We start from the raw sequence: 143,698 nt of genomic DNA, 5'->3' as shown, positions 1-143,698 counted from the left end.
CAGCTCCAAGTCCAGAACGAGCAGAGCCTCGTCCAGGTCCTGCAAAGCCAGGGTCGCAAACACAGAGGAAGAGGGGGCTGCAGATGATGAGGATGAAGACGTAAACAGGGTTGCCAGTGGCTTGTCTGGTCACACAGGACTTTCTCTGCAGTCAAAGGCATCCAGTGTATGTCCTAATTGTGGCGGCTGCAAACGTGAGGTCAACTCTGGTTCGAACAGTAGAGCATCGCAGAAGTCCCGTCATTCCAAACGAGCCTCTCCAAAGCCCTTATCGCCTCTCTCCAGCCAAGAGATTGCAAATGATGGCAGCGATGATGATGGCTCCGAAGGTTCGGTCTCGTCAACGCAATCTAACAAGTCCAACCTCACCAACAACGGACGCTGCTCTGCGTCATCAAACGTCCTGACGGGCAGCGCACCTAGTGCCATGTCCAGAACGTCCAATCCGGAGTTGGCAGGAAAAGAGGAAGTCAGGGCTCCTAGTGCCACCTCAGCCACAAGTCACGGGACCAATAGATCACACAAGTCTGGCTGTAAAGGCAGTGGTGCAGCTGAAAAAGAGGAGGGGAGAAGCCCCAGTGCCGTGTCGGCTCAGTCCAACATGTCCACCAAGTCCAGCAGGTCTCACACGTCCAACTGCAGCGCAACAGCTGACATAAAGACAAGGGAGGAGGCAGAGGGAGAGAACACTGTGGAGAGAGCACGGAGCTCCTTGTCAGCCAAATCTGGTGCTTCGGCAAAGACAAGTGCTTCAGTCAAGATCAGGACTAAGGAGGATGACACTATTAAAAGAACTCCCAGCGCACTTTCTGTTAAGCCTGACCAAGCGCAAAGGCCTGATAGCGTCCTGTCTGCTAAATCAGTTAAATCAAATGTGTCAGCAAAGTCCGGCACGTCTCACAGGTCCACTTGCAGTCACTGTGCGAGGGCAGTATCTCCATCGGATGAACCCAAAGCAACTGGACAGGAAGAAGGAATTGAGGCAGAGGAGCGGGCAGCGAGTGCCATGTCAGCCAAATCCAATCTTTCTGCCAAATCCCATGAGTCCACCAAAGCTCCGGAAAGGTCACTTTCTCCCAGGTTTGGAACAGCGAGTCAAATGTCTGGCAGATCGGTCAAGTCTTCAACGTCGTGCAAGTCTAACGATGAAATCGTGGGATCTCCAAGCTCCAAGGAAAACAAGATGCTAGAAGATGAACAGAAGAGGTCTGAAAGTGTAAAATCAGCCTCCTCTGCAAAGTCTGGCCGCCGCACAAATTCTCCAGCCGAAGACGCGGCGAAGACTGGCGACAGAAGTCGTAGCGCCATGTCGGAGAAATCGCACACCTCTGCGAAGTCCTCCAAGTCACAGAAGTCGAACCGAACCACAGCATCTCCAGATCCAAATGAAGCGGATATTCCTTCTGCGGAGACGAATGAACAAGCGGAGGAAAATGAAAATGTCCGGGTGGCCAGCGTCCTCTCTGTAAAGTCAAAATCATCAGTCAGGTCCCGTACTTCTCACAAGTCGAGCAAGAGTCTCAGACCGGTGTCACCAAACCCAAACGTCACAGTTAAATCACCAGACGACGAGGAAGGAAATGAGAGCGCAGAGAGAGCACAGAGCGCTGCGTCTGTTAAATCTAAAGTATCGACTTCATCACGCAAGTCCAAACGCGACAGAACCGCTGAGATTGATGTTGAAACAGGAGATGAAAATGTTGTGGAACTCAAAGCACCACAAAGTAAATCTCAGGGCCAAATGCTCTCGCCCAGGAGTGCATGTCCCTCGCGGACCCAGTCCCCTAAAGCTGCAGAGACAAGAGGGCCCAGTGTCTTGTCGGTTCACTCCACAGTCTCTGCAAAGTCTGGCAAATCCAAATGCAGCTGTGGAGCAGCTTCAGCAGAGGACGAAAAGGAGGGGGAGGAAAAGCAAGACGACGAGGAGCTGGAAAGTGAGGAGGCTTCTGATCGGGCTGCCAGCAAAAGGTCGAGGAGAGAATCGGGAGGCACAGAGCAACCGTTGAGTCGAAACTCTTCCGGGTCAGTCTCTCTCGGGTTGCCAGAAGACCAAGACACGGCCGACTCGGACAGTGGCAAGTCCAGTGTTCACTTTCACACAAACGCTGAGAGAAAGAGCAGAGTGAAGACGGCAACTCCTTGTGTCCCCGACAGCACTGAGCAGTCTTCTACGAAGGAAGAAAGGGAGGAAACGGGGTCCACCGTGTCTCAAAGGTCCAGCGGTAAAACCACTCGCAATCGCCCAGCAGTCGACTTCCCTACCATCCAAACACCAGGAGGGAGTCGGCACAAAGGGGAAGAAGGTGAAGATCAAATAGAAAGAGGAGCCAGTGCATTTTCAGCCAAAAGCAGCAGGTCCCACAAGTCGTCTTGTAGCTGTGGTGTCAAAGCAGCAGCTCAAACGCTTGCCAGCTCAATCGAAGCAGGGAAGTACCTCGAAACGGGAAGTGTTAGGTCTGCTTCATCGGCGAGCAACGTGGACTCGCCCAACAGCAGGACGTCATCTGCAGGTTCAACAGCTAAAGTTCGGAGCAAATCCTCTGCAAGTACCAGCGCCAAAAAAGCTAATGTAGCTGGAAATTCAGGAGAGAACGTCACTGAAAATCCGTCCATGAGTCGACCAGCTAGCAAGGCCAACGGGAAAGAGGACATCGCAGACAACAAGAGTCCCTCTGGTCTCAGGCCTGGTTCGGCCGCTTCGGCTCAATCAGTGTCAACAATTAAGGCCTCAGAGAAGAGCAAAGGAGAGGCTTCAGTCAAAGATCACAAGGCCAAATCCAGTGGCAGTGTCAAAACGTCCATATCCCAAAAGAAAGACATCAAATCCTCAAGCCCCTGTCCCGTCCACAGCCCCAGACCAGGCAGCAAAGCGGAGACGCGTAGTGAGAGCGCCCTGTCTCACTCTCTGTCCGCCGCCGACATGCTGAAGGAAACTATGGCTGCTGCGCGGCCACACAGCCAACAATCCAAGGCCAGTAAAACCAGTGTGAAGTCCAGCAGGAAGCAGACAGCTCTGGAGGCGCTGGAGCTGTCACCTGCATGTCTGCCCAACGCTTCTTCCAATGAGGTCGTCAGCGACTGGCTGCGGAGCATTCCAGCTAACAGCAGCCTGCTGGCGCTTGGAGACGAGCCGCACGAGGAGCTGGTGGAAGAGAAACCCGGAGAGGAGGAAGCAAAGGAGAAGGAGGAGGGTCCTGAGAAAGTTGAGGAGCAGGAGACAGCGGAGGCCAGAGAGGGAGAAGAGAAAGAGGAGGAAGCAAGATGCGACGCAGCAGAGGAGGAGCAGAGTTCAGGACCGGCTCCAGGTGATGCAGTGGCACCCAAAACCCTGTTGTTGAGCGGTGACGCTCTGCCCAGGAACATGTGTTCTTCAGCCGCCGTGATGAAAGTTCTCCTGAGCTCCTCTCTGGGTCGATGTCGGAGCCTGCCAGAGGTAAGCTAATGAGTGTATGTCAAAGGATTATAATCAAAAAAAAAAGATTCATATGTCTTTAGGATGAAACTATGTAGGCTGCATCAAACAGCTATTTTATTTACAGTATGTTTAATGTATCTTATCAACTAACCAAAATGTGTCTCCTGTAGGTGTCTCCAGTTTATGGGCGTAGACTGAGCACATCGGCCCGGGGCCTCTTGGACTGTTTGGCCCAGCTCCAGCTCATTGAGCCGGCATTGAGCCCTGGCTTTGACCCAAAGAAGGACCGGCACTATGAGGACATTATGACCATCCTTCAGTCCCTCTGGCTCACTGAACCCAGGAACACTGAGAAAGTGGAGGCCATGGGGGCCAAGGACGTTGGCACAGAGCAGGTGTCTCCGCCGAGGTCCTCGTCCGGGGTGGGGATGAGCAGTGGCTCCGGCGGATCAGGGAAGGAGAACGGAAACCAACCTGGAGGCGAACCGACGCAAAGCAAAACAAAAGAGGCCGTTGTTGAAGAGGAGACGGACGTGGCAGAGGAACCGGCACAGGGTGAAGACCAAAGTACAGTCCTTCCAAGTCTGGACAGCGCAAAAGCCACCGACAACCCCTCGTCGTCGGACAAGAGCTTGGCTAACGACGGCTCCAAATCCCCCACCGATAACGAACGAGAGACGCCGGATGACTCCAGCTCTGCCACGCCCCCGACCGTCCTGCGGGCACCCTTGTCAAAAAGACAATCCCAAGACCCCGATCCGGTGTGGGTGCTGAACCTTCTGAAGAAGCTGGAGAAACAGTTCATGAGCCACTACGTCAGCGCCATGGCGGAGTTCAAAGTCCGCTGGGACCTGGACGACAGCCTGATCCTGGACACCATGATCGGCGAGCTGAGGGACGAGGTGAGCCGGCGCATCCAGAGCAGCGTGGAGTGCGAGGTGAGGAAGATTCAGAGTCGCGCCGGCAAAGGGGGGAGGATGCCCCGGCCGCCACAAAGAGGGAACCTCTCCAGGGAGTCCACCATGATGGAGAATAGGCGTCGGATACTTAAGGTAAATTCACAGAAATCCTCTTTATATCTATCTCAGATGGGCAGAAAGATAACGTTTGATTTATTTTTCAGGTCATGAAAAAACAGTCATTGAAAACTGCTGAGTCCCTGAGCGACGAAGAGACGGCGGGCGAGTTCAGCGACCAGCGGAGCGACGACGAGTACTGCCCTTGTGACGCTTGTGTCCTCAAGAAAATGGCCGCCCGGCCTCTCAAAGTGAACCCGCTGGCGACCGAAGCACCAGTGATGATGGAGTTTGACCTCCTGAAGATACTGCAGCTGAAGAAAGGCCCCGAGCCTGCAGCTGAGCCCGCACAACCTGCGATGGGGGGAGGGGATAGTAATGTCACAGACGAGGAGGGGCGGAGTTTAGAGGTACTGCAGGAGGAGGAGGAGGAAGAGGAGGAGGAGGAAGAAGAAACTAAAGAGAATGTCAAAGCTCACATTGTTTTAGAGGAGACGATCCCAGAGGAAGATGAGGAATTGGAGAAAGAAGAGGATGGGGATGAGGCAGGAAAAGAGGAGGTAGAAGTGGAAAAGGAGGAAAGTAGTGCAGGTGATGAGGAGCAGAAAGAAACAGGTGGGGAAGAAGCAGGGGAGGAGGAGGAGGAGATGTCAGAAAATGGTGAGGAAGAGGAGGCAAAATGCCATTGCCAGGCTGCAATAAATGAAGAGGCAGAGGAGGAAACAACCGGAGGAGAAGATGCTGAGGAAACTAGTGACAACACAGGTGAGGACGAGACAGGGGAGGAAGAAGAGAGAGCAGGGGAGGAAGAGGGGGAGACAGAAACAGGGGAAGAGGAAGAGGAGGAGGAGGAGAGTGACAAGGAGACAGTAAAAGAGGCAGCAGCAGGTGAAGGTGAGACCACTGAAAAAGAGGAGGAGGAGGCAGAGGTGGAAGAGTGTGAGGTGTCTGAATTTAAGGAGGAAGAAGAAGAAACGACAGGCAAGGAAAGCGGAGGAGAAGAGGCGTCCGGGGAAACGGAGGATGATGACGCTGCAATAAAAGACGACGCCACACTGGTGGAGGAGTTTGGGGAGGGAAACGTCAGCGCCTCGGCAGAGGATGAAGAGGACGAGAAGGGAAGAGAGAGTGAAGAGCGGGGAGAAGAGGCATCAGAGGAGGAAAGAGCCTCATCGAAGGTAGGATGAATCAAATTACGTTCTGGCTTAACTTTGACCTTATGTACTTGCCGTAGTTTAGCACAAACACAGTTTAGAAGCAACATAAACACTTAATACATCGTTTATATCACATAATAATGTAATTTTAAGAAGATATAAGGACATTTTGAGAAACACATGTATATCTGTGAAGCTTTTGTATATGCCGTATAACTAGATAGTGAATGATAATATAACACAGTTGTGGTCTTATCCATATGTTATATTGAAATACAACATTTTATATTGATATTATCCAACCAGAAACCAATACAAATTCAAATTAGAATCTCTCGAAAGGTTCAGACTCAATATCATTTAATGACATTCATTTATTTTCTTTGACGTGGTTAAATAATTAGGATGCAACAACTGTGTTGTGTTCTTTAAAGTTTTTTTAAAAAGTCGGTCGGATGACATCAGTGACCGCACAAGAATGAACCGACGTTCTAGTTTTGAATACCAATTTTAGCACCAACTTTATTTAAACACCACACCTGAACATGACCGCCGGGTTAAAGTCTACTGCACCTCAAAGAGGAATCTGACCTACTGCAGCCTGAGCACTAATTCTAAGCCTGTGGGAAAAGATAATCTCGCTATCCAATTAGAAGGACCGAACAAATCTGTTGTGTTGGGCTTCATCTGATGGACGTCTGCTGTTGTTGTCAGTCGCAGTCTGTTGACTAAAAAACCTTCATTGACTCTCTGGTGGACTGACACTCATTTTAATACAAAATATTAGTTTTGCTCATGTTGGATTGCTAAACCGGGCACAGGCCAGTACCCACTTGACTTGCAAAATGTCACTCGAAGGGACAGATGGGACCACGAAGAGATGCAAAATAACCACAAAGAAACATAAAACTACAAAGAGACACTAAACGACCAAAAAACACACACAATTAGCTCGAAGAGACACAAAAAAGTACAAGGATATAAAAAATGATGACAATAACACACAAATTACTTCTAAGAGACAAATAAATGACTACAAAGAGACTACAACTACAAAATATTTACAAAAAGACAGAAAGGTACTACAACAAGACATAAAAGACTCACAAAGAGATGCAGAACGACAAAAAAAGATACTAAATTACCACTAAATTCCAACAAAAAAAGGTCTTAGGGGCCTGTCTCATAATGCGTCCACGCTTTGATGATGTAATATGTAGCTTAAATTACTTAATTAAGTAATCATCCCAGATGTACTCAATTTATTCTAAACAACAGCTCAGAGATAATTCGCTGTTGTTGTGTTGGACCCTCAGGGCCAGGGGGTGACCGCGACCGAGGGAGAGGAGGCCGACGGCGAAGACTCGGACACCGACGGCAAACGCCCGAGCGACACCAGCGTCGATGACTCGGGCCGCGAGGGGGCCAGAGACACGGGGGAGGAGGATGACGAAGAGTCCCGGCCTGAGGAAGAAGGGGTTAGCAAGAGGAAGGATGGCGCTCTCCTCCATCAGTTCACCAGGACCTCTGTGGAGTCCCAGCCCGGCTCCCTGGAGGACATCGACACAGGCGCGCACCATCACCCGGTGAACTCCATAGAAGTGCCCAAAATGGCCGTCGGTGGATCGGGCGGCGGCACGGGGTCGGGGAGGAGGAGCCGCTCGCCGGGCCGGGGCCAACGCCGCAAACCCAAAGAGACCGACGGCGACCTGGATGACTTTTAACCCAGACTCACCACCACACTGGTAAAATTATGTAGACTCACAAACTGCAACACTCGAAGCACTTTATCTTTTCAGGTCCGGCGTAGAATCTTGAAACCACCACCACCTATCCTATTTAATTATATTTGTATATTTTTTAAGTTAATTGTACGTACTAAGGGATATGTCTATTTCTGTATTGCATGTGTATGAAGAAGGTATATTTTTGAAACAAAAAAAGTTGACTCCTAAGGGTGTAATATGTGAACTCAGTGGACCACAAGTTAATTGATTTATTGAATGATATAGCCATTATTTACCAAGTACCTCAGAGATACGCTAGATGTTAACTGCCTGTTTCTGTATTGTTCGACAGAACCAATGTATTGATGCTATCAGTTCAATTCCTAGTCTATCGTCTTGGTCTTGTTTCATTCTCTGGGGTTTGGAAGGTCATCTCCTAGCTGTTACTTATCTACCAGCTTAAACCTGTTGTCCGTAAGGAAGCTCGCTGTTTTTAAATCGACTAGAGCTCTGTGATGTAACCTGATTACCTGAAAGGAATAGTAGGACATTTTTGTGAAGTGTTCGCTTTTGTTTCGATACCCCTCTCGGGTCTGTGCGCCAAGCATGAAGCTAAAGCCAGGAGACGGTTAGCTTAGCTTAGCACGAAGACTGGAAGCGGGGGGAACAGCTAGCCTGGTGCTTGACTGTACTTTAAAGTTAATTTTGGATCACTTTCCACCCCAAAATGGACAGAAAAAAAAGTCTTTGTAAATCGCAAACTGTATTTTAATAGCTTCATTATAAAATGTAAATACAGCAATTATACCTCATTACATTTATGTAGTCCGATAATTGAACGCAAGTTGTATTCCCAGATTTGCAGTTACAAAAAAGGGAGCATCTCTGAGGCAAGCGTCTGAACTTCAGGTTAAACTCTTTCTCTGCTGCTTAAATATAAGAGATGTGTGTTTGCGTGACCGGCAGTGCGAAACAACAGCGTGAAGCTGATGCCTTACTGTAGCCATGGTTACATGGCGGTGGATCGACGGAAAAACAGAGACTGGTCGATCGTGATGAGGTCTTTTGTCTCCTGATATCCTCTCTCTCTCTGTTAGTGGCTCTCCTGCAGAATCACAGAGGTTGTTAAATTGGCTGGAATGGATCAAATCCGCTCGTTAAAAAATGCTGAAAAGATATACTAGTATTCTCTTGCCGGGTGAGCTGACCTCCAGGCTCACTCCCTAACTGACAAAATCCTCCTGTGCGTGATACCAAGGGTGTGAGTGTGTGCCTATGCTGCTGCCCACTGGTCTGTGACATCACCAAGTGAACATCGTGTACCTCGAGCAAATGACTGTGATAATGTTGATGTGAATAAATAAGTGCGCAGGAAGGAAGATTCTGGCGTTCCTAACATAGGGTGCAAACCCCTGAGAATGATGTGCTCTCTGATCCAGATCTGATGTGCGCTTGGCTGAACTCCAAAGGTCTCCAAAGCTGCTCAACTGCTCCAAAGATACACAGGTGTCACGCTAATCCAGTACCTGTGAGTGTGTGCTGAGCCACAGAGGGATTGAGGCTGACTTACATACATCACATGGACCGATATGGAAGAGCCTGTACCTGCAGAACAAGGTTATAGCACACAGGAAATGGGCGGGGACTTAATAACAAAGTATCAGTAATAGACATGTTAACACAATTCAGCTGTGCGGTAATTATGCCAGTCACTGAAAAAGTGTATAAAATTGAAGTTTTATTATGACACAGTACGTATTTTTTTGCACACACTATATTCTAACATCCTGTTCCTACATGATTGAAGCAACATTTGCAGGTGGTTATTATGCTTGTGTTGAAGTCTGCCCTCTAGTGTTACAACATGGTGTTGCATTTAAGGCCTCCCCGGTGCCAACATTCCAACTCTTGCTTCCAAACAGCCTAGTTTGGGGCGTATAATAATCAAAGCAATAGCCAATCATGGATGACCTTTGACTTAAGTGTCGTAATTACACTAAACATGGTAGACATCAGTCCATCTGCTGACCTACGACCTCTCTGTGGAGGGGAAATAGAGGGTTGATTACGTGAACGTGTGTGTGAACGTGTGTGTCAACGACGTCACGTCACGTCGATTACGACAGGCACGCCTCCACGGCCTCCCTCACAGTCAGCTGCTGCTCCAAATGAGTCCCCGCCTCCAGGAGAGAGCGCCCGGTCAGCAAACAGACCAAAGCCAGAGGGACCGCCTACACACACACACACACACACACACACACACACACACAAGATGTAACAGAGACAAGCCTCCATATCTATACGTTCCTCTATTGGCGCCGCACCGCCTCCTCACCTTGGCGCTGCTTCTGGCGGCGTGCGTGTGCGCCCGGACGTCAGAGGACGTGATGGCCGCCGTCAGCTCGTCCACCCGGTAGACGGCCTTCAGGAGAGCTTCCTCACAGCGCGGCTCCGGACAGCCGGACAGCTTCTGGAAGCACAAGGCAAGGCAAGTTTATTTGTATAGCACATTTCAACAACAAGGCCAGGGTTCATACACATTTTGACCAATGGATTTCCATGACATTTCCATGATTTGTTCATGATTTTAAACCAAATTTCCATGATTTTGGGAAAAAGTGAGAAAATGTAATATTTAAACTAACAATGAGGATTCCAAAGCATACAGTAAACCTTAAATGATACAAATGAATTAGAGACAATAGTTTGATTAAAAGAATAAACATTTATATAGATCTCTGTATGTATGCCTGCTTATATTTTGAGCGTCTTTCTTTTAAAAGCATATTAATTATTTCAAACTCAGCGTAAATGAACGACATGAACACATGAATATAACACATTTACATGACCTTTCCAAAACTTTTGGGATTTGCAACCACTAACGTACAATATGTTCTGCATTGTCACGTGATCGTGTTGCTCTGTCTTGTGGAGTGACCCTTGTGTGTTAGGAAAATACACCGTGTGACCACAATATGAAGCTGTTTCCATGGAAACTCATGAGTAGACCAAGCATGCAAAGTAGAAATTTACATATAGAAAAAGAAGACAACCCTTTTGATTTCATTAAATGTCTGGAAGAGGAAGTGAAATTTTCCTTTTTGGGCTTTTGAATGGTTTCATTATTTTTAAGTATCGGATCTTTTTATCCACCAAAATGGGATTAAAGTACCTTGTCAGAAAAAGCGGCAAAATCTAATTCCGCATTGTTTTTGGTGTAGCAGTCGGGTTTAAATCCCATTAAATGGTGCATTTGTACACACCTGGAGCAAACGTGTGGCTCTGCAGTAGAGCTTGCTGTTGGTGACCTGCACGTCCACCATGTGGTTCTGGTAGATCTTCCCCTTCAAGACGTGAGCGCCAGTGCTCACGGCGTTCAGCACCAGCTTCGTGGACAGCTCCCACCGCTGAGAGAGAGAGAGAGGACCGGGTGTGAGTCACCAAAGCTTGACTCAAAGGCAACAATGCAAATTAAAAAAATGAAGAACTGTCGTCTAAAATAAGATTTAAAAAACTCGAGAAATAAGAAAAATTGAAAATCGATGAAGGCTAAATTAGATTTACAGCTCTGCTGAGGTAGGGTGAGAGACAAAGAAAAAGAGAGTAAATGAGGCAGAACTGTTATTTAACATGCTCCAATGAGTCACTGGATCAATGTGTGTGTGTGTGTGTGTGTGTGTGTGTGTGTGTGTGTGTGTGTGTGTGTGTGTCTGCGTGTGCGTGTGTGTGTGTGTGTGTGTGTGTGTGTGTGTGTGTGTGTGTGTGTGTACCATGTGCAGTGAGATCCCTGAAGCAGGTGACTGCCAAGTGAATTCTAGTGAAGATAAACACAGCTTGTTGATGTCATCCTGCATAAAAGAAGAAGCATGCTTTGTTAGATGGATGAATGGATGCACAGACAGACAGACAGACAGACAGACAGACAGTCAGTCAGTCAGTCAGTTACTTGTTGCAAAGCGGCCGCAGTGTCTCCATCGACCCGATGATGAACGGCGTGGAGGTTGGACGTCTTTTCTCTCACTGTGCGGGCCAGCTCCGCCACGCCGCTGACATCGTCTGCAGAGAGACTCGATGTCGATGTGTGATGTGGACGGATTTCAAACGCGGGAAGAAAAAATAAAACGTTGTCTCACCGGAGTGTGTGTAGAGAAGAAGAACGACGTCCCGATCATCGAGAGAGGGCAGGACCAGACGCAAGAAATCCTCGTGTGCGATGCAAAAGTCTGGACCCTAAAGGACAAGAAAAACCTTAAAGTATACACTGTGTACTTTTGAAACATGTGCATGTTTTTGCAGTAGTTGTTACTGCAGTAGTTGTTGCTTCCTGTGTTTCATAACATCAAACCAAATATTTGATGGTGTTAATGGCTGATAGAGTTTGTGACCTTTATACAACTTAGTTTGCATCGTCAGTGTTGTAGTCCGCCATCCCAGTGCTGGATTCAAATAGTGTTCCCAGGAAGTGACACACGCACAAACAAACTGAACTCTGGGACTTGTAGTGCTGAGAAGTTCACAGTGTTACCACATGTGAAATCCAAAAGAATGTAACTTTAAATGTACTAAATAATACTTTTTGTTTGTGTTTTTTTACTTTGCACATTTCAAGAAACCAGATTCTGGACTGAATGAAGCCCACCCAGCAGTGTAATAAAGACTTAGGCAGATTCATTGAAAACAGACAAGTCCTACTGGGTTTCACAAAGCAGGTACATGCTAATCCTGCTCTGGGTTAATCTAAAAAGTCAGATACGGCGGGAACAGATGTGTCATCGCACGCTGCAAAATAAGAGCTGGATTTCATTTTAATTGGATTACACTGGATTTCAGTCATATTAATACTTTGTAAGGCCGTGTAAGGATTTCTTAACAGCCGTAGATGAGCCGAAACAGAAAGCTTCATGTCCGGAGCCGGCTGGTACTGACAGCACTACTGTAGGTCAGAGAAATGTTCAATATCCGGCCTTTTTATTCTGTATTTCTGGACAGTAATTACTTATTCATGAACTCTATTGTGTTTTCCAGAGATGATATTCCATTGTTTCCATTCACATACCAGTGGACCCTCTTTGTTGTCCAGCTCTCTGTATCCTCCACTGATGAAGCCCCGAACATCTTCGTGGCCTCTCACACACAAACACGCACACACACACAAAGGATACATATCATAAAGATGTAAAACAGACCTGGTAAAAAACGCATCGCCTCTGATCACTAACCATAGATCGTTTCCTTCATGCCTAATTTTGCGCAATAAAATCCCCCAGAAATAAAACGTGTTCAATCTGGTGCAGCTGAAGCGGCGTCAGACTCCCCTCACCTGCTCCAAACGTGGGGACACACTCGCTGGCGTCAATGAGGCCCAGCGTGGCCAGGGGCCCCCAGCCCAGGTAACACACACGCCTGCCCCGTCGCAAGCTGAAACACGGCAGAGCGGCAGATGGTTAGGAGTGTTATCATCTTATACGTTTTAGACAGAATTGCCTGTCTCATGAGAGGAAAGCTAATCCAGCATGCAAAATGGCGTTATCCTGGAGAGACTCAGACACGTTTCCACCTTGCAACCATGAAATTAGTTTGAAATCCTTTGTATTTCAGTGTTTTCGTGAAGAATGGCGCTTGGAAACTGGCAGCTAAAGAGCCAGGATGACGCTCTGAATCACAAATCACAAGATGAATAAAATCCAAGGTTACAGTGACTGTAACCTTGGATTTTCACCTCTGTCCGGCTGCCTCCAACAGAGCGCCTATCCCTTCTCTCTGGGCGTAGGTGATCTCCAGAGTTTTCTCGTTTGCTCTCATGTCCTGCAGGATGCCCCTGTTGGAGAGAAATACAAAGGAGCTAACTTCGGATCCTTACGGGCTCAGGTGTTGACCCTGAATGTATTCAAGGGTATCGGTTACATGCACGTTATAAAGTGCATGAAATCATTCAATTTTGGATTTTCTTCTCCTGGAATGAACCTTAGAAGTCAGTGATGAAAATGCTGTTGTATTATAGAAAACATCAGCTTCGGTTTAGCAACAATATCAATGAAGAAAACACTAATTTGGGCTATTGGCTAATGAATCGATGCACGTGCAGCCACACACGCCTTCTTCTGTATTAACATGATCACTTGTAGCAAGTACATAAACCCAAGGATGTTTAAATTCTTGGGAGGTTCTCGGCATACTTCGACATGCTCACCTAGGAGTGATGGGTGCGTCTGCGAAGGCGGCGGCGTGAGCAGCAGACAGCACAACCTCCAGGAGGATCTTGGTGGCACTGGCTCCCTTCATCCTAGACGAACCGCTGACGGCTTCCGGCTGAACACACATTCACACGCGGTCTGAGTACAGACACGAGCCGCTCCCTCAGGTCACACAAAGAGCACAAGCAGAGGTTCTCACCCCAACCGCTGGGTTGACGAGGAAGGCCTTTTGGCGTTTGGCGAGCTCCTGCATCCTTCGCACCACGCTGAGAAAGGTGAAGGTGCAGCCTGGAATGCGCTCATTCCTGACACATTGAACATTTTGGATGTCAAAAATAAAAAAATATTTGACAACAGTATCCCTACTCTTCCAACATTTCCATGTCATGATATTAATGCACACACCTGGCCTGATCTGGAGGGTTGAAGCCAACCAGTACGGGAGTGTACACCTCAGGGTGCTGCAGGCAGAAGTCCAGCTGACCCGCAACAAACGGGGCCTATCGGCAGAATACAAACGAGCACAAGTTAGCTGAATGCTTGCAAGGTCCAGCACCGAGTTCAGATTCCGACCAATTGGCGTGACTTACAGATAACCCACAGGAAATACCAATGAACAAGACGCGCTTCTGTCCCTCACAGACCTGCAGGGCGGCAAAAACATGCAGTGGTCAAATGCGTAAAAAAAGGCACCATATTCTCACACACACACACACGCACACACACACACACACACACACACACACACACACACACATACACACCCCTGACCTTCTTCAGAGTGAGCACACCCAGTTTGGGGTCATCTTCAGGAGCTTCTTGGGAGGATAGCAGAGCTCTGGGAAAGATTTATTTTAAACATGTTAAAAGTTAAATCAATGTAACTCTTCAATAAACAAATTATACATTCTTCCTCTTACGTTTAAAAAGTTGAATTCCTTAGCCATAAAACACAGCCTTGTTTAATTAAATATACTTTGGGGTTTTGTTACTGTAGCTTTACTTGTAAGACCAGTAGCTTATGGTGGCTAATGTTAGCAAACATTAGCTAGATATTTTTGCGCAACACAGTTGTAGTACAGAATAAGTTTGCTAATTACTGTTCTTTGTTTGTGCTATCAGTGCATTAGTTTGTCACAGAACATTTTCATAAACAAAAGCAAATAGACCAATTAATGACACTTAACAGCAATATCGATTGCTAAGGCTTAATTGCTTACACTATCTAACACTAGCCACCCTAAGCTAAAGCTACATTAGTTGTATTGCCTACGTGGGGGGTATGATGTGGCTCTTTGCAGTAACACAGATGTGAAGTAAAAGTAAAAAATGTGGCTCTTAGTCTCTGACTGGTTGGCCACCCCTGAGCTAAAGCTAAATAGGTTTTTATGAATTTTCTTTGTGAGTGGAAAGGTTGTTATTTCCTCTCTCAAATGTTACATAGTCTTACTTTTAGGTACATTTGAATCATTTTTCTCGACACAGAAAAAAACAAAACTTTATCAGTGGAACAAAACCCCAACATACTTGTCTCCTCCTGCAATAATGTAGGAATAGACAGCGCTCCGGTCCAGCTCCCTCAGCGCTCTGTTGAAAGCCGACTAACAATAATACACACAAGCAACAAAACGACACAGGAAGTAATTTATCCCATCAAAAAAGTGGGATTTGAACACGTGATTTCATGAAGTGACATTGACCTGGCTTGTACGATATCAATTTCAATTCTTGGACAAATTGTTTGCTTCCTTATTTCTGGTGCGCAGTGGGCTAAATCACATTTTCAGCTCTTACTGTGATGAGGAAAGCCAGCCGACCAGAAGTCCCACAACCACTCAGTACAATGAGACTGTCCCGAGGATCCTGTTAAAGAAAGCAGACACGCTTTAACAACACACCTGACTGAGCAACAGAAACACTACAGACAGAGGAACAGATACCTTGAGAATGTGCTCCACTTTCTTAGCAACCTCCGTCAATGTTTCCACCACTTGTTTGCTCAAAAGCCTCTAAAAAAAAAATTACATTCAAATAATCACTTTCTTAAAAGAACATATTCTGAATAAAGGTTGGTCACGGGAACATCTGTACCTGGTAGGTGTCTCCTGTCTCGTCCTGAAACATCTGGGCGTCACAGGCCTGCAGCATCCTCACGATACAATTGGCCGAAGCCCGGTCGATGTCCCGCGTCAGGGGGTTGGACTTCTCTGAAACAGGAAGTGACGGCTCATAATCTGGGGACTGAGAAAAATCAAATATGCATTTTATATCCATTATATTTACTGTATTCAAACGCTCTGTATACAAGCCTATACTGTATACTATTTATACTATATGGTAAATATAAATTTAAACAACTACAATAATGTATTTGTAGTTGATTTGCTATGAGGATAGTTTATGATATACTGATAATATAGCTTAACATAGAGGAATAGTTTGACTCTTTTTACTTTCTTGCTGAGAGTTAGACGACCAGATGGATACCACTCTCATGTCTGTATGCTAATTACAAAGCTACAACTAGCCATCTGCTTAGCATAGTTTAGCATAAAGACTGGAAACTAATGAAGCAGCTAGCTCCAGCCTTTATGCTAAGCTCAGGCTAGCAAGTTCCTGACTGGAGCTTCACATTTAGGGTACAGATGTGAGAGTGGTATCGATCTTCTCGTCTAACACCAGGCAAAAAAAGCAAATATATTTGCATGTATTACCGGAAACTTACCTCCCACTCATGCATAGCAGAGAGACTGCAAGTCCAGTCGGATCCGGCCATGATGAGCAAGAATGTCTGTCCTTTTCTGCTAAAAAGCAATAGCCCGATGTCAGTCACAGGGATTTGAAAAGGAAAGTGTTCGGCTCTATCTGTGGTGACAAAGTTCACTAAAGGACCTTTGAGACTGAGGAGTGAAAGGAAGTAGGGATCACTCTGTCAAGTATCCGTGGACTGATAGCAAGAGGAGTCGTTCTCCAACTCTTTTGGAAACGAGAGAAATAAACTGCAATCACTCAAAAATGTACCACAGCAGAAAAAGAAAAGAGAGTTGGAACACAAATGTATTTGTTTTAGTTGTTTTATTATCTTTCCCTCTCACACACACTGCATATCAGCTATTACATTTTTTCTTCTTCTTTTAAACCCCTATGAGAAAGAATTGTCATAATGTGACTGGAAAAGGTCATAACATTTTGAGATAAAGTTGATATTATAATTCACTAGTTCAAGAATAAAGTTGAACAATACTTTATAAATTCCCAATTTGTGTCAATAGTCATAACAATTGCAACTTAATTATCTATCTTTTTACGTTTTAAAAATTTGAGGATCAGAACTACTTCCCTGCCCACCAAAATCATCGCGAGCCACAGAACACTGTCTGAAACTGCCCTTATGAAGCAACACACACACATCCGCTGCCACGGCCGCAACAGTCGCGCTTCCTCGCTCAATGATATAATATGATCTGGAAGGACATTTTTAAACTGCTCCAAAACCATCAACTCACACAAACCTTCAAAAGTAGCTCTGTCAAGGGCAGTTAACCACCGCTTGTCACCGCCGGATGGATGGATAGGTAGGTGGTGTAGTGTCACGGGTTGTCCTTAGGGCAGGCTAGAGTGAGGCAGTGCAAGAGAGAGAGCTAAAACCAGACACAATCAGACGGTATAAATAAAAGTGAAGGTTTATTTCCTGTCCCACCAGCAAGGTAATTTCCATAAATCAACAAAAATCAACAAAAATCCATTAACAAAACATAAAGCGTCCCGGAGGAGAAAGTGGTTATTTAAACAAAACAAAACTCAACACTGCAAAGTCCAGGTTACATGTTCCCATGGTAGCTGTTGGTTCACCTTCTGCTCGTCCAGCTCCTTCCTTCCCTGTGCTTCTTCTTCTTCTTGAAGTTTTACGGCGGTTGGCATCCATATATTTGGTGCATTACCACCTTCTGCTCCGGAATATGATCAGACAGTATAGCTCTCTTTACCTCAGAAACAAAACCACCCCAAACAATATATATGTATTATATAAAAAAGAAAAAGAAATAAAAGAAAGAACTAATTAACCGCTGCACCTCATCCCTACATTTCAATTATACCCTATAAAACCCCCTGTGTTCTTTAAGAGCACTAGCTGTATCTAACCCGTGCTCTCCCACTTAATGTGATAATGTTTTATAATTTTATAATAATATTACATTAAAAAAACACATAATAAATTCAGCACATTGTGTAATACAAAAAAAAGAAAACTGTACTTGTATTCTTAAAGCATAGGGACACTTAGTTTTACATGATGAAAGTGGAATCATAAATACATTTTCTTTAAACACAAATTTGAAATGCTCCATAGTGAGGCTGGTGGTCCATTCACAGATAATGATTTGTACGCTTGTATAACGTGATAATTTCTTCTGTTCTACTATTACAGCTAGAAACCTCGCCTGCAAGCCACTCGTGAGGTCTAAGGGTTCATAGTGTTGTAAATAATGGAAAAAAATTGGGAAAGTAAATTTAGAGAGCCTCACACATTCAGAAATGACTCGTTTATCGCTAAAAATGTAGGACTCTTACTTTGAAACATCTTCTATTGGTAAAGTCAAATTGTTTGATTACCAGTGTAGTTGAAGTCAGAGACGTCCTGAACACATTTGCATCAGTCATTCCCTGGAATTCTTGGGGAAAATATATTTACAGCACCTCAAGCATTAAAAAAATGGCCGGTTTCTCGATAAAGAATTATGACTTATACTTTGAAATACCTCCTAACTTGTACAGTAAAATTGTTTGATTGTCAGTATATCTGTAGACAGAGATGTCTTCTACATATATGCATCAGTCATCTTTGGGAATCATTGAGAAAAGTATGTTTATGGCACCATAAATATGCCAAAATAAGCTTTTTGGACATAGCACCTCAAATATGCCGAAATAAGCTTTTTGAACATACAAAAGTATAACTTTTATTTGTGATAAACTCTCACTTGGTACAGTAAAAATGTTTGAATTTTAGTATAGGTAGAGTCTGATACATCCTGAACACATTCTCATCAGTCATTGCTTGGAATTATTGAGAAAATGAGCGTTATACCACCTAAACATGTTAGAAATGATCTATTTGAAAGGTAAACCATCTGTTCAGTTTTTACTTTAGCTGATATGCAGTGTGTGAGAGAGGGAAAGATAATAAAACAAGTAAAACAAATACATTTGGACTAAGGGCTAATTAATCTTGTTGGTTAAATCATTCGCAAGAAAAAGAACAGAGTTGGAACGCGGAGATCAAGCTGCAGCAGCAAGCAACAGAGGGTTGGACGGTGCACAAAAGATCCAACTGGTTCTCAGCAGTGTGAAAATATTTACGCCGCAGCAGATTGTGGAGTCTGATATGTTTCCATCGCTCTCAGAGTCAGACTGTTTGCTGCAGCGCTCCTCGCTCCCACGAACTCCCACGACTGTCTGTCATAACAAGCCGGCTAATTTGCTGTCGGTGACACAGCGGCGAGGACGTATCTTTTTTTCTTTTTTTAAATGTTCCATCTACGAAGAAAAGACTAATATTATTCCTCCTCTGACTTTATGTATAACTTCTTTCTTTCTTTTTTTAACACTGAGTGGATTTCACACACAGTACGCTGCAAAGCCCCCAGACTCTCTGTCAGTGATGCATATACTACTCATTACTGCTCACGCTGAATTTTAATGAGTTCAGACATCCGAGGTGACACCTCGGCTGTGCGTAGGGCCGTGTGATAACTTAGTCAAAGCCATGTGTGTGTTCCTTTTTGCCTCTCGGTAACACCTTGTGGGCCCTCGGACATTAACACGTTTTCAACCTGTGTCAGTAGCTCTTCATTAAAATGAAAAACACTTGACCCGAGTGGGATATTGCGTTCCTGTCTTTACAAGGAACCTCTCGGTCCAAAAGGAGCAAGAAAGTTATAAGTGGTTTTATTCTCATAATCATAACACACGTCATGTTCTGCATGATGTTGACACTAAGTCAGCTCCAACCCAACTTGCTTGGAAACAGTCACCTTCTGCTGATCGCTGCATGTGTGTGCCTGAAGATGAAAAACATCCCTGGTTTCAATTCAAATCGGCTCTAATAAGCATTAAAGCAGATTTGTTACACTGCCAGGGATCAATTTCCTCTGAAAAGGGTATAAAAGCGCCTCTGTGAGCAGAACAAAAATGAACATGACATGCCTGATTAGTTATATCTTCGGTGTGCTTAGCTTCCATGTACGGTTTTGCATACAGTCACATGTTGCTGCAGCACAAAATGGATTTCCCCCTCCCCTATGACACACACATCTTTCACTCTCTTCATCGTGAACCAATGAGATGATACAGATTAATTTGGTCCCAGCATAGCAGGTGCAATTAATTTCCTTCTGTGTTGTAAATTGGGATGAAGGCAGCATGGAGAATAAATGCCGCATGGAGAAGGATGAGTAAAAATATTTGCTCACAAAATAAATCTTAACATGGGAGGAAAGATGTTTCTCTTTGTTCCACATACAACACTGGATCTAAAAGTTTTATCCACTGCTGTCAGACTTATTTCAAATCAAATCAACAGGAGACACTTCATCTCCAGTCCTCTGGCGTTTTGGGGCAATTCATTTCTGATGAATATTGCACAGTGGACACTGGTGGTTAAGTTTTTTTTTGTACATGTTTTCCTAGATGTGACACATTGTGCAACCTTGACTTGAAGGATTTCATTCAAACATCTCTACCCAGAAATATGTGCTGTTATTAAGTGCACATGTCAGAGGTCAGGCACCAAAACGCACACACAACCATTGACTACCTCTCCCTGTCCTCCAGCTGCGGTTGTCAAGGCAACCAGGAGGCAAATCTCCAGTGGACAGAGAAAGAGAGAGAGAGAGAGAGAGAGAGAGAGAGAGAGAGAGAGAGAGAGAGAGAGAGAGAGAGAGAGAGAGAGAGAGAGAGAAAGTGCAATCGCTTGCACAGAAACGTGCTTCTGAGAACAAGGAAGCAAAAGCACGTGCGCGATGAAGATATGCAGCGCGTGCTTTGCAGAGTGTGCGTGTCTGCGCGCGTTTAGGCAAAACAAATTAGGCGCGTGTGTGTGTGTGTGTGTGTGTGTGTGTGTGTGTGTGTGTGTGTGTGTGTGTGAGAGTGTGTCACGCTCCTGAGAGGGGCGGATGAGCGAGCATGCACGTGTTGGAGACATGGACTGTGCATTCCACGTCAGTTCGATAGGAATCATCACCGAGTGCCCTTTATTATTTCTCTATGATACAAAAAAGAATGCTTCTTATCTCCTTATCTCCTTCCCCCCTCCTCAAACATGTGCATTATTTTCCCCTTCTTCTGTCTCTGACACACCCATTTTCTTCCCTAAATCTTCCAGTCATCCTCTTTCTTTCTCGTGCATTCTTCCTGTCAATCTTTTCATTCCTTTGGAGCAGCTTCCGCTTGAATCCTCTTTTCTCTTTCACTCTCTCTCTCTCTCTCTCTCTCTCTCTCTCTCTCTCTCTCTCTCGCACTCCTTTCATCCCTCCTCTAACTCCTAAATGCATCCCTCTTCTCCATTCGCAGCCTCACGGCTGGCTTTCTATCCCCCTCCGTTCCTACTCTTCTCTCTCTCTCACACGAACACACACACACACACACACACACACACACACACACACACACACACACACACACATACATACATACATACACACAGTCCATCCTCGTTTCTTGTGTTCCTAAATCCTCTATCTCCCTCCAGGGATCACACACACACACACACACACACACACACACACACACACACACACACACACACACACACACACACACACACACACACACACACACACACACACACACACACACACACACACACATATGTTATACGGTTGATTAGGCTGGCAGAGCTACAGGGCAGTCAGCCCACTGGAGGGATGGATGGAGAGAGGTGGGAAGTGCAGAGAGAGAGAGAGAGAGAGAGAGAGAGAGAGAGAGAGAGAGAGAGAGAGAGGGATGGATGGGAATATTGAGAGATGGAAGGTGGAGGAAAGGATGACGATTGATGGAGAGGTGAATGTCAAACGCTGGAAATCTCATCCGCACTTCTTCTTCTAAGGAAACTGATTTCAACAATCCACCCTGTTCCAAAACTGCAAAACACACAAAAACAACAACAACCTCATATTCTGATGCACGTGCCGGCGTGCAGATGTGAATTCGGGGGTTGAAGCTCCTCATCCGGCAGGGGGCGGAGTGAGAGTGTGAGAGACGAAGCGAGGAGAGAGGAAGCGAGGAGAGAGGAAGTGAGGAGTGGGCACGCTGGAGCTGTGGAGAGGAGCGGAGCGGAGAGGCGGAGGCAGCGGACGCCGGGGACCCGCAGCCAGAGAGCGGGCGCGATGAGAGGCAGAGGTCGGAGGTCCTCTAGTTGACTGAACAGGAAGGTTTAAATTAGCACGAGTCGGGGTTCCTGGGGTCCGGTGCAGACACACACACACGCGCGCGCGCGCACTCTCTCACACGTCTTAAGAACAGCGGGAGATGCATTACGTCACTAGATGACCGCGCGCGCAGGACGGGATGATGCAGGGCTGCTGGACTGAAGCGGGTACGGATTCCACTGCTGCGAGCAAGCGCCCGGTGGTGGCGGAGTCCCGACCGGACGAGGAACAAGGGGAGCCGCCGTCGCGCGGCCGCTGGCACTGATGGCTCCTCGCGCCCCGGGCGGGAAAGAGACACAGCAGCCGCCGCTGCGCGAGAGCGAAGGGGACAGGTATCTGGGAAGTGACGTGGTGTCCGCGCCCCGCGAGAAAGCACCACGGTGCGGTTGTTGTCGTGCGTTTCGCAGGAGGGCAGTAGGAGCGGGAGGAAGGGGAACATGGCCGCGCAGTCGGACGGCGGCAAAGCCGGGGTCGGGCGCGGCAGCGGCGGCTTCGCGCAGCTGTACGACGTTGACGCCGAGGACCAGCTGGACTCCGCCGCGATACACATCTGCCAGTGCTGCCGCACCTCCGCCTGCTACTGGGGCTGCCGCTCGGCCTGCCTCGGCTCTCTGCTCGGCGGGGGCCAGCCCGCCGGAGGGATCGGCATCCGGGAGACTCACTGCCCGCCCCGGGAGCAGCTGTGGCTGGACTGCCTCTGGATCATCTTCGCCCTGGTCGTCTTCTTCTGGGACGTTGGCACGGACCTGTGCCTGGCGAACGAGTACTATCGGAGGCAGGACTACCTCTGGTTCGGCCTCACGCTCTTCTTCGTGCTGGTGCCGTCCGTGCTGGTGCAGATTCTGAGCTTCCGGTGGTTCGTGCAGGACTACACGGGCGGGGGTCTCGGGGAGGTGGAGGGTCTGAGCAAGCGGGGCGCGGTGGCCCTGGGGTGCCTGTACCCCGGCAGGGACCGCCTGCAGCTGGCCACCATCTGGCTGTGGCAGGCCACCATACACATCCTCCAGCTGGGACAAGTGTGGAGGTAAGGGGACACACACACACACACACACACACACACACACACACACACACACACACACACACACGCACACACACCTGATCCTGATCTGTCACCACACTGCCTCCCTTTTTTCCCTGTCCCTCTCTCTCTCACACACACACACACACACACACACACACACACACACACACGCACACACACACACACACACACACACACACACACAATATCTTTCTCACACACACACACACACACACTTAGAGGGTTGAGTGGTGTCTACTCGATGTAGCTAGAAGAAGGCAAAGCTTGCTTCACACTGACATGGGAGAGAGGAAGAGCAAGAGGTGGACAGGGAATGGCTCTCTGTGACCCCCCCAGCACTTCACTTACTATCTGGGAATGACAGACAGTTAGCCGATGAAGAGAGACAGCCATAGAGGCTGTGAGGGTGGACACACACGCACACACACACACACACACACACACGCACACACACACACACACACACACACACACACACAGAAAAGACAGTCAGAGAGACAGTGATCCGTCTTTCACAGTGTAACGTTGGGGTTCTGTTCTCTTTAAATACTGTACAATCTCTAGTTGGGAAAAAAAAAGCAGAATGTGAGTCACTGACACACTTTGCCCTCAATCCACAGTGTCATTTTCAGCACCATGGACAGCGTCCCTGTCGGGGGTCCTTCGCTTTCGTTGAAGAATAGAGAAGTTAGGGCTTTGTGTGTGTGCGTTTGCATATTCGCGTGCGTGCAAATGTGTGTTGGCGTGTGCGCGCCCGTGTGTGTGACTAGTGGAAAAACGGTGTCACGGCCCTTCCCGTGAGTGTCAGCATGCATGGAGAGTACAAAGAGGGAGAGCATCTGCGCTTCTGGCAACACATCTCCCTCTATCTCTATCTCTATCTCTCTCTCACACACACACACACACACACACACACACAGTTGGACAGGGTTAGGTGCTAATTGTGGTGCTAAAAGCACTGTCGGGGAAAAACAGAAACACACATGGATCCTATTTGCTGTTACACACACACTTCTTATTTCACATACTTGTTTGTGTATTTTTGACAGAAGTAGTAGTAGTAGTCGTAGTAGTAGTAGTAGGAGTGCACTAGTTTGTCTCCTTACTAGCCGACTATGCAAGGACAGCGTTCACACTCCTTCCCTTCCTCTGCCCTCTCTCCAAGAAGACTCCTTAATGGTGTCCACTTGCCTCTGGGCGGACAGCAGGGAGAGTAGAGTGATGAGTGTGTGTGTGTGTGTGTGTGTGTGTGTGTGTGTGTGTGTGTGTGTGTGAGGACATCCTGCTGTGCTACTCAGCTCCTCTGCCTCTCTGTGGTTGTAGGGTTAAGTCGTCCCTCACGTACATGTACACACACATGGACACACACGCACACCTCCTTTACCTCCTTTACCTTCATGCACCCCACCCAGTAGTCGCCCCCTCAGCCTGCGAAATGGACTCTCCCACGTGGGGAAAGTGGAGGGGCAGGAGAAGGAGGAAGAAGAAGGAGAGGAGAGGGAAGGAGGGAGTGGGGATGATTGTGGCTGAGGAAATGGTACGGCCTGATTGAGACGGATCGCTAAGAGATGGAGAGGCTGGGGGGGAGGAGGGGAAGGAGGAGAAAGAAAAGGTTGCACATACACAACGAGTAAACTGGGGGAGGGGAGTAGAAAAGAGTGCGAGAGGAGGAGTGAGAGTGGAGGAAGATCTACTGTATTCGCTAGGTTTGAAACCACAGCCCTCCGTGTTAAGGCATTAGGCGTCTGTACGCTGCACGATCCTCAATCCTTAACCTGAACGTGAATACCAGAATATCCTGTAAACAGATAATACAAAATAAAAAAAGAAGCCAAACAAACGATGCTGGTTATCCTTCATTGTTCTCGAGTCAAGGACAAACAGCATTCTGGTGTTTGTATGTTTTGTTAAAGCTACAAAATCCATTCATTTGGCTTTGAATGGTTTAGAAGCATTAACATATCTGAAGAATTGGATAAGAAGAATAGGTTGGAATATATGGGATTTCCCCTCACTCCTGATCAAAACACAGGAAGTCAGGGTGGATAATCAATCAGCCACTTAATCATGTTTATTCATGTGGCGCCATTTCAAACAAATCAAACGGGACAAAAACAAGACGAAAATGGAGAGACGACGAAAACACTAATGCACGCCAAATTAAATAGAGAAAATAACAAAAATGAAATGCTGAACTGAATAAATTGATCATGGGAAAACGTTAATAAAGTCAAATTATAGCAAAACAAAATGAGAAATAAAATCATGTCACGATAACTCAATAACACAGCGCAGCAAAAACTATTTATAGGCATGTATATTGTATGAGAGAGGAAAAATATGGGAAAAATATTCATCATGATATGTCATAACCAATGAACTCTGTACAGTCTGTTTTCCGGATGTTTAATCATCATCAGACCACACACAGTGGTGTGTCATATGCTAAAGTATGGGAAGGATAAAGAGGTATCATGCAGCAGAAACACTGCTCGTTCCTCTGGATTGTTGATTAGCCAGGAGCCGCTCCCATAATTGGTATTGCCCTGCCTCTGCATTAAGCGACACCCATATTTGCAAATGTGCTTAATTGAAAGGCCACCAGTCGCAATGCTGTCAAGAAGGTGTCCCGTCATCTGGAAGTTCAGGAAACTTGCCAATTGGTCATGTTTAGTCTTTAATATTGACTTCTACAGTCCTGACAGGAACATCTGAGCTAGTGAGCTCCTGGATCTCAGCAATCTGGGTCCAGACAAAGACCTCAAACCCTGCAGGAGCCCAATTTTGAACCAGCATAGAACTGTTGACGAAATCCATCCAGAGCCCAGTCCGTCCAATTGGCAGAGTAGGTTCAGCGCCAGTAACTGCTGCGCAGATCTCTAACCAAGGCATTGAGTTACTGTAGGTATTAGCGTTGACCGATTACCCCCAGACCTAGAACTGTTGACGATTGCCCTTGACCAATTACCCTCAACCTAGTACCGCTGACTGATTACCCTCGACCGAATACCCTTGACCGATTCCCCCAGACGGATTATCCTTGACCGATTGCCCTCAACCTAGTACTGCTGACCGATTACCCTTGACCGATACCCTCGACCTATTACCCTCAACCGATTACCCTTGACCGATACCCTCGACCTATTTACCCTTGACCGATTACCCTTGCCATGAGATTCCTCTGAGATCCAAAAGATGGTAACCTCATGGGTGACATTGGGCGGGTCCTTGTGAGCTGGGATGTTGCAGTGATAGAGGACTTTGTGTGGCAGGTTTGAAGAGCTCCTCTACCCAAGTGTTCCGAGCCCTGATGAGTTCTTCTGAAAGCACAATTTCATCTTTACCTCTAGGTTTATCCCACAAGCGCCAGACTTGTAACCAAGTATATGGGAATGATAATGCGGTCCACATTGGAGTTTTCATGTAGCAGACACTCCCTCCTCAACGTGCCACTAGATCGTTAATTAGCCAGAAGCCTTCCCACGATTGATCGCCCACAAGCATCTGCATTAAGCCAGACTGATATGTGTGGCGTGCATGCACATGTGGGCGTTTTCCCAGGGATGCTGCATTATTTATGTTTTTTGAATTAAGCTTGTATGTTTCAAACATGGAGCCGCACATGCAGCTTCCTGCATAATGTAGGAGCACATGCACACACGCGATGACACCCGTGCACGTATTTTAGTAATGCGCTCACTGGGATCCAGGAGGATTTGTGCACATACATACACAAGCACATACATGCAACCACACACACAGTCTTTAAGTGCCCTTGGGCGATTTAATGGAAACCGTTGCCTACATCCCACCCACATGTACTGTAGTCTCCCACATCTAGAAATCTACTCAGTATGTATTGATCAGAATGTTGTCATAACGGTTTGTTCATAAAGATGTTCCATCAACGAGCAGACTGTAATGAAACAGAGAAATATTTCTGTTCTGTATCGCTATACGTTGTAGCTGCTGTAGGACTACAACTATTGAGTATTCCGTCGATTGTTTTCCTGAAATAGTGAAAATGGCCACAATAATTTCTAAAGGTGCTATTTTAATCCAAACCAACATTCCAGACCAAAAGATCCTCTGTAGTATCATTTATGAGGAAGAAAAGCAAATGTTTGCAACTATAGATTATCAAAAAAGGAGCTGATGGTAGCCAATTCATTTTCTATCGATCGAATAATCGATAAATCAAGTCGGATAATCCAGGATTAATGATAGCAGTAGTAGCAGAGAACATCCCCAAGTAGTGAGAAAGAAAATAAATAAAAAATGGCATTGAGGGTAAAAACAATGAGGCTGATAATATAGTATTATTTATAATAAGCTCTCTTACCTCTGATCCCCTGCAGGTACATCAGGACTCTGTACCTGGGCATCATGTCGCGTCGGCAGAAGGAGCACCAGCGGCGTTGGTACTGGGCCATGATGTTCGAGTACGCGGACGTCAACATGCTGCGGCTGCTGGAGACTTTCCTGGAGTCCGCCCCTCAGCTGGTCCTGCAGCTCTGCATCATGATCCAGGAGAACCGGGCCGAGACGCTGCAGTGTGGGTGGACGGACACATTTACAAAAACACAAGGCCCTGTTTTCAAGTCGACCACAAAGCACATACAAGTCAACAGCTGCACAAACAGTAATTAGCAATTTGCACACATCCTGCTCAGTAATTTGTGGCTGCAGATGGTGCTGGATTTTCAGTCCTTTTGGTTCAGGTAGTCCGAGAAAAAAAGCACAATCATCGGTGTCCGGGGGACGTGCTAGCCGAACTCCATCGGCCTCCTTCCTTATTCATCCAGAAAATGTATGATCTAGGCGGCCACCCACTGGTGTTAATCATCCCTATCCCTCTGGAGTTTAGGGACACCTTCTACTCTTATGCAAATATGAGGCTAGTACAAGGGGCGGATGCACACAGCAGCTGGAACATTAAAAATAACTTTAGGTTTCAGGCTCATCCCATTAAGCGTCATTACCAAATGTTTTTTGTCGTGTCACACACTGCTTCTTATTTAAGGATGTGTTTACATCGTTACACAAAACACCGCAGCTGACTCATACTCAGTTTTTGTCCTTTTTGTTTCGTGAAGCATGACAACTTGATTCTACTTTGTTCTGATTGAGTCACACAGAAATAAAAAAAAGAAGCACCTACATCATCATCCACCTCTGTACTTTGATTTCGCCTGCTGCGCCTCTCTCTGTAGGCATCTCCTCGCTGGGCTCCCTCCTGTCTCTCGCCTGGGTCCTAGCCTCCTACCACAAGCTGCTGCGGGATTCCCGTGACGACCAGCGCAGCATGAGCTACCGCGGGGCGCTGCTGCACCTCTTCTGGCGCCTCTTCACCATCTCGTCCCGCGTCCTCTCGCTCGCCCTCTTCGCCTCCCTCTTCCACATCTACTTCGGCATCTTTGTCGTGGTCCACTGGTGCGCCATGGCCTTCTGGGTGGTGCACGGCGGCACCGACTTCTGCATGTCCAAGTGGGAGGAGGTGCTCTTCAACATGGTGGTCGGCATCGTCTACATCTTCTGCTGGTTCAACGTGAAGGAGGGCCGGACGCGGTACAGGATGGTGACGTACTACATCGTGGTGTTGGTCGAGAACACCATCCTGACCGGGCTGTGGTGAGTTGCATTTCCTTGAATTTTGAACCTGGATGACACTAATACAATATCATTTTTATTAAACATTTAAAAAGTCATAGCATTAGTACAAAGAGATCCCTGAATTGAACCCTGTGTCGCCACCATCCTGAAGGTACACCTATAGGGACCCAGTGTTGACAGACGCCTACGCCGTACCAGCGCTGTGTGGCGTCTACCTAACCTTCGCCGGCGGCGTCCTGGTCATGCTGCTGTACTACGGCTTCCTGCACCCTGCCACTGCCCACCTGCAGCCGAGCCCGGCCTCCTCCTGCTGCGCCCAGCTGCTCTGGGGTCTGCCCCTGCCCCCGTCGGCTCCGCCCACCGCCCCGCCCACCCCGGCCCACATGGCCAAGTCAGAGACGGACGAGGACGTGGCCGAGACATGTCTTCCTGTCTTCCAGGTGAGGTCGGCGCCCATCACCTCCAAGCCCGAGGGCCCGCTTATAAAGATCGACATGCCCAGGAAGCGTTACCCAGCGTGGGACGCCCACTACGTAGACAGGCGCCTGCGGAGGACTATAAACATCCTGCAGTACATAACGCCGGCCGCTATGGGCATTCGCTACCGTGACGGACCCCTGCTGTATGAACTGTTGCAGTACGAGTCCTCACTCTGACACACACACGTCAACAAACATAAGCACATAAGCACCCTAAAAAAACATGTATGTACACATGGATGTTCAGATTTAGACGCACAATGTCGCACTTGATGTAAGCACACAGACACAAAAGCAATCAGTCACACGTTTATGCACACACACACACACATTCACACACACATTCCTTGCGGGCACCATGACCTGAGAGTCCCATGCCATGACTCAACAAGCTGCTTCAGCGCGAGTCCACCTCCTTCCTTGCTCATCCTTCCGACGCTCTATTTCCAATTCCTCTGACCACTCTTCATCTGGTCTCATTGATTTAATATCACAGGTTCGTGCTCCGCTGTGAAGAATAAAAAAACTAAAAATACATAGGAGTCTCTGACCACCGCATGCCGTTTACGTTGTGTCGCTCGCACTTCCACGGGTTTCAGTAGAATAAAAAGATGTGACACAAGGAAAGAACGTCACTAAGCAAATTTGTGAACATGTCGTCTTTAGTCTAGTCAAAAGGTAGTGTATATATTTTATATTTATGTACAGAAGGGATTTTTTTTATGTACCGTGACCGTGTTGTCGACTGGGGACAAATTGGTTTTGGGGTTCTGTTGACAAGGTTATCAGGGAGAGTAGCAAAGCATGATGGGAAAGATGGAGACCGAGACACACACTCAAGCAAATTCCAAATTCTGCAATAGTTTGCGCTAATGGAATAGTTTGACATTTTGGGATATAGATTTGTTTACTTGCCAGAGTTAGTTACCTTTCTCTCTCAAGTCTCCACCGTCAATGTGGAGCTAGAACCATTAGCTTAGCTTAGCATAAAAACATATGTTCTAAGTTAAATAAAGGAGAGAAGAAAGACAGGCATCATCTCTTAGCCCAAACACATTCTTAAAGGAATAGCTTATTGCCTAACACTTAAGCATACACGATTCAGGGCGACAGTTAGCAACATTAAATCCAAAAGTGAGAACTTGAGAAGTCGAAGCAGCTCAAAAAAAGACCCAATATCTCCAAAAGAATGTTATGTTCCTGTTTCTGAATGTCTGTCAATGTGAAACTATGTGCAAATAAAAAATGTTCTGTGCCAACAAAACACAACAACAACTAGCTACATCGGCTAAACTGGGTGAGATAGGAGGTATTAGCTGAGATACAGTTTCAAACGGGACCCATCTACAGGCCATATGCTAAAGAATGGCTGTTACTCTCTCTCACTCAAAAACGTGTATGCTAAGGTGTTAGCATGGAGCTAAAGATCTACTGAGAACAGATGGGTGATATTAATGCTACACTTCTTATAGAGACTCCAAAATTGTCAAAAAAGTCAAACAGAAAAATCCATCTTACAGATGAATTCCCATATTGGTGGAATAAGTGTTACTGGCTTCTGATGTTTTCGGTACCACTAATGTATGGCTATATGATGAATATTATCGAATGCAAGAGGGAACATAAGGCAGCACATACTTATTTTTCTGTTTGTATACAACTATGCTGTCTTGGGGTTCATCTCCATCATTTCCTGTTATGCTGGGAGGTTAGATTTCCTCGTTTAAATTTTGCCAGGTAATGCAAGGCTAATTATTTTTGATCCGTGGCTACCACATATTCCCGCGTGTAAAGTCTTAATTATGTTGGTGTCATGCTAACAGGGTGCTGCCACTGAAGCTGACACAAAACAGTTTTGGTCTTTAATCGCCACAACCCTCCAAATGACTCCTTCTGTAACAAGTCCAATATCAACTCCTCCGAAGCCACCCACGCCTGAGCTGTGATGTATGGCTCATTATTTATTTCTTTGGCTTGTTTATCCCTGTGATGCAAGCTGTTACATTGGCAGGCGACAAAGCATGAGTGGAGAAATCGGTCATCAGCCCGTCGACGGGGGACGTTGCTCCCGAAAGCACACGCCACCAGGGGGCCCCCCTCGACACCGCGTGGCAAGGGAGTAGACACAAGGGTTTGGAATGCGACCGAAAGTAGTTTTTGCTGTCCAAACACGCCGCACCTTTTCTCCAGTCCCACGTCAGCGGCAGAGCAGGCGAGACCCAGCCAATGCGCCGCTTCGGATGGTGCGGTTAAAAAAAATTAACGCAAAAAAAAACACACACACACACACACACTTGCTTCTTATTATAGCCGCTGTCCGAGGCGATCGAGCAAGTGAAAGAGAAAGATAAAGATGCATTTGAGTAAAGAGTGTTTTAAAAAAAGGGGAACGTCAACATTTTTGGGTGCAAATTTAGTCTCTTATTTTTCTTTTGTCAAAGTGTGTCAAATTGTAGGGAAACAATTGTCTTGAAAACAAGTTTGTTTCCTACCAGAATACATTTAATTAATTGTGCTGAAACAAAAACTTTATCAGACAACAATTAATATAATGATTAAATAATCAGTAATCAAGCAAAAATGAAGATTAAATAAATATACTTACAGGTAGAATGTGGCTGGAGAGGAGGGACAGAGAGACAGACTGTGACGTTTTCTGCTTTCTAATCATCATAAACTGAGTACTTTTTTATTTTGGACTAGTGGTTCCCATCAATCTTTATGGATCTTGATCATCTAAAAAGCACAATTGATACCTTTTCCTTATATCACTTGAGGCAATTTATCAGCAGGACCTATAAACAGACTTTGATTGTTATAGTTCCTCCTTAAAACAAAGCAAAAACCACCTGTGACAGGCCTGGAGAAGAGCAAACGTCTTTTACTATTCTGTAAATGATCTATCGACCCTTATTGGGGTCCCTGCCCCCAGGGTTGGGAACCCCTGTTATAGACCAAATAATGAATACAAAAAATGCTCAACAGATTAATGAACCATGAAAATCATAATTTGTCATTTTTCAGCCAAACGTGGCGAATGAAAAAAGGAGACTAGCCCCAACACATGTTGAAGTATTCCTTTAAGTTAGACCAACGTGAACGAACAGTGAGCTAACATTACTTTTCCGCGGTGCTAGCCGATTTAAAAAAACTAAACTAATTTGCTGCCAACTCGATTCAGTAGGTGCGAACGAGCAACAGAAGCAGCAGCGTCGGTGTTCATATGGTGCAACGAGCTACGAAGTCAATTGGCTGCTAATCCCACTTCATATGGTGCAAATATGGAACACACACACACACACACACATACACACACATACTTATGGTGCAATAAGGGCAGATTGTCTCTTTGAATTCTATGGTGCAACTTGAGTACTGCCTTCAGCCATCGGCCAAGGCTGTGTCAAAGGCTCCGTCCAAACGGACAACTGCTCTTCCCGTTCTGCAGAAGCTATGCAAGTCTCCGACGCTAGGAGATGTGCTTAGTGTACATGCCCACAACACACACACACACACACACACACACACACACACACACACACACACACACACACACACACACACACACACACACACACAGGGTTTTCCCCCCACAGCAGGGAGATGTGCTTAGTACACAGTGAGAAATAGTGCAACAACATGGGATGTGTCCCTACCTCACCGCTTGAACACACACACTCACACACAGACTAATGTCCAATAATCCCTCACCCCTTTATAATTTGGGAACAATATTCATATGGTGCTATCGAGTAAAGACGGATGTCTATCCGGGTTTCCTCACGTTGAGAGTGTACAGAAGAAGTAAAAAAACAGCAACACCCTCCGTCTCCGAGGAAAAGCAACAATGCCTTATCCGCTCGACAGAAGGGGAGGTGGACAAATATTTTTTTCCTTTAGGAGGGTGGTGCTCATTTCTCTGTGTACACTCCAACGTGGAAGTGCACTGTACTTTAAAAGCATGGGTTTAGATGTGTCGGAGCACAAAAATCAAAAGGAGGTGGAAAAAGAACTGAATATGCGACATTTAGAGGGCGCAGTCGGACGTTTTCGGTTGAGATCGTGAATTTCTTGCATGAATGTCTTAGAGTTTGAGGAAATACGTGGTCACTGCAGAGGCTTAACGGTCTGAAGAGTCACGGCTTTGTGTGTGCTTCTGGGTTGTTAAAGGGAGATTTACGTTGAGCTTGTCCCATTAGCCCCCTTCACTCGCACTGACCTCTGACCTTTTGACTCAAAACCGTGGCCCCCTTTGCACCCAGAGCTCCAGCCAATCAGAGATCAGGTTCAACGCAAATCAGGTCTGACGCAACCAAAAAACAACAACACAGTTCCTTCTTTACACAGAAGTTTTCACGTGTGGCATTCAGACTCGGCAGTAGCCTCGTAATCAAAACTGCAGGTGTCATTATCTTCTTACCGTGTCCATTTTGTTTTGAATTCACACAATAAAAATAAATAAAAGAAATCACACTCTACAGTTGAGTCTGCACGCTCCAAATGAAACTTCAAAACCCAGAGCCTTAGCCAGGCCCAGTCCGTAGGACAGATCCAGTCAGTGTCATTGTACGGCTACACATCCACAGCTATGCAAAGGTTACACACAGAAAGCTTCTGGGCTTGTATAACCTTTACAAAAAAAAATACCACATCACTGTTCTCATGTATTCCTTGTACTTTTGTCTTTGTTTGCAAATAAGAGGAGAAGAAAGCCGAAACCAGGAAAGTGTTAATGTGCAACAATGCAAACGTGTGATATATCAATGAGTTGACTTTTTACATTTGTTGATGATGATTTTGGTAATCTTGCATATCATTTCTATGAAGTTAATGTATATTTTTCTCCATCGAGTTTGTCTGTTGATGGGTTCAAATTGGTCGAGGGAGGGGGGAGCATGTAATGTACCTTTAGGGTTTGTAATGTACCTTTAGGGAATAACCAGGATGGATGCGACCTCCTGACGGAGGAATGTGCATCCGATTGTGAAACGTGAAAACCAGAAAGTAATTATTATTTTTTGTTCTTTGGATGAACATGTAAATGTTCTAGTATCAGGGTCTGCAAAGCATATGAGGTTGTGTGTGCGCGTGTGGGCGCGTGCGTTGTTTCGGTTATGCTTCATATGCTTATTTATTTTCGCCAAAGTTTTTGCTTGGTCCAGAGCTGTGAAATTATCATTACTCATCATGGTTCTGTAGAACTGGAGGCCAGATGCCAAGCTGTTTCTGATCTCAGACCAGTTTTGACCAGATCTGAGTCCAGTGACTGCTGAAATCCTTTTCTTTTAGGAGCGCGTCGGAGTGATTTCAGCGGTTTGACTCAGGTGTGGATACTATAAGCACAGGGCAGGGACGATCTAATCCTTTACGTGGATGTATCTATAAGATGTACCATGAGCTTTTATTTTGTCGGGGTCATGCTTTTCTACTGTGTTCTTCAGCTTGAGAAAAAAAGAAAAAAAAAGTAGCTCTAGAGATTTCGATGTGCAATAGTACCTTTTATTTTCTCGTGGTTGGCATTTTGATTGTAAATACCTTTTTCTGGTAATCCTCCTCAGTTGGATCTATGTTCGATGAGTTGGTTAGATGGCTCTTTCAAATGTACCGATAGTAAATGTTCTTTATAGATATCCAGAATGTAAGACGAGAGAAGACTGGAAACTGTGTTTTTCGTAGGAGTCTGTGCCATCGTGTTGTCTTGAGTAAGCACACTGATATTAGATCTGCTGTGTTGGGAGGGGATTTACCAGACAGTCGCAACCAAGCTTTGGTTTTGCTTCTCTGGAAGAAGGGCGATTCGGACGAACGGATGTAATATTTGTCTCTCACATTCCTGATAAACACAAAACATTGTTTGTAAGTGTTCTGCAAAGAGAGACCATCACCCCAAGCAATGATTAGTACACAAATGTCCATTGTGACCACTCTTATTTTGTGTAAAAAAACTAAAAAGCTAATGCTAATAAGTGCTCAAGAATATATTCATCACTTGCATATCTGTACACTTAAAATGAAGCTGGAGCCGGCAGCCGGTTCGCTTAGCTTAGCACAAAGAGCAGAAGCTAGCTAGCTTAAAAAATTGAAAATGTGGGAAGGAGTTAGCGTTGCTAGCTGGTTCTTTCCAGTGTTTTACAGCTTTTAAACAAAGCTAGCTCTCTATTCCCCTTACTTCCAGTCATTATGCTAAGCTAAGCTAACCGTCTCTTGGTGCTAGCTTCACATTTCGTGTACATTAGTGAGTGTGGTATCAATCTTCTCGGCTAACTCTCAGAAAGAAAGCACATTTTTTCAAATTTGTTAAACTATTGACAAATTTGTTGATGAAATAAGGTAAATTCCATTCACTTACACTGTAATGGGGTGTAGATATAAATCTAAAGAGGAAAAACCTCTCAAACCCTGCACAAATAAACCCAAACCTATCTACATGGCTTGATACATGAGAAAAAAAAGATTTGTCATTTTTTGTGAACAAGCACTCGAGGAAAAGTAAATTTAGGAGTCATATGGACATTTTTGACTTTTGGGTGTGATTGAAAAGCTTGATGCAATGGTCCTATTTGCAGCGTGCAGCTACATGCCAAACAGTTCAATACATAAGCACATATTTCAAACTTAAAGAAGGAAATGTTCAAAGAGGGACAAAACTCACACAGTTTTTTTTATTCTGATGAGAGCGGGGCCTGTCCGGCTCACATCTCTGTCTTCGCTGTAGAAAAGATGGCTGCCGTCATTGACCGTGTTCAAACGCTCCTGCGTCAGCTCTTAAAACAAAACACCATTCAGGAATCTTCTGGTCTTTATGAAGGGGGATTCCCGAATTCACAGCGAATGTTTTCTGACCAAGCGCAAAAGAAACGGGAGCGAAACAAGACGACACATGGTGTACGTCTTGTCCGTGTATTCTGTGTCTACGATAACCGTTAAAGCATTCTGGGGAAGAGTCGAATAATATTTTCAATGGCTCTACGTGGCCAGCGCTAGGAAATGTGTTATTTTTGTTACAATACCTCCTGAAAATAAAGTCTATTTATCTGTGAAGAGACAAAGATTTACAATTATACAGATGACTACATAGAAATTATGACAGATTTTAAATGATGTTTAACAGTTATATAAGTGAAAACATGTACAGTTCATTTGGTTTTGAACACGATACAGAAATGTATGTGCGTCAGTATTGAGTTTGATTTTATATATTTACCATTTTATTACATTGTAATGTTGTGACTGCGATGGAGAAAAAAATTATAAAGGAATATAAATTCATTTTTTCAAATGTGTGTCGCTTTTCCTTTCCATTTTGGGACACTTATTGTGATTTCTTTTGAAAAAAACAACAAAAGTCTGATTTTCAATCAACTTTATTCATTTAAAAAATGTCATTTCACAGGAATCTCTTGACAGGCAGGATTTGCATAGTGCCAGTGTTTTCCCAGTTTCATAAACTAGAAAACTAAAAACAGTAACAATGGGTGAAACAGCATAGAGTGCAAAGATGAAGTTTACATGCAGCCTGGAAAGACCACAAATACTAAGGTTTGACTTGGAATCCTTCATCTTCACTTCAGCAGCAAGAGACACACTTACACACATTCATTAATAGACGCATGGACACTATATGCACATCAATACGTGGCCGGAAGCATGAGAGCACTGCATTAAAAGATATGGAGATATTGTAAAGTTCAGTTAGTATTAATAAATGAAAAGACCATCCCTATCCTGTTGGCAGCACTCGTAATAAAACTCCTGAATCAGCTGAGTACTGTAGCTTTCAGCAAACGGCCCTCAAAAAGGAGGAAATAGTGCGTTTGTTCGGGTCTACTTTCAGCGGTGGATGAATACACATTTTTTGAGTATTTGGAGCACAGAGGAGAAGGGCTTATCAGGCTTTGATACACACGCAGTACTTGTCATTGGTTTTGGTCATAGTAAGAAAAAAGGCATCGATAAGCATCAGAAAGATTAAGACGAATGTCGCCTAAAAATGTCTTACTACTTAATATTAATTGCATTGTTTACATTTTATGAAGCGAATCCCTCGGTAAAAACAAATTGATCTTGAACACTTCCTTGGAGCATCTGTTGTGCATCGTAATAACAGTCTTTGGTATCATTAAAATACATGCTGCAAGTACAGAATGGATACCTGACAAACACTGACTGAATAGTCTGCACCGAAAACGCTCTCCCCAAAACACCATTCCACTTTACTGTCTGTTGATACCTCGTACAATATAATTCAGTAGTAAAAACGTATCAGGTCAGGTGTGACATTTCAGGTTTTAGTTTTTTTCTTCTTTGTTTTTCCTTTTTTTTACATCACTTGAGATTCAGGTTATCGGTGTAACAAATGAACCAAAACAGTAACAGTACACACAGAAAGACAATCAAAAGATTTCCAACAAAATAAATCTGTCAAACTTTTCACAGGATGTCAGTGAGTGCAACATAGATCTCAGTCAACCTACTGGCTCCCTCTGGTGACGAAGAGTAACACTACAGAGTACCAAAAAAATCACATACACACATACACACACACACACACACACACACACACACACACACACACACACACATAACGTTTTCTATAAACACTTCCCTGCAGAGAAATAAAGAATAAATCTCTTAATCCTTAAATTAAAATCCTCTTTTTCTCCCAGAATAAAATGATTAATCTCAAGGTTCATCCTACCACCGAAAAGAACAGTCCTCAGAACCGTTTCTGCAAGAAAACACCAATGTCTTCTCGTCACATGTTGTGTGTGGCCACATGAACACACACATGCCTGAGTGACCGCCAGGGCCTCGCTGAGTAAAGTGCATTATGTAAAGTACCTCCGGCGAGCAAGAACAGGCGACACAGGTTAGGGTGGCCTAACCGGCTCGGATTGGTTTACCCCAACAGGGGCTCGTCGTCCTCGTCATCCTCTTAAACCTGCAGCCTCTGGAAGGGCCAGGAGCCTGACGGGCGGCGGAACCTCAGGAACCTGAACAGAACTGAAGAGCAACAATATTAACTTGTTAAACGTATCTTGTTACACATATATATTAGTTAGGTATATCGCAAAATGAATCAAATGAGGTCAATTATATATATATATTTGTTTGGTGATTGAGATGCGAAGAACATCACAGACATGGCTGCCAGTCATTTTGCTTCTAAAGTAGGCTTTTGTTCAGAGATAACAGACAAAATGTTTGCTCACATGTGCATGTTGAGCCGAAAAGACTCATTCATACCGTGGCGTTGCATCAGAGGAAACTTGGCCTTTTTCAAGCCTTGGTAGAAGTCAGGTAGGGAGAGAAGCTGATGCTGATTCTTCAGAGAACCATCACACTGCATTTCCATCACTTCTAATTGCAGACTCTCTTCCACTTCTTCTGGACCCACAGGAAGGAGTCGAGCTTGATTTAAAAAAAAAAAGGAAGCGCTGACTGAATTATGTCATGAGAGATGTGATGACAGACACATATTTCCCCATTTTAGCAGAACGGTTGACCTCTGGAAAAGCTACTTTGATTTCTGACAGCGTGGAGAAGTTGTGTAGTTGTGTCTCAAAGAGATGGAGCTTCTCACAGAATGCTTTAATGTGTGCGTAAGGTTGTGGTACTACCTGCTCTTTGCCTTGCAGGCTCTTGCTCAGTATGTTGAGCTAATGAGTAAGATCAACTAGAAATGCCAGGTCTCCCAGCCATAAAGGGTCACTCAGCTCATTAAGAGGTCGGTCCTCTTTCGAAAACTGGTCAATTTCTGATCACAGGGAATAAAACCGCTGCAGTACGGAGCCGCGACTGAGCAGCGACCTCAGAGGAGAGTAGGTCCTGTGTTCAAATTCAACATCAAACACGTTTGCGCCAAATTTGAAGAAATTCCCTCGAGGTGTTCCTGAGAATAGTACGTACGGACAACCCCAAAACAAAATAACTAAATAATTAATAAATATACATAAACTGCACTGCACTGCTTTCGGACTCACCAGTGATCGTGGTGAGCACCACCAGGACGCCCACCACCAGGCCGGCCACCAGAGGGAGCTCCCAGCAGATCTCAGCGGCCAGCAGGCAGCGGGCCTGATTCAGGGTGCCGTTGTTGGGCTGCGGGGGCACCGACAGCAGGCGGCACATGAGCGGGTAGATGTCCACGCTCTGCAGGCTGCTGATCCGATAGCCCTGGCGGAAGCTGGGCCCCACCGCGGCCATGAAGGGGTGCATGCTGGGCAGGGAGTTGTCATAGCCGTGCTCTCCAACTGGAGGGAGGAAAGGAGAGTGGTGGATGGAGGCGATCACATGGCTGGCCATCACAGTAAAGAGACAGACAACTCGGGAGACGTACGGCGCGGCAGCTTCCCCCGCTGCACGATGGTCCAGCCCTCGTCGGCGACCAGTATGAGCGGCGCCGTGCGCTCATTGTTCCGGTAATGCAGCCTGTCGGGGATGGCCGACTTCAAATACACCGTCATGTTGGGGTGGCACTTATCCAGCAAGAAGAAGATGGCCTTTGGATCTGCAAAGCACGTGCACAGAAATAAGCATTTGTGTGAGAAAATGTCTCTAAAAACACAGCTGGCTGTAGGCTCTTTCATCTGTCGTGGACCTGGATACCATGGTGCGGGATGAGCGCCGTGACAGGGGAGAGGTCCACCAGCGTGTAGTTGTCGGGATGGAGGCAGTCGTCCAGCCGTATGAGGCGCTCGGCCGAGCACTGGGTCATGCCGTGGTCGCTGGTCACCAGGACGTTGACGTGGTCCCAGAGACCGGTGCGGATCAGCTCTGAAATCAGAAGGCCGATGTTGTCGTCGACCTGGTCGCACACCAGCGGACACATTCATTGTTTCCGTCGAGAAAACCCGAAGCAAGAGGAGCTCTGTTAGAATTGAATGCGGAGCGGCTGGATCCATTGGTTCATACAAAGCTCCGGACATACAGTATATACAACTTCCATACATCTTTTAGTTACAACCATTTGCGTTCATAATTTAAAAATATGCCGACCTAAAACTAATACTTCCAAAAATGCAATGCAACATCCGTCAAACCGCTGTGGTTTACAATTGCACCGAAATGGAATGTGGCCATGATTAGCGGGGATAGGCAATATCTGCTTAGAATTGCACACAACATGACAAGCCAGACATATTTGTGGACAGTACCTCCTTCAGCGCTTGGCTCATGGCAGTGTCGTTGTCCGGGCCGTACAGGTGACCCGACCGGTCCGGCTCCTCCCAGTAGAGTGCTGCGAACGTCGCACCCTGCTCCTGGGGGAATAGGGTGTATGTTACAGGATGTCAATGGGAAAAAACGGTGGCAACCTTAAAAGAAAACAACGGGGAAAAAGAAGAAACGCAGAAGCGCAGCGCGCTTTCCTACCTTTCCGTCTCCCAACATCCACTTTGTTAAGTTCCTCAGCCGCTGTTGGAAGGTCACGCGTGAGTCGTAGCGTAGGAAGTGCGACGCCGTGCGGTTGCCGATGGCCACGTCGGAGCCGGGCCACATCATGGTCGCCGTCTCGTAGCCGTAGTCAAGCGCCGTGATCCAGAGGGGCAGCGCCTTGCTCCACCACACCGGGTCGGTGTCGTTGGGGCCCACATGGAAGCTCTTGTTGATGACGGGGTCGTACATGTTGCTGGAAATGATGCCGTGGGACTCAGGGTACAGCCCCGTCACCTGGAGAGGAGAAACAGTGAGGTCGTCTATTAATTTCTGTCTCACGAGACTAGGGTTGTCACGATACCAAAATTATGACTTCGATACGATACCTGCCATACTTTCAATATATGATACATATGATACTGGTATATTTAATAGAACATCCTCTTTTACCAGCTTTTTCCTGCCCAGCTTTTTGAACTCTTAACAAATGGCATTAATATTAGTATTAGCCTACAGCAAGCTATTAATGAAAACTACATGGTGCCATCATAGCATTGATAATACACAGCTATGTAGGCCTATTGTCCCTATCTGACCAGATGACTATATAGTTATTTCCATAGGTATGAGCAAATGTAGAGTTACATATGTGTGTTTGAGATGAAAAAAACCTAAAGCTGTGGGTACATTAAAGATGGACACATAATTAAAGGGTGATTTCTCCCCTTTATTGAAAAACATGCCACCACATGTGATTATAAACATGAAAACCCCCAGGCTCACCCATATACAGCCTAACAGAGTAGCCTCAGCTTAGTTTGATGACGAGCATAATGATCATGAGATCAGAATGCACACAAAAGTGTCCAAATGAAACACAATTGATGCAAACTGGCGACATGTGGGTGGATCTTGAGCTAATTATTTTTAGTTAAGGAAAAATAACTTCCATGAATTGAGATAAAATATGAAGTGAAAATATAAAACTCACTAAATAGTAAATAGTTGTAATAAGTGCATAAACAAGTTCAATAGTTGCAACAAGTGTGAATATTCACAATTCTGCCAGACAGCATAGAGAGACTGACTGTCTCATTGTTCACCATAGTGTAATTGCATTGTATTGGTGAAAGGTACTACCTGTCGTTTGTTGAACTCTTTGAAAATTGCGGGGTGTCTGCCTGAAAGGTGCTTTGCCATGTTCAACGTGTTACCTCCCTTAGTCTGGGTGGCTTTAAAACGGTCGGCAAAAGCTCCTGAACTCGAGGCCATGTCTTCCCCGACCTCTCTGTGAGTGCAGCTGCGTGTGAGCTGGCAGCCCCGCCTCCTTGAGCTCCGGCTCCATGCAGTCACTGCATGCAGAGAGCATGAGAGAGACGAGCGCAGCAGTTTTAAGGAAGCGCGCTATTTTGAGGAAGTATCATACTAAAAATATGCAAAATCGTATCGTTTTAACGTACGGGTACCGCAGTACCTTTTTAGTATCGGTATACCGTGCAACATTACACAAAACCTAGTTGGCTCAATTCAATTCAGTTTATTTTGTATAGCCCAAAATCACAAATACAAATTTGCCTCGGAGGGCTTTACAATCTGTCGGCTTAAAACGTGGTTGCGCAACAACATTTTGAGAACAAGCAGCAGGGGTTACCAGGGTGTAGTGGTTGGGAAACGTCCTCGTGATGAAGACGTTGGTGAGCTGCTCCACCAGGACCCCCTGGCTGTACAGCCGCTTCAGGTTGGGCATGGGGAACCGCCGCAGGTAGTCGGCGCGGAAGCCGTCGAACGACACCAGCAGCAGCGGCGGAGGGCCCTGCCGAGCCGTGGCGTTTGCCGCCCAGGCCACGGCGCCACACAGGAGGCCCAGCAGCACTTTCAGTAACATCCTGAGGTGTGCAAGAACGTCTGTTAATGCACAACTCTGTGTGACTGGGAGGAGTGCTTAGACAAGAGAGTCCACAGTCATACCTGTTTGGCAGGTATAGTAATTACCATATTCAAAGTCAAATGAAAAGTCAGCTTTATTGTCAACTTCTCCAGTCTATAAGAGAGGAGGGAGTTGGAGAGTTGGGAGAGAGTTCAGCTTCCTAACCAGTGGCGGGCCGTGCATTTTCTGCCTGCGAATTCAGCATTTCACTCACCACATGCCCGTAATCCTCTGTGCGAAAGGCGTCATCAGTAAATCCACTAGCAAGTCTGTTTCTCAGGCTTCAGCCTGAGCTTCAAGGGTTCTAGGTAAAAGCTAGAAGTTGCTAGTAGCTTCATGTCCCACTGACCAATCACAGCACATGTTAATGGTCACGCTGGGCCACTGACCAATCATATACGTCCACGCCATTTCACAGTCAGACATAGGAGTCTATAGGAGAGGAGGGAGTTGGAGAGTTGGGAGAGAGTTCAGCTTCCTAACAGCCTGGTGGACAGAACGGTTTGAAAGTCTGGTGGTGCACGGAGGCTCCGGTATCTTCACAGAGAGAGAAAGTGTAGCCAAAAATAGTATTTGGTTCTTCACTTTTTCGGTCCAGATACCGATAGCGATACCTGGGCTTTGGGTGTCCGCCGATTGAGGGACCAACCTGATATCAGTGTTTAATTAATGTGCTGTGTCACTCTTCCAACTTTGTAATACAAGATGTAAACTAATAAATACATCAATGTAAATGTCCTGAACTGTTATTTATTAAACAGATTTCTGTATCAGACCAATACACGATATCGGTGCACCTCTACTTTGTAGGACGTGAAACGCAGCGTGGTTACTTCATGCTGCACCAGTGGGCATCATGGAACTTACAACCAATCTACATCTTGTAGAATTGTAGTAATTTAGTTTGTCAAAATTGGACTTGCACATGTATAATAAAGAAATGTGTAATGTGTACATTACAATGCATGAGAGGGATATGATAATCTCCTTGATGTCGAGTGAACAGAGAACACTGAGGGCATATTATTCATGCTTGCCGACATTTTGGTGCCCACAGCTTTAGTATAACGAAACCCAGTTCCTCGAAAGGGACGAAGCCAGGAGCTTAGTTTTGAAGTAACAAGACGACACATGGTGTACGTCTTGTCCGTGTATTCTGTGTCTACGATAACCGTTAAAGCATTCTGGGGAAGAGTTGAATAATATTTTCAATGGCTCTACGTGGCCAGCGCTAGGAATTGTGTTATTTTTGTTACAATACCTCCTGAAAATAAAGTCTATTTATCTGTAAAGAGACAAAGATTTACAATTATACAGATGACTATATAGAAATTATGACAGATTTTAAATGATGTTTAACAGTTATATAAGTGAAAACATGTACAGTTCATTTGGTTTTGAACACAATACAGAAATGTATGTGCGTCAGCATTGAGTTTGATTTTATATATTTACCATTTTATTACATTGTAATGTTGTGACTGCGATGGAGAAAAAAATTATGAAGGAATATAAATTCATTTTTTCAAATGTGTGTCGCTTTTCCCTTTCCATTTTGGGACACTTATGATTTCTTTTGAAAAAACAACAACAAAGAGTCTGATTTTCAATCAACTTTATTAATTTTAAAAATGTCATTTCACAGGAATCTCTTGACAGGCAAGACTTTGAATAGTGCCAGTGTTTCCCCAGTTTCATAAACTAGAAAACTAAAAACAGTAACAATGGATGAAACAGCATAGAGTGCAAAGATGCAGTTTACATGCAGCCTGGAAAGACCACAAATACTAAGGTTTGACTTGGAATCCTTCATCTTCACTTCAGCAGCAAGAGACACACTTACACACATTCATTAATAGACGCATGGACACTATATGCACATCAATACGTGGCCGGAAGCATGAGAGCACTGCATTAAAAGATATGAAGTTATTGTAAAGTTCAGTTAATTTTAATAAATCCCATGAAAAGACCATCCCTATCCTGTTGGCAGCACTCGTAATAAAACTCCTGAATCAGCTGAGTACTGTAGCTTTCAGCAAACGGCCCTCAAAAAGGAGGAAATAGTGCGTTTGTTCGGGTCTACTTTCAGCGGTGGATGAATACACATTTGGTGAGTATTTGGAGCACAGAGGAGAAGGGTTTATCAGGCTTTGATACACACGCAGTACTTGTCATTGTTGGTTTTGGTCTTTTCGTGGGATTTGATGATAGTAAGAAAAAAAAGGCATCGATAAGCATCAGAAAGATTCAGGAGACGAACGTGTGTGTAAATATTTCTTACTACTTAATATTAATTGGATTGTGTACATTTTATGAAGCGAATTCCTCGGTAAAAACAAATTGATCTTGAACATCTCCTTGGAGCATCTGTTGTGCATCGTAATAACAGTCTTTGGTACAATATAATTCAGTAGTAACAACGTACCAAGTCAGGTGTGACATTTCACGTATGGATAAAAGGAGAATCAAAGTGTTTTTTTACATCACTTGAGATTCAGGTTATCAGTGTAACAAATGAACCAAAACAGTAACAGTACACACAGAAAGACAATCAAAATATTTCCAACAAAAGAAAAATCTGTCAAGCTTTCCACAGGATGTCAGTGAGATGCAACATAGATCTCAATCAACCTACTTGGCTCCCTCTGGTGACGAAGAGTAGCACTACAGAGTACAGAAAAGGTCACATACGCACACACAACATAACATTTTCTATAAACACTTCCCTGCAGAGAAATAAAGAATACATCTCTTAATCCTAAAAAAAAAGTCATCTTTTTCTCCCAGAATAAAATGATTAATCTCAAGGTTCATCCTACCACCGAAAAGAACAGTCCTCAGGACCGTTTCTGGAAGAAAACACCAATGGCTTCTCGTCATATGTTGTGTGTGGCCACATGAACACACACATGCCTGAGTGACCGCCAGGGCCTCGCTGAGTAAAGTGCATCATGTAAAGTACCTCCGTGAGCAGGAACAGGCGGCACAGGTTAGGGTGGCCTTACCGGCTCGGATTGGTTTACTCCAACAGGGGCTCGTCGTCCTCGTCATCCTCTTCAACCTGCAGCCTCTGGAAGGGCCGGGAGCCTGACGGGCGGCGGAACCTCAGGAACCTGAACAGAACTGAAGAGCAACGAGTCCCGTTAGGAGAGCTCACCCAAACTTTGGGATATAAACTTGTTACACGTATATCAGGGGTGTCCAAACTTTTGTCACTGAGGGCCACAAACAGAACAAATTATTTGAGGTCACAGTGACCTTTGCCCACCGAATTAAAATCAGTTCATCCTTCAGTCCAAGTGAATTTGAAGAAATTCCCTCGAGGTGTTTTTAAGAGAATAGTACGTACGGACAACACCAAAACAAAATAATGAATAAATAAACAAACTGCAACGCGGCCTTTCGAACTCACCAGTGATCGTGGTGAGCACCAACAAGACGCCCACCACCAGGCCGGCCACCAGAGGGAGCTCCCAGCAGATCTCAGCGGCCAGCAGGCAGCGGGCCTGATTCAGGGTGCCGTTGTTGGGCTGCGGGGGCACCGACAGCAGGCGGCACATGAGCGGGTAGATGTCCACGCTCTGCAGGCTGCTGATCCGATAGCCCTGGCGGAAGCTGGGCCCGACCGCGGCCATGAAGGGGTGCATGCTGGGCAGGGAGTTGTCATAGCCGTGGTCTCCAACTGGAGGGAGGAAAGGAGAGTGGTGGATGGAGGCGATCACATGGCTGGCCATCACAGTAAAGAGACAGACAACTCGGGAGACGTACAGCGCGGCAGCTTCCCCCGCTGCACGATGGTCCAGCCCTCGTCGGCGACCAGTATGAGTGGCGGCGTGCGCTCATTGTTCCGGTAATGCAGCCTGTCGGGGATGGCCGACTTCAAATACACCGTCATGTTGGGGTGGCACTTATTCAGCAAGAAGAAGATGGCCTTCGGATCTGCAAAGCACGTGCACAGAAATATGCATTCGTGTGAAAATATTTCCCAAAAAACACAGCTGGCTGTAGGCTCTTTCATCTGTCGTGGACCTGGATACCATGGTGCGGGATGAGCGCCGTGACAGGGGAGAGGTCCACCAGCGTGTAGTTGTCGGGGTGGAGGCAGTCGTCCAGCCGTATGAGGCGCTCGGCCGAGCACTGGGTCATGCCGTGGTCGCTGGTCACCAGGACGTTGACGTGGTCCCAGAGACCGGTGCGGATCAGCTCCGAAATCAGAAGGCCGATGTTGTCGTCGACCTGGTCGCACACCAGCGGACACATTCATTGTTTCCGTCGAGAAAACCCGAAGCAAGAGGAGCTTTGTTAGAATTGAATGCGGAGCGGCTGGATCCATTGGTTCATACAAATCTCCGGACATACAGTATATACAACTTCCATACATCTTTTAGTTACAACCATTTGCTTTCATAATTTATCAAAATGTTGGCGGTACATGCATATCTAAAACTAATACCTCCAAAATAGCAATGCAACATCCGCCATGATTAGCGGGGATAGGCCACAGCTGCTTAGAATTGCGCACAACATAACAAGCCAGACATATTTGTGGACAGTACCTCCTTCAGCGCTTGGCTCATGGCAGTGTCGTTGTCCGGGCCGAACAGGTGACCCGACCGGTCCGGCTCCTCCCAGTAGAGTGCTGCGAACGTCGCACCCTGCTCCTGCTGGGTGTATGGTACAGGATGTCAACGGGAAAAAACAGTGGCAACCTTTAAAAAAAAAACGACTGCAAAAACAAGAAGCGCAGAAGCGGAGAGTGCTTTCCTACCTTTCCATCTCCCAACATCCACTTTGTCACGTTCCCCAGCCGCTGTCGGAAGGTCACGTGCGAGTCGTAGTGCATAAAGTGCGATGCCGTGCGGTTGCCGATGGCCACGTCCGAACCGGGCCACATCATGGTCGCCGTCTCGTAGCCGGAGTCAAGCGCCGTGATCCAGAGGGGCCGCGCCTCACTCCACCACACCGGGTCGGTGTCGTTGGGGCCCACATGGAAGCTCTTGTTGATGACGGGGTCGTACATGTTGCTGGCAATGATGCCGTGAGACTCAGGGTACAGCCCCGTCACCTGGAGAGGAGAAGCAGTGAGGTTGACCTAATTGGTTCAATCGGCTTAAAACGTGGTTGCGCCACACAATTTTAAGAACAAGCAGCGGGGGTTACCAGGGTGTAGTGGTTGGGAAATGTCTTGGTGATGAAGACGTTGGTGAGCTGCTCGACCAGGACCCCCTGGCTGTACAGCCGCTTCAGGTTGGGCATGGGGAACCGCCGCAGGTAGTCGGCGCGGAAGCCGTCGAACGACACCAGCAGCAGCGGCGGAGGGCCCTGCCGAGCCGTGGCGTTTGCCGCCCAGGCCACGGCGCCACACAGGAGGCCCAGCAGCACTTTCAGTAACATCCTGAGGTGTGCAAGAACGTCTGTTAATGCAAAACTCTGTGTGACTGGGAGGAGTGCTTAGACAAGAGAGTCCACAGTCATACCTGTTTGGCAGGTATAGTAATTACCATATTCAAAGTCAAATTAGAAGTCAGCAGGAGTAGCTCACTGTCATGGTTAGTTCAGTGTGTTAATATTAGCTAATTAGCGCTGCTCGAAGAAGGAAAGTCCGCTAGTTTTGCAAGTTATTAGACCATAAACCAAAGTATTGGGCTCAGAGACACGGAGAGAGAAAGTGTAGCCAAAAATAGTATTTGGTTCTTCACTTTTTCAGTCCAGATACCGATAGCGATACCTGGGCTTCGGGTGTCCGCCGATTGAGGGACCAACCTGATATCAGTGTTTAATTAATGTGCTGTGTCACTCTTCCAACTTTGTAATACAAGATGTAAACAAATAAATACATCAATGTAAATGTCCTGAACTGTTATTTATTAAACAGATTTCTGTATCAGACCAATATCCAACATCGGTGCATCTCTGGGATGTGAAACGCAGAGCGGTTACTTCATGCTGCATTAGATGCAGACTTTGCCCAAGGGAATTACCCACAATTCCTAGCAATGTGACGTTAAACATGCAATTACCAATGGAAGCATGGACACGTAAAAAAAAAAAAGAGGACGGCACGTGTGTGTTTAGACAAGTACTCAGAAACATTAAGGATTGAAGATGGGACATTGAAAATACATGAAATCAGAGATTAAATCTATGTAAATATTACACAGATTTATTTATCAAGCTTTTAGTTTTGTTATTGAAGCTGTTATGACAAAAACAAGTTAATAGATTATTTGAACGATGTCTCATCTTGTGATGAAAAGAGCCTGGATGACGTTCAAATCAGGGAGTAAAAAGTATAAAATGAATACCCACAATTGTACGCAATACTTTTTGATGTTCTCATGGTATTGTGATATGTTACAGCAAAGTGCTGTTCCTTAGTATTTACACTACTTCAAGCCCTACAGCCTCTCCTTAGGGTGGATTTCCTCATGTCAATCTACTTTAACGTCCATCATGGGGGGGTGTCACTATCTCCAGGGTGATAGTGTGTGTGTGTGTGTGTGTGTGAGAGAGAGAGAAGGGGTTTATAATGGGACTTTTTTAACAGTGCTGCGTCCCATTTAGTGAGCTTTCTGTTGTCTGTCAACTTTCTTTCTCACTCTACATCCGGTTTCATATTTGCAAATTACAAGTCAAACAATTACATTTTTAGCTTTTATTTCTGTCTATTTTTTGTAATTCTCTGCATGTTAGTTTAAATGTAGTTTGTTGTTTATCATTAACAATGTATATATTTGTACGTGTGCAATTGTTGAATAAATAATGTATAAAAATAAAAAAACAGAAGCGTTTGTCTCATTGTTTCAGCCACAAAGAGCACCTTTCAGTTTCGCTACGACACAAGAATACCAGCGAAACCTGTATTTTAAATTACAAGGACATGACTGCGAATATCTTATTGTACACACGATCTAGCCTGTAATTTAATTCCCCGCCAACACTCTCTCTTCCTTTGCCACTTTCTTATTTACGCACATCAGCTGGAAGACGGAGAGACACCGAATCTCTCTCTTGAGGTTATCAAGAGAAAAGGAGAGGACAAACCGCAACCAGGAATTCCCCGTTTGTGACGAGAAACACCACATAATTACACGAATAAATGCTTCAGACAACGCAGGAGTCAAAATAAATAATTGGTGGTGCACAATGCGCACGGAATACTTAAGAACAACATTATATGTATGTCCTGTTATCAACGGACAAGCCGGTTAGCTGCGCGCATAGCACACGTTAGCTTGCTAATGTTGCAGCGTTCACGCGCTGCTAGAAGTGTAATGTGTAACGCTACCTGTAACGTGGACGACAGGCAGGTGTCTTCCAGAAGTGTCGTTGAACAACTTTTCCCTTCAGTCAATTTCTCGCAGCAAAGTCATCACTTGACTTCCTCAAAATAAACAAAACCGGTGGGACGCTGCCACGCTAGCTAAGATTATTTCCAGACACTTCCGGTACTACGCATTTCAAAATAAATACCTCTTCGAAATGCCGCGCGTCGCAATACAAAATAGAGATGTTTTTTGTCAACCACAGTTTCGTCTTCCATAATATTAGCAACTTAATAATAGTTAATTTGAATAAAAATTCTGTGTTGCATACAAATGTATTTATTTACGAGTTTTAAAAACATAGGGCTTTTATTGTGACGTACAAAATGCCTCTTCTCTGATCATGTTGTGGCCACCTTGACCGTATAAAGCAGCCAATCAGCGTTCGGATTCGGTGAAGGGGCGGGGCGAAGGGCGGGTCAAGTGTGTGGTTAAATGAAATATGTAAAAGCTGTAGTAAACTAGAAGCAGGGATTGTTAGGGGATCTTTACATGTTACAGAAGTGAAATTACGATTCGAATAGCCAGATGTTGTGCCTCCAGTCTCCATCCAATCAATTACATAGACATACATTGTGGTAAATTAGTCTAAATACAAAAGTACAAGAACACCCCTTTACATTGCAGCATTGCATTGAAATTTCCCAGGGAAGGCAAAAAAAAACCAATAGGTCCGTGTTATTGTTTCTCACTCACAATAATGGGTTTCAGGTCCCTGCATTACATTGCAATGCTCTCATGCTAAATTGAAACAGGCTAAGTAAGTTTCTGTGTAATCTTGGTTAAAAATATTGAAAATGCTCATAGCCAGTAAATGATTAACTCCTCGATGTTACATGGCTCCCAGCAACAATAGCAACAATAGTCCATGTTGTATTCTCCTTTAAGGATCATCACCACCGTCCTCACTTGGCATCGCCTTTCTCCCTTCCCTGTCCAAAGTCCTGCCGAGCTTTACGATAAGGTAGCACACAGTTGGCATCACAGTCACTCTGCCGTACACTGTGACAGGCGCTCCACCATCTCAGGACGACCTCTGTTTGACCTCTTCACCCTCCAGAATGGAACCTGTGTACGAGAGCCCCGAGTTCAACTACGAGAACCAATCGGCGGGTGTCTATGACTTGACCTACGAGGCACCTTACGACGAGTCGCCGTACGACGAGCCCTACGAGCTGACAGCAGAGTACGAGAACATTGGACGGGCCAAAGGACAGGTGCCAACTCCCCCTCCTCTCCCACCACCTCGCACCCCAACAGAGGAGAGGCGAAGCAGGTCCTCCTCATCCTCATCCTCATCCTCCTCCTCCTCCTCCTCGTCTTCCTCGCATGCCGAAGATGAGGAGAAAGGGGAGGTGGAGGACTTGAACAGGGAGGACGTGAGAGAGGAAGAGGAAGAGGAGAAGGTGGAGGTGATGGAGGTGGTGAAGAGCAGCATCGATCTGAACTGGGGGATGGGGTCTCCACAGGCCGACGGTGGGAACTCATCGCGCAGATCCTCGTCTTCTTCGTCATCGTCGTCATCGGCCTCTGAGAAGGAGGAACCCAAGAAGAAGCCAGATCCTGAAAAAGAGGGACCTAAAGTCCAGCTTTATGTCAAGGTAGGGAGGAAGTGGGTTGGAGGGGATTCCAGACAGAGCTCAGTCCGATCTTGGTGGTGTTGTGTGACATATGTGTGTACGCACAGTTAGCGTGCAATTAGCATGCAGTTAGCGGGCCCAATAACCACCTGGATTTGAGCGAAGGTGTCTGCCTCATAAATAAATCTGTATCAGTTGTTTATCATCAAGTGCGCAAGGTCAATGAGGTCAAAGTGTGTTGAGCATATCTGTGTAATGTGATTGTTGTACATCCAGAGCCTTTCACACACACACACACACACACACACACACACACACACACACACACACACACACACACACGCACGCACACACACACACACACACACACAGAAATGACTCATCATGAAGTCATATAATGTGTGTGTGTGTTTGTCGCTCTGATTCTAAATTTAAGTTAAGTTGAACTGACAAGAATGTTCTGACTCAGTGCCGGGATAGTTGGGTACGGTTCCTGGCACACGGCTATGTGAATTCCCATGTGTGTGTGTGCTGTGTGTGTGTGTGTGTGTGTGTGTGTGTGTGTGTGTGTGTGTGTGTGTGTGTGTGTGTGTGTGTGTGTGTTGTGTGTGTGTGTGTGTGTGTGTGTGTGTGTGTGTATGTATGCCCATCTATCTATCTCTATGCTGAAAAGTCCCCAACTCCCCCACTCAAACACACACACACACACACACACACACACACACACACACACACACACACACACACACACACACAATGAATGAATGTATTACACAATCTGCACATTGCACACTAAAGTCCAGCTGCACTGGAGTATACAGCCATCATAAATCGGACACTTTGAAACCACCGCAGCATAAATCATAGCAATATAAGGTTATTGCAAGGGAGTAGGAGGGACTTATAATTTTATTTTTTAAAGCTGACTGACGCCAAGCTGACTGACGCCTAGCTTTAATTACGTGGTAGCCTTTTATTCAACATAAAGACCAATCTATAACATACTTATTATCATCAAATGTTAATAATAAGTTACGTTATCTTATTAGACACCGACTGTTCTCCCACTTATCTTCTGGAAAAAAGACTTCAGGGCAAAATGTATTTCTTAACAACTTATTAACATTTACAACTCTAGCCAACTCTGAAGATCAACCTTTTATTAATGATTCATTAACATTTATGAAGTGACCAACTTTCAAGGTGTTATTCGGAATTGAAAAAAAAAAATCCGATCTGGTGATATGAAGAGCTGGAAGGGACTATTTTCAGATGCGGAAGGCACACTGAACGCACAAGTCACCCGGGCCCACAGGAGGACGATGAATCTGGCTTTGGCACACACACACACACACACACACACACACACACACACACACACACACACACCGTGTTGGTACTGGTCCCATGGGATGAGTCTGACGGAGGAGACGATGACTCTCTGTGATTCAAAGTCACCCAGTCTCGTTGTCAATCAGAGCGGGCAGTGGTGGGAGGGGCAGGGCACCCTTGGGTGACTTGGTCTGCCCCGCCCTCCAGCCCTCTCAACATCAATGCTTGCAGTGACACCCATCTCCCCCCCACGCCAACCAAGGGGGTTATTTTTGCCCGACAGTGTTCACGCCCACTGCTGAGGCCTCTGGTGCAAATTGAACCTCTCTCACACACAGACACAGACACAGATCACACACACACACACACACTCTCTCTCTCTCTCTCTCTCTCTCTCTCTCTGGCAATGGTCCTCAGCTGACACTGACAGAGCTGCCATGGGACCAAGTGGACTTCAACCTGGACTAGAATCTGCTGTAAACTGACACGGCTCACAGACACACAGACACACACACACACTCACACACACACACACACACACACACACACACACACAAGCGCACGCGCTTGAGAAGCGGTTTTTAACTTGACCATGACGGATATCGCAGCCGAAGAGGACAAGGACCCTGATATTGAGCTATTTGTCAAGGTGGGAAGTCGTGCGTGTTTGTGGTGTTGGTGCAGTTTGTGCACGTCACAAGCTGACACTGGATCAGTTCTCTTCTCACATTTAAATTACATTTCCATTCTCACTTTTTCTGCCCCACTTTGCCTGTAATAGTTTTTGTTTGCGTGTGTGTGTTAAGGTCAAATGTAAGCTGCGTGTGCCCACTATAGAATATGTTTGGTATGTGTGTGTGTGTGTGTTTGTGTGTGTGTGTGTGTGTGTGTGTGTGGCTCCTTTAAGCGCGCATGCTATGTTGTTGTTGTTGTGTGCTGATTTTCCATGCGTTAACCTGACACCACCACGTGCATGGACAATCTCTCTCTTTCTCTCCCCCCAATGAATTATTACTGGGGTCCTTTCAGCACTGAGGGCCGCGGCTTTAAACGGTCTGAAGTGACGGCACAGCGTGTGCAGGTCGGCTTGTGTGTGTGTACACTCACGCACAGGCTTCGGCACTGTCACCAAAGCGTGCTGACCCAACACAGCGTGGACACATTGGGTCCGTAATGGGTTGTGGAAGTGCGTGGACAGGACCGCGGGTTCTTGATCTCTGCAGCTGAGACGCTCCTGTGTTACTGTGTTGTACAGTCGGAACCGCGCGTCCAAAGGGGCAGTGAGGCGGCTAATGGAGGCAGCGTGGATTATTCATGTTGGACTCGGTGTCTCGTTACAGTGTCCTATTGCAGCCCTACACACACGCACACACACGCACACAAAAGCACTCGTTCGCACATATTCATACCTCTGTATTTGATCATATGTCAATTATAAATGTGGTCATGTGCACACAAAGACCCAAACCTCTACTTCAAACTAAAATCACTGATTGTTCTTCTTGTATGATGATTGGATTCGATTAAGCGATTGAGTCAGGAGTGAGTGTGTGAGTGTGTGTGTGTGTGTGTGCGAATCAATGTATGTAGTGTTGGTGTCTTACCGTGTTTTCATGCATGTGTGTGTGTGTGTGTGTGTGTGTGTGTGTGTGTGTGTGTGTGTGTGTGTGTGTGTGTGTGTGTGTGTGTGTGCAGGCCGGGAGTGATGGGGAGAGCATTGGAAACTGTCCCTTCTCTCAGCGCCTCTTTATGATCCTCTGGCTGAAAGGCGTTGTCTTCAATGTGACCACTGTCGACCTCAAGAGGTAATAACAACATCATTAACACTTCAAAAAAACACAAGTACTGTGACAATTTAAGTATGGCAGGGACCAATAAACACAACATCCCACGACTCAGTGTTTGATTAAGCAGCTTAAGAGCAGCTTTAAGATGTTATGCTCCAAATACGTGAAGGAAATTAACAAAATCTCAAATGGTCACATTTAACGAATGTGATTAGGAAACCGGCTGACCTTCACGACCTGGCCCCGGGGACACACCCGCCCTTCCTCACCTTCCAGGGGGAGGTTCTCACTGACGTCAACAAAGTAGAGGAGTATCTGGAGGAGATGCTGGCTCCACCAAAGTAGGCCTCGTGCGCGTAAATACACACAAGCGGGAAAATGAAATAGGGGCAAGCAACATCCGAACTAACGGCATGTTTGTGTTTCTTAGGTATCCCAAACTTGCAGCAAAGAATCGGGAATCCAACACAGCAGGGAACGACATATTTGCCAAGTTCTCCGCGTACGTCAAAAACAAAAAGCCGGATAAAAATCGAGGTAAGTAAAACCTATTTATTTATGAATTAAAACTTGCCCCTAAGAGAGTTTGCTTTGCACAAAGACCATAGAAAAATAGAGAAAGAACATCGATAACTAAACATGACAGCAGTGGTGGACTTACTGAAGGGTAAGGGAGAAAAATATGAAATGGTCGAAGCTGCACATATTGGGGCCCCAATACACAAACAGTACCGTAGCGTCACATTTTCTCCACTGGAAGGACACTCTGGCACTTCATTACGTTTTCTCCAATGGAAGGCCATCATGTTTTCTCCACTGGAAATGGCATCCAAGAGGGTACCTTATTACATTTTTACCTCTGGAGGGGCATCCTAGAAGGCACTTCATCATGTTTTCTCCACTGGAAGGACATCCGGTTTTCTCCACTGGAAGGACATCCTAGAGGGCACTTCATCATGTTTTCTCCACTGGAAGGTATTCATATTTTCTCCACTGGAAGGACATCCTGTTTTCTCCACTGGAAGGACATCCTAGAGGGCACTTCATCATGTTTTCTCCACTGGAAGGTCATCATGTTTTCTCCACTGGAAATGGCATCCAAGAGGGTACTGTGTTACATTTTTACCTCTGGAGGGGCATCTTAGAGGGCACTTCATCCTGTTTTCTCCACTGGAAGGGCATCATGTTTCCTCCACTGTAAAGGCATCCTAGAGGGCACTTCATCATGTTTTCTGCACTGGAAGGATATCCTTGAGGGCACTTCATCACATTTTCTGCACTGGAAGGGCATCATGTTTTCTCCACTGTAAAGACATCCTAGAGGGCACTTAATCACGTTTTCTCCACTGGAAGGATATCCAAGAAGGCTTTTAATCACATTTTTTCCACTGGAAAGGCATCAGAGAGGGCACCAAGCCTGATCATTACAGAAATAGATAAGAGACATCGTGCAAGTTTAAAATGCATCTAGTTAACATACATATTTGTTATATTGTTATGAACAGGAACACTGGTTTAATAACGTCCATAACCTTGTAACCGGTGTATGTGTTTGTGTGTGCTACAGCATTAGAGAAGAGTCTAGACAAGTCCCTGGCTAAACTGGATGAGTATCTGATGAGTCCTATTCCTGACGAGGTTCAGGTAGAACACCACAGAGGCGAGGGCAGATCCAAACGCAAATACCTGGACGGAGACGAGCTGACGCTGGCTGACTGCAACCTTCTGCCTAAACTCCATGTTCTCAAGGTAACCTGCTTTTGGACTTGAGTTTGACTTCTGTCTTGACTTACAGTACTACAATAACTTGTTTTCCGCAGGTGGTTTCCAAGAAATACCGCAACTACGACATCCCGTCCGAATTCAGCGGGTTGTGGCGTTACCTCGGCAACGCCTACAGCCGAGATGAGTTCACCAACACGTGCGCGGCGGATGTGGAAATCGAGCTCGCCTACAAGGACGTCGCAAAGAGGCTGGGGAAGTGAAGGCGTCACCAGCACTTTCTCTCCTTTTAGAGAATCTACTGAATCACACCCAAAAGCAAAGGATGAGTTGTTTTAAGGCGGGTGGGCTGAGATGTGGTTAAATGTAACACAGTGGTGCGGCGTCTCAAAGAAGAGACAAACTATTGTATTTTATTTGAATTTGCTGTGCAGCATCTCAAGTCATTAATAACACTGACTATGAACAAAAGGGAAGAGGCTGGAATTGTTTGTTTGCTGATGTTTCTATCGGAAGTTAAAGGGAGCCCAAAAATCAAAAATACATATTTTCTCTATTTTCCTTCAACCATAGTTCCAACATGAAACTGCTCACAACACATGTGTGTGGATTATCTTGAGAAACCGGGTCATGATTTCTGGAAGGAGACATTTCTGTTGAATTTATTTTTTAAATGTGTTTTGATTTTTGGCGCCACAAGCCGAGTGCCATAGAGTCTCATTATATTGGAGAGCAGGTGGACATCTCCACGGCCGATATTTCCAACATTTGGCAACTCACACCAAAACAATCTAACTCGATATATAGCACTCCAGGTAAGAGAGAGAAAAAAAATGATTCTTTATTTTGGGGTGAACTGTCCCTTTAAGGGGAAAATGAAATGTAGTTGGAGGTCGTTTTCTCCTGACCTCTACTGAAGTATTACCTGTTTCTGCTCACAGTTAATCTGCTTATTAAACCTGAATAATCATGTCGTGAATTTACATATGTAATAGGAATAACGGGATGCATAAATCAATGTTTGATTATTTTATCTGTTTAAACACCGTTAAGAATGTGTTTCAGCCAAAGTAATTTGTCTTTTATTGGGGCAGCGTTATGGTTTAATTGAATGATTTACTTTTACGGTGTCGCACCACACTTAATGTATAATACTTATCGTGGCCGTGAAATGGTCTTATGTTTCAGATTAAAAACTATACTTTAAATTTGATAGATCAGCATATAGTGAAAAGGAAAAGCACACAAACACACCAAGTTGACCTCAGCTAGTTGTGTTGTCGTGTTAGTTTTAATCATGAATCTAGCTCTCCTTTGCCTTCAGCTCGTTGTGTTTGTACAGTTAATTTTATATGTGTGAATATCATATGAATGTGATGTCATTAAAGCTGCAGCTCATATATACTCATATTCTTTCTGATGATTAGAACCATGAACCCACTGTGTATAAGTCGCTTATTTGAATAATAAATCTATTTTCTCAGAGACTGAGCTTTAGAGTTGTGTAATTCCCCCCCTCGTTGTGTTGGACATTGTGCAAATGTTCTCAGGAGAACAGCGACACAAGAATGCTCTGTTTATGTAATACATGCAAGGTTGTCTTAGGCGTGTCGTGCTGTCTGGTAAATCCACCTCTCTGACTGAATCTGAGGCTGAGCAGTAAATACATATTTAGCCACTTAAACATACGCCATTCTGACCTCCCACAATCAGTCCTTCATGATCAATAGGCAGGAATAAACAAAAGGAAAACTTCAAATGCAAAGACCCAATAAAGAACAATGCATTTCCCTGGAGGCGCTGCTGTGTCCACAGCTTTTATCCACCTTTTTGCTTTCAGCGTTTGTTGTCTCCTCATAGCGGGTTCCCCGTCTCCCTGTCAGCCTCTTTTCCTCCCTCAGAAAAGAAAGTTTAAGGTTTTTCCACCTCACAGTTTTCTATTTTATTGTTCCTAATACTGGTAGAAGTACCCTATCTTTCGATCTAATTGCCACAATAATCTCCTGTTTGTCACTACATAGTACAACTATAATGTACACGACTGAGCAGTGCTTTACTTTTCATGCACTTTAACAATGCATGTCTTCTTAGACCCGAGCTGGATTTCAGCATCTCTACATATATAAATACAAAGGGCCCATTGTGTCAAGTGACAGCCAGCAGATGGCAGTAAACACAAAGCTTTATTAGGTCTGTAAGAGCACGGCCATATACTTAGGGATCGTCCCAATTTATGTCTCCACTTCTGAACGTCAGTCCCCGTGGCTTATGATTATATTAATTCACGGGCCCTGTATGCATGCCTCAGTCAATCTCAGTGGTGGAAAATGTATTCAGTAACAAAACCACAGTGTAAAAAAAATACTCATGAAATATTATGAGCATAATGTAGTGTGACTGCAATATAAATGCTGCCAATGTCATTAATAGCACCGTTATCTCAGATGCAATTATGTGATTTAGGTAGTAAATAAATTATTAATTCATTTTGACTTTGGCAATCTTAATTTGCACATTAAACATGTCAAATACAGGGCGCGGGGTAAAAAAAAAGCACAATGCGTATTTGTCCCCTCCACTGTGTGCTGCGCTGCCCTCCACGCTCTACGTTTTCCGTGGGGTAGGTAACACGCGGACGGTCCCTAAAGTGTCACTCGCCTTTTCTGCAAGTGGGCAGAGCGCGAGCGCAGAGGCTCGTGCGCACGGTGTGCTGTGGTCGAAGTCTCTCGCAGTCTGCGCGGTGAAACGACGTCTCCACCCGCTCGTCGCCTCTGGATTTGTACGTCTCGTTTACCGCCTCGTATCACCACCACCAACAGAAACCATTGGAGAGGTAAGCCTCCCCGTCTGTGTCTGGGTCATTTGTTCAGTGAATACCGCGGGGGAAGAAGAGGCGCAGTGTTTGGCCGTGTGTGTGCTCGGGGAGTGAAGGAGGAAGGGGTGACTTGTCATTGCGGCGGTGCGTGTTTTGTTGTGAAATGTGCGGCGGTCGCCCCGGAGCAGCGAGCCTCTAAAAACAAACTAACAGGCGCTAACGGCGCGAGACACGGCGGTTGCTCGCGAGCGAGTCGGCTAGCTAACGGCAACGCTAGCTGCGTCTTCTTCTTCTGTTTCTGTTTCTTCTTCTTCTCTTCTCTACCCAGTTCGGGTATCGAAGCGTTAACCGCCGCAGCGAGCAGGGGGTCCCATTGTTAATTCACGGTTTAGCTAACTAGCTCGTAGAATAAGTCGTAGCAACAGTGTGGACGCGGGACCCGCAGAGTCTCGAACAGGTTGTTCAAGAAACGACGTTCATGTTCAGCAGGTAAGAGACGTTGACCGCTTGCACCGTCTGCGTGACCGACGACGGTCTTCCTAGGTGAGACACGGCACGATAAAACATTAACCAGGCATTTTGCCTTGACACACACACACACACACACACACACACACACACACACACACACATTTATGCTCGGGGGATCTCCCTCAGCTCCCCCTTCAGCTTCCAGTGAGAGGATGACACACACGGGTAACTGTCATGTCAAGATGATCATGTTTACCCTTCAGATAATTAGAAAACGCCTGGCTGGGAAAAACTGGCAGGACCTGTATTTTTGGTCCTTGCTCATGCCATTTAGCACCTGTTTTCATTCATGTATGGACCTCACCATAATAACACATAATGCATAACAATAATCATTGTCATGACGGAGTGTTTCACCAGCAAGCTTGATGCTACCAGAAAAGTGAAATCAGCCAGTGATGAGGATGTTGGGAGAATGAGAGGCTTGGTTTTTTCTGTCCTGATGTGCATTCGGTCACTCAGGCTCATTGAGGCACTTAGCTTAACAGCGCAGTCCAGTCATTTCCAGCCTGTAATCGGGTTACAACATGCTGATTTCATTACACAAGATGCATGTTGTGTCATCATCATGCAGACTGCAAATGTGAGTACTTTCAACAAGAAGCCCCGTCAAAACGTCTCTTGTTTTTAGTGGGCGATCAGCAGGACATTTCCCTTCTGAGACAGTAAAGTATATGTCAACTTCATTCAGCGTGACCCAGTGAAAACAACCAAAAACGCCGTAGTGGCCGTCCCAAGGCTTTACGAAGAGCTCTTTCAGTCACCCTTTTTTTCCACTGGTGCCTTTGGGATTATAAATCCCGAGGAAAAGGAGCTTTGCTTCGGTGGCATGCTTCACTGGCAAGAAATAGTGTGTGTGTGTTTGTGTGTGTGCTGGGGTGCTTGGGCGGAGAGCGAGCAGTGGAGGGATGAGGAAGGAGGGATTGAAGATGGAGGGCTCGGGAGGCTGCGCTGATGGACGCCATGCAGGCCAGTGGAACCCTTTGGCTTCCTGCGAGAGAAGGGGCTCCTGTTCTCGCAGCACAAACACACACGTACACCTGTCTTCTCAAGCTGAGGTCACAACCAGGTATGGAATCGGCTCGTTAGGAGGAAGATCGCCAAAAAAACCCACTCCACCTTGGCCCTCCGGTCTGAAGAGGCTCTCTCTACCGTCACGTGACACACACTTCGCTTCTTTACAGTCGGCCTACTGTTCGCAGCTGCACTCATTTATTCGTGCCGCACGCAGAGGGATGTTCATTGGTCGGGCAAGTCACAAAGCCAACACTAAATCCCCTTGAAAAGCTGTTCACATCGCGGGCGGGGAAAAACAAAAAAGGGGTAATAAAAGGAAGATTATGGATTTTTCTAAAGGCCTTCACTGTAACCTCAAACGTTAATCGCATCCTCAATTTCATGCCTGTTTGTCTCAGAGACCGTTGAAAGATTTCCATGATATGTTAAACTGCTGATAAAAACATTAAAATGTCATAAGTCATTTACAATTGTACAACTGTTGGCAAGGTGGCTGCCTCTTTCCGTTATTCCTCAAACATGAAATACGGGAGTGAAAGTATTCATCTCGGCAACGTCAGTTGGCCACAATAATCTGGTAATGCCAGCAGCCGAAACCAAACTACTTATTGTAATGAGTCTTTGTATTTAGGCGAATAGGTTGTGAGGACGATGGGTAACAACAAATTGTGGTGAATTTGAAATGACCCACAAGCGCAGAAAGTGATGAGATTTTTCCGCACCAGACTTCTTTGAAGGGTCTTTAGAGGATTTGGATTGCATTAAGAGGGAAGACCAGCATTAGGATTAGCTTTATGTCAGGGAAAGTGTTCTCGGCATGAAGTGCGCCGCAGAGGGTTAGGGTTTTAGAATTTAATGCAGTCAGCGAAGGCCCTCACAGGAACGGTGGGGGCATGTTTGCAGAATATTCTGCTTTTACGTAAACGTTCATTCAAGGTAGTGTGTGTGTGTGTGTGTGTGTGCGTGCGTGCGTGCGTGCGCGCGCATCTTTTTCCCAAGTCACTTGCATAGCGTTTGGAGGCCATATTGTTGGCATAACAACAGAGCTTGTATGCGGTGGTGACAGGGAGAAGGAAGTGCCACGGCTGCCCTCGGCACCTCATCTGCAATTCCTACCCACACTTGTCAGCGAGCTTGTTTTTCGGCATGCAGGTCATGTTCACGGCGGTCTTGTCCTCTCCCTCTCATCTCGTCGCATGTCGGGTTAAACTTCTCCCCGGTGGTCTGAGGAAAGAGATGCCGTGGCAGTTTTTTGCAGACGGCTTTATAAAGTGTGTTTGTTTGTTGTTGTAAGTATGTACGTTACAAAGTCCTAAAGGACAACGCGGTATGCAAAGCCGACTAGACATCGAGGGAAAACTCAGGGTCAGAGATCTGTTGTTTAGAGAGCCAGCAATGCAGTTCCTGAGAATTCACTTGGTGGTGTTGGTCTTCATTGTCTCACAGAAATGGGAACTTCCCGTCTTGTAATAATGTGCAGAGCCTCATGAACTAACTAAACAGCCCGTCTGTTGCTTCCTTGTGTGTTTTAGCTTCACCTTTTTGTGCTTTTTTGTTTTTCCACATTGTGAATCTATAATGTTTGCTCATTGCAAACAAGAACTGCATGTACAGTACAATTGGAAGAAAAAAAAATATATACAATATTAAAAAAGAAGATTTAATTGTTTGGTCACCTCCTACTTGGCTTACTTTTCCTTGAGGAGGGTGTTCAATTCAGCATGTTTTCTTTCTTCTGGCTCAAAGTGCTGAGGCGATTCCTTTTTGTGTGGACAGTCAAGAGTTCACTGATTCGCTCCTGTGCGGAAGGGAACACGGCAGGCCTTGCTGCTCTTGGTGATTTAGCTGTCTGGAGAGTCAGCCTGATCGGGGCGACCTGTTCCTGATTCTGATTTCCAATCAGAAACAAGACTGGTAACCAATCGACTAAACAGTTTTATCAATTATGAGCGCACTCTGCTTTTTCAAGTGGTCTCGGTTCGGTTTTTGGTCTGTGCCAGGGTTCAATTGACTGCTTTCACACCAGCCCAAAACAACAAACAAAACAAACGTTTATAAAAAAAAATTGAAACTGAAATACCAGATTTCCTGTACAGATGTCTTTGTTCCAAGTAGCACTCATGACAGACGAGGTGAATAGGAGAGGAGACGTGACAACCTTTTTAATTTGAATGCTCAACACAGGACTGGTTTTGTCCGGTGACTCGCCTGCATGCGTTTGTTTTGAGAGGATGCTTTTTTTTTATGTCATGTAAATGAACATGTGCTTGGTTTTACTTCCCCTAGTGGCGTGTCACTTGGCCGCTCTTGTGCATCACCTTCCTCTTTGATCTGATCACCCTGACGCACGGGAAGTCTGACCACCTCCTCCTCGAACACAAAGGCTCAAGCTAACGGCTCAAGCTTTCTCTTGTCTTGTGAATATGTGAAGACTTCTCTGCCAAAAACTTTAAAATTGGTCCCCCTGGAAGAAGTGTTTGAGCCCATCAGTGACTCAATAAAGAACACATTAACATCGATCCGTGTGCCTCTCGCATTTTAGACAAACATCCTGGTTTTTCCTGCTGGGGAAGCCTGTCTCACGCCATCGGGGGTTTTAGATCTCTATATCTGGTTACGAGCTGGACTCGCTCCAGTAAGGTGGTGGAGCTGCAGCGGGCCCCGTTCCTCTGGAGGGCCCTGATGAATAATTGAGAGGCGGGGCCTGTGTGAAGAAGTCCATTAAGATGCAGAGTCACACCGGTCCCCATGGCAGCGGGGCCATATTATCGGGATCACGTCTCCTTTGGCCGGGGCAACTAGCACAGTCTCTGTGTGGGAGAGGATGGACAGCGACCGCTGGGAGCGGTTTCACTTTCCTGGATGGGGTTTTTGAAACCGAAAACAATCTCAGAACCGGAGCCTTTAAGCATCTGTGCCTAATGGATCAGTAAGGGAGAAAGGTGGGCTAAGTGGGCTATTTATAAAAATGTCTTTACATGTTTATTGGCCTTTTCTGCTGTATGGGGCAGAGTTCAGTAGTTCATATGTAGGACATATGTGTATATATAGGGAAATACTTACATTTGAAAACCTGGAACTATCCCATAAATTTGAGTCACTTTATTATCAAAGCAGTTGATTCATTTTTGGTAAACCGATTAATTACCTTTTATAGATGTCACCATGGCCTCTGGGTGCTTTGTGAAGTCTGTCATAAACAGCTGGATAATTAGTCGCAGCTATCAAACCCCGTTAATTTGAAAAAGAAGGGCTACTGGCTGTCACCACACTCGGGCGACTCTGAAGTCACCTGAGTGTGAGACGTCGAGCTCCATGAATGCTTATTTATATTCGAGAAGAATGGAAAATGGATACTTTTTCCAAAGCCGATCCATAATTGATGGCCGAAGCTACATCTAGAGCATATTTCTGTGGTTATGCAACGGGCTCTTAGTGTACGTTATTTCAGTTCGGTAGAACACTCTTTCTATTTTCGACCTGGAGTAATGCACTGGAATTAATCCAGACCTTCCTCCGCCTGCTTCACCTTTCTAAAATTACCCCCTAAACTGCACTTTTAAGGGAGTTATTTTCGGCTCTGATCGCAAATGCAAAGGAAATAGGAGTTTTTTCCTCGCTCGGCCATCTGGCCCGCTCTTAACAATTCAGCATATGACCAACAGAACAAGGGCAAAGGCTGCGTGATTATAGGACCTCCTCCGTTGGAGGGATATTAAAAGCCTAAGATGATTATTTTGACAACGATGAGATATCATCTTTTACTCTAAATCCCTGCGACTTTGCCATAAACCAGATACATCTGTGCACACGGGAGAAGTACACCAAGTGCCCATGATTGTGACACAGAGCATTTACTGTAAATCTACATATTGGCTTTTTACTGCTGCCAATCCGCAGGTATTTGTTAGTCTGAAAAGGTATTTCTGAAAGCTGGAAACTAGGGGGGGAAAAAAAGGTTGCTCTTGGTTTCGGAAATGCTGAGTCAGGGTTTGCTCCATTGCCAGTGAACTAGAAATTGACTCAACTCTGTCTGAAACTTTCAGCCAATCGCTCTTTATTTTTCTTTCTGGGTACCAGTGTGTCTTTCAGTATTCTGAGGGATATTTGGCGCCTTGGAAATGTGCTCGTGCCCGGTGTCCCCCGATTTGTACTTTTCTCAGTGTCATTGAGAATTTATTTGCATTCATTGACGGAGAAATTGACCCACCATCAGTCGCACCGGTGAGGATTTTATTTTTATACTTTATTTAGATAAATGGACTTGCGTTAATATAGCGCTCTTCTATTTCACCGACCAGCACCAACATACATACACCGAGGTGTGTGAGGTGCCAACCCGCTCATCAGGCACGGTTAGAGGTTCAGTGTCTTGACACTCGAACCAGGAACCTTCCGATTGCTAGACGTCCACTTTACCTCCCGAGCCATTAAAGGCTGGATCATGTCACCGGTGCAAACACAAAATACACTTTTTACATGTTCATTTTCCTCGTTCCCACCACAAATGGCAGTTATCACATCCATCTGTAAAAATATGCTTCTGTTATTTCCTCCCGTGGGAGCCGGAAGTAGAACAGACCCTCCTCTTTTCTGGCTGAGCGCAGCGGCACTACAGTGTGGTCGATACTGGAAACCGAGAAACAAATGCAATTTTTTTTTAGAGCTGTAATTTCAGCTCCGTCGTCCCCAACAGGGGGAACAAGTATTTTGTAGTAGATATGGGAGGATGCTGATTCCTCCCGGGCCTAAATTGTTTCTGTCCTCAGCGCCTTTTGAAGCCACAGGGCTTCGTGCACTGCCGCTTCTTCCAACAAAGACAACAAAAAAAACACTCAGCAGGTTGTTACGTTATCATCTCAAGTTGCGAAAGGTCGTATATTCAGCAACCTTAGCTGGCTGTCAACACAGTTTTCGCTTGCCGTTGCTGCTGAGCCAGAGGGCTTTCTGCCAGACAAATTAAGATCCGGAATTAGAAACCAGAAGGTAACCAAGAGGAGATGTATGCTTTGGCTGACAACTATTCAGAAACGGAAACTTGCATGGAGTCAACGTTCTGTGTAGGTTTTGGCTCTGGCTCCACTCAGCGACGTACGGCAGGGAACCAGTCAGAGCAATGTTCCTCCTCGATAAACACGCACACGCACAGACACACACACACCCTTGTCGGTGCCCAACTAGCAAGCTTTTCCCAAGCAATGAGAGGCATCTGATGTTATCAGCACTGCAGATTGCACAGTGCCTCTGCCAAGGGCTCATCTCATGAGTTCACATTGCGGTGCAGAGCCCTCCTCCCATCCTCCCCACCAAAGCATTTGTATTGCACACATCACAAAGCAAATTAGACTTAGTTAAATGTAGTAATAAAATAAAAATTAATTTGTATTTTCCCCCCTTGTGGACGTCCCAGCTTTGTTAAAATACAAAGATCTCTGTTCGCACGGAAAGCACAACACAAGCCTTTTGTCTTAAATGGCCGAACAATTATGGTTGTGTCATAACCCTCTGTGAGATTCCAGGCCCGGTCGGAGGCTGCTCGCAGCTGTCTCTGACCTATTTATGAAGCGGATGGATGTAAGGTGAAAAGAGCCCTTTTGTGTGGCTTGTCTTTTGTGTTTCTTGGGACGGTTCTGATGATTTTTTTTCCTGCCAAACAGCTTTGCGCCGATACAATTCATCGTTTCCACACGTCATGCTCAACACCGACCGCTCAGTGATTCAAGAAAAAAACCATCCATGTTTAGTGTGTTATTGTCTGTTTTATTTTGTATTCCTCGCCGTGTGACCTGGTTAGAGCCGCTTTTGAAAGACGCAGTCTAAAAGCACGGCTGCAGAAATCCCCTCCCCACACTTAGCATCACTTACAGCTACAGCGATCGAATGCAGATGAGGGAACATCCAGCGTCTTTTTGGCTTGATTGCGTGCAGAAAATATGATTATAATTTTTTTATTTTGTTGTTTGACACCCAAAGCCAGAGGCATTTATTTCGTCGAGCATGGATTCCTTGAAGTCGTCGGTAAAGACTTGATGAACTGTTTAACAGCTTCACGAGGGCTGCAGGGGCAGACTCATTTTGGCATTACCGGCAAGAGTTTGATGGTTTCGGCCAAATGTGTTATCATTGACATCAGCAGTAAAGATGGCAAGCGGGAAATCACATATTGCTGTTAAACATTTACATGAATTTGCCTGGTGGGCTTCATTCTCACAGATCTGTGAAGCTTGCAGAGAGGCGAAATGGAGATGTGATTGTTTCAATATGAATGGCTTTTTAAGAATATTGTTTACTTATGTGTTTGCTCTCACGCTAAATATGTCTGAATAAAATGTTAAGTGTGTGTGTATTTACAGCATTAACGGCCCAAAAAAGGATTTGGTACATGCATTGTGAGTTGCAGCCTTAAAGTTTTTTTTTTTAGATTGTGTGATTGAGATGGTGGAAAATGCAGCAGAAAAAGCTGCAATAGGAAATGTTGTGGTTTGTGATTCTGAAGAAAAAAAACGCCTCGATCGCGAGCTGTGTGTTCAGCTGTGGCCCCTTCAGAGGTGTCTCACGTTCAGATGGAATCCAGGTTCGACTGAAGACACTTTCCAGTTCAAGCTCGGCCGCGAGGGTTTTTCTGCGTGACGTCAGTTTTTGCTCGTCCGAGAATACCCACGTTGGAGAAGGTCAGCGTGGTTCCCAGAGAGTAGTGACTAAGTCCTGATCCCTCAGGGACTCGACTGACGTCACCTGGTAAATGGTTGAGAGGATGCAAGGGGCTCGAAATAGTGTAAATACAAACGGGCACTTTGTAGCTACCAATCACATTACCGCCAAAACGTGTTGCGTACAATAGTGTTTTGTTTTTGTGTGTTTTTGACTGCCTGATTTGAACGTCATCCAGGCTCCTGCCTTGCATTACTTAGGTGACTTATTGTCTCACGTTTGTCGAAACGGCATCCTTCAGCAAAATGAAAAGAACTTGCTAATGATTAAGTCAGGTGTGTAATATAGTCTATGCTTGCATTGCTCTGATTTCATGTTTTTCTGCATTTTTTTTATTTGTTGAAAGATCCTAAAAACTCAAAGTAAAATGTCTATTTCCGCACATTTTATTTTGTACATGAAATAATTGACATGTTAATGAATAATTAAGAGAATTGTTGTTGCCCTACTTTTACTTGGAATTTGTCCCTGACCTTTCGCCTCCGACATACTTTTCCTTTTAGTGAGAATAAATTAATAAAACCGTGACCTTTTTACGCTTCAATACATAAGCTCATCCACAAAACACACGCAGACCACGAGCAACAGCTTCCCTCATTTGTCAGGCGGACGAGCCTGTTGAACATTTGGCAATAAAAAAACAACAGAAAAACAGAACTGCATGTACTTAAAATTCTGTCCTTGTTCTCGCTTGCCAGCGCGGAAGATAAATCGCAGGCTATCCAAATGTTTATATTTTGACCCTCTTGCATTAATCCTTTACAGCGCCATCAATCACAAAGATCACACTGTCTGAGTGAGACAAGGCCGCTCGACGTCGCCTCTTTCAGGAGACGCATTAAACTTTTGAAGACCTGTTCTGATTTTTCTTGCTTAAGGTTTGTATTGCTTTCACGTCAGACATAATCTACACCAACATGCCCTTTATACTTATTTCTCCTTGTGAAAGAGAAGATTTTGGATGGATGCCGGTCCCTGTATGTGCTCTGTTTTCCAATTTCTTTTAAAATATATATATTATATTATAGATAAAACATACTCTCTACACTGCATGCCTCCATTCAACCTCTCCCATCCTGCTGAGTGAACACAGTCTGGTGTGTCACCATCCTGCATGCATGTCATGAGAGCTTCCACACACAGCAAACAGCGTGCCTCTGTGCTGTGTGGTCCGCTGCAGCGATAAACCGGCTGCCTCGCTCAAAGTAACAGGCTGTGAAGTTCACACAAGTTCAAAGTAACACTGGCTGTGAAGTTCCTCTATTTTGAAAATCCATTGCGGAATCAGTGCAACTCGGTGAAGCAGTGCAGTACATCACAGGGATGAAACTCGGCTGTGTATATGCGCCATATGATGACGTTAGTTTGAGCTCGCAATCTGCATTTGTTCTTCATCTTTATTATGACTTACTGATGGCTCAAGCTGCTGACTCATTGTCCAATTATCAGAGCGTCTATCGTAAATGTGGGGTTGGGTTGGGAGAGGGAGCTCCCTCATTGTGTGACATCTCCTCATCTCTCTTTCCTCTCTGTGGCAGGATGCAACGGGTCAGACTGAGTCCACTGAGATGCTACTGAGCGGTGAGGATGGGCCAGAGAAGGAAAGCCCGCCGGTGAGGCAAACAAGCCGCGCGCCACCTCCCAAGACTCGCCGCCACACCGACTAACGCAGCCATGCCCCGTCTGCCCTCCTGAGTCTCTCTCTCTCTCGCCCTCACCTCTGCGCCTCCCCACCCTCTGTCAAATCAGAGCCACCGCGGCACCCCCGGCCAGTCAACATGGCCACACCCTTCCTGTGGAAGCTGTCGTCCCAGAAGCTGGGCTTCTTCCTGGTCAGCTTCGGGTTCATCTGGGGCATGATGCTGCTGCACTTCACCATCCAGCAACGAGCCAGCCACGAGAACAGCGCCGTGCTGAGGCAGCAGATCCTGGACCTGAGCAAGCGCTACATCAAGGCGCTGGCCGAGGAGAACCAAAGTGTCATGGACGGGCCCTACGTGGGCACCATGACGGCTTACGGTGAGTGACCAGCTCCCGAGCTGCACCTCATGTGACCCGAGAGAGAAGTAAGAAATACCTGACATGTCTGCTGTGTGGCAGACGCTGGTAACCGTGATGTGTAGAGCTCCCTTTCCCAGGATCGGCGTGCTATTAGAAAGGCAAAATTAATTTATCAATTGATGCTATATGAGCCACAAGTTCTTTGATTTTGAATAAGATCACTACCGAGCTGGAACCCGTTAACAGAGCTAAGATGTGGAGCCGCCTTGCTACGCCCGTCTGTTTTTACATCTTCTTTAAACTGCGCCGACTGGTTCCACTTGTCTTCCTCCTGAGCAGGCACAGCATTGCTTTGCATTCAAGAAAACCTGGGAGATTTAACGCTGATGCAGCCGCACAATACTGTAATAGCACAGGTCCAGGAGACCCATCAATAAGTTATTCATGCCGTTAATAGACCTGTATGGCTCGATGGGAGGCTTCATTAGGAAATCTGAGATTGGAATTGATTGTCTCTCTAATGCCCAGAGAAACAACAGGATACAGCAAAGAAGGTAATATCAGATTGAGCTGCTGGAGAACTATAAGAAGCCAGCACAATACTACAATATAATTTCCAAGACCTATACTTATTTTTTTTTCTCTCCAAGAAGAGAAACTGCCTGATGACAACATTCTCATCAATCATGTAATTAATTAAATGTGATGTCTATAGCTTCCTGTCACACAATCCCAGAGTTTCCAAGAAACAACAAGTGTCTTGTCCAGTTTCCCCTCATACGACAGATCGATTTCACGGCGCTGCGGCTGCTGGGCCGCAGTCTGCAGACCGGCGTCCCAGCATCGCATCCATTTCACGTCCCTTCATTAGATGAGGAGGCAGCAGGATCCTCGGTGCTTCCTGTGCTCACTCGTTTTGGTCGATGATTCGCCATGATACAATCTGTAGGAACAGAGTTTCCTCCTTCGATCCCCGTAAATGCCCCATTAAAAACTGAATGCGTTCGAATTTAATGTTGCGTCTCCCGAAAGCCCATTCGTCAAGTCAGGTCTGTTTTATTTCTATGGCCCGGTATCGCACGTTTTCCTCGAGGGGCTTTATGGTCTGTGCCGCAAACGGCGCCCTCCGTCCTCGGCGGATTAGAAGACCTGTTGAATAGCACGATGCTGGCAGACTGCCTGTTTATACACGGGCGCGATTAGATACTCTCCTAATCCGACATCTAAAATATGTTCTTTAACTTGTAGAATGTCTTGATTTTGTCATTTTTAAAAAAAAAATTTATTTCAGCTAAAGTGCTGTTTTATATTAAACATTTAGTTTGAAATACTTACGACAATACAATTGTTTGGTTGCAGATTGATCTGCTGATTTATTCTCTCGGTTTGCTCCAAAAAGGAGGACGGAGAAATCTTCCTGTAGGTCTCTAGTCTAAGAGCAAGCCCCGCCATTCAATATCTATTAGATTTCAGGAGTGAGCGCATTGGTTTGCACACGTCTCTCCTTGACGGTAAAGTCAGCCGTGACAGGGATATGACCCTCGGTCATGACGGCTCGGACCGGCTCATTCGGGCCGGTGTTGGGCTTCAGGAGGATGTAGCTGCCGGGTGCAGCTTGGATTGCCGGTCTAATCCTCTCCGTCCTCCCGAGGGCGGAAGGTCATTGTGTGCTATTACGTTGGTAAGATACAGAGACCCCCTGACAGGCTGGGCTGAAGTGGATGACAAGAAACAATAGGAATCCCTGATGAATGCCTCGGGCTTATGCTCCCGTGTAATCACTTCTCTTTAATGCTCATGGGCTTAATGAAAAATCCCAGGTCATCGTGCATCCAGATTATTATCTCCTATGACACTATTATTAAAAGCAAAGTGTGTTCACTGCTCCAGGTTTTGCAGCTGCATCACCTCCTGAGAAATAAGACTTATTTCAGTCGGGCAGAAATGTGTCCCTCGGTGAGCTCTTGCTCATCCGGTAACCTGGCAGCAGCAGCAGCATCGGTGCACAGGAGGAAAGTCAAGGCATTACTGATGAAGGTCGCATACTCAAAGCTGCACGTTTTAATTATTGTACAAACCTGAGAGCGTTTTCTTGCTCTTATAATACATTTTTACACACGTGGATGTTTTTCACACTGTCTATTTATTACATTTGTCTACGTTCCAGCTACTCTGCCACTCCCGATTTTGTAAACGCGAGTCAGTTATTGTTTACAGGGCTTTGTCTTTCCCATCGTGAAGCTGGTTGGCATTAGCTGAGGAGCTGCGATATTAAACTGGGCCTGGTGAATCCCTCTTGACGTACAGCCTGGGGTCAGCGGGCACAGGCCTGTGTGTGCCGGAGGTAAACAGAAGGCGGCCATTAACTCAGAGCCCCCCTTCTTCTAATTCTGTTCGGCCCAATAGCTTTGGCAAGGCCGCCGCTCCAAAGCTCTCCGTTTGGTTTCCCCGCCCCCGGTCTCGCTGCACCGCTTCTCCCGGCACCCAGTCTCTCTCTCTCTCTCTCTCTTTCTTCCCCTCCTGCCTGCGCCAGGTCCATTCGCCAATCTCTCGCTTGACGTGATGAAAACTGGCATGTTGAATGCATCGCGGCGAGGAAAACAAAAAAGTGGCGGTGGTGTGTGTGTGATGGACAAGCTGCAATTATCATCATCTGATGAAAGCACGCTCGACGAATCGCTTCTACACACACACACACACACACACCCACGAGCCAAATGTATTGATGTCACGGTAGACTATGAGGTCGATGATTACGGTGGGAGCTCTTTGCGGCAGACAAATGGCATGTTGCTGGTTACTGTACGGCTCCAGCAGCTCAAAACAACTTAACATTTCTCTGCAAAGGTCACTCTAGTTGCTGCCGGTTTACAGCGTCAAAACAAATACCACAGAGACATGAAGCCGAAATATTTTGAATGTATGTCCTATACGCTTATTACTGGTCAGCTTCCCTTCTCACATTATCTGTGTCTTGTGCAGAGAAATCTCTCGTAAAGTCTGCTTGGCAGTTTTCCATTTCTATGAGCCTCAAGCTGACTGCATGTCACAATCACCCCAATAATCTGATTCCCATTTTTCCGTTCAGACTTGAAAAAGACCCTCGCCGTGCTGCTGGACAACATCATGCTGAGGCTGGGCAAGCTGGAGTCCAAGGTGGAGAACATCTACAACGGCACGGGGGGCAACCTGACCAACGGCATCAGCACCGCCACGCCCAGCGCCACGAACTCTGAGAAAGTAAACGTGGCGGGTATGTACTGCATCTTCTCTTTTGGTCCGTAGTGTGTTGGTGAGGTGGTGAGGGATGGAAAGCTGGATAGGAGACACGGATTTATCTCGTCCCAAAGGATTGGAGCTCTGAGAGAAAACTCTCCCCTCCAGACTTTGAATGAGTTTGCTTCAAAAAGTGATTGTTCGGATGAACTGTGACTCATGTGTGGGCAGGTTTTACACAGTTTCTTGTTTTCCAGAGAAAGCCTGTTCAGGGTGTGAACACGCACAATAAATATAGTAGCCGAGGTATACTGGTTCAACCGGGTAGTGCGCTCTTTGGCAGGCAGCAACATATAATGTTCACAGCTTAACGCTGAGGGCGCAGCGGTCGGAGCTACTTGCGTCTCAGGGATAGAACTTGACTCATGGTTTGACTTCCTGTGCGACTGACTGTGCGGGCTTTACCCAGCATGCAGTTTGGCGGGGGGTTGGGGGGGACGTGATATACTGTGAAACCGCCAGAATCTTACAAAATACCGTGATATGATTTATTTGCCATACCCTATTCGCCCAGCCCTTAGCCAAGGCTAATTAAAGAGATGAGAATAAGATGATTGGGGCTGTTTTCTGCGACCCCCTTGTTTCATTTGAAAGATTCCCATCTCATTGCGCATAACATCCCCGAGGCACACAACCATCTAAACTCTGCCAGTATTGCACACTGCACACCAGGCACTTTATGGGACCAGACCGCATCCTTGGACATAATTCAAATAAGGCCTCCGTTCACGCTGCATGACCCTTTTTATTAGTTTTCATTGATTTTCCTGCCAGCTTTCAGATGATGAATTCAGCCCAGTTGAGAGAGCGAAGTGTTTTTCTGGGACCCCGGGACTTTGCTCTCAGTTGTTTGCGCAGCATTAAACCGTAGGAATGTGGAATCTGCGCTCTGAGGCGGTATGCAGAATTGGATTAGGCTGATTTAGTTGTAGTCACATTTGAATTGATCTTATCCCCAATGACAGCTGCTGCACTACCACCTTTTTTTATCAAATGTTGCCGCTGCCTTTGTCACTTTTTCTCCTTTTTTAAGAGATGAACGCCGATAAGTCAGCCTATTTTTGCACACGAGCGTCACATGAAAGTGATCAATATCAAGGCAGCCGACGTTGCCGACAGCCGCCCTGACTGTCGTGATGACTCACAGTGAAAATCTGACTTCCTGTTTTTTTACCTTGTTTTCTGTGAACAGCAAACCCCAAATGCCACATCCTTTCTGAGAATCTCTTAAATTAACTTGTACTTGTAGTAGTGAGGTAAATATCTTTGGGTCTTGGATGGTTTGTCGGAAAAAACAAGATATGGTCAAGAAGATGTCTCCTTGGAATTAGTATTTGTTACAATTTCCTTGGAATGTTTTTTGTGGTTTTCTAATGACGCTTTAATGTATGTTGTCATATTTAAAGACCCTTAAAAATAATATAAATCCACATTTTGAATGATTGATTGAATGGGTTAGTCTTTTTTATTAAATCAAATGATGGATGTAACTCGTTGGTGCTTGCCCCACTTTGTGTTTTGGTTTCATGTATCCAAGCAGAATTTTTCGTGAGATAAAAACATGATAGCGACTATCTTTTGAAAATCAATTTTGACTTTTTGGACTTTGCAAATCGCTCTGGAGTTATTGGAACTGTTTGGATCACACAAATCGGCTCGGAAACAATCCTCCACTAGCCTCCACTGGAATTTAATTCTACAAATAGTACAATACTAATTGTAGGAGCCATTAGTTATGTCTGTGTATTTTATTGTGGTAGTATGCTTATATATGGGGCACAGGTGCAACTGACATGGGGTAATGACTGATGGGTGACGGGGAGATTGCACAGTTTTTACCGCAAGCAAGACACTTCAGAGGGAGACCAGGAAACCAATATAACAACTTGTATTATCAGCAGTGAAATATAACTAAACGGAAACCTCACTAAAGACATACGAACGGCCTGGAATCTTTCTGAAACAGCAAGTAAGGAACATGAGCTTCTCCCGCACCCAGCCGAGTGGCTAGTCACAGAGATCAGTCACTACACTAATAATATTAGTGTGGCCTGATCTTTATCTGCAGCTTCCAACATTATGGAACTATATTATTATTATTATTATTATTATTATAACTATTATTATTACATTTTATAAACCAAAATTCATAATACTAGTATAAGTAAGTATATAACGTGTTATAAGAATAAATAAAAATTAAATGACATTAAAATCAGATATTTATAAATATCGAGACTAACTGTATAAATTGCTGTTAAAACCTCCTGTACACCGCACACACTGTCTCCTCCGGCGTTGTGTACATTAGTGCGATCTCTGTCTGGTCTCGTTTCGGCCATTGTGGACTCTCGAGATGAAACACTAATCTCATCCACCATTGTCGGGGCAGTGTGGCGCGATGGTACCTGGACCCGTGACAATAACACTGCAGTGCCCTATCCGCTCATTACTTCCAGCTGTACCCGCGAGAGACAACATTTGGATCCTGAATGCGGGTCGAGCTGTCGAAGCGGCGACTCCATCCCTCTTGGCAACGAGCTAAAGCGAGCCCGCAACACTCCAGAGTCTCCATCGGAGCGTGCCTCCTGTCTTGGAGTGGGTGACAGCCGGCGCTGCTGCCAACTGCTCCAGTGCTCCTCCCTGACTGGAAGGCAATTACAGAGATAAGAATCGGGACAGTGAGGAGAACACGCCTGGCTTTCAGAGAGGCCTCTATCAAGATGGAGCTGAGCAGCAGCCCTGGGACTGCGCCGCTGCCGCCACCTCGATTGTATACATTTACTTGGCCAAGAACTCGCTGGGTCTCTTCAGTGTTCCCAGTTTTAATCCGGCTTTTACGCTGTCTGATACTTGTAACTAAATTCCAAGAAAACTGGCAAGAAAACGCATTGTTTCCCCCCCATTTGGAAACACATTCACTGCGTACTAGAGCGAACACGAACAACCTGGCACCTGACTGTTGAAATAAAAGTCTCAGAGCTTTTTCACCCCTAGTCCCCGAAAGGAATTCCCCAACAAAGCTTCAGCCTCATGTTGATGTGTGATCAACGCAGCAGCTGATGGAAGGCCAACTCTCCCTCTGCTACTCACTGCTCCGGTTGTGAGCCGACAGCTGTGTACACACGGCGGAACACAGTGTCTTCCTCGCCATTGGTCATCTCGCAAAAATGTGGCCGCGCTCCCGTTGTTTTACAGTTGCGCTCCTCTGTGTGTGTTTTGTTTTATTTTCTTTTGTCGTGCACTGCAATGCTCAGGAATAGCTCCGGCCTTGCGACGCTGCCACGTTAAGCCAAGGACACCGGGTACAGGAGCCCCTCGTGGGATCAAAATAAGTCGATCTGTTCTCGGCTGCCGCTCGGCAGGAGGCAGATGGGACTTGTTCCAACAGAAGCCCGCTCCGCTGCGTCTTTGCCGGCTCTCGCTGATGGGGCTAATCAACCTCCCCAGCGGTGTTTCATCTGTGTGGGCCAGCCCGTGGCGTGGAAATGTAATCTCCTCCTACACACACACACACACACACACACACACACACACACACACACACACACACACACACACTCGGCGTAGAGTGGCTGTAACAAACCGTCAGGTGGTGATTTGTAGCCTCCCCCCATCTCCATTTTGTTCCCTCTACGATCTATTCCTCCGCCTCCTTGTGTTTAAAGTTATCAGCGTCTTCTCGCAGCCACGCCACCCCTGACATTCGCCAGATTTGTAGCGCCTCTTCGGTGAACAGAGACCTGTGCTTTCACAGCTCGGGGCATCCTCGCCGCTTTGTCTCTCTCAGCTATCGATCCGCTCGCATCTCTGTTTGCCAGTCGCAGTGAAAGATGACACCCACGGTCTCAATGTCAACAATGCGGGAGGGACAAGGACGGGGTTTCTGCTGAGGATTACACGTGTCCCGGTTACCTCACAACTCCGCCGCTCCCTCCCCTTCATTTTTCAGTTCAAACATTAATTTGTGTGCTTCACACAAGGATTCTTTTCCTGCAAAAACCTCAACAATAGAATTCCTCAGCAGTCACATACAGTTACCGCTTTAATACCGGAAAAACATCTTGAGGGCTAGATTTTGAGCAGGATCTGTGTTCTCTGTTGCGCTCCTGAAGGGCAGTTTACTTCCTCAGCGTGCCGATCGATACTAATAAAGTACACAAAACCCACTCGGTGAAAATAAGATGCTGAGAGATGCTGTCCGATCCCACGCTTTCACACACCCACGTGAATACTAACGCTCACCCTGCAGCAGAAATCATTCGTTTTACAGTGCTGATTTATACTGGATTATATTTTTCCCTTTTTTTTTAAAATGTTTTTGTACTGCAAGTTTTCAGTCCAATTTTTTGTTTTCTTGCATATTATTGGGGACGAATACGATGCCTTTCCTGTGGCTGCTTCGCAATAAAAGCTTGTTGGATCAACGCCAGCGAGCTTATGATTGTGCTCTTATCTTCCACGTGCTTAAAAATCACACTTATCCTTCCTGGGAGTGAAATGTGTTCCCTCAAATCCCCCAAAACGTTGGCTCGAGAGCTTATGCAACGTATTTCAAGTGTCGGGCACTCTGCTTCTCCTGCATACAGTTCACATACCGGTGTGATTACTGCCGCAGCAGGACAATGAGCTCATTCTCTTGGATTGAAGGTGTTTTTGTGATTAGGGAGGGATTAGTACATTTTTTTTTATGCAGTTATTCTGATTTGAATGCTTATTTCCTCCATTTAATGTTTGCAATGAAAAAAAACATGTAATTGCTGCCTCCGGGGAAACGAAAAATATAATGTAAAAATATGGAAATAAATTCATTTCATGGCACCCTCAGCCCACCTTTTTATATATATATAAAAAAAATAAGAATAAGCCCACCAACATAGTCATTGTCTGTTCCAAGGAGTGCCTGGTGGAAGAGCACTTTTCAAAACCATGCCATTTATTAGGTTTTTTAAAAGTAATTCCTTCTGTATAATTAATTATTCAGTAGCATTGATTGAGGTCCATAAGTTGTGGTCTGTATGAAAACCAACACCGTCTGTCTTTAAAAAAAAAAAAAAAAAAAGAGTGATTTTTGCAGGTGTCTGTTTCGTCCACCATCGGGCTAAACTAGAATATCAGCCTCTGACACTGTAGTGTTTTTCACCACTGAAACAAAGAGCGAGAGCCAGCTGCAGCATAACAAGAATTTTAACAGCTTCTCTCTCATCTGTAAATCTGCTTGAATCTGAAGGCCACTCCAGACACGCACACGCACACAATAGGCATGGGTGGAACATCTGGGTCTAACGCACCATTGGCTGGGACTTGTGCGCCCCGCTTTCTCACAGTTTCTGCAAATGTATTTTCTTTCCCTCCTCATTTTAATTCAGTGAGCGCTTTGCAGACTTTTCGAGATATCATTCTGGGGTGTGTTTCGGATGTGGAATGAAAGGTGCATGAATCCTGTGTTTGCAAAAGAGGATATTCTATTCTTTCTTCTGCTCTGTCTCCAGGCTTTCTGCATACTGCGTGGCTCTGCTGCACTCCATCCTCCCTCCGCATCTTCGTTCCTCCATTGTCTCCTCTTCCCTCTGTGTGCCAGTATTCTTGTTGTGCTGGTTAAAGCCACGGCCCCTGCAGGAATATCATCCGCATTGCCTCCTTCTACCAATTATCAGCCGTTTCCTGAGGCGATTTTCTTTTTCTTTTTCAATCCACACGCGCACACTCTCGCGCACTCGCAGCTTACATTCATTCAGCTGATTTCTCTTCAGGAGAGAGGAGCAGGCAGATGCAGGCACACTTGAGCGGAGAGTAGAACGCAAAGATGTGTTTGAATGCGTTCACAAGTTAACAGGGAGCTAAAAACCCCGATAGTGAGATAATTCTTTGGGTTCCTGCATTATGCAACTCTCGAGCTCTCGAGCTGCTTCTCCAGATCACTGCACACCACTGCGGAGCCCGTGAGTTTGAACTAAAGCATGCCGAGCATTTACTAACTCCCATGTTAACAGGAAATACAAGTTATCTGGCAAGTCAAGCTTGTCATAGGAAGCAAAACCGCTCTGAAATCTGCGCGTAGGTGTTTTTGGTTCAGAGACTGAGTTCTCGGTTTCAGTTAATGTCCCCTCTCTTTGCAACAACAACAACAACGTGCACAAGCCTGCAGATTCCCAACCAGATCAACTGTGGGACATGAGTCATAGCTCTGCAATTGCCGGGGGGGGTCTGATCATGTTTTTTTTCTGGCGTGTCCTTCGCGCCGCTGTCGGTGCAAACTTCCTCTTTGGATATTTTGGAGAGAACAGTGCCGATCAGATTGCCCGAGCACAAAAGAGGGATTGATTACAGTCCAGAGGACGGCGGAGAAAGAGGAAACTCATAGTGGGCTGGAGTGTGAGGTTACGTGGGGCTATTTGGAATATTTTTCTTGTTGCCTTCTCTACGGAGACGATGAGAGTTCTGCATATTTTGAATGGTGCCCCAATTTAAACTAATAATAACTCAATGACTATGGTGACATCTTACTTCCTGTTTACATCCTCTGCCGTGTTAACAGAAACAAACTTGACTTTTGACAGTTTTTATTCCAAATAGTTTATTCATTATGGAACCAAACGTCACTATGGAAAACGATGTGTTCACATGAATGTGCACAGGATGGTTGGTCGGACTCAGTGTGGCGCTAACACTGACAGAGGGAAACTAAGTAGAGCTCGCTTTGTGAAACAGGCCCGACTTTCTCTCCACCTGCCAGCTGTTGACACTCCGTGGCTGAGAGGATGGCGTCCATCATCCAGCCGGCTCCTGTCTAATTGATGAGGCGCTGCAGAGATTCACACGCACACACACAACCAGATACACACACAGAGATACCTCTGCTTACTCTCACAAAGTGCATCTAAAATTAGTGTCTCTGAGCCAGTGGATCAGAGGACATGGAGATGATGAAAGCTGCACTTTTCACCCCCCTAAAGTTTTATTTTTCAAGCACTCCGCTCCGCAGAATCACCATGGCGACACTTTTGTTCATCGCTTAGATGCCTTTGCTAAACCTCACACAATTCTCACGAAACATGTCATAACGCGTCACCTAAAGATTTAGTCCCTCTCACACCAATCTGCAGTCTGGGAAAGGTTTTGTAGTTTTGTGTGCCTGAGAATGAAATCAATAAGCGGGTGGGTGGGGGAGAAAGAGAGAATAACGCAAACCAGATGTTCTCAATCCAATTCTGGAGTTGTCAGATTTCACATTACCTCATGGACTTGGACGGACACACACACAGGGATGAAGAGGGGGAAAATAACTGTGTGTAATTTCCCTGATTGTTCAGAGATGGCCTGTGTTCTCGGAGCCGTCTAACGGCTGACCTCAGAGCTGTGAGAGGCTCTTTGAGTGAAGTGTTTTTCTGCCTGTGGTTCTCCGTAGAGTACATTTCAAAAGGACTCCTTAATTGGTCTTTTTTTGGATGGATGGCTTTTATTTCATTCTATTGTACTATCAATAACTATATGTTATGTTTGTCTTTAGCTTTTGTTGCTTGTGTTGCCAAGGCCAACAATCACACCCACTGTCACTCTGTTCGTTATCTCGCCCGATGGCAAACACTCAGCTTCTTTGCGTCCACCCATGAATCTTCCAGTTAGTGCCCCGCCCTGCTGTGTCCCTTCCAGCACGTCTTCCCTCAGCTTCGATGCGTCCAGTAGCCGCCAGCGTTTCTGACGCGGCGTTTCACCCAAAGGGAAAAGTAAAAGGGCGCGAAGCGGAGAAGGCACCGCCTCTGCTGCGTTCCATCACAAAAGGGAGCTATATTTAGGCGCTCCTTGGCAGCGGCTTCTCCTGCCTGATTAAAGCGAGTAGAAGATTTGCCTGTAGGCTTTTGGAGCTCGCCGGCTGACTGGCCCAATGACAGGATGAAAGACGGGGTCCACCGGTCGGCTGTTTAGGATGACTGGGCGTCTGGAGGCCACCAAACAACAAATCTTATTTTTCTCACATTCACAATCAGAAAGTACTGAAACTGACAAAACACCGGCCCCAGCTTCTCACAATAAGAAACTTTTATTATTATTATTATTATTATTATTTACTATTGTGTGCTGTGCGAGTTCATCTTGTGACTGGCTCACCGGCCTCCCACCTCTTTTCCTCCTCGAACCCACATGGGATTAAAATCACAAGGAAATGGGAGAAAATAAATAACCCTTGCCCCTTATTGCATGTTTCAAAGTGGTTGTTAACAGTTGGGCTATAAAAGCTCTTTGCTGAGCTCTATCTATCAGGGTTAATTCCTTTCCCTTGTATTGTGGACGGGAACGGAAACCAAACTGTGTTGGCGTCCAATGTACTCGTCATCTGTTTATCGTATGATAAAAATCGAACTAGTGGCCATTTCCTCTTTCTTTCAGATGTCCACGGAGAGATTAATGGACACGAGTATTTTTACATTATACACCAACCATAATACACAGCATAACAGTGTTTGAGCCAAGGATTGTCTGGAATGGGGTCCAAAGAGCTCATTGAGACATATCTAGGGGATTACTGCTCATAGACTGTATAAAGTATGGACGTAGGGTTCAAAGTGGGTGGATATCAGCTACAGGGACCCAAACCGTATCCTTGTACCCGGCTGTAAACATGCATACTTCTGCTGTAATGGTCTTCGGTGATTGACTCACTTTATGACGCCAGCCCCAAGTGGTCATGTGAGGAGCTGCTGAACTATATTTAGTGAGGACCATGGTGCTGACTGATGTTGTCTGCATTATGTAGACGATGCCATGTTGTTATGTAGCCACAACCGACGGGTAAAAGCTGAGTAACTTGACCCTGTTACCAGCTTTCTGTCAGCGCTGCCCATTGTTAACTGACAGGATGAAAACGCACTCCTCCTCACCGTGGTTTTAAATGTCAAGACGACGCAGAGTGCCATTTCATTTTGTAACGGAGCGTCTTTGGCAGGTTGCAAAAAGCAGCGGGTGTGAACTTGTCTGTGGCTTTCTGTCTAACCCGCTGATTTAGTTTTTTGTTGTTGTAGCAGTCTGTGGCACGCAGTCACCTCTATACACACACACACACACACACACACACACACACACACACACACACACACACACACTGCTGTCGAGCCAGAGTGCCAGTGAAATATGTTTTCTCGCATCTAATCTAGGCGATGGAGAGGGGGGGGGGAGAAAAAAAGTTATCTAAAATTATCTGTTTACTGCAGCAGCCTCTTCGGTGTAAATAAAGCGATTCAACGATGAGCATGATGCAGGAGCCTCTGCTCCACCACCCCCACCCCCTGCAGAAAGAAGCTTGACCCAGTGCTGGGGCTGCGCTGATTAGCTTCACACACACAAACCCTCCTGCAACGCCACCCACAAACTCATTAGTCTGCTGTTTGCTGCTCAGCTTTTATCTATTCGCCGCACAGCCTGCAGTCATGCATTATGTATGTCCTGGCTGTAAAGGTCAGCAGCGATGACGTTAACGTCTCTGAAAATGGGGATATCAAAAAGGTGATTATAGTAGGAAGGGAAAGCCCGCGTGTGAACCGTGAATTTTAATCCGCCGATATTGGCTTCCTGGGATACCGAAGGCAAAGCAGGAAATACATCGGCGTGCAGGCGCGTTGTTTTTGCAAACTGTTAAAAAAAAAATACTTAAAAGCTGTCTGTGTTTGCATCCTCCTGGGCTCTGAGCGCTTTGTGGTTGACGCTCCCGCCGAGTTCACGTTGCTAAGCCAAAGGTGATCCGGTGGTTGCCAGTCACAGCCGACCACAGAGTAATGGGCCCTCTCCGGCTGTCACTCTGAGATGCAACCCCACATGAAACACAGCCGAGGCTGATGATTGTGACTGGATGATGATGATGCTACGCGAAAGGTCAGGGGCCGCCAAGGTCATGTGGTTCATCCTCTTGGGATCGTGAATGTCACCTACAAATAAATATTGTCTATTTTGTCAGTTCCAAGAAGAAAAACAATCGCAGTCACCGTGCAGAAACTGCTTTAAAGCGCCTTTTGGAGCTGGGTGGGAATTTGAAGCCATCGAGCAGCCAAATGACCACCTATGTCTGTGGCCAGGGGACAGTTTTTTTGCCGCTTGTGTACAGACTGGAGGTTGCTTTGTATTCTAAAGAAAGCTATTGAGCTGTGATGATGCTGGAGAGGGAGAGCAGGTGGAATTTTGGAGCTGACCTTATTGATGTTGCCTCTTCTTCTTTCTTCAGACCTCCTAAACGGAGCCCAGGAGAAGTGCGAGCTGCCGCCTTTGGAGGGTTTCCCTCACTGCGAGGACAAGGTCAAGGTGAATCACGCACACACACACACACACACAGACACAGACACAGACACACAGAGCAAGCGAAGCAAAAAACCCTGTTCAGAAATGTTAAACTTCAGCGATCACTGACACCGGTGCATGCACACACACAGATAACATGCACACACACAGATAACACGCACAGATGGATGCACAATTTCAATCCGATGGCTGTGTTTTTTCTGTGTGTGTGCGCACTGGTCTCCCCGGAGCTGATGGGGCCCTATCATACACACCATCTGCTCAGCTGGTCCCAATCCTCCACAGATACTGTCAGTGTTTCCGACCGGGCGCCGGGCAATGCCAAAGTCTGCTCTACACACACATACTGTACACAAGCCTGGGTTTTTTTCGTCTTTTTTTTTTATTTAACTGTTATTCCGCTGCAGTTTTACCCTCAGCACTCAGTAACATCTGACAAATCCATTTTCTCATTTTATACCAGAGCTCTTAGGTTGCCGTTGAAGCAAATTCAGGGCAATCTTCATGCCTTTGCCATGCCAAGCGAGTCTGATCCAAGCCCATCTGCCAGGTCTCCCCTCTGCCAACGTCTCTGCAGACTCAAGTTTATTCCTCGGTTCCCTTAGGTTACTGTAAGTCAGCACGACGTACTCCGGCCTGTGAACGAAGCAGGAAAGCTGTCGGTCCGCCGCTCAACAATTCCCTTCACTCTGCGATCACGGCGGCGCCGCTGAAGCCTTCCTGCTCAGGATTATATCAGAAGTCCAAATGCCGCCGCGTCCTTCCTCTTTTCTTCAGCTTGTTACTATTATGTATTCTGGGAGATTTGTTTGTCCAGAAAGCTGGTTTTTTTTCACGTCTATTTCATTCCCACACGTTCACACATGAGAGCCCTCTCCCAGAACAACCTCCCTCTCTTCCTGTTGGCTGCTGAGCAGTTCCACTCGATGACTTGCACATGTATTCGCTGAAAGGCACACAGTCTTGCTCTTATTTTCAAGCCCCAGATTTTCCCCATTTGATTCTGGGGATTGAAGCCAGGTTAGAGAGGCAGGACTGTGACTTTAAAGACTCTTTAAAGTCACAGTCCTGCCTCTCTAACCTCGGAAAAACAAGCCTGGACTGTTTCCACCAGGAGAGTGAAAACGAGACCGGACAGCCGGGGCTGTAGAAATCCTAACTGTGCGTTTATGTATTCTCCCAGCAACACAACCACACACACTTTTAAATATAATTTTTTTGCATCCATTGAAAGTGCTCCATTATTAGTTATTTGGTAAATGTGAACGGCAGAATGGAGTTCCTTAACAGCTGATGAAGTACATTTGGCTGCTATTAACTCCCATCTCCTCCTCTTCCTCAGTGGATGAAGGAGATGTGGAGCACGGACTCCTGCTACGGCAACTACGGCGTGGACGGATCCACCTGCTCCTTCTTTATCTACCTCAGCGAGGTGAGCCCTGTGTGTGTGTGTGTGTGTGTGTGTGTGTGTGTGTGTGTGTGTGTGTGTGTGCGCGTGTGTGTTCGCGCGTGCATGCTTTGACGAGTGTGTGTGTGTGTGTGTGTTTTGTGTGTTCGTTGTAAATGTGGATTTGAAGTCAATAGAGGCGTCTTAAATCGCAATTGTGTTTCTGTCCAATAAAATACAAAAGTTAATCTCAACAATGGACAAAAAGCTGTGTTTTCCAGTGAGCTGGTGACGTTTGACTGATCACAGCCCCCATGCTGTCTCGCTATGTCAAGATGTGGACTGTTCAGGGTGTTTTGTTGACAGAAGAGTTTCAGATGTTGCAAGGGAGGAATGGTAAAATAGGATGCAGTCTAGTTTTCATTCAAATGTAATGCATAATTTAGAATTTCCATAAAATTTGTAAAAATAAATGCAAATTAACACACTGACTCAAATGTTTTAAATAACGAAACAATTAACAAAAACAAATATTCTGTCATGAAAATTATCTGCTAAACCTAAAGGAAATAGCCGCGGACGTTCTATATTTATTTTTTTGTCAATAGAACCCATGAAAAGACCAAACAACAGTGTTTCAATCCGTATCTCAACACTTTCAGACTTTCCCTACCCTTTCTGTGGCTATCAGATGCCAATCTTTAAAAACAAGTCATAGATTTATAGTTACATAAAAAATAGCCTTGTATGTTCCCCCGAATCAGCTGGGTACTGTAGTTTTTTAGCAAATATTACTCAACCTGAGATAAACTACGTGTGTGTTCATGGTCATGAAGAGACATGTCAGCCGCTAAACAGTGTGGCTCAGTGCTAGTTCTTTTAACGACAATGGAGCTCTATTGAACAGAGGAAGAAGGTATAGAACATCCAGCATTTCTTTATAATTCCACTCCGGTACGAGAGTAGAGGATATTAGCACAGACAGCCCAGAATATCGGATGGCCCAGAGCGTGAGCGCCCCGACTACGTTCCTTTCACCTGACAACGATCACCAAAGAACAAAAGCGCTAAAAATAAGCAGCGAGGTGGAGGGGATTTCATTTTTTAATGAGAGCAAATTAGAGTGTGCGTTGAGGAGGACGGCGTGGGAGGAAGAGGAGATCTCTGGCAAACGAGGGAGAAGTTGTGTATTATTGACGAGCGCTAACATATAGAGGCTTGTGTTCCTTCAGGGGACACTTTGAGACTTTACATTTTGTATGATTTGGTCTTTGCCACACCAGGCTTGACTGCCAAATCAAGAAATGACTATTTTTCCTCTTGCTCAGAAAGAAAAAACCCTCAGAAATAATGACCTCGTCACTCCAGATGATCTACAGACTCTTGTCGTGAGCGGTTTCACGTAGGAACTACGGTTTAAAAGGAACAAGTTCCTCCACGAAACGCGTTCTAGATGTTTCCCCCCGACCGCGTCTTCTGACGTGCACGGCTCCGCTTCTCGGAAGACACAACTGCGATGTTTAATTTCAAAGATCTGTGATTACCGTTCTCTCTCGTTCCATCTTAACCGTCCGTCTCGTGCCGATTCACGTGAGGATCCTCCACTTATAGCGGTCAATTTTCATCAAATGAAAAGTCCAATTTCAGCCGTGAAGGTCACTAGCCTGTTATGAATATTGCATGTGAGCTGAAAGCATCGCAGTGAACTAAAGCGAGCGCACAGAGAGCCCAGCCTGTTCCGTGTGGGAGTAGAAGTTAGATGGACGACAGCAAAACCCATTAGGAGAGAAACCTCTTCTTTCTCTGCTCGTGTCCATCCGGTGTTTACGGAACATGGGTACTTTACAGGAAACAAAACAGGACATTCAAAACAGATGCGTCTTCTCCGTCCTGCTAATCCAACAACACACGCGCTTCGGATGGCGCACAAGCACTCCGGATGGCGCACACCTGCTGCTGCGTATAACTCGTAGCGGTCCACTCGGCACATTAACCTCACGGAGAGGCAGGTCGGATAGGGCAGCGCGTTGTGATGGATGACGGAGGCAGAAGGTCAGCGAGGAGAGTAAACGCTCCTCCTGTGTCCCTGGTGGCGTTGCTGAGAGAGGATACACACTCACACACACTCACACTTACTTCTCCTTATTCCTCTCTGTGGTCAGACACCAGGAAGGAAATGCTGAGGCAGAGAAGCAGACGTTGAGGAAGAGAAGGGCACTAACTTTACACCACATGTAATCACAGTGAGACGGGTCAATGTCCCCCACTTTGTTCCTCTTGTCTCCTTGTTAGCTCTCCTCTCCTTGTCTCCTCTCCTGTCCTTGACTTCTCGCCTCTTCTTGACTCCTCTCCTCTCCTTGTTTACTTTTCTCTCCTTGAATTTCCTCTTCTCCTCCTGTTTTACTCTCCTATCATCTTCTTGTTTCCGCTCCTGTCCTTTTGTAATCTCCTCTAATTGACTCCTCTCTTCTTGTTGTTTACCATTCTCTCCTCTCCTTGACCCCTCCCCTCTCCCATCCTTGTCTCCTCTACTGTCCTTGTTTACTCTGCTTTAAATGTATTGTCTCCTTGTCCCCTCCGCTATCCTGTCCTTGTTGTCTCTCCTAGCCTTTCTTTCCTTGTTTCCTCTCCTCTCACCTTTTGTCTGGTAATGTCATTTATTTATTTATATATGTACACACACACACACACACACACACACGCACACACACACACAAAGGGCGTGAGACTGTAGGCAATTCAATACAGCGACTGAGTGAGAGACACAACATAAGCCGCCTCTCTCCGTTGAGTCATTTCCCAGAAGATTGTACCTTTTCCTTCCCTCAATGGCGTCCTGTTTCAATATGCTTTGTATTTTTTTATTGTTAAGTTTTCCAGTAAGAGATGACCGAAGCAGCCGGTGATACTTACAATAAGTATCGTGCACCGTCTACTCAACCAACCGCTACATATTTCCTCACATGTAGCCTTCTGAATGTATTCTACAAGGGTGTCTGAATAAATACACTCTTGTAGTTCTCTTTAAGACAATTCAGCAGCAGAAAATGATTATTTTCTAACAATTAGTTTCACGCTCCGTTTCCCTCCAGGCGTTTGCAACACCTGCAGAGAAACTGGCCGCAATCAGCTGTAATGAAGATGAAGTGTTGCTCGGTTACAGATGTGGTGGTAACGAGGCCTCACTTTAACGACAGCTACTAAAACCTGCCTTTGTGTGGCTCTGTGTGCGTTTTCTTAAGTGCACACCTCTGTGTTGTGGTTTTGCAAAAACTGAAAAGGGATTTTGTTTTTATTTGTATTTGATAGGTGGAGAACTGGTGTCCCCGCCTTCCCTGGAGGACAAAAACCCTGAACGAAGAATTAGACCGGAGGGGACAGGTGAGGAAACGGCTGTCAAGTAAAAACCACAAAGCACACTTCAACTTGTTCACATGCTCTTCCGGAGATGAGCCTTCTTTATCTTTCTTTTTCGAGGACTCTCGTGGCCGGCCGACCGCTCAACGGTCTCTTTTTAAAAAGCGTCAGTTTCAAGTGTCTTGGCTGTGGTGCAAGTGGCTTGCATGTATTCATTTCAAAGAGGCGCGTTTGTGTGTTTGTGTGTGTGTCTGACGACATCAGACCTTGTGACAGTGAGTGCCCCGTTGGCATACATTTTTAAGTCCCACTCCATCATCCTGACACCACCAAATACAATTACCCCATTTAATAGGATGTTCAATTTGAAGAAACACCACTTTCTAATCAGTGTTTTTATTTAATTTTTCATATGAAATGCACCAAAATAGCAGTTATGTTTGAGAGGTCCCGACGGCGCGTTGTGTACAAGCGTGGCGGCGGATGAGCAGGCCGGCTGAGGCTGATCCACAGTGTCAACGTGCCTCGATAGCATCGGGGAAAAGTGCAGCAGTTCTCGCGGAGCAAAGCCGGGAGTGACGGGACCTTGGGACAAATCTGGAGTAATGATCTTCCTTCCCTGCCAATGCAACGGCTCACTCAAAACCCACTTAGAGCGCCTCTCCGGGCCGTCAGGGCCTGCGCGCTGAGCTCCACAGTATCGGCGCTTGTCGAATAAAAAAAACACACACACACACCCCTTACCTCCACCGCGGGTGAATCAATATTAAGCACTCTTCATCCCCGCTCTGGATGCATCAACAGTGCTGAGCCCTCTGTGGTGGGGAGATGCCATTTGACAGGCTTTGGGAGATTTTAATTCGGGGCCCAGATTTTAATAGGTTCAGTCCGCGGAAGTGATTTCCTGTCGTGGTGAGAGACGGTAATGCCCCGCCACCGCCGTGTTTCAGCCACTTTAGCGGCTGGTAATGGCACCGCCGCTCGCTCAGTCTTGTTCACTGCTCGTCCATCTTCTTTCTTCGGTCCCTGCATTTCCATTTCTGATATTTACACCGTTATACTGCTCCGTGTGGTATTCAGATCGGTTTCATTCCCATATTTTGTATCGCGTTTTCATCACTTCATCACAATCACTTCTTTTTTTAATTTCATTTAATCCCAGTTTTTTTTTTTTCATGCATTTGATAAACATGAGGATGTATCCTACTGTTCAGGACATTTTTAAATGTTCCTTTACCCTTTTCTCCTCACTTTCATGTTCTCCTTTTCTCTCTTTTCCTTGTTTATTCTCCTTTTCTTCTCTTCGCCCCCTCCTTGTTTGCTCTCCTCTCATTGTTTTCTCTCTCTTGCCCTTGTCTCCTCTCCTTGTTTACTCTCTCTTGTCCTTGTCTCCTCTCCTCTATAAAGCCTTCTTATTCATATGAGCTTTACCATGTATTATGTGACTGACGTGTTCAGTCCTTTCAGACTAAAGACTCAGTAAAGACTCGGCAAACATATTCCCTGAATAAATAAATTCCTCTGTTTGCGGAAGGTGTTTATTATCACCTCAACACAATTATTGGAACTTCAGCTTGTCCAACACAAAGAAGGTTTCTTAGACAAATAGGACACAGAGGCTGAGAAACGGTGCAACACATCAAACATTCAACGTTCATTTATCTGTAAACAAACCAACTGCCAATCTTAGTTGGTAACAAATGAGAGTTAAGCATGCCGTGTTTGCCTCTTAAATTCTCTGCTTTCTCGCCGTGTGCAGGCGGAGGTCCGGACCAGTTTCGAGGAGCTGTACCGTGTGATGTCACAGCGCGAGGAGTTCCGCTGGATGATGCTGAGGATCAAGCGCATGGCCGAGCCGTGGGTCAGCGCCGTCCGCTCGCTGGCCTCCAAGCAGAACCTGGCCAGGCGCCGGAAGAAGAAGGTGGGAAGTAATTTCACAACTGAACATGAACGAAAGTAATTAGCTCAAATGTATATCCTCCTAAAGAGAAGAGAGTCTATACGTCTTTCAAAAGCTTTCTGAAAACACCTCCCCTAAGCTGTCAGCCTGTTGAAGGTGTACACACACACACACACACACACACACACGCACACACACTCTTTATTCACACTTGTGGACCGGAACCACTCCGGCTCGGCGACGTGATGGTGGTGGGAAAGGACTGACACGGATATTCCATCGCGTCCCAAGCTGGTAGCAGCTCCCGGTACTGAATAATGCACTCCGCGCGTTCCACTTGGCCTCGTGAATAATTCACATCACACTCCCGTGACACCTTGGTGCTGATGCAAAGCAGCGTGCCCCTTAAACAAAGCGGGGAGGACGAGAGGCAAGAGCCCTCATCCATCTACCCGCTGCATCTTACCTCTCCTTCCTTTACTCCTCTGTGTCTCAGTTTCCCCCGGCAAGTTCTCTAATTCGGCCCGTAATTAAACAAAGGCTGCTTTTCTCTGCGGGTGCTTTCAAAGCGCTGCCTTTTATTTCAGCCGCTAATCCCTTTTGGATAATAATCCGCACATATTAATCCTGGACTAGTGTGCTGCTCTGGGGCCGGGGGCCGACTGTCAACAATGAAAAATGCGTCGGCCACTCCAGACAAAGCCGGCTATTACTTCCTACTCCTGCTGTGGAACACTGTGTTTAAGTCTTTTCTAATACGAAACCAGCATTTTTCTGTAGGCAGGTTTCTCCCCCATGGACCCAAGTGTTTCCTTGAGTGTCACTAGTTTAATTCTTCACCTCTCTCTCTTCCCCTCCATCAGATCCTTGTGCACTTGGGCTTGTTGACTAAGGAGTCAGGCTTCAAAATAGCAGAGAACGCCTTCAGCGGCGGCCCGCTGGGCGAGCTGGTCCAGTGGAGTGACCTCATAACCACGCTGTACCTGCTGGGCCACGACGTCCGCATCTCAGCCTCCCTGGCCGAGCTCAAAGAGTCAGTACACACAGAGTGCCGCGATGTTCTTTCAGCTTTGTTGGGGGGGGTTTTGCCCGCAAGTCCTGGGCTTGCTTTTGTAAGACAAACAGCCAGAGCCAGTAATACTTATAAGGATTGTTGTGTATCCAGATGTCCGTCAGATATAGAAAATGTCTGAGAAGGAAGAAATGGAGTAAAGTAAAAGCACGCCATGTTTACCACTTTTTTACATTTAGGTAATCCAACAACTGCGCAGTATTTGCATAAGGTTATTTGACGACGGGTAAACAAATGAGGCAGACATTTTTATTTGTCAAATATTTGCTATTTGTTTTTCCAGGTAGAAAAAAACAGTTGGGCAACTACAGACTTTGTTAGAACTCAACTGTCAGTATTTTGTCAGGATACAACTGGACTTTCATCGTATTTACGTATCTGGATGGAGGAGAAAAGTTTAATCCCAAACTTTTCTCCCTCAGGATCATGCGCAAGGTCATGGGCAACAAGTCCAGCTGCCCGACCCAGGGCGACAAGGTGGTCGAGCTCATCTACATCGACATCGTGGGCCTCACCCAGTTCAAGAAGACGCTGGGACCTTCCTGGGTCCACTACCAGTAAGTACATGGACATCGATCCGGCTGCTTCTGACTATGAGTGACGGGCTCCATACCTGGACAGAGGACACAGACTCCTGCTTTTGTCTTTTTAAAAAGGTGATGTCACAAAAGTCCAAGCACCAATCAGGATTTAGGCGACATTTGAATCAGACTATGATGGCAGCATGAGCAACCCGCACAGTCCCGATTGGTTCCACACTGCCTTTCAATCCGAATGTTGCTCATTTACTCATGACGTTGTAATGTCGTTGAAAAATACCTAATAATAAGATTGAACGTTTATCTTTATTTATCCAGAGAGGTTTCGCGCCAACACAACCATTTTTCTACAGGTGGCTTTTTTGCGCAGCTCAGCTTGAGCCAGTTAATTCTCTTGCACCGTTAACTGTCTGCTACATCCTGTTTGTTGGCCTTCCATTAATCTCCAAATGAATTTAAGCAGTTTGAGCCTTTGTTGTCAGACCTCGCGCTGCCACTGCCAACAGCTTCCCTCACACTCGCAATTTCCCATCGCAGCGTTTCGACTCCATTCTCTTCCTGATTGCTCCGCAGAGGACTGTGAATGAGGCCTTCTGGTCTGGTCTTTTTTTTTACGAGCTCTCATCAGTGCCGACTGACAGGAAAAGAGAAGGAACAATAAGTCTGGGGCACTAATGGTCCCGTTGGTTCCTCCTGCTTGTCACCAGCTTTTGTTTGTCTGCGACATAACACCCCGATCTGCATCCGTTCCCTTTTGTGCCCCTGAGGAAATTGATTCCGCCTCAGGCGTAATGTAAGGTCCAGATGCTGTTTTTATTCCCGTATCATTTCTCCTGCCATTATTGAACACTTATGCATGTCAAAGCACTTATTGTCGCTGTGCTTTGTGAAACAGGACCTAGACATTTGTCTGTACTTACTTTCTTCTTTCACTAAACGAAACCAAGTCAGTTGCCCCGCCTTTCTGCCAAAAAGCGTCTTTTACTGCGGCCTCCTGTTTTTTTTAAGTTGTTTTTTTTACATTATTTGCCTCTGTGGATGAGAATCCCCTTTGTCTTGACTTTATTTGTCACACAGGAATGCAGGGAGAAATATATTTAATGCACAGAACGCCGAAGATTTGTTTGCATATCAGAACCAGAGTCCTTGCGAGCAATAAAGGTGTTGTTATTGTTCTCATTTCTTAGGTTTACTCTCCGTGTCTCCCAACTCCTGTTTGTGATTAATGTGTTTCGTTATCGCCCCAGTCTTCTGGCTATCCGTCTTACAGCGCCGTATCTCTGTGTTTCATACGACTCCTCCCTGAGCCAATGTTGCCCTTTTGTTCTCTTTCATTTAATCCCTTCATCCGATAACCCAATCGGGTGTCGCGCTCTCATCTGCATCAGCGAGGCTGCAGGAAATGTGCCAGTGTACAGGACCAGTTCTATATTTGGTGTTGATGATGGAGAAACGAAACTGGACAACCAACAAGTTAGTCATCAGTCATCATTTCTCTTCTGGCTGCTATTTCAGTTTGTCGCTTCCTCACTTCTTTTTTTGCCAGGAACAGCGTTGTTGTTGTTGTTGTTTTTGACACAACACTGTCTGTATTTATTGCTTGGGTGGGTATATGGGGGTGTGAGTCATGCCACTGTTCATCCTCAGTGTCGGTAGACAAGACAACAACTTGCTTTGGAGATCCTGGGAGTTTGCAAACCACACAGTGGGATGTAAACGCCGATATTGTTCGACAGCTTTGGCAGAAAATAGTGATAATTGATCGTCCACTAAGCCTGGCTGCATTTGCCTGTCGAGCTTTCCGTCATCAGTCGGCAAACATGCAGTTTACAACGACAACACCAGTGGATTTATCACAGAAAATGTGGCCATTATTAAAACAATGGCTTTTAGAGGGAAGACTTCTAGTCGGCCCGCTGTCGATTGTATTAGTTTTTTATCAAAATTGTATCAGCCGATGTGTCTGAAAATCCTGAAAGCGTCTTTTTCTGAAATATACTCAACATAATAATCAAAATATAGCTAGTTAAATGCTAAGGAAGTTATGCTTGGACTGTAGTGTCTAGTCAGCCAGACATACTAATGTTAGCCGCTCATGTTGGTTCAGGGATAAATCCGTTGATCAAACATGTTTAAAGCTTATCAATAAATTATTACAGGTATTACTTATTGCTATTGAGTATTATAAATCAGGTTGAAGCCTGTTAAGTGGAACACATTGGACATGTAATCCCAGAGTAACTGAATAATCAGATGTTATTAGCAGGATGACAATTGCAGTAAAATAATAACCCATAACATACTGTACAGTGTATATTTTGAACCAAACTCTGCTTTTATAAGACACATCATTAATTCATAAGTCTGTTTTTATCGTGCAGCTGTTGTTTAGCCTTGGGGCTTTGCCGACATAAAACAACCCCCCAGGTAGATTCATGTAAAACAGAAATCCCCATGTGATGTCAGCGTTTCCTAATCACCAATATGGGACCATTTTATTTATCGCTCATTTCACGTGGCAGGAGAGAGCTATAATTTACAACAGGCTATTGTGATACATAATGCATTTGGATCACTTTATGTGAATCGCATTACCGTAAAAATCCCACTTCTACTTTGATGACAACACCCCCGCTCAACCAGCTGTAGAGCCTCGACACCGACTCACTGCAGCCATGTTTACATCCCGTTACGGCGCCATCTGTTGAGGATGGGCTTCTCTCTCTCTCTCTCTCTCTCTCTCTCTCTCTCTCTCTCTCTCTCTCTCTCTCTCTCTCTCTCTCTCTCTCTCTCTCTCTCTCCAGAGCTAGTGGAGATGGCATGTGGGCTTGTTGTTGTTGTTCTGCTCTCAGTCTAAAGTTGCCTCAAGATGGATGCGTTTCCCAGCTCGCTGCACTCTCAGGGCCTTTCCCAGTTCACACAGCCAGCTGCACAGCATCTGCCTGGGCGGAGGGGCGATCACTAAAAGAGAGGGGGGAACTTTTTGTGTATGTGTATCTGTGTGTGCACGTCTGGTCACACCTGGTTTCTTTCTATTACTTTTGATTAATAATAATAATTACTGTCCCATGTAAAGCGTCTTTGAGCATTTTGAAAAGCGCTATATAAAATTAATGTATTGTTATTAACGCAGAGTGTTTTAACTTAAAGTTGGAGTCACGTAATTGTATTCATAGCGAAGGACGGGACGACCAGATGTGATTCAACCAGCATCAAGAAAAGATGAGTAAGGAACAATGAGCGGTTCCCTCTCTGTGGTCCACTCGATCCTGGGCCGTGACCTTTGAGTCAGCCATGTTGTCCATTCACAGCCTCGCTCCTCCACGGGAGTTGAGCAAACGATCGAGGCGTTGTTTGTGTGTTGCCATGGTCACATATGGAGCTGTTTTTATTCTGTGTATAATAAACAATGATTTTGTGTCACTGTGCACATCATGAAAGACGTTATTTTAGACTTTGGTCATTGCTCAAATTACACAGAAACGGAATAGAATAGAATATAAAAGTCTTCTCTTTCTTTTTTTGACAATCTTCCTACAAAAAAAAAAAAATGTTCAGTTCTACGGACCATCTTGTTATTAACAACATAAAACGATGTTGTTGTTTGATACAACTCGCATAACGGTTGAAGCCAACCCTTTTCACATTTATATCTCTTCTTTAGCTTCTGTTTAGGAGCTAAGGCGAAACACCTCCATGTGGATCTACCTGCCGTGCAGCACTATCAGACTAGTTAGTTGATTGTCTAGCAGGTGTAGTTTAAATGGGTCTAAAGTGATGGAACCTGAGGCTTATTTGTTGGACTACTGTGAAGGTAACTGTGGCAATACTGTGGGGGAAAAGCTCTTCAGCTACGCTGTAATTGTTTTAACATTTCTCCTCTTCAAGCACACAACAACAGCAGCTGGTCCGTTTCTACAGAGATGATTTATGAGGCTGTTTGGCAGCTTTCATTGGTTTCACAAGATTCAAAGCAAATAACCCATGTTAAGCTCGAGCGACTCATCGTACACACGACTGGGGTGGGGCAGCCATTAATACCCTTCCCTTTTGTGTGACATCATAGGTGCATGCTGCGGGTGCTGGATTCGTTCGGGACGGAGCCCGAGTTCAACCACGCCCACTACGCCCAGTCCAAGGGTCACAAGACGCCCTGGGGGAAGTGGAACCTCAACCCGCAGCAGTTCAACACCATGTTCCGTAAGTCGGCCGGACGCCAACACACCTGCTCACCAAAAGTGCGTTTGTCAAAACCTCACGGAAGGACTAGAAAAACAAAACAACAAAAAGGCCATTTGGCTCAACTGTGGCGTGAGTGCAGGATTTAAAATCAGTTTATGTAATGAAAACCAGTGCAGAGACTCAACAAGTCAAAAAAGCAGAAATAACTCTGATCCATCCAAAATACATAAAAAATGAAATGAAAAAAACCTCAGCAAGGACCTCACTCTGTTGTTTAACAACAAGTAAAACACTGCTACTCGCAGTAGAAATCCGTTTTCCCATCATTACGCCCTTGTTTGTCAGTTTCTCCTGTGAATGAGACGGTTTGGTTGGAAAAAGAGGCGTACATGAAAACCCGTCGCGTTGCTAATGGAATATCATCGAGCAGATTAGAGGAAAGCACGAGATCAGACAATGTAATTATGAATGTAGGACGTAGGTTTTTTATTCTGTGTCTCACTCCTGCCGTGAGATCACTCTGTAACTGGAGTCGACCCCGTTTCTCTGCGGTGGATGAGTGGCGGCAGGAGAGAGGGAGAGAGAGGGAGGGAGAGAGAGAGAGAGGGGGGAGAGAGAGAGAGAGAGAGAGAGGGGGAGAGAGGGAGAGAGGGAGGGAGAGAGGGAGAGAGGGAGAGAGGGAGAGAGAGAGAGAGAGAGAGAGAGAGAGAGAGAGAGAGAGACCCTTGGGGGTATTGACCTTTTCCCCACGGCTAAGAGAAAGTGAAATGTTACCCCTCGCTTGCGAGGTGAGGCCTGGCGCTATCCAGAATGCCACGGCACCTGAAAGGACGCTTTGTCCGCTGAATAGAGTATGTCTTTCTCACAGCACACTGGGGCCTTTGCACAAAATCCAGTCAAGAGTCGCGAGGTTAGATGATATCGCCGGTGAAACAAGTGCACGGTGGTTCGGTGGAGTGTTAAAACCACAGATTGGCATCGCTTCCCGGCCCAAGAGACTAGTGCTCCCTCTCCCCCTCTCTCTGCGTTGCACGACACCTTCCCTTCGGACGAAAGAGCAGCATGTGTGTGCCATGCAACTGAAAAGAGTATTACATTCACTAGCTCCGAGGATGGGGAAGTAGATATCTTAGCTTTGGGGTTGTTTATCAGAGCGTGCACAATCATATTTAAACTTGCGGTTTGTGAATCGAGGCAGGTGCTTCTGTCAGCTCGGGTTAACGTTGGCTGTTTCCAGGAAGCTTGGCAACGCCTCGAGGTTTTCGGACGCATCCAAATAGGTTAGACGCCCAAATGTTTCCCCCAGAACACGCTTGAGAGTTCTCAAACTTTAAATAAAACGTCCTGTGTGGTCTTTTGAATTGCATTAAAACTCACCGACCGAATGTAGACGTAACAACGGACAAATCAGGGGCAAGGAGGTAATCCATCCTCGACTGGGATTGGTCCATTTGTTACGATTACGCAGCGCTCTATAACTCCTGGTTCGGGAGTGCGTGGCCTCTGGCCAATAAGACAAGGCGAAGCCAAATTGACCTCATTCATCCACTTCAGAGTGGGGATAGCAGGCAGGGTTTTGTGTTGTACAGTTTGTGTTTGAATGCGCGGCTCAGTTGAATTTGCTCCGTTTCACAGCACAAGAGCTGAATTGCAAATATAATAAAGTACCCTGGAGGTTGCAATGCCATGGATGGATTCAAGTCCTGTCAAGTGTGATTTATCAGCTTAAAAACCAGGTTTCTAACACGGGCTTTGGTCTGGGACCTGACTAGCGACAGATGCTTCAAGACTCAAATCAAATGATTTTTATGAATGGCCGTGAATAACAATCTAGCCTTTAACCGAGATACACGGTAAACGTGGCCGAGGAACCGGCTTTCTTTAAAGCCCCTGCTGCAGTTTTCCCGTGTGTATCCCTCACAGCCTAATCCCTCACAGAAATGATGATTAATACCGGTCAGAGGTGGGACACACAGCAGATAGTATTTATCTTTGAGGCATTGCCAACTACGTAATTGACCCCGAGATCTTCCCGGGCTGATAGCGGCTGTAAAGCTTTGATTTATAATGTTGCTGGCTCACCCGCTCACTAAAGGTTATCTTTATTTTCAACCTGCTTGGGATCAATAGGCTGATGTCGTGTTGTCTCTGTGTCTCTGACTCCCCGTCCAAATGCACCAATCTACTTTTGACAACACCTCTCCCGTGTTTTCTTCTTCATGCATTGACTTCGCGCGGTGACCTACGCGAACACTAACCTTAATCCTTGCATACATGCATATATTTAGCATTATGGAGAGTCTTACATGGAGCCAGTCACACACTTTACCTATTTGTGCCTCTGTTTGCAATATTTCTGGGCTCGCAGGGATCAAACAAGGTGAACATATTGGACCCACATTATCTGGCACAGAACACCAAAACCTTGCTAATGATTACTAAGACGTTATTTATTCTGTTCCTGGCTGGTTACACCCACTGTATAGTGGTGATAGTGGTCGTTGAGATTAAACACACTTCATTTTGAATCATTCATCACACTGTTTCGTGTGACAGCGTGAGCGTTTCGTGTGTCGTTTCTGATTGGCCGATAAATTGCAGAACCACAAGTTTGTGCTGGAGATTCGTTACGGCTGAGCGTTGCATGTTCGCAGTTTAAAATCCAGCAGTTTAGAAGTTAGTTTCTGCATTTTCAAGTGTTGGGCCAACATTAATCACATAATCCCCCCCGTCTGTAAAGCGGGATTACTTTTTTCCTCTGGTGTGTGTTTTTGTGCAAGTACCGTTGTGATGATGTAGTCTGCCTCTACCGCTGATTCAGTGAGACTTTCCTGCTCCTTTTTTTTTTTTTTTAAAGGGCACACAGGAAGTCCCTAAACGGTCCCTCTCACCCTGTCAGAGAAGATATCCTGCCCGTAAGAGCGTTACCGACATTTCTTCACTCCTCAGCTCCGCCAGCTTTTACCAAGCGACCTTTTTACAGGGCGTGAACAATGAGGACGTCCAGAAGTGTGAGCACACAATTTGGCAACGGAAGCAAGGCAGAGTGCAACAGTTTGTCAAGCCATGCGAGGGCACGACCACCAAAGATGGCCAACGCAACCCAAACACCGGCTTTCTAGACCCATATGCAATTAGCGAGTAGCTACACTACATGAGCAAGTGGCCCAATATTTATTTTCCAGACATGCACATGTATTTGGCGGAGAGACCAAGCGTGTGACGTTACACCAGCAAGACATTTGAGCCACAAGGAGACGCTTCCGGCTATGTTATCTGTAGTTGTGTACAGAAAATAGAAGCCATAGACTCCGTGGTTGCGCTTAATGGCGTCCGCTGTGATAACACGAGCGGAACATGTAGGTGTCCCGGTAAAAGCCTGTAATCAATGTTTAATACATATTCATCTGTGTTTATCATCCACCGCCAGGCAGCCACCACAGAGACATTCGGCTGAAAGTCACCAGTCGACACGATCACCCATTGACAACCAGACATGTTAACAGTTTGAATTCAATATTTAAAGCTTACTAACTTGTAGAGATGGCTGGCGACAAAACGACGACAACAAAAACACTTCTGTTGCCAGCATGCGTGCGCATATGTTTGACGATATCTCCGGCTGTAAAACGGTCGTTGAGTCCCATTCTGACAGGGAACCCAGGCTCTCCCCTCCCCAGACTGTTTGTCAGCTAATAGCAAATAAAGCTGCGGCTAGCTGAGTGACATTTTGAGTGGCAGCTCCAGTGGGAGACGAGGCATCTGTTGCCAAATGCATCGAGAGGACCAAACCCTAATTAACCGCCTGTCCTGTTTACACAGTTAGTTTGGTACTGGGAGTGTTCCTGCCGCCTCCTCCCAGGGCGTGGGAGAAAAGCCCTCTCGCTTTATTAGTGTGGGCGTGTTCGCGGAGCTGTTCAGATTCCACTATGCCACACCGACCCCTCACACAGATCTGGGGATATCTTCATAACATCTGCCTACACATTCCTGTGCTCTCACACACACACACACACACACACACACACACACACGCACACACACAAAGTGAACAAACAGGTTCCTCTGTGCACTGGGATGCCGGGAGGTGCGGCAGATTAGGAGTCGGAGAAAATCTTCCACCTCAAAAACATCTCACGTCTCCGGCAATCACTCTCTGACTCTGTGGCAGAAACCCTTATCCACGCTTTCGTCACCTCCCGTTTGGACTACTGCAATGGAGTTCTGTCCGGGGTTCCCAGCAAAGCCCTGGACAGGCTCCAGTATGTGCAAAACTCGGCTGCCAGGGTTCTCACCCGCACCAAGCCCTGGCAGCACATCACCCCCACCCTCATCCACCTCCACTGGCTTCCGGTCAAGTCCCGCATCACCTACAAGATCCTCCTCCTCACCTACAAATCCCTCAATGCCCTGGCTCCTCAGTATCTATCTAACCTCCTCCACCCTTACACACAGTCCCGGAACCTTCGATCCTCAGGCACGGGTCAGCTCTCCATCCCTCACACAAAAATGCGAACTTTTGGGGACAGAGCCTTCAGTGTGACAGCCCCCACACTTTGGAACTCTCTCCCCATAGAGCTCCGCAACACACCATCTCTGGAAACCTTCAAAAAACTCCTCAAAACTCACCTCTTTACCAAAGCCTATGTCCTCTAGCTACTGTTGCATTTGTTATGTTTATTTATGTCTTTGTTAAGCGTCCTTGGGTTTCATGAAAGGCGCTATATAAATCCTAGCTATTATTATTATTATTATTATGTTCTAGCGAGACGTGTGAAGAAGAGAGAGCGCGGCTCTCTGGCTCTGCGCCCGGAGAAAACGCTGCTCAGCTCATCAGCATACGTCTTACTGAACATGTCCGGTCAGGATGCAGCAAGGAACAGTGTGTCAGTTTGATTTGTAAAAGTATGAAGAAACCTGCGATAAGCAGCCACCAAGCGCATTCCTTATTTGTTGCTTCGTCTGGCGCTAGACTCATTTGCTCGGCATAACACATTTCCTGCTCCCCGTTTCTTTTTTAATGTTTGTCCAAAGATCTTTAGCCGGAGCCAATATGTGAACTGCCTGCAGAGATGGAGCGAGCACAAACGTTGGCTTTTGTGGGGACTGTCACATTCCAGCCAGCGTCCTGATGAACTAACAGACGTGTTTGTTAGACTGCTGTATTGCAGTAGCGTACGTCATTGTTTCCGAGTCATCTGTCATGACACAGCAGATTTAGGTGTCATGATTCGTCCCCTATTATTACTCCAGAGGATATTTGTACCTGAGTTTGCAGCTGATTCTCAACTGAAATGTTTAATCAAAAATAACAAAAATCCCTCTTTTATTTACGAACCCCATCTCCCTCTGACTGACTGGCCTTAATTTCCCTCTGGTAATGTTGTGGTAAAGAAGAAAAAAAACGAGGCCCGACCACAGCAGCTCCCCTAGGGGCTCTGTCACAAACCACAACTGCACAAACCCCTCCCCTGCTTCACTCCACAGGGTGACGAGGTCGGCGCTCCACTCCGCCTGCGCTGGTCCTAAATCGGATCATTAAGCACGTCGGGTTGCTTTTGTTTCCCCAACAGAATCTTTTCTGCCCATTCTCGTCTTCACATTTCTTTCACAAGGCAGATGGCGGTGAGGTAAAGAGCTGCCAGCTTTCGAGCTCCACTCTTGACCTGCTCCTCTCTGTTGTTCCCATAGTAACTAGTCATCGCCAGGCAATAAGAAACGGAGGGAACAACTCTGAGAATCACGATCAGTGATGAATGCACGTGTGTAAGATTTATTCGAGGCACTGCTGTTAAAGGTTGAATGAGGCCTTTAAGAGCTTTTAACTCATTCGTCTTAAGGCAAGCACTGATATACATGTATGTATTTATTTATTTTTTTGCAGCTCACACCCCAGACAACAGCTTCCTGGGCTTCGTAGTGGAGCAGCACCTCAACGCCAGCGACATCCGCCACATCGACGACATCAAGAGGCAGAACCAGTCGCTGGTCTACGGCAAGGTCGACAACTTCTGGAAGGTATTATCACCCTTTTTATGGAGGAAACGTTTACGACATCACGAACATTCTTACACCCTTTGAAACATGCGGCGGGCCGGGTGACACGATAAAAGAAGTGCTGTGCGGACCACGTTGGAAGTCAAAAGTTTGAACCCACAAAGTCATCCACATTCTGCACACACCTACCTTTTCAAATACTTCTGACGTGCACAAAGTAAGCGGGGATACGTACCTTCAGATGAAAGGGACGCCGTCACACTGCGCAGTGAGACTCTTTGAACAACCTTGGGTGAAAACTTTCACAGTGAAACCGGTTTACGAGCTGAAATTCAGCTCATCGCCCTCTCCGTGAAGTTTTCTAATATATTCAAATGCATGCTCGCACTGCGGCACAGAGACCGAGGGATTACTGTATCCCAGACACAGAATAAAAAACGACTCCGAGAGATTTGCACATTGTTTGGCATGCCACGGCTGCTTGGGATTACTGGCCCGCGCCTTGATGAGCTTTCTGCCCGACACCATGTACGTTTCGGAGCAGCTCCACCCGGATCTCTCTGCCGTCTGGCGGTGGAACAATAATGGAGAGAATTGTCTTCATGTGCAAAATGCCTTCTTGCGTCAGGAAGCCGTGTGATTAGGATGTGTAGGATTGAATAAGCCGTAAATGATCTGCAAACACGGCCGCATCAGCCGGTGATGATTCATTCCACTTGGCTTTACCTAACTTCACCAACTCATCGGCTTTACATATGAGCAGAGTTAAGCGTCCAGATCAAGTCACTAAAGCGGTGCGCTTCAAGGCTTGGATGAGTGTTTATTTGTTCACTCACACGTCCATTTCTCAAACTTTGTCCCTGAGTGAATAATGTGAGCAAAATCCAAGGGTTTGAAAATACAAATAATAAGAAAACACAAGCAACCTCATCTAAAACGTATTTGTGTTTGATTTTCAAAGCCACATTGTAGGGCTGTAAATCCCACGGTGTATTAGTTTTTTAATCCGCAGGTAGCTGCAGTGCTTTGAAAGCTTTTAGGACCGAGTCAGAGAACACACAGCAGTCTCGCTTCAGACGGGAGGAGGAGGGGCCCATCAGCTCACAGCGAGGGGCATTAGTTGCCAATCAGACTCCCAAGCGTGTTCATTACCTCCTGCTTTTAATTAAAGGGCCATTTTGGAGCCGACTGATAACGAGCTTCCTCCCTTTTCCCCTCCTTCGTCCTTTTAAAACCGCTCTCGATCTCTTTCTCTGCGCTCGAGAGGTTTCATTCCGACATGATACGGCCCCCGTCTGAAATAGAAAGTGGGAACCACTTTAAGAAATGTATTTCTCGCATGAAGGTAAAACTCACAATGGAATTACATTCCGGTAATGGGATTAATGATTCACCAACTAACAGTTGAGCAAAGTGCAGTCAGCTTTTTAATATGAGGCAATTGAAACAAATCTCCTTTCACCCCTGATCCCGTTTATCAAATCCCTCCTCCTGCCACCCATGTGTTTACCACCACCACTGTACCTGCCACCACTCTTCTTTTCCTTCGCTGTGGATCGATGTAACTTAGAGTCTATAGAAGTTTAATCTTGAAATACAACTAATCATTCAGAAACAATGGAAAATGAGTGCTTTCCTGACAACCAATTTAACTTTACATGACTCAAAATTAACAGGAAGTGCTGCAGTAGAGCAACACATGCAAAGGCCTCCATCTTCATTACTGACCTAAAGCACAGTTCTTGTGTTTTTTTTGTTTTTTCTTATCCAACATCCTAATAAAATGTTTTATAACTTCACATGTGGGCCTTTTTTATTGTCTGCTTTACAGGCATCGTAAATGAAAAGAAACTTCAGATTTTACAGACTTTGGAACCCGCAAATGGAATTTCCATCAAACACGTATCCCAGTTCTTTGTTTGTTTTTTTCACTTTTATTGAGCTGTAAAACAAAAATAACATTGGAGAAACTCTGGACATTGAAATGCGTGGACCAAACCAGGACACAGCCGAGGGCCCGAGCCAGCGTTGTTATTCTGCAGCCGAGTCTCTTTCCACGCCTTTAACGTGGAGGGACTACTGTGGGTTAGGGTTAGGGTTAGAGGTGCTCAGGTCCCACTCATCCCACCGGTGTACAGTACTCTACAAAGAGTACTGTGATGCAGTATGAGTGTGTTTTCCCCAGTGAGCACAACATGGTGATATTTATATAAATAGCTGCATATTTACAAGACGGGAAGAGCGAAATCATGGGGATGAAGGGCCGGGATGCCATGTCATTATTTTTGCTGGTGAGACCCGAAGATAAAATGGCCACACCACCTCTGAGGGAGACGTTTCCATGGCAACCCAGTTGGAGGAAGAGAAGCGGCGCCAGGGAGAGTCTTTTCTCTCCCTTTTCTTTGTCTGTCTCTCCAATCTCACACACACACATTGTACACACCGATGTGACATATTTAAGTATGACATATGTTTTTGTCATTCCGTCTCCATCGCAATCTACGTCTCTCAAACTGGGGCTGATTTAAATTAAAGAAACCACCATCAGAGCAAGACGTCGCTATTAAAGCGGTCAGTGTGCCTTTTTTTTTCATCATCAGTGTGTAAGAAGGCAGAAGGGAGCATGGAGAAAGGTGAGAATGAGTAGGAGTTAGCGAGCCGCAGGCCCTTGGCAGCAGATCAGAGGACATGATGAAGAATGACAAATCACACATAGCTGACGGACAGACACACACAGACACACACAGACACACACACACAGCTGGCGCATGCAGAGCAGGAAGGGCCACCATCACACACTCAAGCAAATGGTCCACAATGTGTTGCGGCCTCCCTTTCCTTGATTGACAACAGAGTTGAGTTGAACATTAAACCGTCTTTAGTTTCGCCGCGCTCGTCTGATGTGATGAAGCAATCCCTCGTGCCATTAAAGTATCCTGAGTGTCAGGCTAGAAACCTGAATTTGACGTTTGAGGAGCGCGCTGGATCGGAGCGGGGAAATGTTGTTGCGGTTATTGAATCGACTCCTCCTGTCACAGATGTTTTATTGAATTAGGCTCAAGCTCTTTCCAGAGGGTGCTGCTTTATTTTGAAACTCAGATCTGTAGCGCTAAATTCATGTTGTTGTATAAATGTTTTATCTTTATCTGTAGTAAAGAATATACATATTTATAATAACATTTATTTTTCTGAAGCATGGGTGAAATACACATGCTCACTGCTGAACATTTGAAATAGTAAATGAAGGTGAAGTGGGAATTGAAAAACAATTACTCAGGTTGTTAAAGTTAAAAAGGAAGAGCTGAACAAAGTTGAAGTGTCAATTTGAGTGTAAGTGTTGAAAGAAGCCAAAGATTCAAGCACTGAAAGGAGTTGAAAGTCCAGTTGTGAATTGAGCTGGATGGGTCCGTGTGAGTCCCGAAAGAAATGAACCACTTCAAGTGCAGAAACTGAGAGAAGATTATGAAGTGTTAGCCGAATGTAAGCACTGAAAGCAGTTGCAGTGGGTGTGAACGGGGTGGGACTTGTAGTTCAAAGGTGAGGATCTGAGCCCTGAAAGGGTGCAAGTTTTCGTTGAAGTGTCAGCATTAAAGGACGATAAACTTAGGAAACAAAAGGGTAAAAGCAGTCAAACTGTTAGTTGACATGTAGTCGCTGAAAGCAATTCAGTTGACGCATAAGTGATGTCAATTGAAGAGCAAAATTTGAACGCCGGAAAAAAAATCATGAACACTATCAAAACATGTTCTCAAAAAGACAGGAAGTCTCCAGGAATGATTCATCGAGATCCGTCATTGTCTTCTCTTGGCATGGGGACACGCCAACCTTTCTTTATTTAGAACGATCCGAAGTGTGTTGTGCTCCATCCACTTCAATTTTATTGAGTAAAAGCAGGACGAGTGCATTGAACGTAGACGCTGCTTTCTCCGACGATCATTCACAGAAGCAGTATATTACTAATCCAGAGGTACGAGGGATGCAGCCAACAAATGTACGAGGGCACATCAGAAAAAAAACCAGCGAGCTCAATTAGAGCCGCTACGGTTGGGCAACAATAAGTAAGATAATAAATAGACATGATGCAATGTTTTAATTGAGCAAGCAGCCCCTGCTTATACCACATTGACCGAGCACAGCAAATATTGTGATAATTAGGCTTGAAACCCCCCACCGGTGCCATTAGATTCTGTACACGAGGTGCAAAGCTTGTAATTGCGCTCAGTGAAGCGTGTGACGTTACAGGTGTTCCCATCGCTGTAGGACAGGCGGGAATAATATAGCTGCTGTATTTCTCTTGAACTGGGCCTGTTGTACTTGGATGATTACGCGGCCCACGTATGCGCATTCGGGACGCGCTCTCCATCTATCACAGAGCGCCTCCTCCACTGTCTCCATGCTCTGGCCGGCCACCAAACTCCACTAGGTTGCACATTGTTATGTCTAATGGGGCGTGGGAGTAAATAACATCTCCCGACTGCACTCCAAGCACTTCTGGATTCTACTTACCACCCGTGTTCCCCGGCGGTTTCCAGGTATCCGTCAAAGCCTCTAATGGGTTTCTACAGCATCCGTTCAGGTGTTTGTGTCCACGTGCAGCTGTGAGGAGTCCTTTCAATGGGAATGTTGTGGTTGGATAGGTTTCGCGGTCAAAAGAGTGGCAGCTGTAAAACGGTGGATTGATACATTTCATTTCCTATAAAGTCCCAAATTATTAATAAAAGTCCCCTGTTCATTCTTCCTCCCTGCAGTATCAGAAGACTTGTTTTTATTGAAGCGATGCCGTGAACAAAGCCATGCTAATCCAGCAGTAAAACGCATTTCATTTGCCGTGAATCCTTTTTATATTGAAGCAACAAAAATGAGGAAATGCTTAATAGGACTCAGAGTCTCAGACTGTGTGTGTGTGTGTGTGTGTGTGTGTGTGTGTGTGTGTGTGGTCCTTCGGGTGACGGGCGGAGTGAATCTTTTTCCCGACTGACGAGCTTTGGGCTCCCAGGGTGTCAGTTGGAAATTATTTCAAATGGGAAGACGATCAGAGGTGCGTTTGATGTCGAAGGCAGTTTGAGTAAGTCGAACCGAGCGCACCTGTCAGCATCCTGATGAGGAGAAAAGCTCTTTTCGTCTTTTGAGGTTACTGCAGTAGACTTGGAAACTATTACGTTGATGAAGAACATGAGGAATGAACACGAGGGAGAGCGAAGTGGATGAATGCGTAGGGAGAAGTGGATTGTTTCCGTTGTAATGTGCAATAAAGCAAGATTAATCTGCTCCCTCCCTGGTGTCCTTGACATCAGTGCATGTCAAGAGAAAGCGCTGAAACATCCAAATCTGCTCTCAGGCCTGCAGCTCCTGGCCCTCAACAAATGTATAGAAAATAACCATCCTGTAGACTCAAGCTGGTTGTCTCTCAGAAAGAAGTTCAGGTTCAGTGTGAGTATCGGCACTGAATGAAGTCGAAGCGTCGACAGAAATGAAAGCGCTGAAAGGAGTTGAGCTGGCTCTTTGTGCTGACCAGCATTCCAACAATAATACGTTTAATAAAGATGTGAAGCTGCTCAACAGCATCGACAGTCCTGTAACGCTAGCAGTCATAAAGAGGTGGCGAGTTAGCTGTGGATCCACCTTTTTGTACCCTTTTTTTTATTTCTTCGCTGTGTGTCTCTCAGCCTGTAAGATCTCTGTAAACAGCAGCCGCCTCTCCTGCTTCCTCTCCGAGCCCGGGTTTACAAATTCCCTCTGATTTACAAGGTCATAAAACTCGCCTCCTCCTGCTTCAATCAACCTCTCCAGCTAAAGCGGTTATTTTATAACTCCCAGAGCACGTGCTCCCCTACAAGGCTGCAGCAATGGATCCACTTCCTGGTTGCATGTTGTCGGAGACGCACGGATCCACGTGGGTCTTGTGATGTAAACAGTCTGTCGTCGCACAGTTACAAGCGCGTAACTTCTTTTCAGTGTGCTGACTGCCAAGACAATGGATCTAAAAATGACAACACTTTGTCCTACTTCTATATTTCTGTCGCGCTTGTCCAGCGATGTGCTTTTCATTTTTTAGGTGTGTTTGTGAGCCACTCAAGCGGTCATAATAAACACATCACACACATCGTGCTTCCTTAAGAGACTTTAGTAATGTTTTTTCTCCAGGCAGTCATGCATTACAATCCATATTACATCTTACTTTATTTTACAATTGCTTTGCCTCTGTACAGAAACAATTGTAAAATATATATCAGTTTATTCCCCATCTGAACATAGAAACACTGAAAGCAATAATGACTCATGACAATTGATAATCTATTTATTTAATGAAACTTTGTCCTCTGGAGACGATTTTTTTCAAATCTTTTTATTCCTTTTTAGTGCTCTATAAATAGTATTGCGGCTGCATAATACAACTTTTATTGTTGGGTCCTAATTTGAAACGAGGTCATGGAACGAGCGTCTTGTTCGGCCAAGTAGTCGTACTTCAAAATGCGTGCGTCAGACCTTTTGTCTACACATTTCCCTCAGCTGATGCATCGTAAACAATTCAAAAAACATTTCCATGATTCGCCAGACTGCAGTGGAATTATTGTGTTTATTTTAACATGTAAAACACATCAGTAATAATAGTATTTATTGAACCTTTTCTCTCCTTTTTTCATTAGGTGTTCATTAAGCCTTTGAAACTTTTCTGCCTCATGGACATGCCCCTGCTCTCACTGTGTGTGTGTGTGTGTGTGTGCGTGTGCGTGTGCGTGCGCGCTTCTGTTTCCTACCTGCAATCTTCATTTTTTAAATCCCCTCATGCACATAAATCCAAGCTCAATTCCTAAGAGTGAAAAGATTACAGGGTAGTGATTTCGCCTTCTAATTAGGACTTCATCACACACTCACTCACTCACACACACTCACACACTCTCTCTCTCTCTCTCTCTCTCTCTTTCTCTCTCTCTCTCTCACACATAAACACAACAGACTGCTTTAGTTACAGCAGGCTTGCTGGAGGCATCTGATAGCCGGGCCTCCAGGGACCCTGACGAGCAGCTACCTGAAATTTAAGCCCCAAAAGGAAGCACTGAAGTAGACACACACACACACACACACAGTGAGAGCAGGGTCATGTCCATGAGGCAGAAAAGTTTCAAAGGCTCGTGTGTGTGTGAGCTTGAAACGGGTAGCTTTTAAAAATAATGGCCTCGCTGCCCCGTGAGTGTTGAAACTATTGGTAATCAATAATATTCCTGTGTGAGTGTAAGAGAGGGAACATACTGGGGAAGGTGCCTTTTGAGGCATCCTGTCGTTATGGAGAAAATGGGCAGCTTTCATCTCTACTGCCTCCCTGAAGGGCTTTAAGAGCGTTTCTTCACCCTCGAGTCCCTATTTGTGCTTTTATATGTGCTTTTTATCTTCTATATCATTTTCAATGCTGCGTCCGTTCACGCTGGACTGTTGTCACGTGGTCCGAATTCTTAATCCTGCAAACACAACGAATGCAGAGGCAAAGTGCAATCACTGCAGTACATTCTGGGGAGCATTAAATGTGTCCTTGAGGACTGTTGGGCAGGGAAAAATATGCCATAAAAAATGTCTATTTTTGGAGCAGATCAATGGTTTAAATAAAGATGATCACGTTTGACCTCTCAGGGTTACGGATTGATTACACCTGGTGTTCACACAGTTGACTCCGATGTGGTGTTTAAAGCAACAATAGCTCACTTTCCTCATGAGATTTCCAGGGTGATGACATGGTCCCAAATCAGTTACAAAGGGTTCCTCCATTGATCGGGTATGTTGGAAACACAAATGTTGCATTAACCGGGATGTGTAAATGTGTTCTTTTTAGTTTCTCTTTTGAACTCATCCTCTATAAAATCAGGATGTGACTTTAGGTTTATAGGAATCTTTTATTGCCGTGCTATTGATGTCTTTATTGTGTTTCATCATGCACATGAGTGATCAGGTAGAGTTTAATAACAACAGCAGGGCACCGGTGCACCGACGCTCCTCATACAATGCTATTTTTAGCGCCGCCTGCCTTTGTGGCCAGATGGTCAGTCAGGTAGCTCGAACAAAAGTTCACCGGGCCACAAAACAAAGTAATGATCCTGATCCCCTCTCAAAAAACAATATTAATCCAGAATGGTTAGTTCCAGGATGCTTGTTCTGGATTGGAACAGATAAATGTGTTTTCAACTAAATCAATTTCCATTTGTATCAACATTCTGCAAGAGACGTTGTTTTTATTTATTGGTTCACCGTCTTTAAAACAATGGTTTCCAGGAGGATTTTTGGTTTGTGGACCTTTTTTAGTAGACTGACAACACCCTGAATGTGTCTCCCTGTTTGTTCCAGGACAAAAAGAAATACCTCGACATCATCCACGGCTACATGGACGTCCACGGCACCGTGCACGGCACCAGCACCGTGCACCTCCCGAGCTACGTCAAGAACCACGGCATCCTGAGCGGCCGAGACCTGCAGTTCCTCCTCCGAGAAACCAAGGTGAGTCCGCCCAGCTGGGAAAAAATGATTAGGCGGGAAAGAAAGCCACAAACCAACTCCCACATGTTTCCCTGCTAACCTGCAGAATATTGAGGACACACTATCGTCTCACAAATCATCCCAGCCTGTTTTTAAGTGCAGAGGCTCCGCACATTCCTGTGATGGTAATCGCTGTGTGAGACACTTCTTAAAATGAAAAGGAAAAGAAAAAGCATTGTTTAGATATTAGGAGATTTACAAAAGGCCATGTTGGGAAACATAATAAGGCATTCCCTTTGTGTCATCAACCCACTTATGTCTAAGAGTAAGTAATAATTGAAGCACTTAAAGTGCAAGTAAATAAGAGTAAAACGTAGCACATAGATTCCTAAAAGAGATATTGGTTGTTTGGAAAGAGCGGCGTCTTTGTGTGAGCAGAGGTTGTAGCACTTCTCCATTCACGTCATGACTTGTCTCCTCCTTTCACCACTCAAGCCGCTCTCATCCACAAAGACGAGGACGCAGCCAGGCCGAGCTCAAACACACACTTCACGTTCCCAGAATGTGTGTCGAGCCGCTCCACACAAAATATCTTTTGTTCAGTGGAAAGCTGTGAAGCGGAGAGCATGCCACCTCGAACTGATGGAAGACTCCATCTGGTGTAAATCCTCTGCGTCAACCTCCGAAGCTATTGGAACAGAAACGGGAGCCGCAAACATGTCGTTATTTATAATGCCCGACGCATATCAGTGGGTTAGGGTTAGCAGATTGGCAGGTCACACAGATAACAGTGCCAGATATAGCACTCAAAAAGGCTAAAGTCATTGTTCTTGTGTAGAACTAGTTGGTTCCGGTAGTGTAAGTATGACGAGATGTAAGAACAGGCTGATATTTTGGGTTTGGCTAGCGTTAGACCTTCTTGGGTATCGCTAGCTGGGGCTGTTCCAAATCCACTGAGGAGTGAAGCTGCTAACTTTAAAACGCTGGTTCCAAACAGGGAGGAACTACTGCACAACCGATGTCGCTCATCAACCTGTAACACTACAAACCAATGCAGTGGGCTCATGATGTGCTACTTGGCCTTGGAGCTAACGCTAGGTTACTCCTGCAGGGAGGGAATTCTCATTAACTTTTATGGCGCTGCCCATTGTCATAAGGGAATGAAATTAAAATGACATGGTCCTCGAAAAAAGAAAGAACACCTGCCAGCAATGTCTGCTGAAGGTGAAAGATGGAGTCTGTCTTTTGGCTCCAGTCGGCATCCTTTTCAGAAGAATAAGGTGGGAGGAGCTTGGATTTCTTTAGCTTCTGAAACCAGATGCCCTCCCATCAGCGCAGGGAGGAGAGAGAGAGGCAGACATCAGACAGAGATGCCAAGTTCAAAAGAGCCGTAGGTCACAGTTCAGGCACTTCTGAAGAAAAAGATGGATTGAGATTTAAACCCCCTTTTTTTGTGCTGAAAGAATTCTCAACGTGCTCTGCTGTACTGAGCACCTGAAACCGAGGAGCCGGGGATGTCGGAGGCGCTGACAGAGGAAGGCTGAGGTGTATTCAGCAGTGGAGCGGATCATTGAAGTGTTGAAAACAACATCGGAGGACGGGAGGGGAGCAACACTCGCATTTACTCCCCTCGCAGGTTAACTCTCACAGGAGACGGGATACCGTATAAACTCCCACATCCTCTCATTACGTGCGGTGCTGCGTGGAAAACCCAAAAGGGGAACAGCCAATTAAACCCCACAAAAACAGTTTAGCCACCGGAGAACAGGAGGCGTTGTCGGCACCAGCTTTCAACACGCTCACTGTTACCTGCAGTCGGACTGCCTGAGCTAATTGGCCTCGCGGGTTTAACTATTGACAGAGCGTCTTGTGAAAGCGTTCTGAGTGTGCAGGCACTTCTGTGAAGAGGAAGAAGAAGAAGAGCGTGCCATGTTGGCGTCTGACCTTTTTGATTTTCCCTCAAACTGAATTTCCTGAAATAAACTGACACGCTGCTCTGCATCAGGGGAACGGGTCAATGATCAAACCGCTTCCTTCTGACGCTGTGTGTCTGTCTCTGAGTCTTCCTTCTCCTCACACCCACCACATTATTCACTATGGAGTTGTGTGTGAGTGAGACACAGCAGTTAAGGCTCCTTCCTCTCTCACACACATCGTCAGCATGGTATTCTGCATGGTAGGACTGGCAGCCCAACTGGCTTTGTTATGTGATCATCATTTGCATGAAAACCGCCAGTCGGCTCTGCTCATAAACATATATATATATATATATATATATATATATATATATATATATATATATATATATATATATATATATATATATATATATATATATATATATATATATATATATATATATATATATTTTTTTTTTTTACACAGTGAGCGAGTCCACGGTATAGATGGTCTAATAGGAGCCGATCTCTGTGTGCTCTCAGTATAGATGTGGATGAAGTTACAGGGTCGGGATCAGGACGTGTCCACTCGGGCAGGACGTTTGAACAGAGAGGACAAATCAATAGAAGTACAGCTCTGATCTTACAAGCAGAATGTCATTCAGCACTAAGCCTGGCGGTGCACATTGGAGACACGACTGCTTTAATGCGCCCTAATGAGGAGCTTTCAGATGGAGGAAAGGACTCTTATTGATTCTCTTTTTCAATCTCAAGCCGTCACATAGGCGGCATCAATCATTTCTCTTACATCACTGCTTCTTCACCCCCTCCCCTCCCTATAAACACTGTTTTTCAGCATTGAGGAGCTTTTGCTCACATTCACAGAAGAAGAAGCAGCAGCAGCGAGCTTTGCTGCCACCTATTGGCAGACATCTGCCGCTCACAAGGCTGTAGGTGTTGATCAGAAACATTTGAGTAACACATGAGTTAAAGGAGCATAAAATCACAAACCAGGTCTGATTCAAGTGTATCAGACACACACACACACACACACACACACACACACACACACACACACACACACACACACACAGACCAGCCATTTAAACTCCCCGTCTCTGTCGGCTGCCACCGTCCCACAAATATTTGCTCTTCCCATCCGGGAGGAGGGAACTTTTTTAATAGAGCCCCCGTTGTTCCTTATGAATACAGTATTACCTTTTAAAGTGTGTGAGCAGGACTGCGGGCGGCTCCTACAGCTCACTGGAAGTGAACACTGTTTAGCTTCGTTGTGCAACGCAGAGCTCGTCTTTTTAAAAATGTCTTCAAGTCACATTGAAATGAAAATATCTTTTCCTGACATCCTTTCATTGTGAGTGATGGGGGACAAAAACCAGCGGGATTACGATATGAGCTCATTTGAGGCTTCGGCAGTCTGCGCTTATCTCTTTGTGTTACTGTCTGGGGAAGATGAGACGGAGGAAACAGTTTAGAGCAGGAAGGATGACGGTGGAGTCGTCCATCACTTCCTGTTACTTCCTGTTAGAAAGGGGTCTGTTAATGTCCAGTACGAACAGGTGAGATGTTTTTAAAGACAGAAAAGTAGCAGTAAGGATTGAATATCATTCAATGCTTGTGCTTTATTCCCTTTTTTAACATTGCCTTGTGTTGCTTTACAATATCAGCGCTCACAAGTGGTCGCCGTGTGCAACAAGTAGTGATTTGTGAATTCTCATCGGGCCAGCTGCAAAATGTCCTCGGGACTCCTCACCAAACATTGAGTGGCCTCTGAGAGGAATAATCATTAGTGCTGTCCTCTTATTATCCTGCTTGTTTTCCCTCCCTTGTTTTCTAGAGAGAATGTGCTGCCGCCGCTGTATTTTGTGCTGAAGGTTTTGTTTCATCAGGGCTAACTGCTGCTATCGGCGGATATCAGAAACTCAACACAGCCGCTGGGCTTTTCTAACTTTGATCAAACCTGATCTCCATGTTGTTCTCCCTCCACTGCAGCTGTTTGTGGGTCTGTCTTTCCCCTACGAGGGTCCCGCCCCCCTGGAGGCCATCGCCAACGGCTGTGTTTTCCTCAACCCCAAATTCAGCCCTCCAAAGAGCAGCAAGAACACGGACTTCTTCAAGGGCAAGCCCACGCTGAGAGAGGTGAGAGGAGGCAGCTTTTGTCTTTTCCCCCCGCAGACTGCCGCTCACGATTCTACTTCTCACCGCCTCTCTCCTGTTTGTCGTGTGCAGCTGACCTCTCAACACCCGTACGCTGAGGTGTACATCGGCCAGCCCCATGTGTGGACGGTGGATATCGAAAACCCTATGGAGGTGGAGAGGGCCCTACGCGCCATCCTCAGCCAGAAGGTAAACAAGACTTCAGAGAGATCTTCCTCAGGAAATGTCTGCGTTGTTGTATAAATGATGCCGTAAAAAGACTTGGAAACATAATGAAACAGATGACCGTCTCAAAATAATATAATAATAATATAACTTTTCTGGGGTTCAATCAGTTAAAAAAGCGGTCGATCAAACGGTACGATTTCTGTTTTTCTTTCTTATTCAACATCTTTATTTAATTACATTTTTAAATTGCGTTTCTTAAGGACACACAAGAACAATTATCATCCCTATTGATTAATCTACCGATTTATTTATTTTCTTGCTCGAGCGATGAATCTTTGGCTCTATAAAATATTTTAAAAGAAAATGACAGCAAATATTTTAGTAGCTGAAACAAGAGATTTCGTTTTCCATTTTAAATGGTGACTTTATTTTCTAAATGTTGCAGATTAATTAGTTAATAGTTTCAGCTCCAAGATGAAGAGGATGTCAAACAAAAAGGGATATAAAGGATGATAACTGGAGATAAGACCAATCACACAAATAATAACGGTATCAATTCATTTGTGGATTGATTGTTTGGTGTATAAAATGTCAAAAAAACTGCAGTCACCATTTCATATTCACTTTAATTTATTTAAGTATCAAACAACGATGAAAACTGGACACTGTTATCAGCAGAGTGTGAGTGAAAGTACAGGGGGAAGAGAGAGAGGGAAAGAGGGAAAGAGAGGGAAAGAGAGAGATCCAGTTCCATCTTCCCATCCAGGCCCCTGCATATTTAAAGGGCCGGGACCTTGTGTTGTGTTGTGCTCCGCCGAGAGACTCGGAACAATGGCCTTGTTCACTGGACGAGCCGCATATGTTCTGTGATCCGTGGCGAGTTGCAGCCGACCAGGCTCCGGCTTGGCTCTCCTCCTCCTCCTCCTCCTCATCTTCCTCCTCCACGCACAAAGACGTGGAGAGAGCAGCGAGTGACTTAGTGCCACAACAAAGGCTTCGGTTGTTGGTCCTCCCCGTTTGAAGTTTCCCTAAATCAGAGTCGGTGGAGGTCAATGGGACTCTAAAGGGCGGCGGTGCACCGAGCCGACAGCGGGCTGATGTTTTACCGGCCTGAGCTCACACAGACACACACACACACACACACACACACACACACACACATACAGCACGTGACACACTTCTCTGACTGCTCTGTGTCTTGTTTGTGCGTTCAGATCGAGCCCTACCTGCCATATGAGTTCACCTGTGAGGGGATGCTGCAGAGAGTCAACGCCTTCATTGAGAACCAGGTAATTACGTCCATCGCTGGAGAAGTGCCCTCGGTAGAATGCAGGAAGAAAACAAACCAGTAACGTGATTTCTTATTGTCTCTGTAGTGCATTCATGAGTTGTAATACTGATGCACGTTAATGGCTTCATTATCTCTTCATACGCGATGGAGCGGCTTGATCCGCTGCCACAAATTCCCTGGAGCTCATCTCACGTCTCGACGCTCGATGTTGCTGACTCATGTTGCGTTTCAGGACTTCTGCCACGGCCAGGTGATGTGGCCCCCACTCAACGCCCTGCAGGTGAAATTGGCCGAGCCGGGGCGCACCTGCAAGCAGGTGTGTCAGGAGGAGCAGCTCATCTGTGAGCCCTCCTTCTTCCAGCACCTCAACAAGGACAAGGACCTGGCCAGGTGGGACATCACACATTACACTTTCCTCCATGTTGCAGGTGTGATTTTAAAAGTGGCCACAAGGTGGCAGCACACAACCAGTTTTTATTCAAATGTACAGTTTGTCATCCAGAGAGGAGAATTTAAATAAACTGCAGTGTCGCGTTAAAACCACCGGAGGGCCCAGTTTGTTTACTGGGATCAAATGGGTCAAGGCTCATGACTGATGCTGAAGAACAAAGTGTGTGTGGTCAGCTTCCTGTCTTTCCTCAGACAGAAATAAATAAGTATAGAAACTGAAGGTTCTCTCTCTCTCTCTTTCTCTCTCTCTCTCTCTCTCTCCCCCGCCCTCTTCAGGTTCGGCGTGGACTGTCAGACGGTGGAGTCCAGCGCCGACACGCTGGTGCCGGCCTACAGCGACACCCGCCGCCACTGCATCTTCCAGTCCGACCTGCTGCTGTTCAGCTGCGCCGGCGCCCACCAGACGCTGCGGCGCGTCTGCCCCTGCCGCGACTACATGAAGGGCCAGGTGGCGCTGTGCAAAGACTGCCTATAGCACCGACCGGGCGGGGGGGAGGGGTTGAGTGAAGTCGGAGCAGCTAGTGTGTTTTAGACTCGTGTGAGCTCTCTATCAAACACACTTCTGTGGGAAGACATCTGGACAGAAGAGACTGCGTATGTCCGTCATATTTATTGTTTTCCCCCCGGCGGCAGGAGGCGGAGCCGCCCGGCCCTCTGATGCTGATGAAGCGGTGTGAAATTACTTGAATCAACAAAAAGGGAGCCGTCGGAGACTTTGAGAGTGCAGCAAACGAGCTGCTGCCTCCTCCTTTGGCAGACTGCGCCGATAGGCAACCGCTGTCTGTCCTCAGGTTCAGGGCGGCGAGGGACCAAGGAGGCTCCGCCCCCAAACCACCAACCTCCTCCATCCACCTGGTCTAATCTGAAACTGTTTATTCTTTCGGTAGGTTTGCACTGGACTGGCTCGCCAGAAGGCTCGTATCTCTCTCACACACACACGCACGCACGCACACACACACACACGGCGGCTAAAGAAGAACCCAGTTTTACACTGTAACCAACTCGTTCGTATCGTAGATCTCTAGTTTTGTACCCTGACCCTAGCGCAGCAGCGGCCCTCGTTCACCCTTAAAAGAGAGGAAAGTCCACTAGTGGCCCCTTCATTTTCAGACATTCACTTTTAAATTGCACACTTGCTTTAAATGTCCGTTTCATTTCTTAAAAAGAGGATCGAGGGTGTTTGTTTTCCACAAAAAGGTCAGTAGAGGAGCGTAGAAATGTCTCTGTGTTTCCGCGCACACCGAGAGGATCGTTCTCTGTAGCTAACGCTGTCGTGGACGTAGTCGCAGGACGTCGTGTCGTAGATGATAGCGGTGGTGACGCCTAGATGACAGGAAGTCTACAGAGAAACATGAAAAGCTCACGAGGCGTTTGTCCGTGTCTTAATGTACACGAGCTGTTTGCTTTCTAGCAAACTGTAAGCGACAAACGTGCCAACGAAGCGTCGCTGCAGCGCAAAAACTCTCGTCTCCTAGTTTCCTTTCTTTCCCGCGGATCGTTAGGATCCTGATTTGCCTGCAGATTTGCGAAGAAAAAGAAAATTAATATAAAAGTAAAATTCAGAGTTATTGTGGTGAATTGGAGAAGAAAAAAAATCCACTACGGTAATCTATTCGAGGTTCAACACGATATTAGTAACACTGTATATTGTTCATAAGGGTTTAAAACTTTTTTTTTTATTTATTTTGTATACAAATCTTTATGTGTTTTGCTGGAAATCTTTCTTTTTTATTTATAGGAGGGGTGTGTCTTTCTTTTTCCTTTTTTATAGATTTTTATTTATGGAGAGTAATTTAAAAAAAAAAAGCTTGCTTGTCTTTAAGTGTATGAACAGGAGGCGGAGCTTTGTCTGCTTCTGTTCAGCTTTCAGTGATGAGAGAAGAAGTTTATTTCATTTTTTATATAGAAAAAGTTTGAACAACTAAAGTGATTGATGTTTTAGCAAAAAAAAAACATGCATGAGATTTGGTTTTAAACGGAAATCTTTAGCATTGAATAATGAAAGCGACTGTTTTAACTGCAGAATGGGGACCGACTTCATCTTGTCATCGTCATCATGGTCACTGTTAAAGATGGACAGCGGTGGACAAGCGTGCCTCGCGTCACATGACCGCAGCAGGAGCCTTGTACACGTTGGGCTTTGATTTCCAATCACTTTTCTTTTTGTTTGCACGTATGAATCGGCGCCGTCCGGCTGCAGTCGCCCACCTGAACGTCTCACTGTCAGCTGACTGTTTTACGTTGTTCCTCTGTTTGTTTTTTACTTTTGTAAACGGGTCAGTGATCTGCCGCCAAGTTAGCGTTTCAAAGAACATGATGTGCCTTTTTAACGGTTTAGTTCGGTCCCGTTTGATTATCAGCGAGCTGTTCGGCTGTGATGTGTCCGGAAAATAATAATAATGATAATAATAATAAAACACACACTTGTGATGCAAGCCTTCAGTCCCAAATCTAACTCCACATATCAGATAAAGGATTCCTTTTCTCTCTCATGGGTCAGTTTTATGGGTCACATGGATTTAAATCATCTTAGTTTCTCATCTAATTTCAAGTTAATACAATTTAAATTGTTCAATTGAATCAGTCCGAACCTTGTGATTAGTTCCATTTGGTTGAGGTTTGGAAAACACTTCTGATTGGCTACTAAACAACTAGAATAATGGATGGAAAATGTTTGTTCTACATTCTTGAGAAACTGCCACAATGTACATGTCTCACACTAATTGGATTACCCACTTCAGCACCATCTGATTTCAATAACATCCATGGAAACATCATTTGGTGTCCTTTTCTTTCTCCAGTGAATCAATTAGGAATGGGAGTTGTTATTTTTACCGGTTTTGCTGCAGTGGAAGTCTTATTTACTTTGTTAGTCAGGCTTATTCTAAGCATGCCGTCGGTCGGATTATCAACCGCTTAGTTTCTTCACCGTATCTGTCTTCGTTAACCTCGGCGTGGAATGTCTCCATCGTACAGAAACAGAAGCAAACGAGCTGCTCACAGCCACAAACATGTCATCTTTGTTTTCAATCTCGACCTTGTTGGAATCCGTCAGTTTAGCATCCAGCGTGTGATCCAAGCAGCAAAAGGTGAATAACGCAATGACAACTGTTTTCTTTTGTTTTGTTGTTGTTTCCACAGTCCTTGATGAGTAAGAGGGATATAACTTTATTTTTAAATAAACCTTTTTTCTGTGACAAAAGGCTCAGACTCTGGTTTAATAGTTTTACATCACAGCAATACAGATTGAGTATTTACATTGTGTGTGTGTGTGAATACTGAGCAGAAATAGAGTTAAATTTGGGCCTCACAAACCTTTTAGGCACAAATATAACCCCATTTGCACAAATGTTTTCACAACTTTAAAATACCACTTGTATTCAAATAAAAGTCCTTAAATGTGACAACACAAATCAATACGCCGGCGCATCTGCGCGCCGCACAAACTAGTCCCACAGCGCCGTGTACATTCGGTCACAGTCCTCCCTCCTGCTCTCCAGCTGACGCTCCACCTGATGATTACATTCATGCTCCGCCGTCACCAAACACTGAGCGGTGCGATTTAAGGCTTTGGAGTCAGGAAGGAGCCCGATGGGATGGAAAGAAATGTCAGTTTTTGATCCATGTTGATGGAATACTAAGTATATACGAATAAATAACACTAATACACATAATTAACAGCCTCCTCCTCACTGTGCTACAGTAACTCACTTTTGTGCTTTTACACATTTAAATTTCAGGGTAAAACTAACTGCCATAAAAAATAAAAAGCTGCTGTGGAGCGTCTAACACAGAGACTTACTTCAAAATATCCTCTGAAAAAGGTCAACACAAGTCACCATACGGGGGTTCCCTTTTAAATCCCGAAAACAAACGGCAGCTCCAGATACGAGAGGCCATGTTGACACAGTATATGGAATGTTGACTTGTGTGTTGTCCAAAACCATCACTGCCCGCCGGGGTCGGTTCCACTGCAAACAGTGATCGGTGGGAAAAGTGACGAAGCCAAAAAGATTAAACACGGCTCAGTTCATCAGATTTCAGTGTAAACCTCTGAACTGGTTGGAGACGCTGGGACCAGTAGTGGGCGTCTCCTGTCAACAACTTGAACAATCAGCACTGAAAGTGGAATCCTTCACAATATACTAACTTAAAATATTCACAGCTGGCAGAAATTAAAGTGGTCAGTTCTCTACAGGTACGTCTCGGTCCTGGTCCTTCAAGCCAGACCCAATATGGTGGGAACATGACCTCAGAGTCCCAACTCCCCAAATCTAATCTAACAGATTCCAGGGACTGGTCTCCAGACTTCTACCCAAATGAACCGGGGACAGAAGCTGCCTGACATCATCCAGACTAAGAAGAAACCTTCACACATCAAGGGTCACGGACCAAATTTGTGAAATTGGCTAAACGAACACACAACCCTCCACCTCTGACACACCGGCTCACCTAGTGTGAAAAGCAGGGAGTCCAAAGAGCTTTGACTAATCAATCAATCAATCTAGCTCAATTATAATAAACAGGTTATGGGAACTTGTAACGAGGAGAAACGCAGTGAGCATATGTGATTGTCTAATTATAATGACTATTGATCTAACTCTCTCGGGTGTTAGAGATCTGGCTGCTCTTTTTTTGGCTCTGGCAGCCTTTGACTCGAGTATAAAGATCATATTGTGCAAAGAGGTTGTATCTCCTGTAAACTGAGTGCAGGAACTTTCTGTATCAGCTGCACAGTCAAATATATTCATCACGTGCAACTTCAACTTAAAAAAGAAAAGAAAAGGTGGCAACCTGAAGCTACTGATCTGCTGTTTACCTTCCAGTGACGCGGAGGCTGAGTGAGGTCATCGCTCTCTGGATGCCAAAAGATTTTTATCGCCCAGGACTGGCGCTGGCATCGCGCTGCTGAAACGGAGCCAGCTCCAGGCTCCCGCCACAACACTCTGATAAATATTGTGTATAGTAACTAACGTGTTACCGAGCCTCTCTGTGTGCTCCCCATTGCCAAACAAGCCTTGTATTGGCGTCATAAAGAAAAGGTAAAACTATTAATCCTCCACTGCTACATCGACTCCATCCATCAGTCTCACCTGCCACACGAGCGCTTTATAGCAAAGGCCTCTAAGAACCATGGGAAACATAAACTGCAGTGTTTTGACAGGGCGATGAGGTGTAACTGAGGTACTGTACATCAACTTGCTGCAGAAAATATCTAAAATAAGCGTTGCCTCTCAGGAGTTGTGGACTCTGGTGTCCATGTGTCTCCCGGACGCCGCAGTGCGAGCTCGTCTCTGTCTTCTACAACGGAGTCGAGTTGCTTTGCTTTGCCTCCCTCCATCTTTAACCATCTTGTTTAAATACGGAGGCGTGAAACAACAGACTTTTAAAAGACAGACAAATATATATTATATGTACCAAGTTGTAAAACACTTAAAAGGCGGCAGGAATTTGATCCATCATCGGTCCTCGGTTCCAAAGAATGTATCGACACTGAAGCCCCGCTGGCACCCCGAGGACTCGATGAGATTGTCTGTGGAGAGCGGGGGCTGTAACTAACTCCTCCCTCTTCCTCTCCCTTCGCGGCCCGTCACTCAAAGCGCTCGTAGTTCCTGGTTTGCCGGACCCGTGGGACCATGTCGAGCAGCAGCCTGCGGTACAAGAAGAGGAGGAAGCAAAAGACAAACGGGGAGTTGATGCGAGCGCTTTGATCCCCACGCCGACTCAGAGGTAAAATGGACACACATTGATTTGATGTTTTTGCTCAAGGCAGAGAATCTCACTGCATCCGCAGTGAGGATACAACTCTTCATCCGAGAGCCCACCGGTTCCAGGAGTACTGTGTCTCTGGAGAAGGTTAGGCATCATTGTTTTGTGCTTAATTTCAATTGGTGAACCGAAAGCTGCTGTTTGTGGAGAGCAGTGATAGCTTGATTTAGACGGGGCGACTGTATAGAATACTATCATCTGCATACAATTAGACTGCTGGCTGAATGATCCTCCCTTTACTGGTTATATGAATGGAGAACAGACCCGGTGCTAATATAGAACTCTATGTGATCATATCATCAGCACCTCGAGGGATCACTTACTTGACTCCATAGGAGAAGATGATGAGGCCTATGAGGACGCCTATTGTCCCATCCAGGTACCACACCTGGGGCTCATGCTTGAACACTTCAGCGCTGATGAGAATGGAGAACCCCATGACTCCTCCCACCAGTGAGTTGAAGCCTGGAAAGACAAAACAGCAGCTCTTGTTTTTTGTTTGTGAGACAAAATAAAGAAAACACATCTACAGTCAGTTGATGAGGGTTTTGTAGTCCAGAGGACATGAGGAATTGCCTACTGTGGCCTCTAATAGTGCATGGAGTGTGTAGCGCTGGGCATGACAGATTCTTTAAATGCCTCTTATACCTGACGATACTGTGAGCACCAGCATGCGCAAGTGTCACAGACATGTTCACGGATACGTGTGACAATAGAAATACAAATAACTTCTCATGCTATATACTATATGTCACACTATGATGCTGTTGCAAGGAAATTCCTGCGTTTAGTCCATAACCGTTTCTACCTATATGTGGCAGACTATTAGAGGGTGTTTGCGTGTGCACCTACCATCAGTGATGAGGGCCCGGCTCGTGAGCACTCTGCCGAGCATGAACTTGATCACAGCCAGAGTGATGCACACCAAGCCGCTGACAATGGACACACTGAACAGGAAGTCATCCTGAGGGAGAAGGAAGGAAGAGAGACAGTTGGAGTGATGGTTTATTTCTATTTTATGACGCGCTCGGTCTTCGTTGTCCGGTTACATCACTGGTGTCCCACAGGGTTCGATCCTAGAGCCTCCCTCAAAGGGCAGGACTGGCAGGTCCACACGAAAGAAGTCGGTTATGGTATAGTTTGTAAAAGAAAAGGTTTAAAAAAATAACAGTATGTCAAAAAGGTTTTTAAAATATGGTCATAATATGTCGAAAGATGTCACAAAAGGTCAGAGTAGAGTATGTTGGAAATTGTGATATAAAAGTAATGTAAAAAAATGCCCCCAAAAACAAAAAATATAATTTGACATAGTAAAAAAAAGTCCCCAAAGTGTTTTAAAAGTAATTGTATAGTATACCGAAACAAGGGGAAAAAAGGTCAATGTATAGTATTGCAAAAAAGTTCATAACAAGGTTATTGTATTGAATGGTAGTAAAGTATGTTAAAAACGGCAACAAAAAGAAAGTCATTATATAGTATGTTGAAAAAAGTTAAAAGAAAGTCATAGTGTAGTACGTACAAAAAAAGTATATATATATATATATATATATATATATATATATATATATATACACACACACACACATACACACACATACACACACACACACACACACACACACACACACACACACACACACACACACACACACACACATAAAAAGGTCAAAGTATCGTACATTCATGTCTGTCGAAAATGTCATAATTTTATCCAATTAGACATGTGTGAACATGTCATAATTAGCTAATTCTTAGCTAGTTGAGTTATGGCCCAAAACGCCACAGTGACCCAGATATGACCAGTTCTTCCTGGAGTCCAAGTGGATATATATATATATTTATTTATTTATATATAGACATATATGGGCGTTACCACCTCTGAAGAGCTTTCCTCCAGCCATCACCGGTGTGTGAGTCATCACACTGAGCTCCCAAAGCTCTGATTTAATCACCTATTCCGGCAATTATCTCGAGCTCATGAAACGCTCGGCCCCTTCCCGCCTCGTCCTCTGAGAGAACTTTTAGCTTTCTTTCTTGTCACACCTATTGTGAGTCACTGGAAGGAGCGTCAGCTAAAAGACCTGAAATGTAAATGCACAAAGGACGGATGGAGGAGATGAAGGGGGGGTGTCTGAGAAAAGAGAGCGGAGCGCTGCAGAGCACTCAGTGCTTCTGCGGCAGCATTAATATTGCACTATGGCCTTGGAGCCATGAAAAGCTACTTTGGCGAGCTCGCAGACATCAAAGGGGAGATGGAGAGAGAACCAGCTCGCTGCATCGGCCTGAGTCAGTGCTGTGACTCAGCGGGGAAAACAACACCTTCAAAAGGGCATCTCTTCACAACACTGACCACATGGGGACCAACCACCGCGTCCAACAAACACAGACATGTTTCAAATGGGAGCTATCCATATTTTCGTCCTCACTGCAGCTGCTTCACAGTAAAAGACCATCTTCAAAATCCAATATTCAAAACACCTGGTGTACCTTTATGAGGAAAACTTCTTAACATTCTCACACACACACCCACACACACACACACACACTCACACACTGTGTTTGACATTTACATTTGACTTCCAGAGGTCCTTGTCAGGCGGGCCAACGAGGGCATCGTTTATAAACACGAGCAGCGTTCATAGCGATGATTGGATGTGGAGGAACCTGTTTAGACACGCACCTGGTGGCTTTTGGCCGGCGCGGCGTGTGGAATGTCCTCAACTCCCAGAGGTCACTGCAGCCTTTCTAATTAATTTCACATCATAAGAATTCACAAACCAGTGATGAGCCCGACCACTACGCCTTCGTTTTGGACGCTAAACGACATTAATTGGGCTCAGAGGACGAGCCGCAGCAGTCAGGTGTCAAAAAACAAACAAGCCCGCCGCCCTTCCTCTCTGTCTCCATCCTCCTCTTCGTCGCCGCAGCATACCTAAGCAGCTGCTTACCTTATTAACATTTCATAGCGAGGAGAAGGAGAGGCTGTGAAAACAAACCTCATTTTCCAGCGCCTGCATACTGAGTAGTGGAGGGCTGTGAAGCATTCACATGCCCTCTCATATATATATGAGCTGTGCTCCTGTTCTGCAGCTGATGCAGAAGTATGCACAAAGAACAAACTGATGATTTAATGACTTTTATTGCCCTATATCCTCATATCCAAGCTCCTCTATAACGCATGTAATCACACATGTGAGGCTCGAACAGAGAGCAACAGTTATGTCTTATTTACAAAAGCACACCAGAGTGAATTAGATAATAGAGCAAAAGTGGAAAGAGACAGCGAGTCTCTGTGGTAATTCAGCATAATGATCCAATATTTACTCATCCTCCTCATCGTCATCGCTCAGATCCTTTGACGCCATTTCTAGAGAGATGACTATTGCTCGGCAACAGGACAGTTAAACTATTTCAGGATCTGTGAAAGCGCCCGAGTCTTCACGCCTGAGCTTTGTGACATTCTTCATCCAGCAGCAGCAGCAACACTGACACACACACACACTTTTCAATCACATAAAGCTTTACTTGGGCAGGCCGCCCAGGTACCCACAAGCATATTTTGTAAATATTTGAGCATTACATCATCTTTATTTGTATCAGTCGGAGAGAATGACGCGATCCTTGACCCGTTAACTACTGGACTACTGGTTTAGGACGCAAACAGGGAGCGGGAAACACTGCCTCCTCAACACAACACTTAAACAAACTTCATCCAGACTTCACTCGTGATTTTCCAGAGCCAGGACGTCCCATCTGTTCAGTAACAGCACTGAGCTGCTCCTCTGGGCCTAAAGCGCCGACTACGTGAGGGTCGTCTTGTCAGATGAACCGCCAGGTCAAACTCACGTCAGCAGCTTCATGCAAATCACATAAATAACGGCCTGCATATTGTTTGTCTTGGACACTGAGAAGTACTCGCATATTGAGAGGATATTATTAGAAAAAGGCACGAAGCCAACAGGGCTTTTTTTAGGATTTCTGAGAGAAAATCCTCGTCTATGGCAGACTCGTGGTGTTACAGCATGGGGAACAGACGGCTGCTGGCGGGACAAAGTGTTTTTTATCTGGCCAGGATTTAATAATAATAATAATAATAGCCTTCGTTTTGGCCGCTAAATTACATTAATTGGGCTCAGAGGACGAGCAGAGCAGCAGAAGTCAGGTGCCGAAAAGCGTTAAGTGACCCTGCTTGACTGTTCAGTTCACAGTAATACAGATGTTGAAGCGATGACATAATCTGTCCCGTATGGTGGACGCTTTAATCCACAACTCACCTCCAACTCCAGTTTGAATCGTATTCTGAGCGATAAACTCTGTGATGTCATATAAGACAAGAGCATGTGGTCGTATGATCTCATGCTCTCATACGGCCTTGGTGATTAACGAATAACTCCTTACCACTTCAGGTAGCAGCTTGGTGGCCAGGTCGTGGATGGCCTTACCCATAATGCACAGGGAGGACAGGATGAAAACCACGCCCAGGATGACACAGGCTCTGCGGAGGAGAAGAGACTGGAGTGAATGAGAGAACCAGGCAAACAAGAGAGAAAAACTACACTTTCCTCAAACGATCCTGGATGACGGTTAACTGTCACACTGGTGTACGGGGCGAAGAAGCTCTGGGAAGACTGGGAAGCAGCAGATGTCCTTTAAAAATCTCTACCCAATTAACACGGTCTCCAGGGAGACCAAAACAAACAAAACCACTGGAACGTATGCCCCGGTCATGCATGGCTACCGGCGTGTGTTCAAGCCAGAAGGCTGCTCTCCAGGCTTTGACCGGATGAGGTAACCACGGCAACACCCAACATCACTCCAAGGAGTCCACGACACACACACACACACACACACACACACACACACACACACAAACACACAAACACACACACACACAGCATCCCCAATACCAGAACAACAACTGCGGCGAGAACGACACGTCTATTATCTCAAAAAGGTGGGTGTGGTTTCCTTTTTTAAGACAACAGCGTCTCATTCCAACATTAGCCACGGTCGCGTGAATCAAGGCGTTGTTGTTGTTGTTGTTTCGTCTCGCTTTGACATCTCGATGCTTGTTACCTTGGCAACCGCCCTGTACCTGGGCATCGCTGCTCAGCCGAGTCTCCTCTAACAAACACAGGCAGACGTTACGGAGAATATCACTGGTTCTCTGGTTGTGAGGAGTTTGCCTCACTAGCTGTGTGTGTGTGTGCGTGTGTGTGTGCGTGTGTGTGTGTGTGTGTGTGTGTGTGTGTGTGTGTGTGTGTGTGTGTGTGTGTGTGTGTGTGTGTGTGTGTGTGTGAGATGGTTCCATCTGATTCATTCAGTTTTGAGTGAATTTATTTTATCCTCAAGATCAGCTGGTTCAGTCCTGTCAGTGTTTCTTCTCTGGTAAACGTCCCCCACCTGCTTGCCCTCACCATTCAGCCGGCTCTGAAAAGGCCCACCTGACCTCCACACACACACACACACACACACACACACACACACACACACACACACACACACACATCATTCTCAACAGGTACAGATAAGACGCGAGGCGATCGGTCCCAGCGGGGCCGAGGCTGACAAAGCTGAAGAGACCCTTTATCTGACACACACACACACACACACACACACACTTGGTCATATGTGTGGCTTATAGTTATTCTAGGACAATAATATATGATTATTCCAAGGAAGATCTTCCCTAACACTTCATTCATACATCATTTGAATCATTTTAATGCCTGAGATTTATGGAATTGAAAACTTTTCCAGGCCTTTTAAGCTGCAGCTGGATCTGATTTGCTCCGGGGCGATCGGTGACGGCACTCACATGTATTCACGGTGTGCCGAGTGGACGGCTGCGGCGTTGCTGTACCGCCACAGAACGATGGCCGAGGACAACACGTCCAGCACGGCGTCGAACTGTATGGACACACACCCATACACACACAGTTACAGTGTTACACTCTCTCCAGTAGCACTTGGGGAAGAAGTGGAGGACTTTTTACGGTCGACTTACGGCAAATCCGAACGCTGACGCGCTGTGGCGCATGATGGAAACAGCTGCAAAGAAAAACAAAGAGATATTAAGTCAAATTACATTTAAAGTGGAACTCACACACACATCCATCCATCTTTAATCCCCAATCTTCTGATATATAGGCATGGATTCTGCTTATGATGTGATGAGTGAGTTTACTCTGTCGTCTCTTTTCCACAACACACTGTGTTCCATCGCCTCGTGCAGAAAAGCACTAGCAGGAAAGTCTGTTATTTTGCAGGAGCACTAAGCAAGATGGATTCCCGTCACTGTCTGCGCACATGAACAAAACAAAAAGGGGGGCTGGCTGTTTTGGCCCGCTGATAACGAGCTGTAGATGTGTTGAAAACATGCAATCATCCGCACACCTGCAATGGCGGGGGAATTGGGAGGAGACGGAAGGAGAGACGAGCGAGATGAAGATGCAGATAGATGGAGGGGAGGGATCCTCCCAGGTTTATTTTTAGCGACGCTCACTGGGGGCCAGACACTCAGCCTGCATGCAGAACACAGCCTCCCTCTCCCTGTAACTCCACTCGTCTCGCTCTGCTGCAAGGATACTGGAATCATGATTCCTCCATCTCTCCTCCCCTCCCCCTGTTTTTCTCTCCTCCTGCAGTCTCCAACGCTCCTCTTTTCTTCATCCATCCTTCAAACCATTATTGTTTCATCTCTCTCTCTGGGCTGAAGGAGCAATCGTCCACTTCCACGGACCGAAATGAAAACAGAAATGAAGTCTGCCTTCGCGCAACATTTAAACATACATGAACAACCCTTGAATACAAATGAGTAGGTGGGATGTTTTTTTTTTATCATACCAGAGATCTGCAGGGATGCGGCAGAGAAGCACAACTACTGATCCTAAAATAATTATCTGTACAACAACTTTAAGCCACACCAACAAGCAAACAAGATCACAACAACCTGTTGTGTCACAGGACCCCCTCATTATTTCTGAGTGATTAAAATGCCACAATAACGGCAAAAAATATTAATAAAATACTACAATTATTTATATTTCAATATTAATTCATCTTGCTGTCATGTAAACGTTTAAATAAGAAACATTTTAAGGTTTGCTTAGCTCTGACCTTTTGGAGGGACTTTAAGAGCTCCTTTTTCCACCGTGCCTGTGTACACATTATCCACTTTGTACTTGCCTTCAGTTAAAAGCACTTCATTTAAAAATATGTTTGAAAAGCTGCAAAAGCCAAATAACACACTGTGTGTACAGGTTTGTCTCTAATGTTTGATTTTAATGCTTCTATCTCCATAAAGACCTTGTGTTCTGGTCCATAAGTATTTGGACTCTGTCACCATTTTTATAATGTTGCCTATTTACAGGACTGCAATGGATTCTAAATAAAGTACTCAACATGTAGTTGAAGTGGAGACGTTCAGCTTTATTTCAATGGATATAACAACAATATGGCATTAACTGTTTAGGGATTACAACCATTTGTACACAGTCCCTCATATTTTCAGAGGCTCAGAAGTAATTGGACAAACTAATAGTAGTGAATATAATGAGCATTTTTAACACTTGGAGGGAAATCCTTTGCAGTCAATGATTGCCTGAAGTCTTCCACTCATTGTCATCACCAAACTAATATCTATTCAATGTCTTTGCCTTGAGAAGCTCTTGGGCTGTTTTCACAGTATGATTTGGGTCATTGTCCATCTGTACTAAGACGCGCAGTCCAAACAGTTTTGCAGCATTTGGCTGAATCTGAGCAGATAGTAAAGCCCTGAACACCTCAAAACTCATCCTGCTACTTCCATCAGCTGTGACATCATCAATGAGCACCAGTAGCCCAGTTCCATTGGCAGCCATACCAGCCCACTGCCTCTTCCTTTCCTTTCTTGGTTTCATCTTCCAAAGAACCTTCATCTAAAGTGGATCAGGCTCATTCTGGTGTTTTCAGGTAAAGACCTTTTTTATCTGCTTAATTTGTCCTGAAATAACGAGGGAACAGGCCATCAAACCATTTATAAGACAATTATCCAATTACTTCTGAGACTCTGGTGAATGTTTTGTTATGTCCATTGAAATAAAGCTGAAACTCTACACTACCACATATTGAGTGCGTCATTTAAAATCTGTGTAAAGTCTTAAAAATAAGAAAGATTGTGTCGCAGTCCAAGTTCTTGTGGCCCTGACTGTACATACTGTAGGGAGCCCTGTGAAACTAGAAACCAGTTTAACTTCAATATTTAAACTGGGAGCACGTAGTGTGTATGTAGCATATGAAAGGAAAAACAGATCACACAACCTCATCTTTAAACATCCTGGGTGGAGATCTTCTCCAGACTCTCAGTGTGGTTACAGACCAGTGGCAGAGCAAACAGATCTTGACAGCAGGGAAACAGAGCGGGACGGTGTGGACGTCGAGGTGTCACGCATGTCTGCCAGAGTTGGCATAACAAGAAGCAGAATGGAGCAGACGTGAGGCTTTCGACGCGCCAACGCTCTTATTTTCCATGGTAAACTCCTGCTTTCATGCTATTTTAGACCATATTTTAGTTGGTAGGGATCTCATTTGGGATGGAAACCCCTCCTCCCCAAAGACCAATCATGACTTGGTGGCCAAAACTCAGAAACACATCCTCCTCCTCCTCCTCTTCTTCCTCCTCCTCCTCCTCCTCCTCCTCTTCCTCCTCCTCCTCCTCCTCCTCCCTCGTTCCCTCTTTGATTCCCCGTCTTTTTTCCTCTCCTCCCGGCTCCTTCATTAGGCGCCGAGAGAAGAAACCGTGTGTAAATGAGTCTGCAGTTGTCAAAGCCGAGCCCCGACGACGGCTAATTGGCTGCCGAGAAAGCCGGCTGGGTGTCAGCGGGGACGGAGCTACAGCACACACACACACACACACACACACACAAAGTCTATCACCCCCCCCCCCCCCCCCCCCCCCTGCTCATCCCATCTGACAAGAAGAGGAAGATAAAACGCCGTCCGAGCTCTGCCGGTCTATTGGCTGTTTCTGGAGCCGTTTATGCTCATCAGTGGAGCTCTTCGCTGTCAACGTTGTTTTGTTCTTTTCTTGAAGGATTGGTGGACTGATGGTGTTTTGTCTCGCTGGGCTGTTGTAGCAGTGCGTGCACATTGTAACGAAAAGCTGCGGCGAGTGGCTCCACTACATTTCCTCTCATTCCACTCAGCTCGACTCGGTTCTTTTAAGTTTCTCAGACACCAGATGGTCAGCTGGATGTGACATGCTGGGTCACATGACACCAAACTCCTGAAGATGAGTGGGATATCCATCTGCTCATCTCTGTGCCAAAAAATCTAACTTTTGCTTTGAGTAAAGTAGAGCCAGTAGAGTTGAGAATGTCTAAAGACGGTTTCCCCTCCAGTTGTTCTGCATAGATAGCAGCAGCAATGGGAGTCGCTCTCATGCACCACACTCGGTGAGGCCGACTGGGCCAAAAACTAAAATGCAACGTCTGTACGAGACACTATAACCTGCAGCTGCCCGCCACGAATAACATTCCCACACACACTCTCACAGATATGCCAAATGTTTGTACACTGCTAATGTTTGACAGGGCCCGACACCCAGCAGCCATCATTCTGTCCCGTGTAGCGCTGCCGGGGGACGGACCGGCACCCAAAAACCCACCGACCAGCGAATAAGTGTATTTCTCAAAATGCAGAATTAATACTTTGATAATAAAAATGTAATAAATCAGCCTCCTTTGTGTATGCGTGTTCTATGTAACATCTAAATGACGCTGTAAAGGCAATGCTTTTGCTTCATATTCTCTTCACCCCATATAAAAACAATAATAAGGGACCAAACTGGACTAACTCATTATCTCTTCAGAATTCTGACCAAGCGTCACAGTGTTCTTCCTACGGCAGGAATCCATTAGTTTCTTCCTTTGAACGATGTTTTATTGATGCCGTAACCTCATGCGCTTATAGAAGCAGATGTGTCAAGAGAGGAGTGTGATGTTAACACCTGGTTTAGAAACAGGATTCTCACCCGCTTAAAATGCTCTTGTTTACAATGGCAGTCCCTGGCTTGTTGCCAAAGAGCCGGTAACAGATATACAGAAGCGAGTGAACGAGTGTTTGAGGAGCGGTCACGCTACTTGTTTGCTAATTAATGTTCTTTCTCACTGCAGTATCGAACAGGAAGTTGCAGGCAGAACTAAGAGGAGGCGTTGCACAGCTATGAAGATACGAGCGACTCAAATCGATGACGTGATCATCAACAAGGAATATGAAATGTTTAGCACTGATTCAATGTTTTTAAATCACATTAACTTCACAAAAATAGAATAAAGAGGAAGAAATAAATGACTATGTGGGGCTGGACCCCCATTTGCAAAGAGCAAACCTCTTCCAGATTGGAAGGTATTTAGTACAAAAACAACCCAACACACAGAGAAGGAGGTTGGCCTTCCAGTCCTGCTTCCCTTCCAGCGCTTCCTTATCAGAACAGGAAGTGGGCAAAATGTTTGAAACAACACGGACCGAACTCAGGAAGAGGCTCCGATTTCCAAAACAAAACGTCTCCTCACTACTTCACGACCTGCTGGGTCGCCTCAAGAAGTCTGACCCGAATAATCGAATTCCAATTCTTAATTTCATCCTCAAACGAGACTCCCAATTAATTATTGAACCGCTGAATGTTCTTCCCTCCTTCCGCCTGTATTTCTCTGGGGAGCGTCAGAAATCGAAATAAACCAATTATGTGTGCGTAATGACGAAGGCTGCGAGTCGGATCACCGGTCTCATGAAAAGCATGTCTGCATATATTCTGAAAACAAAAAGGTATTATTTCTCGCGGTTATCAGTCTCCTGCATTACAGGAAACTCCTATCTGCAGAGCGATGTTGCAGCAGAGCTCGTCCTCTTCTTGTGTGCGTCCGGCGAGCGCACTAATCTGCATTTTACTGCAGAGCAGGAAGAGGTTGAGTAGTGTGGTGGTGTCGACAGGCAAGAGGGAACAGAGTCTGTGATGTTTTTAAAGATATCTGACACATTCGTGTCGACCTGCCTCCGAGTCTCTTCGAATGTCTTAATCATCTGCAGGGTCGTTAAACTGGACATAACTGGAATTAGATCTACAAAGTGGATCCCTTGCATCCCAAATTAGAACTAAAAGAGAGGGAACCTTTGACATGCAGCGACATTTATACAAAACAAATACAACATTTTAACTGATGCAAACATCTGAGAGACTCAGAAAGTCAAAAGCAAGAAGAAATCGGTGCGTCCACGCAGAAAAAAATGAGAGAAATCAAACTGCTTATTTGGATAACTTGAGAGTGAAAGTGGTGGGAGACTAAAGGTTTTGGGTTTTTGTTGTTTAATCAAGGTGTCAGGTGTCACACTAGTCTGAGACCTTACTCACTGAAAGCGGCGATGGCCAGGATGATCGTGATCACTATGGAAACCCAGGACACCCACAGAGCTTTCTTGCGGTAACTCTGCGCTTCGTGGGGCTTCAGACGCATGCTGCTTTCCAGGAGACCTGCAGACAACGACACAGGGCACAATGACACACGACGTACAGACTCACTGCTTTAAAGTTCAGTTTCCAGGTTTAGAAAATGTGCATATGTATTAATGTAATAATAAACAGAAGAGCATGACAGTGACTTAAATCATATGGAGTTATTGTATATTTCTAGAATACATGGAGCTTCTAGATCACAAAAGTACTTGGGTTCATACTCTGGGGACTATGAATGTCTGCATCAGGTTGATGAGACATTCCAGTCCGGACCAAAGTGGTGGATTGAAATGAAACCACATGAGAAGTTAGGTGCTTCCCAACTAAACACTGCATTTTGTAAGAGGTCACACACCAGAAAAGATCCTGTTTGACCTTTAAAGAGTAACTTGTATCCTTTGTATTTTTTTGGAGTTAGTAAATTACACATCTACAGCCACTTTATTACTCCATCAATTGATCCTGGTCCCGTTTCATATGCGTTATTTTCCCTTTCCCAGAGAAAAGCCACTTCTGTTGTCCAAACACAGTTAAGTACCAGTTTGGTACACGACTATGGACTCGCATGAGGCTTGAAACGTGTTCAGAGTCGTCCATTAAAATAAGCATCAAGTCTGCTTTTGTTTTAGCCACAGTTACAGGATTGTTATGACGTAATATTGAACGGGCACCAATCTTCTTTTGGCACCCTTATAATAATAACTATAATAATAAGAGTGGAGTTTGATAAATGCATCCATTCCATTACAGTGACAAAGATATTGCCCATATGCATGACATATCTATTATAGCGTAGGTCAATATCAGATCACTTGCCAGCTCTGTGAATAATGTATCATATTGACCACAACGTTAAGATTACAGTCAGTTATATCAAGTGTGAATGCTGTGAATAACTTTCAACACATCTCGCCTACCTCCGTCCTCCACGCTGTCCGTTATCTTCATCTCCTGGTCCATCTTGAAACCTTCACCCTTACTTTCTGCGCCGGGCTGCTGCTCCTCCGTCTGCTCGCACTGCCCGCTCGCCGCCGTGGGGTCCACTGCAGCCGGGTCCGGGACGGCGCTGTGGTCCGGCGCGGTGGCGTCCGTCATCTTCTCGGCTGCTCCGGTTGAGTGAGGCGCTCGAAAAATGTCACACCTGAGCGAGAGGTGCGGGCTTCTTTACTGGGGAGACTCCCGGAGACGGAGACGGGGAGGAGGGGAAGGGGAAGGGAAGACTCCTTTGCAGGGCTGCGGGTCCAGGTGCGCCAAGTTGCACGAGCGCGAGGCGAAACCAAACCGGAAATTAATGATGAACTTCAAAACAAACGAAAAGAGAGAATGCGAAAATGTATGTTTTGTTCAAATAGAAAATACATCGGAGCCTTTTGTTTGTGTTCGGTAGGTGTTTTAAGTACGATTCAATTATTTTAGAGTCAGATAGGATTGGGTATTATACTCCAACACACATGTATTGTACTGTTTTGTTGTATACTGTTTTGTTGTATACTGTTTTGTTGTATATATTGTATTGTATTAATTGTTGTATATATTGAGTATTTTTTGTGTCTCAAATGTAAGTTGCTTGCTACTGTGAAAAATGAATTTCCCCTTGGGGATAAATAAAGTATCTATCTATCTATCTATCTATCTATCTATCTATTTGACATACAGAGAGTTGCTAGTTACATTTATTTTTAACATTAGTCGGTACAATTCTGAATCCACAACTTTTCATTTCTAATTCAATCGTTTTATATTTAAGCACTGGTTAACTTCTTAGGCTCACTGAAACGGCTGCATTCTTCTTTCATCACTTTCTAAAACGTTGTAAGGTTAAAGTGTTGCGGTTTCCATTGAAAAGAAACCGACTTGCTCTTTATTTTGAAGGCGGTAACCGGTACCGGTGTCAGCTTTGCTGCTGTCCAAACTGCAGCTCAGTCTGGACGAGCAGCAGCGAAACAAAAAAAATCACAACAGGCTGCAATTTGGCGACGTCGTGAAAATAGCCACACCTGAACTCTAATTACTACGAGTTCACGACACCTGTACAACAGTACTGCCGCCGCGCGTGCGCGCCAGCGCGGTGGAAACAACCGTCCCAAGTGGAGAGCGCGAGCCGGCGGACTCACGTGCGCTGCTTTAGTGGTCAAAACAAGTTAACCACAACGGGGTTGTCCTCGTGAGCGGAAACCCACTTAGCCTAAACATCGTTATTTCCTCCTCGTGGAATGTTTTTCTTTTAAATAATCTGTATTGGTCCTAGAAGGCAGCGACAGGTCCAATGAGGCTGAGAGGAAAACAGAAGCCGAGACATTAAACATGTTGACATTTCCTGTACAGACTCCGGCTGTATGTATAATGGTCATGCAGTAGGCTTCTACTATAAACACACCACTTCACATGTTCTTTGTTTTGATCACCTGAGGGAGGTTTCGCTTGACGCGCATGACTTTTGTTCTCGGTCTCTGCTGCCACTTAGTGGTAGAAAGAGAGTACTGCAGGCCAGAGGGCGCTATGGGTCTTATGATAATTAAGACATTTTAAAAAATGTCATGAAGAAGCCACGTCTAAAGCCACAATTCAACACAAACCACTTCAGATGTGGTCTGGTTCTCTAATCGTGTTGATTAAAATACACTCAAGTCTTTGCTCTACATAATAATAATAATACATTTAAATTATATAGCGCTTTTCATGGTACTCAAAGACACTTGACAAAACATTTTTAAATCGTCATATAAGCTATACAATAAAAGCAGATAAATACAAATAAAAACAATAAGAACAGGGAGCACACAATCACACATTAAAAGCAGTTCTGAAGAGGTGTGTTTTGATTTGTGTTTTGAATATGGGAAGGTCCCCCAAATTGCAGCCATAAAACAGGCCAGAGGCTTGATGGCGAATATTTGGGATAGTTACATTTTTACAATCGACATGCACCAACTTTCAAAGAAATAGTGGTACAAATGAAATAGCTTACACATGTTTCTAAAGGCTCACAATAATGCAAAACACAGTTGTGACGCCCAGTGGCCAATCCGGATATTTCAACCTTAATTACTATGTTTTCTTTGCTAAATCAACCAGGAAAACACCAGACGGATCTTCAAAGGAGCAAAGCACACCGACCTAATACATCTGAAAGAACCCATTTTGTTGAGGACATACAGCGTAACCCCATACAGCATCAATAACACATGGCAACGATGGGTGCTGTGTGCACCGTCGACCACTAGGGGCGCTGTTCACAAGCGGACTAACCGGTTTTAATAATGTGCTCATCTCGTCCTTCCGGTGCCCCCGTCGCCCCGCTCCCTCCCGATGCTAGCACCGTCGGGCTTGGCTGTGGGAGCGTAATGGCGGTGCACCGGGGACCCTCTACGAAATGGCTCTTCACCCGGGAGCAGCTCGAGAACACGCCGTCTCGCCGCGGCGGCATCGAGGCCGACAGGGAGCTCTCGTACCGGCAGCAGGCCGCCAACTTAATCCAGGACATAGGCCAGAGACTCAACGTGTATCCTTTGAGACGCAGCGGCTAGCTGACCGGCGGACGGGTTAGCTCGATCAAGCGTTAGCGTACAGGATGGTGTTGGCAGGGGTGGTTACAATTCATATTTTAACTCTGGAAACACACACGAAGCCTCTCTCTCTGCCACGTCCACGACTCTCGGGCACAGCCCGGTTAACGGAGCTCAGACTGCATCGGGTTTAGCTAGCCGGAAGCTAAAGGCCCGTCTGCTAGCTTAGCTATTGTTTTGTCTCTTTAGACTCCGATTCCATTGTTAGCTTCGTGTCTAATTATATCAGCGACAAATGATCACTGGTGCTGGTTGTACGTGTAAACTATGCATGTTAACACGTTATAATTGGGTTATTACATATGTATGTGCGTTGAAGCTCATGAATTGGTTCTGGGGTTTTAACCTGCATGATGCACGTTTTGCTAGCTCTCTACTCAACGCTAGCTCGATGCTAACGTGTCGAGGTGGCCTCACTGAGACCGTTAGTCACTGCATATTTTACTGTGTATCCTCCTTAACCCGATACCCAGGTCTCAACTGATTATCAACACTGCTATAGTATATATGCACAGGTTTTATATGATCCACTCCTTCAGCAAATTCCATAGAAACGTAAGTACTACTGCAGTGTTGGCTGATCCCATAATTAGTGGCGGCACCGGCTATGAAAACTGAACTGAGGTTTTTTCCCCTCCTAGGTCATTTCTCAGACTACGTTGTTCCTGGCAGCTAAAGTTGAGGAGCAGCCCAGAAAGCTGGAGCATGTCATTAAAATAGCCCATGCCTGCATTAACCAACAAGAGCCAGCTATAGACACTAAGAGCAATGTAAGTAACGTTAAACCACGACGGGGGCGCTGGCTTTGGATTTGATGGCATTTACTCCGTTTTGGAGAGAAAAGACACATTTTAACTGCAGCAACAGCACAACTATTTTGTCAATGGGTTAATTGTTGAGAGTAATTTGTTTAAGCAAGAATGCCAGCTTCTTAACAGCAAGGACGTTTCTGCATTTCTTTGTCCAATGTGCGTCAAATTGTTGGAACAAACAAGCAATTAAAAACCTCACCTTTTGGCTCTAGTAAATAGGTTTACTTCATTTTCTATAATTGTTTGAGATTTAATAGACCAATTGAATAATGAACAGTTACGAATAATGGTTAGTTGTTAAGACAATTTGTTTGAAGCCGCCTCTGCTTCAATCTGATAGATGTAACGTTGACGCACACAAAAAAAGATGATTGTCAACTGTACGTCCTAAATTGAAGGTACTGTTTGCAATCCTGTGCTTTGTCTGCCTTATTGCCCACATTGACACCATTTGTTGTAGGTAGCAAGGACAAAGCTTTTGGTGCCCCTTGGTTGGCAGGATATCCCACACGCTCAGTGGGCTGCAAAATATACTAGTATTTATACAGTTGGCAGCCTCTGCTGGCGGCTGTTCCCTTCTTACACGTTCATAATATGATGCACAGGAACAATGCACAAGTCTAAACATGTCTTTTCAACTTGGCTTAAATCAATGCGATGCTGCATGAGCGCAGATAAACTTAAATATTCACCACACATATGAGCATACAGGATTTTTCACAATTTGAAGTCTTCAAACTGAACGATAAAAGGAGCAGGACTACCTCTTCTAATCACGGTTCTCCACTACTCCTTTATAGTTTTCGGCTTCCAATGCTTTTAATTAGTCGGAATGCTGACAAGTTGAACCAAGCAGATTTCAAATTCCTTCATTGATATTTTCCAGGCATTCCAGCAGCAGACACAAGAGCTTGTAGCACTGGAAACTATAGTGCTGCAAACGCTGGGTAAGTGTTACGACAGCTATTTGTGTCTGTTTTGAATTACAGTACAGCCAGCCACTAGCGGCATTCGTGTTTAGTTACTTATTTTAACGAACATAAACCACAACGTCACACTAGACTTGTTGTTGTGCTGGCGCCAGTGGCTGACCATCTTCCTTCAACCTCTTTTATTGCAGGTTTTGAAATAACAATCGATCATCCACACACGGATGTTGTGAGGTGTTCCCAGCTAGTGCGAGGTACAACCGGCTTTCTCAGCTTGCTCCCAAAGAACTGTTTTCAAAATGACCGTCATCAATTCACTCTAAATGTTAATTATTTCCCTGCTCTTTTGAACAACGCAATGTTGTGCCAACGTGTAGTCAGAGTGCAACGGCTCAGTCCTAAAATGAACTTTCTCCTTCTCTTACAGCAAGCAAGGATTTGGCACAGACTTCCTATTTCATGGCTACCAACAGGTTATTATCCTGTTCCCATTATTGCACTGTAATGGCACACTATAGCTTCCTGTCCTGCAGGGCCCCCCTTCCTGTGTCCAACGCCCTGTTTGCGCCTGGGTCCCCGGGAACCCCCATGTGGGGAAGTACCGGCCAGGCTGCTGTGTGCGGTGTATTGTACAAGGGCTCTGTTGGCACAGAGGGGTTGAATGCACAATGTGGAGTGTAGTGGTGCTGTTTACCTCTCATGGTTGTTTGGTACGGAGTGCATATGTCTAAAGAAAGAACTCAAATGGTAGCCTGAATATAGATTGCCACTAAAGATTCTTAAACTTATAGAGTGCTTTGGTAAGTATAGTTTACAGTTTTTCAATTTTGTTTGCACATTTGTCACCCTAAAAGAGCTAACAATGAAACCGCCAAACTACACTGCAAACTGAATGCTTGTTCTGTGTGATCATGCAGTTTTGATAAGAAAATCTAACCGTAGTTTTAATGTATTTGTATTGTAAAGATACGCTACATAGTCATTCTGACTTGACATACATGGAACTCCTAATTTTGATATTATTGTGCTGTTATTTCACTTTTTTGTTTTTACAGAGGCTGCTAGTTTGATATGCAAGTCTGAGAGATTGATGTTCCCAGCAGATGATGGTAGATAGGAACTCATAATTTGGGGTTATGCACAAAGAATCCAGGTGGAAGTTTAGTGAATAATATCAATATCTGAGCGGCGTATCTCCGAGACTTGGCAAGATTACAGAAGTGGCCAAAATGTCTGTTTGGGGATATGTAGCACATAAGACTGTAAATACTATATTTACCTGAATGCCACCTACTATTTTTTTATCTTTGAAATGCAACTCCCATGAACACCAAAATACGCCATCGTAATTTCTGCTTTGCATCTTAAGAGTGCTGCAAAACAGCGGCGTTGTACCTTTGCTCAGCACGAGACATCGTACTTCTTGTACGGCGGTGTGATTCTTGATAAATACGAGCTTCAATCCACAGGAGCCAGTTTGTGGTGTAGTTTGGGATCCAGGTGCAGAGAAAGTTAACCGTAGAAAACATAAAGCCTTCTGCTCATTTGTCTTGACGACCAGCGGCCGCGTTTCTCCGTCTTTAAGTTCCCACGTTTGATGTTGTGAAGTTTCGAGTAAAAAAACGCACATTTTAAACTAATTCATTTGTTTCTTATGCCGTGTTCACACCAAAAGAGGTGTGAATTTTCGCAACACTTTTTCGCCTGACTTTACTCGCTCGACTTTATGTGGTTAGTTCACTTTTTCGTAACCATTTGCTGCAGAAAGGGGGCGGGGCTTATCTCCGTGGCTACTCTGTGAAAATATTTACCATTTCTGCCATTCACCATTGCAATAACCACTAGTTCTGCTTTATACTTGTTGAGGAAGTCCCACAAACGTGGGAACATCAAACGCCCCCGTGTCTGGGTTCATAATATTATCCGTAGTCGCACACAGCTCCGACTCCTCCAGGACGAGTGTCTGAATGAAACCGTTTCCAGCGCTCCTTCAGCGGACCAGCAGCAGTTTGATTCAGTGACGGCGGTGACGACAGGCGGAGCTTCTCAACGCCGATTGGCCTTCGCAACTCAGCGTCGGGCGAATTCTTCGCCGGAAAAGCGGATTTGCGAATATTCGCAACACCGTTTCGCCTCTATTGCGCTGTCAGGCGAAAAATTTGCTTTCCCGCAACCATTCTCACCTGTACATTGATTTAACATGTAACCTACTCGCGCGAATATTTCGCAACTCTTTTGGTGTGAGCACAGCATTAGTATTAATTTCCTGCTCCATTGAGAAACACTGTTTTTAATGTTTTATAATTTCCCCCCTTTAAAAAAATTAAAATCCGAATGATAAGTGGCCAAATTCAGGTTCAATATCACATGAAAGTGTGCGTGTGTCATTCATAAGCTTAGAAGATATCCTAATTTAGCTGCCCCTGTGCTTTGAGGTAAGGGTGTGTGTATGTGATGTGAATATATTAGTCTGATTGTCAGAGAACTTTGCCTCGTTAAATGGTCTAAAATGTTTATAGTGTGTGTGTTGTTGTGTAAAAGGCCTCCAGCTGACGGCCGTCTCTTTCTCCTCTGCTTTTCTCCCCCTCCCTCCCCTTGCAGTTTGCACCTCACCACCTTCTGCCTGCAGTACAGGCCCACGGTCGTCGCGTGTGTCTGCATCCACCTCGCCTGCAAGTGGTCCAACTGGGAGATCCCCGTGTCTACGGACAGCAAACACTGGTGGGAGTATGTGGACCGCACCGTGACGTTGCAGCTGCTGGATGGTGAGAGCTCTTTAGCACTGTGTATCCGTCTCGTAGAAAGAGCTTGAGACTCTTTTAGGGAGGGGAGGCTATGAGTGTGTTCACTTTCCCAATAACTCGAGCTGTTTTCCCCAAATAAGTCCTGGAGTTTTTTTATTTGTCTCCCTGCTATTGAAGTTGCTCCCAGGCATTCCCTACCGACATTGCCTCATCATATGTAGCCAGTGTATAGCAGTCTGAACCCCAATCCTTCGCTATCAGCAGAGTGTTAGTGACGTGTTGGCACTGAGCTGCAGTATCACTGACGGCTGTCTTCACTGTTTTCAGAGCTCACACACGAGTTTCTTCAGATCCTGGAGAAGACGCCCAGCAAACTGAAGAGGATACGAAACTGGAGGGTAGGTCCTTAATACTTGTACGAGGGCAGGTGACGCAGTGTGGCAGCTTAGGACCAGTTCAGTATCTTATGTTGAGTTCTGTGTTTTTAGGCTATTCAAGCAGCTAAGAAGCCAAAGACAGAGGGCGGCCAATCGGTGGATAGTGCCTACCAGGGGACGGCCTTAGACGGCCTCCCTGGTGTCAGCAACTCCTTCTTCCCCTCCACCTCATCGGACTCCTCGGACATGAACTCCCTCAACAACATCGCAGCCTCCTACGGATCCTACCAGCCGCTGAGCGACCACTTCCCCGAGCCGCACCTCTCAGACTTCGCGCTGGTGAAACACGAACCCAAAGCCGCCGGAGGTGCCGCCGCCGGCGGCAAACACCAGCAGCTCGCCGCGAACGCGGCCGCCGCCTTTTTGCGGCCGCAGAAAGTCTTGACTCTGGAAAAGTACAGGGAGAAACACGCGGCGGCGGGGGACCAGGCCTCGCAGAACGGCGTGAAGGACGAGATGGGAGCGGACATGTACCCGGCCGTCTCCTCACACCACCACAAGAAGCGCTCCCAGGCGCAGCAGCACACGGGCGATGGCCGGAGAGAGAAAAGCAGCTCAAAAAAGGCGCGGCAGCCCGGCGCGGCTTTCGCCGAGAACGGCTGCGCCACGGGCGAGGAGCTCAAGATGAGAATCAAAGTCTCGTCGGACCGCCACGGGGGCTCGGAGCAGGGCGGGCCTCTGCCCGGCAAAGACAAGCACAAAGAGCACCGCCACTCCAAACACAGCCACTCGCACCCGTACGCCCTCAGCGGGAACAGCAGAGGGACGATAGAGAACGCCTCCTTGTCTATAAAAGCGCCCGACGCGGGCTCGTCCGGCTCGTCTCGCAAGAGGCCCCACTCTGACGCCGGCAACCACAATCACAACCACCACTACCACTCGTCCAAGAGCGGCCGGAGCAAAGGCGGCCTCGGCTCCTCCCACTACTCGGCCGAGAGCGGCCAGAGGGGGATGGAGCACCACGGCCACGACGGCAGCAACGGCGTGCTGCCCGCCAACGGCGAACACACAGACTACAAAGACACTTTCGACATGCTGGACTCTTTACTAAGTGCCCAAGGAATGAACTTGTAACCCTCGGAGAGTCTCCGCGGTGTTGTCTAGAATAAGATATTACCATGTTTAAAAGAATTTTAAAAAGAAAGGAATTTATTTGTCTTAAGTTATCGCAATTCTGCATCGCCCTCAGTCATGTCCACACACTGATTATTGACGAGTCTCGTGAAGCTGTCAAAAAAAAAGTCAAATGATATGCACCGCGTGCTACTAGCTTACAGCGAAAATAAGTTTTATGGCTACGTGGCTGGAATAATGAGATTTTAAACCTTCTTTTAGCTGACATGATTTTAATGTGCATGTTTGAAGTCACACAAAAGGGAAGGCAGTGCTAGTGTTCGCAGCCGTCGCGACCGTTTACAGACAGTTGTGTTTTTGTTTTTTTTTGTATGTTGAGACATTTTGTTCCACTGAAAATCTCAGGTCTTTAACTTTTTTGATATAAGAACGAATCTTCCTCTGTGTGGGTTTCATTACCTGTATCCGTGGAGATGCATCACCTCGTCCGTTTGCTGTCCGTCTTAGGAAACGCGGTCTGCTTACCTTTTCAAAGAGGGCATCAATAGTTAAAAAACAATACAAATGTGAGACAGACCCCGTTTGCTGTCTGTCGGGACGTCCAAGGCCGCGCCTGAACTTAATGTGCAGACTCTTTCTGGAGCTACAATGAAGTTTACGTTACATCTGCTGTGAAAGTGCATTTAAGATATATAATATCGGCTACAATTGCGAAACGGCCCTGTGATTGTACCTCGCCGATCGCTATACAGTATGATACATGTTATTAACTACCAGAAAATACAGATCTCTACAATAAGAGTGTGTGTATATAGGACTGTAGTTGAGATTTCAACCTGTTGGTTTGTTGCATCGGTCCAGACCTTCCTCCATTCAGTGTATCCTGAGGTCTTAAGCAGACTCTGTATTGATGAAAGTGTCCTCGATTTATGTATTGAGAGCCCAAATAAAGGTGTAAAAGTCCTTTTTTACACATCACAGCGATTTTTCTCTTCTGAAGTGTCTGATGTGAAGCCAGAAATGTGGATTTAGCCTTTGTTGTTTGGTTGGGAAGGGTGAACAGGTCTTTAAACATAACAAAAAGCTGAAGTTTTTAACCAATTAATTTCTCAGTTTATTCCTTAAAATGTTGGCGAATAGTTGAACAACACAAGTTCACAGACACCATGGTTCAAATGTTCAAAGGAGCGAATATTACATTTTACAAGTTTAATCAGTGAACTCTCACA

General features: G+C 45.6%; 9 protein-coding genes across 9 annotated transcripts in view; 5 read left to right on the top strand and 4 right to left on the bottom strand.

Moving 5' to 3' along the window:
• Positions 1 to 7,312, top strand: part of rp1l1a (rp1 like 1a) — a gene marked incomplete at both ends in the record, with an annotated part of 9,624 nt that extends 2,312 nt beyond the window's left edge. Inside the window, 4 exons of the mRNA XM_079236842.1 lie at positions 1 to 3,433; positions 3,586 to 4,467; positions 4,539 to 5,609; positions 6,905 to 7,312. The exon at positions 1 to 3,433 is cut by the window's left edge and continues 1,126 nt beyond it. Coding sequence (XP_079092968.1) covers positions 1 to 3,433; positions 3,586 to 4,467; positions 4,539 to 5,609; positions 6,905 to 7,312 — 5,794 coding nt within the window. The remainder of the gene's footprint in view (positions 3,434 to 3,585; positions 4,468 to 4,538; positions 5,610 to 6,904) is intronic.
• Positions 7,313 to 9,432: 2,120 nt separating this feature from the next.
• Positions 9,433 to 16,288, bottom strand: gckr (glucokinase (hexokinase 4) regulator; the record flags this gene model as incomplete). The annotated part of the gene is made up of 19 exons (XM_079236606.1): positions 9,433 to 9,546; positions 9,651 to 9,785; positions 10,582 to 10,725; positions 11,089 to 11,166; positions 11,265 to 11,374; positions 11,452 to 11,548; positions 12,375 to 12,442; positions 12,639 to 12,736; positions 13,038 to 13,136; positions 13,509 to 13,627; positions 13,712 to 13,817; positions 13,918 to 14,012; positions 14,103 to 14,156; positions 14,284 to 14,350; positions 15,040 to 15,113; positions 15,307 to 15,375; positions 15,453 to 15,521; positions 15,604 to 15,753; positions 16,238 to 16,288. The coding sequence occupies 19 exons, from the start codon at positions 16,286 to 16,288 to the stop codon at positions 9,433 to 9,435; spliced, it is 1,797 nt and encodes a 598-aa protein (XP_079092732.1).
• Positions 16,289 to 22,378: 6,090 nt separating this feature from the next.
• Positions 22,379 to 29,255, top strand: LOC306753120 (XK-related protein 6-like; the record flags this gene model as incomplete). The annotated part of the gene is made up of 4 exons (XM_079236963.1): positions 22,379 to 22,965; positions 27,345 to 27,541; positions 28,200 to 28,617; positions 28,751 to 29,255. 4 exons carry the CDS (start codon positions 22,379 to 22,381, stop codon positions 29,253 to 29,255), a joined length of 1,707 nt encoding a protein of 568 aa, XP_079093089.1.
• An 8,758-nt stretch (positions 29,256 to 38,013) lies between these two features.
• Positions 38,014 to 42,339, bottom strand: LOC306752727 (bis(5'-adenosyl)-triphosphatase enpp4-like; the record flags this gene model as incomplete). The annotated part of the gene is made up of 7 exons (XM_079236521.1): positions 38,014 to 38,081; positions 39,062 to 39,331; positions 39,418 to 39,588; positions 39,687 to 39,885; positions 40,235 to 40,339; positions 40,452 to 40,748; positions 42,106 to 42,339. 7 exons carry the CDS (start codon positions 42,337 to 42,339, stop codon positions 38,014 to 38,016), a joined length of 1,344 nt encoding a protein of 447 aa, XP_079092647.1.
• Positions 42,340 to 43,987: 1,648 nt separating this feature from the next.
• LOC306753107 (bis(5'-adenosyl)-triphosphatase enpp4-like) lies at positions 43,988 to 49,758 on the bottom strand. Its single transcript, XM_079236944.1, has 8 exons — positions 49,673 to 49,758; positions 47,545 to 47,779; positions 47,153 to 47,449; positions 46,941 to 47,045; positions 46,422 to 46,620; positions 46,153 to 46,323; positions 45,797 to 46,066; positions 43,988 to 45,507 (listed from the first exon to the last, which is right to left on the bottom strand). The coding sequence occupies exons 2-8, from the start codon at positions 47,776 to 47,778 to the stop codon at positions 45,404 to 45,406; spliced, it is 1,380 nt and encodes a 459-aa protein (XP_079093070.1). The 5' UTR covers position 47,779; positions 49,673 to 49,758; the 3' UTR covers positions 43,988 to 45,403.
• Positions 49,759 to 54,355: 4,597 nt separating this feature from the next.
• On the top strand, positions 54,356 to 57,617 carry clic5a (chloride intracellular channel 5a). The gene is made up of 5 exons (XM_079236495.1): positions 54,356 to 54,426; positions 54,624 to 54,749; positions 54,839 to 54,945; positions 55,976 to 56,157; positions 56,229 to 57,617. The coding sequence occupies exons 1-5, from the start codon at positions 54,371 to 54,373 to the stop codon at positions 56,391 to 56,393; spliced, it is 636 nt and encodes a 211-aa protein (XP_079092621.1). The 5' UTR covers positions 54,356 to 54,370; the 3' UTR covers positions 56,394 to 57,617.
• Positions 57,618 to 68,982: 11,365 nt separating this feature from the next.
• Positions 68,983 to 116,123, top strand: mgat5 (alpha-1,6-mannosylglycoprotein 6-beta-N-acetylglucosaminyltransferase; the record flags this gene model as incomplete). Its single annotated transcript, XM_079236494.1, has 16 exons — positions 68,983 to 69,223; positions 72,294 to 72,458; positions 82,695 to 82,771; positions 84,111 to 84,200; positions 87,465 to 87,536; positions 89,272 to 89,433; positions 90,276 to 90,445; positions 90,907 to 91,041; positions 95,090 to 95,223; positions 101,090 to 101,223; positions 109,537 to 109,686; positions 113,574 to 113,720; positions 113,811 to 113,927; positions 115,121 to 115,195; positions 115,430 to 115,587; positions 115,924 to 116,123. 16 exons carry the CDS (start codon positions 68,983 to 68,985, stop codon positions 116,120 to 116,122), a joined length of 2,226 nt encoding a protein of 741 aa, XP_079092620.1. The 3' UTR covers position 116,123.
• Positions 116,124 to 121,237: 5,114 nt separating this feature from the next.
• Positions 121,238 to 134,002, bottom strand: LOC306752911 (transmembrane protein 163a; the record flags this gene model as incomplete). The annotated part of the gene is made up of 8 exons (XM_079236741.1): positions 121,238 to 121,298; positions 121,740 to 121,881; positions 122,269 to 122,380; positions 125,815 to 125,911; positions 127,235 to 127,326; positions 127,424 to 127,467; positions 132,806 to 132,925; positions 133,825 to 134,002. 8 exons carry the CDS (start codon positions 134,000 to 134,002, stop codon positions 121,238 to 121,240), a joined length of 846 nt encoding a protein of 281 aa, XP_079092867.1.
• Positions 134,003 to 136,251: 2,249 nt separating this feature from the next.
• Positions 136,252 to 143,435, top strand: ccnt2b (cyclin T2b; the record flags this gene model as incomplete). The annotated part of the gene is made up of 9 exons (XM_079236546.1): positions 136,252 to 136,409; positions 136,947 to 137,028; positions 137,115 to 137,243; positions 138,172 to 138,232; positions 138,406 to 138,468; positions 138,642 to 138,687; positions 140,816 to 140,979; positions 141,286 to 141,356; positions 141,447 to 143,435. The coding sequence occupies 9 exons, from the start codon at positions 136,252 to 136,254 to the stop codon at positions 142,467 to 142,469; spliced, it is 1,797 nt and encodes a 598-aa protein (XP_079092672.1). The 3' UTR covers positions 142,470 to 143,435.
• Positions 143,436 to 143,698: the final 263 nt, after the last annotated feature.

Source organism: Taurulus bubalis, assembly GCF_910589615.1.
Source record: "Taurulus bubalis genome assembly, chromosome: 21".
Lineage (NCBI taxonomy): Eukaryota > Metazoa > Chordata > Actinopteri > Perciformes > Cottidae > Taurulus > Taurulus bubalis.
This window is presented reverse-complemented; position numbering and strand designations above follow the sequence as displayed.

Bases quoted from the DNA above. Each gene is read 5' to 3' on its own strand.
- LOC306753107 (XM_079236944.1), bottom strand. From the start codon at position 47,778: ATGTTACTGAAAGTGCTGCTGGGCCTCCTGTGTGGCGCCGTGGCCTGG. The intron at 47,450-47,544 runs GTAACCCCCGCT...TCTCCTCTCCAG, and splicing joins TTCCCAACCACTACACCCTG to GTGACGGGGCTGTACCCTGA. The intron at 46,324-46,421 runs GTATCCAGGTCC...CGTGCTTTGCAG, and splicing joins GGCGCTCATCCCGCACCATG to ATCCGAAGGCCATCTTCTTC.
- clic5a (XM_079236495.1), top strand. From the start codon at position 54,371: ATGATCCTCTGGCTGAAAGGCGTTGTCTTCAATGTGACCACTGTCGAC. The intron at 54,946-55,975 runs GTAAGTAAAACC...TGTGTGCTACAG, and splicing joins AAAGCCGGATAAAAATCGAG to CATTAGAGAAGAGTCTAGAC. The intron at 56,158-56,228 runs GTAACCTGCTTT...TGTTTTCCGCAG, and splicing joins CTAAACTCCATGTTCTCAAG to GTGGTTTCCAAGAAATACCG.